The 144179-nt window shown below is 40.9% G+C and overlaps 1 protein-coding gene across 11 annotated transcripts; it reads left to right on the top strand.

Annotated features, from left to right (window-relative positions):
* Nucleotides 1-68383: 68383 nt before the first annotated feature.
* On the top strand, nucleotides 68384-142636 carry LIFR (LIF receptor subunit alpha). 11 transcript variants are annotated; one of them, XM_081519286.1, is made up of 22 exons: nucleotides 68384-68646; nucleotides 70517-70573; nucleotides 72167-72268; nucleotides 88262-88422; nucleotides 89943-90057; nucleotides 92499-92635; nucleotides 99732-99895; nucleotides 104962-105136; nucleotides 107178-107432; nucleotides 111656-111785; nucleotides 112217-112386; nucleotides 114494-114639; nucleotides 115838-116000; nucleotides 118590-118660; nucleotides 120934-121147; nucleotides 124741-124920; nucleotides 126825-126926; nucleotides 127541-127708; nucleotides 131934-132095; nucleotides 133017-133110; nucleotides 135075-135153; nucleotides 135538-142636. In XM_081519286.1, exons 4-22 carry the CDS (start codon nucleotides 88281-88283, stop codon nucleotides 136159-136161), a joined length of 3291 nt encoding a protein of 1096 aa, XP_081375412.1. In that variant the 5' UTR covers nucleotides 68384-68646; nucleotides 70517-70573; nucleotides 72167-72268; nucleotides 88262-88280; the 3' UTR covers nucleotides 136162-142636. The 11 variants fall into 11 exon arrangements, with proteins under 11 accessions (XP_081375412.1, XP_081375409.1, XP_081375411.1 ...); XM_081519283.1 differs by having other exon boundaries at nucleotides 68384-68668; XM_081519285.1 differs by lacking the exon at nucleotides 72167-72268 and adding an exon at nucleotides 69878-69932 and having other exon boundaries at nucleotides 68384-68668.
* Nucleotides 142637-144179: the final 1543 nt, after the last annotated feature.

Below are 144179 nucleotides of genomic sequence, written 5' to 3'. Positions count from 1 at the left end.
ACCCATGGCTGATTCATGTCAATGTATGGCAAAAACTATTACAATATTGTAAAGTAATTAGCCCCCAACTAAAATAAATAAATTTATTAAAAAAAAAAAAAAAGAATACTGGAGTGGATTGCCATTTCCGTCTCCCGGGGATCTTCCGGACCCAGGGATTGAACCCTAGTCCCTTGCATCTCTGCATTGGCAGGTGGATTCTTTACCGCTGTGCCACCTGGGAAGCCCAAAAATGTTTATAGGAATATGAAGATACCCAACATCCAACAAGGTAAAATTTATAACGTGTAGCATCAAATTAAAAAGTAGCAAGAAGCAGGAAACCATGAGGAGAAAAAGCAACCAATTGGAACTGACCCAGAATCGACAGTTACCATGACTCTACTATATGTTTGAAAAGTTAAGCAGAGATGTGGAAGATAGTAAGGACCCAAATTGAACATTTACAGGTGAAAAGTAAAATATCTGAGATTAAAAAAATGCACTGGATTGGATTAATAGCTGACCGGACATTTTAGAAGAAATGATTAACAAATGTGAAGACAGAGCAAGGGAAACGATCCAAAATAAAGTACAGAGAAAAAAAAAAGCAAATTAAAAAACAAAGAAGCCAAGCAGCGCATCACTGAGCCATGACAACTTTAAGTGGCCTAATACATGTGTAACTGTAGTTCCCGAAGGAGAAGCGGGGGTGGTAGGCAGCTTCCAGGATGGCTTCCCCAGTGATCCTTGCCTCCTGGCATTCACAGTCTTCTTTAATCCCCACCTACTGAGTGTGGGATCAGTTTATTAACTCCCTTCTAAGAAAGAAAATATGGCAGAAGTGATGGGCTATAAATCCCAAAATCAGATTACAAGAAGATTCTGGATTCTATCTTAGAAGCACTTTCTTTCTCTTGGATGTTTTTTCTCCATGCCAGATGCCATATCATGAGGCAATCTTGATGTCTAGAGACACCAAGTCTAGAGAGGTCTAGATGGTAAGGAATGCAGACTGCCCACAAGCATGTGAGTGAGCTTGGAATCAGGTCAGACAGCTGCCAGGAGCTCCTTGATTGTAACTGCGTGAGGGCTTCAGAGCTGGAGGCACTAGCTAAGCTGTGCCTAAATTCCTGACCCAGGAAGTGTGAGATAATACATGTGTATCATTTTCAGCTGCTAAAGTTTGGAGTTATTTGTCATATGGCAATAAATAACCAATACAGAAAAAATATTTATAGAAATGATGGCCAAAAGGTTTCCAGATGTGGTGAAAACTAGAAACCTACAGGAACTCCATCAGCTCCAAGCACAAAAACAATGAGGAAAATCATGGTAAGGCCTGTCCTAATTAAATTACTCAAAACCAGAGATGATGAGAGAGCACTGAAAAGCAATCAGTAAAAAAGACACACCGACAAAGAAGAGGATGGCAGCCAATTCTTGTTAGAAAAACGTAAAAAATAAATAAAATAACCTGTAAGCAAAACGTCAGTGGAACAATACCTTAAGGGATGGGGGACACATGGACACCTGTGGCTGATTCATGTCAATGTATGGCAAAAACCACCAAAATATTGTAAAGTAATTCAGTTCAGTTCAGTCGCTCAGTCGTGTTCGACTCTTTGCGACCCCATGAACTGCAGCACGCCAGGCCTCCCTGTCCATCACCAACTCCCGGAGTTTACCCAAATTCATGTCCATTGAGTCGGTGATGCCATCCAACCATCTCATCCTCTGTTGTCCCCTTCTCCTCCCGCCCCCAATCCTTCCCAGCATTACGGTCTTTTCCAATGAGTCAACTCTTCGCATGAGGTGGCCAAAGTATTGGAGTTTCAGCTTCAGCATCAGTCCTTCCAATGAACACCCAGGACTGATCTCCTTTAGGACAGACTGGTTGGATCTCCTTGCAGTCCAAGGGACTCTCAAGAGTCTTCTCCAACACCACAGTTCAAAAGCATCAATTCTTCAGCACTCAGCTTTCTTCACCGTCCAACTCTCACATGACCACTGGAAAAACCATAGCCTTAACTAGATGGACCTTTGTTGGCAAAGTAATGTCTCTGCTTTTAAATATGCTATCTAGGTTGGTCATAACCTTCCTTCCAAGGAGTAAGCATCTTTTAATTTCATAGCTGCAATCACCATCAGCAGTGATTTTGGAGCCAAAAAAAAATAAAGTCTGACACTGTTTCCACTGTTTCCCCATCTACTTCCCATGAAGTGATGGGACCAGATGCCATGATCTTAGTTTTCTGAACGTTGAGCTTTAAGCCAATTTTTTCAGCCTCCAATTAAAATAAATAAGTCAATTAAAAAAAGAAAAGTCCTGAAGCTGTCAGTAGCGAAGCTGTCTTTCTAAAACAAAGGTGAAATAAAGACTTTCAGACATTCAAACACAGAAAGAATACATCACCAGCAGACCAGAACTTCATCACAAGAAGTGTTAATAGAAGTCCTGCAGGCAAAAGGAAAATGATACCAGATGGAAACCCAAACCTGCACAAACAAACCAAGAAAACTGGGGCTCTCATACACTGCTCCTGGGAAGGCAGAACAGCACAACTACTTTGAGAAATAGTCTGGCAGTTTCTTCTTCTTCTGTTTTCTCTTTTGCATGTATTGTTCTTCATTTTATTGAGATATAATTGAGGTATAATATTGTGTAAGTTTAAGATGTTGATTTGATTAGTTAACAAGCTGACTTCATACACTTGTGTATTGCAAAATGATTACCATCATAGTGTTAGCTAATGTGTAATAACATTCTTTTTGTGGTGAGAAGTTAAAGATATACTCTTTTCACAACTTTTTGAGTATATAATACAGTATTATTAACTAGAATCATTATGCTGTTCGTTAGAGTCCCAGAACTTATTCATCTTAGAACCAAAAGTTTGCACCTTTGATCAATATCTCCCTGTTTTCCTCACCTTTCAGCCCTTGGTAATCACCATTCTACTCTCTGTATCCATGAGTTTGGCTTTTTTAGATTCCACGTGTAAGTGATACCATGCAGTATTTGTCTTTCTCTGTGTGACTTATTTCACTTAGCATAATACCTTCAAGGTCATTCCATGATTTTTTTTGTAAATGACAGGACTACCTTATTTCCCATGATTGAATAATATTTCATTGCATATATATATTTATCACATCTTTTTTATCCATTCATTCAGCAGTGAACACTTAGATTGTTTCCCTGTCTTGGCTAGTGAATGCTACAATGAACATGGGAGTGCAGATATCTTTTCAAGATCCTGTTTTCATTGTCTTATGATATATATCCCAAAAGTAGAAATGCTGGATCATGTGGTAGTTCTATTTTAACATTTTTTAGGAACCTCCATACTGTTTTCCATAATGTCTGTACAAGTTTACATTTCTACCAACAGTGTCTAAGGTATTTACCCAAGAGAAATGAAAGCATATGTCCGTACAAAGACTAGTACACAACGTTCATAGCAGCTTTATCTGTAATAGGGTAAAAAGTTAGAAACAACTCAAATGCCCATCAACAGCTGAGCAGATAAACAAACTATGATATATCTGTACAATTGGAATACTCCTCAGCAATAAAAGGAAGCAGATCATTTATCAAGGCAAAACATAAATGAATTTCAAAATAATTGGTCTTCCTAGGTGGTGCTAGTGGTAAAGAACCCACCTGCCAATGCAGGAGACATAAGAGACGCAAGTTACTTCTCTGGGTCAGGAAGATCCCCTGGAGAAGGTCATGGCAACCCACTCCAGTATTCTTGCCTGAATAATCCCATGGACAGAGGAGCCTGGTGGGCTACAGTCCATAGGGTCACACAGAGTTGGACATGACTGAAGTGACTTAGCACGCACGTTTGCTGAGTGCAAGAACCCAGACCACCACCCCCCCCCAAAATACTACATGATTCCATTTGTTTAAAATTATAGAAAAATACAAGCTAATCCAAAGTGATAGCAAGTAGATCAGTGGATGCTTGGAGTGAGAGCTGGGGGACAATGAGGAGGGGCGAGAGGGAAGGGTTACAAAAGGGCACAAGAAAAACCTCTATGTGTGATGGTTCTATGTCCATTATCTTGATGGTGGTGATGGTTTCATAGGCGTGTTCATATGTCATAACTTATCAAACTGTATACCTGAAATCCATGCAGTTTATTGTATATCATCTCAGCAAAGCTTCCACCTCACAAAATATACCTCAATGAAACTGTTAATAAAAGAAAAGGAGATCAAACTCAGATGTAGATAGATTGGTTCCCACCTATGAAATGATAAAGTAATTTTTTGAACCAAACTAGCATTCTATCTGAATGGCAATACAAGTTTACTTCAAGTTGTAAATGCTTCTTTCGTTATCTTGAAACTGTGTAGAAACCAGGAAGGACAAAGCCGTCCCACGTTCATCACATGTTACATGTGCAGGGTCTTTGAGGTGCTACCATCACAATCTTGGTACTCTTAGCTTAGAAGACTCCATTCCCAGGAAGACTGCCTTTCTTAACTCTTTGGGTATGGAAGTTACTAGGGGAAACAGTCATTAAGTTTGATTTTTAGACCAATTCCTGGGCCATGAACCTGTGCCAGGTACCACATCTGGTTCTGTTAAGAGTTTAACGTTCCCTATAAAGTGCAATGAAAAGAAAACAGGAATTTTCATGAGATTCAAAATCATACTGGGCTCACTAGCCTTGAAATGACATTGGATGTGGCACCACTCCTGGAGGCAATTAGAGGGAGAGATAAATGACATGAGCTCCGTGGTTGCCGAGGAAGCAGCACCGCACAGGCTTCCCTGAAGCCATGGATGGAACGATGCTGCCGAAAAGCCAGGTCACCTGGTCCAGGTGGAGGAAGGTACCCACTTCAGCAGGGAATTATTCCTCTACGGCTCAGGATGGGCCCCTCGCTCATTCCTGTAAGTAACTCAGTATACATCACCGTTCCTAAAGTCTTTGTTCCAGGCTCTGTGCTAAGAACGTCACTTTTATACAATCTTCACACCAAACTTGATGGGTAATATCTCAATTAGGGTTTTATTTGGCTGCATGTGGCTTGACCTAACGAATGGCAGCTTCCTCCTCTTCTCCTTCCTTCCCTTCCTCTCTTCTCTCCTTTTTCCTCCTCTCTTCCTCCATCTCACCTTCCTCCTCCTCCTCTTCTCTCCATACAACAAGGAACTTAAGGACGAGCAATCCAGGATATGTTCAGCTGCTCAAGGAGCAAGGCTTCTTAATCTTCCTTGTCCCTTCAGTCTTAGGATGTGACTTAATTTCTTGGTATTCATCCTATCTCTGGGTCCTTAGCCCATTCCCAGCAGGAAGAGGCGATGTGAAGAGCAAAAGCATGTGCCAGTTGAATTTATCTCCATCAGGACATCCCAGCTCAATGACACTTGCTTTGAGTTCAATTACCAGAAACAAGTCACACAGCCACCCCAACTTTATCAAAGTCTGGGAAATGAGTGTTCTAACAAAATGTCATAAAACTGAATAAAATCATCTTCTGAAAAGGAAGAAAAGGAGCATAGATATAATAAGTAGGAAATGGCAGCATTTTCAAAGGATGATATTAATATCCCCATTTTACAGACGAGGAAACTGATGCTGAGAGTTTAGCAAAGTCAGGGACTAACGGAGATGAGATTTAAACCAGCCATCTCGCTCTGGCCTTTGTGCATTTTGTCTCTACCTACTCTGAGTGCTGGGCCCCTGAACATCATTGGTGATGACATTCCCTAAAAACAGACAGGATAAGGATATTCTGGCCTCCTTTTTTGGATCAATTAATAAAGATTGCTCTTCCAGTGATTTCCTTCCTGTTTGTAAGTCAGCAAACTTTATACCATATATATGCTAATAAATTGATCAATATTTACTGGAATAAGTATTGGGTTTTCTTTACATGTTGTGTTATTTGCTTAAGAAATGCAGGGTTTTCCCTACCTCTGAAATTAGGAACAAGATCTCAGCCATGTCTTTTTCATGAAGTAGGCCAAAATGTACCTCAGTTACTGACGAGGTTGTGAGAATAACCTAAATTCCTCGTTTAAGACCAGAACTTTGAGTTCACCAAACATGTTATGCCTGCTGTTTTCATACGAATGGGGGATTGTTTCTGCACATGGAGCGACTGAGTTTGTAGCCCTGCCTCTTACTTTTATATAGGGTGATAGGTGAAAGAAAAGATGCCAATTTCCATTTCTTCCCTTCTCAGAAAAGGTACCCAAACCGCAATCCTATAAACTATCCTCTCAATGGAAGCCCTGAGTTTCACGAGTATAGAGCAAAGTAAGTTCCAAACCCATTTCACCAGTTTCAAGGGCCATGGAGTTGGCACAGGCAACTTCCAGGCTCACTTCCAGCTCCCTGTATTGATACCAGGTCATGTCTCCTTGGTGATAATCATGTCAGATCCACATGTACTTTACAAGCCATATGTCTGTCATCTCTGGGATTCAGGAGTATGCAGGTCCTCCTGTTACCCTCCTTGCTAAAGCATCATAAAGGTAAGAACACCTGTGTTTGAAGTTCCAATATAAGCATGTGTGTGTGTATGTTTACACTCAAGTAAACAATTTTCTATAAAAGAAATCTCCATAGTGGCACTAGCGGTAAAGAACCCCCCTGCCAATGCAGGAGATGTGTAAAAAACATGGGTTCAGTCCCTGGGTTGGGAAGATCCCCTGGAGGAGGGCATGGCAACCCATCCCAGTATTCTTGCCTGAAGAATCCCATGGACAGAGGAGCCTGGTGGGCTACAGTGCATAGTGTCGCAAAGAGACACGACTGGAGTGACTTAGTGCGTGCACAATGATACTTTATAGATGTGTGTGAATAGACAGGCATAAGTGATGCTAGGGAAGTGTTCAAACAACCAAAGACTAAAATACTAAATATTATATATTTAATATTTTCAACCAAATACTAAAAATTCCAATTTCTTATTAGATTTTTTTTGGCCTCAGTTTGTAATGTGGACATCCACAGTGTTCACATTAGTCGGAGAAGTAGCAATCCTCTTTAACTTGGTGTCTTCTAAGGGATGACATTAAGTTAACATTTGATTGAATTTGGTCTTGGATGTCAGGATTTCCTTTCATCTGTTGAAGAGGCCATGTGGAAGGACTCTACCATTTGAGCTGAGGAAATATTTCTTGTCTCTGGTTTGGTTTGTTTGGATATTTTTGGCAGTGAACACTTGCGTTTGTTTGCATGTTTATAAAGAGCCCTTTATTTCACCCTGTGTGAACTTGACATTTCACTTTTAATATAAATAAATTGCAAATAAAGCAGTTAGTCATTTAACTCTGTGCCAACCAGAGTAGCTAAATACAAAAACCGAAAGTCTAGAAGCTTCCAGACGTGTCCGCTTTTGTTGAAATGACAACCTCCCTATAGTACAAAGCTAAACAGTTCAAGGAAATGGTAAAAGACAATTGTGTTTTCAATTTCCTACTCACTGCCTCAATTGTGGCTCTTAAAAATAGTAAGCCAGCCGTTTTGACATCTTAGCTTTGTTAAATGAGCTTAATACTAGAAACCCATTTGTTCCATTTGTTCCTGGTTCAGAAGTCATTGGGCAATGACTTCTATTCTTTTTTCTGTCCCCTTAAACTCACATAAACATATTACCTGTGTGTGTGTATACAATAACCTAACCTTTTTGAGACGTTTTCTCACCTGTGGAATGTTGGTACTATTTTATTCGCAAAGTTGTTATGAAATAAAATGAGTTGTAAATGTCTTGCCCTCTGTCTGGAATATAGAACATGCCCAATAAATTTGAGCCCCCTAAGTTTTCTCCTGTCCCCAGTGCTGACTTCATGGTCATGTGATCTGTAGAGCCATCTCAAGAACATATGTTAGTCGCTCAGTCATGTCCGACTCTTTGCGACCCCATGGACTCTCCATGGACTGTACCTCTGTCTATGGAATTCTATAGGCCAGAATACTGGAGTGGGTTGCCATTCCCTTCTCCAGGGGATCTTCCCCACCCAAGGATTGAACCCAGGTCTCCTGCATTGTAGGCAGATTCTTTACCATCTGAGCCACCAGGGAAGCCAGAGCCATGTAAGCCCCCTGCTTAGAACCACACCTGCTCCTGGCTTTAAATTCAGTTCAGTTCAGTTCAGTCGCTCAGTCGTGTCCGACTCTTTGTGACCCCATGGACCACAGCACACCAGGCCTCCCTGTCCATCACCAACTCCCAGAGTTTACCGAAACTCACATCCATTCAGTCAGTGATGCCATCCAACCATCTCATCCTCTGTCGTTCCCTTCTCCTCCTGCCTTCAATCTTTCCCAGCATCAGGGTCTTTTCAAATGAGTCAGTTCTTCACATCAGGTGGCCAAAGTATTGAAGTTTCAGCTTCAACATCAGTCCTTCCAATGAACACTCAGGACTGATCTCCTTTAGGATGGACTGGTTGGATCTCCTTGCAGTCCAAGGAACTGGCTTTACACTGTTATTATCCTGAAATTCTTAATACTTTTTGAACAAAAAGCCCATCCACATTCCCATTTTGCACTGGGTCTTGTAAATTAGGCAGCCAGTCTGCCTATCAATTCCTTGTCTTTTTCAAACTTTTTAGGTTTGCAGAACTAGATGTTCTCTTGGTTGGTAGGATAGGTATGTTCTGTCAGCCAACTGTGCTGCCCAGGGCTGAACTCCATTTTCCCAACCTTGACCTAGGATTTACCTTTCTTTAGCACAATGTGGTCACCATGCCTCTGGTTGAGGTGCACGTGAATAGGTCAGGAAGTTGCTTTGAACAATAAAGCTTTTCTTCAAGAATCTATTTGCCCACAACTTCTAGCTGACTCAGCACAGCAGTTGCATCAAAAGGCCCCATCGGGTGCCAAATTGTCAGGTTACTGAGGGGTTTTGGTTTCATGCCCTGTTCCTTAATTTTCCCATCAGACACAGAGTCAGATTCTGTGAGGCTTGAGCTCACTTAAAATGAGAGCCCTCTTAGAAGAAAAAAGTACCAGATTACAAATACAAAATTATATCCACAGTCTTGGAGGGGGTTGGCTGGTGCTAGTACAGGAGGTGGAAGCTGTGCTTCCTTGGCCTTCTGGGAATCTGCCCCACTTCCTCTCGTATTGATCTTTCTATTTTCTGCACTTTCTACTTATGGAGACAGAAACCGTCAACACTACACTATGGTGGATCCATTCCCATGGTGTTGCTTCCTACACATGGTGACATGAGACGGTTCCAGGGATCTTGGGCAGAGCACATGGTTTAGCTTCTGTGAATGTTGGAATTACTCGGTACAAGGCTCCTTCTCTGTCTAATTCTGTGCCTGACAACCTGTTCCTATCCTCTGAAACCATGCCTTTGCCAGAGGCTTGTACATTTTTGTCCCCAGCCCTGAGCCCATCCCCAAGCTTCAGGTGTGTGTGTGCATTGGCCTCCTTGACACTTTCACATACGTCTTCTCTTTCTCTCATTCTCCTCCCTGTCCATCACAGTCCTACCGCTTCTTTCTCTAAAATAGACCGCAATTCTTTTTTTTTATTCCCATTGCCACTTGCCCAGTCCAGGTCACCCCAACCTCATATATGACCTCCCCTAGGACCACAAATGTCCCACTTCAATACAGTCTCTTTTTAGCATCCAGAGTTATTTGCTAAAATGTAAATGGATTTTCCTCGGGCTTCCCTGGTGTCTAGGACAGTAAAGACTCCACCTGCAATTTGGGAGACCTGGGCTCGATCCCTGGGTTGGCAAGATCCCTTGGAGGAGGCCATGGCAACCCATCCAGCATTCTTGCCTGGAGATTCCCCATGGACATAGGAGCCTGGTGGGGTACAGTCCATGGGATCGCAAAGAGTCCGACACAACTGAGCGACTAAGCACAACAGTTTCTCTCGGGCTTTACATAAGTTTCTATACCATGGTTCGTAAAGCCCTGTGTGGTCTGCCTCCAGCCTCATCCCCACCACCCTCCTCTCTAACCACACACCTGATTTAGGCCCAACACACCAGGCGCATTCCTGTCTCTGAGTGTTAGCCTGTGCCGTGCCCCCTGGCCTGGGGGAGTCTCACCTTCCTCTTGTCATGATGGGCTCTTCTGTTTGTGGGGCCTCAGCTGAGATGTCTGAGAAAACTTTCCAAGGACCACTTAAAGAATGGAGGCTACCCCTTCCATTATCTTTGCACCCTATTGGTTTCCTTTGTAGAACTTAGTATTTTAGGAAGTTACCACTGTTCTTGTTGCTTGTCCATTCACTTGTTTGCTGTCTATTATTGCATTAAGCCGCAGGCTCCTTAAGGCTAGGTATCGTGTCTACCCTTTTCCCCAATGTATGCTACATAGCTTAGATTCTGACAGGAGGAATAGGCACTAAGGAAGTATTTGTAAATGAATGAATGAATGAGCTATCTCTGAACATTGAACAGACCTTTGCCAGTATTTATCACAATGCATGAGATGCACATATCCTACTATGTACTCAATTAATGCATATTTAATTAAATTAGCTGCCAAATTATTGATGACTACCAACTCTCAACTTAGAAGCATACAGTGGAACCCAGAAGAGGTGCTCATCTCAGCTGGTGGAGCAACTGATGGGGAGAGAAGTTTTAGAATTACCCAGGAATAGGAGAAACAGATGTTATTTCCATGGTAGTAAGCTAAGTACTTGAAGGATAGTTGAGACAGTAGATAACACCAGGCCTCTAACTGCAATGTCAGTGGAGTGAGTTACTGCAGCTTACATAAAAGAAGAAAAGTTTCCACTGCTCCCTAAACCTGTCAGCACTGTTATCTGTGATATTCATTAGGGTAGGATCTAACTCATGCAGTAGATTTCCAATAAATGTTCACCGATTTAATTAAATGCCATTTGGCATTTCTAAATGTTTTTTACCTGATGTGACTATATCTCTGCAACCAAATTATAATCTTATTTATGGTAAAACTTCAGAGATATTATTGCTATTTCTTTTGAATTCTCCATAGCAATGCCCCAAATTTTTTGTAGCAAGAGGGCTCAGTAAATATTTATTAAATTGATACATACCATGTTTCCACACTATATGCCAAGACAGAAAACCAGACACTTCATTACTACTTACTCAGTTAGTAAAGAATCTGTCTGCAATGCAGGAGACCCGAGTTCGATCCCTGGATTGGGAAGGGAATCACTACCCACTCCAGTATTCTTGCCTGGAGAATCCCATGGACAGAGGAGCCTGGTATGCTACAGTCCATGGGGTCCCAAAGAGTCAGACACGACTGAGCGACTAACACACTCAAACTGTTAATCTGCCTTCTTGCTAATTCCTTAACTTGAAATGGATTTTACCTATCACCTGGTGATACTATCACTTTCGTGACTCAGAATCAGCCTAGGGAAAGTGACTTGTTAAAGTGATACTGTGGTGTGAACTAGATTTCATGCTTCTCAGCTTCTTGTGTTTATTCTACTCTGGAATGTCGAGTGTATGGCTGCAGTAGAATAGGAAGTAAACTGAAATTAGATATGATATACTCAAGTTATAGGTTATTTAATAGGATTCTTGAGCATCAAGAAGGATTTTTAGCAGTTTCATCGGTGAGAACACAGTAATGATTCCCAGGTTAATGCTAGATGAATTTGCCTTGTAAAGACTCCACTGTTTTGAATTGGGGAGGAAATGCACAGAGGCTGGTCATATTTCATAGAGACAATGTTTGTGATTTATGATACTATCCCATTATTTTTTGTAAGCTGTAATTCATCTGAAAGCTTTAATTTAGGATTATTTTACCTATCTGAAAGAGGAAAAGATATTTTTTCTCTAATAAATAAATAGCTAGCAGGAAATGCTTAATTATGGAGATAGCTTTTAACCTTTGATTTACCCTCTTCCTGATTTTGATAAACATTTAAAAATTACAGTAAATCCCAGTTTGAGATATAGAAAGATTTTGAACAAAGACACTCAGATAATCTGCATCTACCCAGATGACCAAGTTGAAAGACTTCCCACACTGACCACACTGTTGAAAGACTTCCCTTCTGCAAGAAGGTTGGATGCTCTATGATGTTAAAGGGCCCCAGAAGAATAACTTCCCACAGCTCTTTGGGGAGATCTGCTCTCCCTACCATGACCAGGCAGCCAGCTCAGGGGGCTATTAACCCTGGCTACACAGTGGTATTATCAGGTGAGTTTTTAAAAAATATCACCCAGACCTCATCCCAGAGCAATTCAATTTGAATTCTGAGTATCCACATTCTAAATATCTAAAATATTTGAAATGACATGAACATGTGATACAGCTTGGGTTGAAAACCATTGGTCTGAATGGGCTCTTCCCTCTGGATGGAGCCCCTCTGTCCCAATTCCTGTCCAGCAGGGAGAGGAAACCATATGAGGAAGGAAGAGACTGGTGCTACAAGATCCTGCTTGCTTCCTCCAATCCTGAGCTAAGAAGTGGGGAGAGAGCAGTGGGCTCTGCTATGTGTGCCTGGAGGATAGATTTTGTTTGGGTGTGTTTTTGTTTCTCTGCCAAAGGTCGCAGAAGAGAATAGAGGCCTCCACTATCACTCAGAACGGGGTTTTTCAACCTCGGCTCTGTTGACATTTGGATCTGGATGCTTCTTTGTAGTGAGGGGCTGTCCTGTGCATTATAAGTCAGCACCCTTTACCCACTAAATGCCAATAACACTCTCCTCCTGTAGTTGTGACAACCAAAAACTGTCTCCAGACATTGTCAAATGACCCCCGGTTGGGTGGGGAGGAGGGGAAGCAAAGTCACCCTTGGGTGACATATTTTAGAAATATAGCAGCAGAAGCTCTGATGGAGAATTTGGTGGTGACCAGGAGGGCATCGCTTTTGTAAGTATTTGGCAAAGGAAGGCAAGTCTGGCTGTGTCGGTGAAGACATAGTTGAGGATGGGAATTTTACCCAAGGCAGCAAGAAGAACCCTAAAGGTGGTCACAGTGGTGTGACTCGGGAGGTAAGGGAGTGAACATGGGAGGCATGTAGAAGGGCTGGGAAGGGACTCAAATGCCACTTTTGAAGAACTAAAAAGTCATATTTGGATTGAACTGTTAAGGACAACCAATGAGAAGAAGCAATCCTTGATAGGGTAGGGCTCCTGGATGGTAAGTTAATGGGATGAAAAGAACGGCAGACTTTGCTTTGAAATCTCCTGAAGATTTATTTAATACCATAATGAATGTTTCATTAGTCATAGGTTTAAAGTAGGACCTTAAAAGTTTCACCGCATTTCCTTCCACTCTCATAAATTTAGTCATATTTACCTACTTCACTCTCCTTAGATAAAAGAGAGGAAGGAGGTTAGAGAGGATGAGAGGGAGCAATTTCCAAAGCCTATGAGATTAGTCCTGACTCCACAACTTAAATCGTATAATTCTACCATTTGGATTTGGAAGGAACTATCACTTTGTGCTTTTCTGTGCTATTCTCATACAGAAAGAACACTCATTATGCCCACACTGAAAGAGGAGATTATGGCTTCGGCAAAACCATAGATAATATCACATATATTATATAATATATATATAATATATATACACACACACACACATACACACACACACATACAGTAGGCTCTTTGAATCAAATAAAAAAACAACTCAGAAACACTTTTCAGAGCTGGTTCACATATTCACCAGGTTTCCCAGGTTTATGGAGCAAATGATTTTGTGTAGAGAATCATACATTTTAAAGTAGAAAGTGATGTTGGACTGTTGGGTCCATCAAATATCAATCTCAATAAAAACCATGAACTATGAGAATGTTGTATTAACCAATTCTAACTTTAACAAGGAATTTGACTAAATGTGAGGACTGCTAAAGAGTGTCTGTTCTTCAAATAAAAAAAAATCCATTAGCTGTTTTCCCTTCTGATATACATAACTACCCTTTTATTATTGCTCATTCAGTAGAGTAGGAAATGTACTGTAAATTCATCATCTTCAAGTGTTTCAGTGGAAATAAACCAATTGCCACTTGGAAAAAATGGTTGAAGTATGTTTAGAGAACCCTACACCAGGGTTTAGCAGCTCGCGGTCCAGGTCCCATATCATGTTGCAAACGGGCCGCTTTTAGACCAGCACAGCTGTGCTTCCTTTTTTTTTAAGGTCTTGGAAGCTGAAGGTTGAGAAAGCAAACAGAAAAAAAAAACACACACATACACACACACACACATTTTATTCAGCTTAGAAATAAGCAGGAAACCCAAAGAAGGTGTTCTCAACAATAAGACCTCAGTAATAATACTGAAAAGCAATTCAACCAAGTGCATCTGACAGAATGCCAGGCAGACATCCAGAAGATTCTTGGGGTGAGCTGCTGAGTCATTCCTGGTAACTCCTCTTCCTCATCTGTACATTGGGAATATAAGCAATGAAGCCTGTATCACTATGAAACTATGATCTCATTTGTCTATTCTTTAAAAAATGTTTACAAATGCATAGATTATTTCTGATAGAAGTAGCCTCTCTAGAGACAGAGGTAACTTAGATGCACAATCCAATATTCTGATTGGCAGGTTAAAGATATCATAGATATCATCATGATTGCCTCTAAGTCAATTCCAAGTTTGTAACACTTGTTACCTCTACTACTGCCTATAACCCCATGCACCTGACTGCCAGTCTGCTGATGATCCTGGTTCTACCAGTGGCTTACTGTGAGATTTAGGGAAAGTTACTTACCCTCTCTGGGCACTGATTTACTTGCTTGTCAAATGGAGAGGGAAAAGTAGGTTCATCTCTGGGGCTTCCAGGTCTCATACTCAATGGTCACAGTGAGTCATGAATGCAGGGTTGTTAAGTAAGGTGTGTTGATCCTCTGCTTCACTCACTGTGGGTTAATGCACCGTCACTCCTTATGACGGTCTGCAAATAGGAAGACACCCATGTATGAAGTAGGATCTCATTTTGAGAGATTATAAATAAGATGTTTACAAATGCATAGATTGTTTTTGAAATGTTATCCAGAACTTTGGGGAATGGAAATGGTGGGAATGGAGAAGCTGAAGGAGCCAAGAGGCTTCCTTTTCATTGTAGTGTGTGGGAAAAAAAAAATGTCACATGAAAATTTAACTTTTCTAGTAAAAGTATTAATTAATTCTAAACATATAGGTGAGCTATGATATGAATTGTGTGATTAAAGAGGCTTATGAACCACTTCCTGACTAGTAAGTCAAGGGAAGTAACGGGTTGGCTCTAACCCAAACATCCCCCAGAGAAGGCAATGGCAGTCCACTCCAGTACTCTTGCCTGGAAAGTCCCATGGATGGAGGAACCTGGTAGGCTGCAGTCCATGGGGTCGCTAGGAGTCGGACACGACTGAGCGACTTGACTTCACTTTCACTTTTCACTTTGATAAATTGGAGAAGGAAATGGCAACCCACTCCAGTGTTCTTGCCTGGAGATTCCCAGGGACGGGGGAGCCTGGTGGGCTGCCATCTATGGGGTCGCACAGAGTCGGACACGACTGAAGCGCCTTAGCAGCAGCAGCAGCAAACATCCCCAATGAGAAAAAGTCATCACCTGATGAGAAAGTCTTGGAAGTGGGACAGACATGAATTTGAAGCTTGGCTCCCTCACCTAATGTGGAGATGTACAGCATTGAGCATGGTAACCTCTGACCCTGTTTTCTCTCTAAAGCGTGAAAATAATAACCACTTCATAGGTTGTCTGGGGATGGAATCAGACAATAGAACTACTAGCTTTTATTACTGTTTTTAAACAGTAGGTGCTGGAACTATAGCTAATTTGCACTATCTGGCCATTACTTGTCTCATCTTGGGTCTTCCCCAATGCAGAAACTAATATTGATTGATTTTATAACACTTAAATAGCATTTGCCACAAGCCAGGCACTCTTCTAAATTCCACATAAATTATAATTCATTTAGTTCTTATAAGACTCCTTGGAAGTAACTACTAGGATTATTATCTTCATTTTATAGATGAGAAAACACAAAGAGAGATCAAGTAATTTCCCCAGAGTCACAGAGAAGCAAGTGGAGAAGCCAGGCTTGCAGTCCATGCACTAAATGCAGCCCCTGTCCTAAAGCCCTATGTGGGGCTGCCGCTGTGCAAACCTGTCTTTAAAATGGTTGGCCTTCTGTGGGAGAATGCACTGGATATCCAAGTCAGAGATGCTCCTCTGCTCCCTTCCTCCATCCATAGATCTGGGAGTTAAATAGGAACTAGTGAATTCTCTTTCCTCTGGGCAGAAGCAGTACAAAAAAGATCTGTCCCCTCAGCCTCAGCAGCTGCTGAAAATGTCCCCCAGGTCCTCCAAATACCCAAGCTCCAGGTGGTACTAGTGGTAAATAACCTGCCTGTCAATGCAGGAGACGTAAGAACCACGGTTTCAATCCCTGGGTCAGGAAGATCTCCTGGAGAAGGAAACAGCAACCCACTTCAGTATTCTTGCCTGGAGAACTCCATGGACAGAGGAGCCTGGAGGGCTGGGCTACAGTCTATAGGGTTGCAAAGAGTCGGACACAACTAAAACGACTTAGCACAGCACACAGCACATGTCATATGCAGGAAAATATAAACAACCATAGGATAATAGCTGGAAGGTGTGAAGTGAGTTGAGTTTAGGGATGGAATTCAGCCTGGGGAAGGCCAGTTCGAACCTGATTCTGACCAAAGCAAAGACATGAGGGGGGCCATCCAAGGACAGTTGACTTTCTTTGTATAATAAAATGCTTCTGATATTCACATCCAATCCTGAAGGTCAGTCTCTGGAAGTATTAGGCTACCAGAGAGTTTCCCTCCTGGGGGTTAAACTCTCCTGCTGTGAGAGCTGGAGGTTGCTTTCTCCAGATGTGCTCCAGAGCCCCTTGAGCCTTCTCTGTTCTCTAGGGTCACCCAGGTCACATCCCCACCTTGGTCCCTTGCCCATGCATTGTAAGGATCTTCTCAAGATTCTCCTCTTGCCCTGGCATTTGGAGGGACTGAGTTAAACCAGTTCAAGCAGGTTTCTGCTGAACACTCCCTAAGCTTGTGTGTATTGTCAATATGCAGCTTTCCCAGACATATTTGACCCTGAATTCTACCTTGAAGAATACCTTTTAATAATTCATAGGACTAGGATTCTAAAAAACATGATTTAGAAATTGGTGCTGGCTGAGGAGCAGAGGGAAATCAGAAGACAGGGTCCTGCCCTTCAGGAGCTCAGATTTTAGTGAAGATAAAAGCCTCAATGAGAAACTACAACTCAGTCGGCTAAGTGCTAGATTCCAGGTATGTACAGTGATTTGATGGTGGAAGGGTTAGAGAAATAAGAAAAGGTCAGAGAAGGCTTCAGAGAGAAGCTGATATAAGACCTGAGTATCGAAGGATGAGTTGGCCAACCACTAGGATAAAGGAAAAGGGCATTCAAGCTAGTGATGTGCATGCGCAAACGTATGGGATTAGGAAACAGCAGGGTTATTCAGGAGATTGTCAATAGATGTAGATGAAGCCCCAGGTACTATTTGGGAAATGGCTGTAAATAAATCTAGAAGGAAGAGGGCAAATGAGGAAGGAGACTGTGCCAGGCATTGTGTTTAAATTTTATCTGGCAGTGAGCACTGAGGAGTTACTGAACCATGGAGAAAGTTCAACTTCCTGCTTTGAAAAGAAAAATACAGAGTGGCCTGGAGGACAGGTTGGGAGGTTGTAAAAAGACACAAGTAACTGGTTGGAAGACTGCTGGAATATCCACGTGAGAGGTGATGGCAGATAACCATGGCAGTGGAGAAGGAAAAGTCTGAAAAATGAGCAACTGATTAAGAGACAGAGTTGACTTAGGGATGGAGGAAGATAGATGAGTCAGAGATGACTGAAGTTTCTGGTTTGAATAATCAGGTGGTTGCTTGTGTCATTATGAGGAAAGAGAAGACAAGTGAAGGAAGAGTCAGCTTGAAGGAGAAGGCAATGTTTTCCATTTGGGCATGTCAATTTTTTAGGTTTCTGTGGAACCTATAGGTAGAATTACTGATCTGGATTTTAGGCTGGAGATATATATTTGGAAGTTTTCAACCTAAAAAATAGCATCTAAATGAGATGAGAGTGGGAGTGAATGAGATGGCCCAGCAAAGTGAAACAGGAAATGGAAGAGAGGTAAGCCAAGTGCAGAACCCTGGAGAACAGATGCCAAATGAACCTGAAGGAGGAAGTAGGTCCCAGTGCAATGATGTGGCATTGTTAAGTCAGAGTCCCAGTGCAGTGGTGTGGCAGAGCCCCATGGAAACATGATCTGGAAATCAGTGCCTAAGTGTTGTTCCTGATCCTGTAAGGAGTGCCCTAACCCATTTAAGAGTGTGCCGTGGTCAGAACTCCAGGCCCATGAGAGAACTCTTGAGGTGTCACCACTTCTACCTGTACCTTTCATCCCTTCCTCTTTCCATCCTCCAAGTGTGTATCTTGGTTGATGGGTCCTTCTAAAGTCAACTCTCCTGCTGCCACCCCTGCTCAGCCTCTGTCCTTGGCTATTCCACCAGAGCAGTGTGGTCTTTCAGCATTAACCCAGGCTGCCGGTCACTTTGTGGAAGGGAGCCTGCACTCTGCTCCTTTTCTCAAGTCCAGAGGAGTAGTCCAGAGTGATCAGGAAACACATCAGGGTTTGAATCTTAGATTCAGAGAAGACATCTTCGTGGAAGATATCTCCAGAGGACTAGGTCCAGAGTGATCAGGAAACACATCAGGGACTGAATCTTAGATTCAGAGAAGACATCTTCATGGAAGATATCTCCCAAGGACTAGGTCCAGAGTGATCAGGAAACACATCAGGGATTGAATCTTAGATTCAGAGAAGACGTCTTCATAGAAGACATCTTCATGGAGGATATCTCCAGAGGACTAGGTCCAGAGTGATCAGGAAACACATCAGGGATTGAATCTGAGATTCAGAGAAGACATCTTCATAGAAGACATCTTCATGGAAGATATCTCCAGAGGACTAGGTCCAGAGTGATCAGGAAACACATCAGGGATTGAATCTAGATTCAGAGAAGACATCTTCATAGAAGACATCTTCTTAGAAGACATTTTCATGGAAGACATCTTCATGGAAGACATTTTCATAGAAGTTGTCACTAAGACCATGAATGCCATTGTCAAGGTAGAGTTTGGAAAAGGAGAGGAGAGGGACAAAAAGAAATTTGAGAAAGCCTCTGCTTTCAGGGTACTAAGAGAGGAACAGAGCCAGCAAGGGAAGCTCTACAGTAATATTCAGGAAGATCAAAAAAGAACAGCAAACATGGTGATGTGGAAACCATGGAAGGCAATAGTAAATGAAGGAGGCGTGGCTGCTGTGCTAAATGCTGCAGAGTTTACAGAAGATGATGAAAGCAGCTCTTTTGCCCCTGTTTGCCCAATTCTGTTACCCTCTAACCTTTAAAGAACCTAATTATAGGAATGAGATCACTAGGCAATTTAACCTAACTCCTGACTTATGCTCTCCTAAATGCACACTATGCCTTTCCTAACCTGTTGATTCTTCTTCTAGATAAAATGATATAAGAATGAAGAATTAAGCAGTTAAAAAAAGGACTAACTCTCTAGCCCCAAGAGTGCCCTTAGCAATCCTGCAGGCAGATCATGAAAACTAAATAGCTTCTAAAGAAAGAGTAGTAAGCCAGTCTGCATGTAATGGTGAATGATGTGATATTCAACTTCCCACCTTAAGGATTCACTGAGATTCTTCCCACTTTTTTTCCTTTGAAAACTGTCGTGGCTGAGCAGAATCTTTGGAGTTGGTCCTGGCACATGAATCCATCTTCTCCTCAGATTGCTGACTTTTCTAATTAAAGCACTTTTCCTTTCTATTGACCCTTGGCTCTCGAAGTATTGGCTTTCTAAGCCGAACCTGAGTTGGGTGATGGATTCTGGTTTCTACCATGGGCCTGTGCTCTCACGTTGTCTGGCTCCTCTGGGATTTCCAGAGTAAGGCCAATGGCTGCAGCAGCCCTTGGGAACAGTCATGATGAGCCATCTGCTTGTGGTGGCCTTGAGAGGGGGTCTTCTCAGGGAGGTCCCAGCAGCCGCTGGAACTATTGGTTCTGGGGACTCTCCCGGTCTCTTTACTGCTTTGCACTGGCTGCCAATTTTTGCTTTAGGAGGACCACGGAAATGGAAAAGTGCACTTGAGACAAGTTTAGAAGCTCCAGGAACTGGGTTTGTCCCCAGTGCCCAGGCAGCCTCCTTCTGTGGTCAGTTGATCCTGATGTGTATCTGACATTGAGGGTCGTTTTTGAGCACTAGTCATCATTTGGGCAAGGGGTGCTATTTGGGGGGACAGTTTGTTCTGATGTGCATATGCTGTTGTTGAGTTATTTGTACCTCAGGGAGGGTCTGATTAGGGCGAGGTCTGGTCATCTGTGATGGTTGTGCATTTGTGTGCTTTGTACTTGGTGTTCTGTGTTGTGATTTGTGATTACCATTCCGCCTTCTGAAATGGGGAATTCTGGTTCTGTGTACTGCAGAGCCCTCATGGGTGAATTCTGTCTCACTGGAAAAATTTTAACTATGAGCCTATGACTAAGAAAAAGATGATATTTTATTATAACATGATGTGGCCACAATATTCTTTAGATTTCACAGAAAATTGATTAAGGTGAAACTCTTTTGAAAAATTCTCAAACTGGTTCTTTTTGCGTATGCAGTTAGAAAAAATATTAGCTTGATAAAACATCTTTTCAGAATTGTGGCCCTGAGGGGAAAAGTCCTTCTAGGAGAACTTGCTTTTCTCTCTCAGTGCCTTGAAACTAGTTCTCTCAGAAACATTTATCTTATCTAGATCATCTCTAAGTCTTGAGACTGAAGGGGGAAATGAGGAGAGGAGCCTTTTAAACTTTAACTTATTCCAACTGTTATTTACAAACTGTGAGTTTTATATTATACTACCTGATTCATGACTAAGTTTAGAAAATGCAGCTCTGAGATCTCTGGTTGTGTCTGTTTATATGTCTATGTGTAAACTATCTTTGTATGGTATTATCAAAATTAATTTGTCAATAAACTCTACTTCACTTGCTTAAAGGAAATTCAGTGCTTTTACAAGTTTACCTGAGGTTTCCTTGATGGCTCAGATGGTAAAGAATCTCCCTGCAATGCAAGAAACCCAGGTTCGATCCCTGGGTCAGGAAGATGGAGAAGGGAACGGCTACTCACTCCAGTATTTTTGCCTGGAGAAATCAGTGGACAGAGGAGCCTGGCAGGCTATAGTACATGGGGTCACAAAGAGTAGGACACAACTGAGTGACTAAGACTTTCACACACATAAGTTTAACTAGGATTATTTATGTTAAATTATATGGAGTACATTATCACCTGAGTGATAAACCTTAGAATATACTGTATGGATGTTATTAATAGAAACATTCTGGAAATGATATAAAGTTTCTAAAATTTGGATATGTCCTGGTATAATATTATAATTTTATTTGTTATCTTAGTTGAATATTTCTTTCTGAGATGCCTCAGGGATCCTCTAAAGCCTCCCACAGTTAGTGGGAGATTAAAAGAACTTCAAATAAATTGGATATTTGGGAAGTTTGTCAAAAGCTTCAAAACATTTGGTCAAATAAAATCATAGGTCACAGTAAGACAATACTTATTCCTTGAACCAAAGTGACAAAAGATATTAAAAGCAAATTCAGATAACTTAAAGACCCTCGGCAGCACAACTACTGAGCCTGCACACCACAACTAGAGGGTCTGTGCACAATGAAAGTTGCCATGTGGTGCAACAAAGATCCTGCATACCATAACTAAGACCTGAGCAGCAACTCACTTCCCAGATAGTTCCTTACTATTATGTTAGATTATTGCAATGTTTAATTGAATTATTAAAAGAATACTCCAAGTTTGATTCTGAAGCTTATCTGGTAATCTATCTTTGGATGGAGATCAGATGCCCCATGACTTGCAACCAGATTATCTATACTGTGTGCATGCTAAGTAGCTTCAGTCATGTCTGACTCTCTGCGACACTATGGACCAGCCTCCTCTGTCCATGGGATTCTCCAGACATGAATACTGGAGTAGGTTGCGATTTCCTCCTCCAAAGGATCTTCCCTCGACCCAGGGATCGAACCTGTTTCTCTTATATCTCCTCCATTGGCAGGTGGGTTCATTACCACTAGCACTACCTGGAAAGCCCTATGTATACTAGAAAAGACATAATTTAAAGGACTGTCTCCAACCTTGATGAAAGGACCTTTATTCAATACTCTTAACTAGCTCATGGGCTTCCCTCATGGTTCAGTGGTAAAGAAACTGCCTGCCAATGCAGGAGATGTGGGTCCGATCCCTGGATCCAGAACATCCCCTGGAGAAGGAAATGGCAACCCATTCTATTATTCTTGCAGGGAAATCCCATGGACAGAGGAGCCTGGTGGGCTATAGTCTATGGGGTCACAAAGAATTGGAGATGACTGAGATACTAAGCAACAACAAACAACAACAAACTAGCTCACGCACAGCAAAACTGAAGGGAATTGACTCTCATATTAACATTTCCACTTAAAAAGAGCCCGTGCACTGCACTGGCCTACAGAGAGGACTGCTGACCTCAAAGTCATCCTAAAACAATGCTCAAACTGAGGGGAAACTACCAGGCCAGGATAAGAAGAAGAAGACATCTGAAGTAGAAAACTGGTCTAAAATGCTGGATCGGGCCTGTGTACCAGTGACTTATAATAATTGCTTATACTTTGCTTATGAACCAAATGAATTTCACAATATTATGCAGAGTTAAGAGAAATCCAATTGTCAAGTTTATGGTCAATTACCTATATCCAGTATTTCTGGGTTACCTTGGTGGATTTCATGACTCCAAGGCCCTTAGGAAGTTTATTCTTGAAGAAAGAAATTATACCTCTGCTCAGACCACTATTGATATTATTACTAGGTGAGATCCCCTCTTCTGACCAATTAATAATACCTTCCCTGACCTTGGCCATAACAAAGTCCTCTCACAGCTACAGATGGGCTTATGTGGTTAACACGAGGCTATGGTTGTTTAAGCTTAAAGGCTCCCTTATGTTGGGAATAATTAAGCCATAGTAAGGTTGCTAGACTGGTTATCCTTCAGTTCAGTTCTGTCACTCAGTCGTGTCCGACTCTTTGCGACCCCATGAACCGCAGCACGCCAGGCCTCCCTGTCCATCACCAACTCCAGGAGTTTACCCAAATTGATGTCCATTGAGTCGGTGATGCCATCGAACCATCTCATCCTCTGTCATCCCCTTCTCCTCCTGCTCTCAATCTTTCCCAGCATCAGGGTCTTTTCAAATGAGTCAGCTCTTCACATCAGGTGGCCAAAGTATTGAAGTTTCAGCTTCAACATCAGTCCTTCCAATGAACATCCAGGATTGATCTCCTTTAGGATGGACTGGTTGGATCTCCTTGCAGTCCAAGGGACTCTCAAGAGAGTCGGACATGACTGAGCAACTGAACTGAACTGAACTGAACTGAAGGATAATCAGTCTAGTAACATAAGGAAATTGGGCTGAGTGCCTTATGTACAATGCCAATATATAATTTCCCTTAAAGATTAGGATTGATACAGAACAGACTAAGTCAGATGACCTGGGAATTATACTGGGCTGTACCTAATGGAAGCTCTCGACTTAAAGTCTTACTTATGATCTTACTAATACTGCTAACTATATTATTAATATATTGCCTGTTTTGCAAAATTGTTACTGCTTGTATCACCAAATGTGTGATTGGGCTTCTGACAAAAATAATGATGATTAGAAGACTTGAAGCATTTGGTCAGATATGTAGTTCTATATGAGATCAATGATTGCAATAGTGTAACTCTAGATATGGGAAGAAGAAACATGAGGAAATATCTGTCCTGGACTATAACACACTAGTAAGACAGGTGACCCAGAGACTTTGGGCCACGGTTAGGGCTTCCTAGGTGGCACAGTGCTAAAGAACCTACCTGCCAATGCAGGAGACATAAGAGGCATGGGTTCAATCCCTGGGTCAGATAGATCCCCTGCAGTAGGAAATAGAAGCCCAGTCCAGTATTCTTACCTGGAAAATTCCATGGACAGAGGAGCCTGGCAGATTACAGTCCATGTATTTGCACAGAGTCACACGTGACTGAGCGCCTGAGTACAAGCACACAATAAGTCCTAGTCCTGATCTCAGAATGAGCATTCCAAGCACCACAGTATGAAACGGTTATGAAATGCTGCCTGAGCTATGATTGAATTTATGACCATGTGGGGGCCCTGCCAACTAAAACTTGGCATTTGCCATCTACCTCTACAAGGATTAAGTCACAAGTTACTGCAGTCGTTGACCTTCAACACACCCTGAAAGGAGTTCAGGATGGAGACCAGTATTCTAAGAAAAACTCTCAGAATAGGTCTTCAGATTGTTAGATATTCCCAGGAGAAGATTTTATGAACCCAGATTCTTGCACCTCCTCATATCTAGAGAAGCACTGAAATCGTTAACAGTGACATCAGTTTTGGTCATTAAGGAGAGAAATGCATTTGAAAGTCAAAATCAGGTAGTGGTTCAGACATCCAAAGTAAAACTAGGTGGCCATTGTGGATATGATTTCAGTATATTCTGGTATTGCTGGGAACTTGAATTTTCTGAGCTGTGTTAGACTTGGATGCTACCAGTAATTCTCAAAGCAGTGTCTGATGGTAAAACTGAGTAAGACCCTGTGGGTTTTTCTGCCAAGTTATGATTAACCTGTTGATCCAAAACTTTATGTCTTTTCTGGGTTCTGCACCTGTTCCTTCTCAGGATTGAGGAATATCAAAGAAAAGGGTGGATTGGAACCAAGCAGAACCCTGGAGTTCTCCTCCCCCAGCAAGTACAAAACTGATCAATTAATGATTAGACAATAGAGCCACAGACTCTGTCTGATGTACATTCCTGAGTTGTTTTACAGATACTATAACTGCCTCCAGAGAGGGGAAAAAAGCTAACTGCTTGATGGCCAGACTGTAGCTATGACATAAGCTGTTCCATCTTGAGCAATATTGAATCTGTGGCCAGTACAATTCCAAGATCTGGCGTTAAGAGAATGGGATTAACATTGTTGTTGTTCCTTAGTCATTAAGTTATATCCAACCCTTTTTCAACACCATGGACTGTAGCCCACCAGGCTCCTCTATCCACGGGATTTCCCAGCCAAGAATACTGGAGTGGGTTGCTATTCCTTTCTCCAGGGCATCTTCCCAACCCAGGGATCGAACCCACGTCTTCTGCATTGGCAGGCAGAATTCTTTACCACTGAACTACCAAGAAAGCCCTGGAATTAATATTATTGCTTATAATAACTTTTATCTTTGCAGACATCAAAAAAATTGTAGCTTGCTCTGCCTGCATAGGTAAGTAGGCAACTAAAGTTGTCAGAAAAGAGATGCTACAAACCCATGCTGTCATCTTCCACTCTGACAATACAGCACCTTGTGTCAGGATGAAGTTCCAGAAGATGGACCTTTGCCCCTAATCCCGTGGAAATGGAATGTTGTTTGATGGTGGGGAACTGACAGCAGTTCTCCTGCCCCTTTCCTTTTTGTCCATTTCTATCCCCTTTAACCTTAAAAGAACCTAATTACACGAATGAGATCACTAGGCAATTTAACCTAACTTCTGACTTATGCTCTCCTAAATGCATACCATGCCTTACTTAAACTGTTGGGTTTTTCCTAGTTAAAATGAAGTAAGAATCAAGAATTAAGCAGTTAAAAAGTGACTCTCCACCCCCAACAGTCCCCTTAGCAATCCTGTAGGCAGATCATGCAAATAAAATAACATCTGAAGAAAGAGTCAGCCAGCCTGGTACAACACAGAATTATACAGAATCCAATCTCCTGCCTCAGTGATTAACTGTGATTGTTGTTGTTGTTGTTCAGGCTCTCAGTCACGTCCAACTCTTTGCGACCCCATGAACTGCAGCATGCCAGGCTCCTCTGTCCTTCACTATCTCCCAGAGTTTGCTCAAACTCATGTTCATTGAGTTGATGATGCCATCCAACCATCTCATCCTCTGGCATCCCTTTCTCCTCCTGCCCTCAATCTTTCCCAGCATCAGGGTCTTTTCCAATGAGTCGGCTCTTTGCATCGTGAGGCTGAAGTATTGGAGCTTCAGCATGAGTCCTTCCAATGAATATTCACAGTTGATTTCCTTTAAGATTGACTGGTTTGATCTCCTTGCTGTCCAAGAGTCTTCTCCAACACTATAGTTCTAAAGTATCAATTTTTCAGTGCTCTGCCTCCTTTATGGTCCAACTCTCACATCTATACATGACTACTGGAAAAACCATAGCTTGGACTAGACAGATCTTTGTCATCAAAGTGATATCTCTGATTTATTCTCCCCTTTTACCTGTCATGGCTGAGCAGTCTTAAGTTTTTCTCAGAGCATGAGTCCACAATCTCCCCCAGATAATTGGTTTTTCTGATTAAAACATCTTTCCTTTCTATTGACATTTGCCTCTCAAATTACTGGATTTTGAGCAGTGAGTGGCTGAAGCTGAGTTTGATAACAGTGATCGAGAAGAGGTCAATGGTTTCAGCAACAAAGAAGTCACATGCAGCTTGCTAAAGAGCTGTGTCACTCACATGAGGGTGGAGAACCCAAATTGTTGAAAGTAAGGGAAGTGGAGGCAAAAAAGAAAATTCTTTTCAGAAACTTAAGGATGGAGGAAACAGTTCTAGTTCAATCATTTATTTAATTCTTGATTTATTAAGCAATAAATTATTTGAGTCTTAATTTATTAAGCAATAATATGATCAAAAACAAAACAAACAAGCAAAAAATATTTTACATATCCAAAGTTTCCCATAACAGCAAGGCATCTGCAATCTAATTGAGAAGATAAGCTGCACATGAAAATTGCAGGGCAGCAATAGAAACACAAACATGGAGAGGAGACTTGTGGACATAGTGGGGGAAGGAGAGGGTGGGACGAATTGAGAGAGCAGCATAGACACATATATATTACCGTAGGTAAGATAGACAGCTAATGGGAAGTTGCTACATAACACAGGGAGTTCAACTCAGTGCTGTGTGACATCCTCATGGGGTGGAATGGGGTGTGGGGTGGGAGGGAGGTTCAAGAGGGAGGGGACATATGTTTACCTATGGCTGATTCATGTTGATGTATGGCAGAAACCAATACAACATGGTAAAGCAATTGTCCTTCAATTAAAAATTTTAAAAAATTAACTGAAAATACAAGACATTGAGGAACTGTTTGCCATCTTCCCAACTCAGTCTTGTTGTCACTCTGCACATTCATCCCTCTGTGATTGCACCCACTCCCACAGTTTCAAGGACTGCCTGTGACACAGCCCTCTCTGTACTAATGACAACACAGAGCTACACCTTGAAACCTGCCCTTCAATCTCCAGATGGCATTTCTGCCTGCCCCCCAAGGCTTCCATCTCCACCATTACTACTCCGCCCAATGGACTCTGCACTTGAGCTGGTGACCCTGTTAGTACTAGTGCCAGAACACTTACAGTCAAACTAGGGGCCACTTTACCAAAAAATGCTTACCTTAGCTCTAATATTTCAAGGCAATGATTTTCAAACTCTGTTAAGTGGAGACCTCTTCAGTGGCAAGGCCCTTGGTGTCTCCTCTCAGTTCAGTTCAGTTCAGTTCAGTCGCTCAGTCATGTCCGACTCTTTGTGACCCCATGGACTGCAGCACGCCAGGCTTCCCTGTCCATCATCAACTCCTGGAGCTTGCTCAAGCTTATGTCCATCGAGTCGGTGATGCCATCCAACCATCTCATCATCTGTCTTCCCCTTCTCCTCCTGCCTTCGGTCTTTCCCAGCATTGGGGTCTTTTCCAGTGAGTCAGTTCTTCCCATCAAGTGGCCAAAGTATTTGTGTCTCCTCTAAAAGGAGTATTAAAAGGCCTTGACTTTGTAAAACTACTACCTCTGACTCACTTTCTGTCCTTGTTTTTGGTTCTATTTGTGACCCATTTCTAAGTGAAGCACTCATGCTGGAAGCACAGCTCTGGAGAAGCCTGCTGTGTCTCTCTGGACCGAAAGTGAAAGTTGCTCAGTCGTGTCCGACTCTTTGCAAACCCTTGGACTGTAGCCCGCCAGGGTCCTCTGTCCATGGAGTTCTCCAGAAAAGAGTGGAGCTACTGGAGTGGGTAGCTGTTCCCTTCTCCAGGGGATCTTCCCAACCCAGGAATAGAACCAGGGTCTCCTGCATTGCAGGCAGATTCTTTACCAGCTGAGCTACCAGGGAAGCCCTTTCTTGGCCAAGGTCCAGATGAAGCTGGGGACCCAGAAAGTGGCACGAAAGGGCACACCCGTTCCTCATCTGGGAAATCCAGATGCCACTCTGTAGGATGAGGATGGTCATTACTGTCTCAAAGTGAGTAGTGAGCGCAAATTCTCTCATGTTTTAACCAACAGGTTTGGAGGGTCCATGGGGTTGCAGGAGTCAGACATGACTTAGTGACTAAACAGAAAATTGAGGGGCCAGTACAGACCAGGCATTGTGTTGGGTGCAAATGCCTGCCACTGAGGCAGTGAATTATTACAGTAAAGTGGAAATGATGCTGCAATAGGAGTAAACTACTGTTCTTCCCTAGGGAAGCATGGAGAAGGGGCAAGCAGCCAAGGGTTGAGGGAGTTAGAGTTGCTGTCAGTCCTTTGTCCTTGGTGGAGGAGCTGCAGTTAGCCACTGAGAGATGCTGGGGGAAAGAGAGGAAAGGACCTGGGAGGGGCGAGCAGCACAGGAGTGATTCACTGTGGTTGAGACCAAGAGTGCTGGGTTTCGGTGTGGTGGGGCCAGGTGGAAAGCATGCCTTCAAGCACAAGGCTCTTTGTATTTTATCTCTAAAGCAAAAAGAAACCAATCTTCAGTCCTAGAGCTACTGCCGCCGATTCAGCTCTTAATAAGATCCCACCACGTGATTCCTGGATGCAGCTGGAGAAAGCATTTCGGTCTCGATTCTAATCTAGACCTATGGCTCTCTGTCTCTCAACGTTTGTTTCATTATCATCTCCCTAAGGAGCCTTTTGAGACTTTTTTTTCCCCTAACCACTCTGCTGCCTCCTATGAAATTTTAATACCACAGAAAATATTCATGTGTTTAGGTGCCATGGACATATCTGTGCTTTATACATAAATGATTCTGTGTTTCAAACCAGTTTTCACCTGGGAAGTGAGGACCTCAAGTTTCAGGTTTAATAAATGCTTGCCTACTCTTCCCACCCCCTCCTCCCTCCTGCCACCTCTCACCTCCTCTCACTTCTCATGCTCAGCATCCAGCTTGTCATTTATCAAAATCCTATCTGGAGCCCCTCATAACCACCCCAGCACAGGTGTTCTCAAGCATTTTCATGCATGCTTGCATGCTCTGTTGCTCAGTTGTTTCTGACTCTTTGCCACCCCATGGATGTAGCCCCTCGGGCTCCTCTGTCCGTGGAACTTCCTGGCAAGAATACTGGAGTGGGTTGCCATTTCCTCCTCCAGGGGATTTTCCTGACTTGGGGATCGAACCTGCATCTCCAGCAGGTTCTTTACCAGGTGGATTCTTTACCACTGAGCCATCAGGGAAGCCCTCTCAAGCATTTGGAGCTGGGTAATTCTTTGTTGGAAGTGGGCAGCTGTCCTGTGGATTGCATGATGCTGAGCATCTTCCCTGGCCTCTGCCCTTAGATGCTAATAGCACCCTGCCCCCACCAGTTGTGACAACCAAAAATGTCTCCAGATACTGCTAATGTCCCCTGATTGAGAACTGCTCCTTTAAGGCTTTAGCTCCTGGTTCTTATGCTCCTTCAAAGCAGTGTTTGCAATCACACTACTTTTTCAGCCCAGGAGAAAGGGCATCCCTGGTCCATAGGGTTCCAGGAAGGGAAAGACCCTGCCCTTTGCTTTGTCATCCTCTCACCCTACAAGCTACTTCTGTGTCTTTCCTTCGTGCAACGCTGAACTCTCCAACTCAGACCTCCAGGTCCTGAGTTGATAATCTCATTACGACTAATCCTGTTTACGGCCACTCTCTTGGCAGAACAATCTTGCCAGGACCGAGGCTCTTTTCCTTGCCACCTACTGTTGTTGCTGTTCCATTGTTTCTGGGGACGGTGGCCTGGCTGCGTATATGCTTTCATTGATAGAGCCTATCCTGTTTACGAGGAGTCTGCCGAAGGGCCCCATCAAATACTTCCATCCCTTCCTTCAGTAAATGGCTCTCTTTGATCTGTGAGAGGCCAAATAGTGCTTATCAGAAGCGGAGCTTCCTCTCGCTAATGATGGGGACATCCTGTCCCAGAAGACTCCCCAAAATAACACTTTATGAATTTCAGAATATTTTCAGGTTTCTCTTTTTTGTTTTTTTCAAAAGCGTTTTTTTTTTTAATTTATTTTTTGTTTTGTTTTGTTTTGCAGCTTATCTCTTTATGGCAAGTAAAGAAAAGGGTTGATTTGAGTTGCTGAAGCCCAGGATAACACAAAGCTGAGTGATTTTCTGCAGGTCACCTCCAAACAGGAGGAAAGGACGGGGCTGGCGATAATATAATATTTGGAAGCAGGACAAGAGACACGATTAGGGCTGGCCAGGTGAGATCTCTTTTCATGTTGTCAGTTTACAGCTTCAAGTTATCTAACGAGGTGAGAAAGAGGTCATGGGTATTAGTCATCTGAATACCGAGGTGGTAGGATCTAGCTCAACTATGCGGATGAATGATTAGTGGAGTTTTACACTTTTCATAGCTTTTAAGAAATTTCCAGGTGAAGAGATTCTCTCTGTGTTGCAGTGGTTCTCAAAGTGCGGGCCCAAAAGCCGGCAGCATCACCTGGGAACTTGTTAGAAATGTTGATTGTCTGGCTCCACCCCAGATAGTGAATTTGGCACCTCTGGAGGTGGGGCCAGCATCTGCGCTACCAAGCCCTCCCGGTGATTTTAATGCAAGCTGAGAAACAAGTCTTTATCCGTAACCCTCATAATGCCGAGTACCTAAGAAACACATAGGGACCTGATGAAAATGCAGGTGTCCAGACCCCATCCCTAGAGACACAGCTCCACTTGGTCCAGATTGGGCCCTGGGAAGCCTGCTTTGTTAATAAGTATCCCAAGGTGATTTGAATGCAGAGTCCAAGGCCCAAGTTTAGGGAAGGCCTGATCTCTCTTCCCAGGGGCAGTAGAAATTTTCTACAGTGTTCCAGTCCTGTTCCGGAGAGACTCCCCTAGGTGCTGAGAATGAAGTGGGTATCACAATTCAGCTTCCCTTCCCAGTCATTCCATGAAGCTGGCTGCCAGGGTTACCTATTGTGGCAGGTGGTTCTTTTCAGGATTACTCAAAATACTAGAAGATTAGGCTGGCCCCATCATTTCCTTTCACTCTGCCGTCTGAAGCACTTTGCTAACTCCTATCCTGCGCTGGACTCACGCTGCTAGCCTGGAGGGAAAAGCTTTGTATCCCATTACTAGTTCCTTGAACCACAATCCAAGACACAGCTTGGTTTTCCCAGGAGTTTTGGTTTGCACAACTGATGCATTCCAGGCATTGCTGGGATGCATTGTTTTCTCCTCTTTTCTCCACCCCCCAGCCTATGCCATATGAGTATATATAGCCTCCTGGAGTGGCCATCCTCAAATCCTAACCTTGTCTCAAAGTTGTCTCCCCTACCAGATACCCTGCCTTTCACTGTGCAGAACTGTGCTTGCCAAGACCAGCTCCAAGAGGGAGCTGTGGCTGCTGCTGTATCTAGGCTTCCAGGTACAGTATTGCTGTGGTTTGGCTCTTGTCTTCCTAGTTGTTTCTCTCATCCTTTTTGACGTTTTACCACTTAACTTTTCTGCTGCTTCTGAATGTCAGGTTCTTTTTTTTTTTTTTATGTGGTTTATTATGATCTCTTAACAGACTCTTCCTTCAGTTTGGCACCCTAGACATAGGGTCCTCCTTTGTCCCCAGTCACTGTTTGGAACCCCATAATAGCAATGGCTGGGGTCCCCTAGAGCCGCTGCGTGAAGTCGTGCAGTTCGTGCACTGCACAAAGACACCCGAAGAAGGCAGCAAGTGTGGACTTAAATCCAGCTCATGCTCTGCTCACCAAGATGAGTGCCTGACACTGTGCTGTGGACAGTTGCAAGAAGGTACACTGTTTTGTTTTCTTTCTACATGACAAGTATGTATATATGTATGTCTCTCTCTCTATGAGCACATAGTTACATTAGATTATCAGTTGAGACTAGATTAATGTGTTTTATTGTAGTCTCAGTATTTATGTGAAAATGAAGACTTTGAGAGTGCTTGAAAATATTTTATGAGAAATAGTTAACTTGTAAGTTTTATTTCTTAGGGCAGTTTTAGGTTTACAGAAAAACTGAACAGAAAGTACAGAGCATTCCAGCATGTTCCCACCCACCGCCTCTCACCCCACCTCCCATTTCCTCTATTATTAACATCTTGCACTAGTTGGGGTACATTTGTTATGATGGATGAGCCAATATTAATCCATTATTATGAACTAAAGTCCATAGTTTACATTAGGTTTTCCTCTTTGTAGTTGTACAGGTTTTGGCAAGTATACAGTGTCTTGTAGTCACCACGTTTGTTATCACACAGAAGAGTTTCACTGCCCTAAAAACCCCCTGTGTTTCACTTCCCATAACTCCCTCCCTAGCTTCCCTTCCCCAGGCCCTAGAAACCATTGATCTTTTTACTGTTCCGTAGTTAGGTTGAAGGTATACTTTTCTTTGAACAAAGGAATATCTACCAGCTAAAACCACAAGGTTGCTTCTGCCCCATTGACTAATTTTTTCAATGCCTTGAGTCAAAGAGGAAATCCAGTTTAAGTTCTTTCTCTGGGTCCCTTCAGTGTATACAATTTCCCTCATTTCTTCTTATCTAGTACCACTCTTTTGAATTACTTTATGGTCCCCTTTCTCCATTTAGCCATCCCTCCCCTTCTACAATGCATCTTCTATGTCAGTATATTGTCCCAAAGACCTTTTGGCAGTGATGAAAATGCTCTACATCTCTGCCACCCAATACAGTAGCCACTAGTTTCATGTTACTTATTGAGCACTTGGTATGTGGCTAATGCAATAGAGGAACTGAATTTTTTCATTCTATTTAATGTTAAGAATTTCAACTTAAATAGCCCATGTGGCCAATAGCTACTATACTGGACAACACAGATTGAAGTTCTTGCTTCAGCCAGATCACCCATTCTGATAGCATTCAGAATTTCCCCTTCTTCATACTTGAATCCTCCCTGTCCTCTTGAATCCTCCCTGACAAATTAGAAAAGTAACTGAATTCTGCCTGACCCCATTCATCACTAAAACACACAGCTCTCACATCGGTCACATTTATCACCAACAAATATATTCTTTTCTTACCCAGCACATTAAGATGTCTTATAAAATGTACTTAATGTATGAGGCTCTCCCATGTTCCTTGTCTACGCCTTTTTATGTCTCTCTCTGTTAACTGTTTTCTGTTCAAGACTCCATGCCTCTAGAAAACAGAGTAGAATTACATAACTCATGCTTTAGTTGGCAGTCACTATAAGCCATTGTAAGTGGGTTAATACATGCCATTTTAGAAGATTGTGACACAACTTTGAAGGGTTGAAAGAGGAGGAAGAGAAGAAACAATAACATCAAAGGAAATGAAGGGAATTAAGAGTTTTGTCTCAGGAGTCAGCATACTGTGAGTCAGGAGTTGTGGCTGGGGGTTCTCAGGAGGCTGGCTTTCTGTGCCACCAGCAGGCCCATGACCTTGGTCATACTGGAGGCTCAGCTTTCTCCTTCATAGAATGAAGAGTCTGGACCAGAGGCTCTGGTTTGACCTGCCTCCCACATTAAAATGCTCCTTGGGTCAACAGTAGCCTGGGAATGACTAGGGCACTGGAAACAGGCTGTGATCACATGGAATATTTCACACAATCTCACCCCCACCACCCGCTTCCCCGACTAGCAGTGTTGATGATGAACACGTTAACTTTGCTAAGGACAAGACTGAAACAATATTTTAAGAACCAACGGAACCCAGTTCAGAGTGAGTCATTGGTCCTGACTCTAGTGGCTCAACTGACCACAAAAGTTTGTGAATAGTCTATATGGTGTCCTTAAAACATCTGCACAGACCTTTTATTTCCAGTGCTTTGGACAGAGATAAACACAGTCTTTCATCCAAAGCCTACATTCCACAAAACAGATGAAAAGTTGCAGTATAAGCGCGGCCTCCCTGGCTGAGTCTGCCTTGCCTGTATGCCCATGTGAGTGGTCAGTTAAATGCCTGGTCTCTGTTATATAAGCAATAGGAAGTCTCTGCATTTAAAAATAGGGTGAGTTGTGCTAAAGTAAAACTCATGTTCTGGAACTCTTAATGTGCATGTAATTACCATCTAGGATTCCAAGTTAAACGATTTGCTAATGGGCACTAAATGTGACATACCCCTGAATAAAATAATTGATTCATAACTTGGGAGAGTTTGGGTCAATTGTCCTCAGCCAAGTGCTCAAGTATGTTTTCTTTCTCTCCCTAAACCTTGCTTCTGCGGTGAAGAATAGAAATAGCAGTGTCGTGATGACTACAGGAGACCAGGGCAGAGCACTGTATAAACCCTTCAGAGGCCTCAGCGCCATTGCAGTGACCCATTTGTTTATATCATCACTTGCCTACTGTCTTTCCCTGCTAAAATGTAAGTTCCAAGAGAGCAGGGATTGTGTCAGCTTTGCTCAGTCTGGCATGGAGGAACGAGTCAACACAAATCTTTTGAATGAAACGTATAAATCATCTAGAGTCCCTGGAGTCAGATCCCTGGGCTTGGCTCCTGTGTTCTTGGACAAGTAGCTTTCCTGCCTGTGTCTTTGTTTCTTCTTCTCTAAAGGAAGATAGTGATGGTATCTACTTGATTGAGTAATTGTGGGAATTAAGTGAGATGATATATGCAAAGATCTTAGAACAGTGTCTGGTATATAAGACCCAATAAATGTTAATAGTTTTTAACCATGATGATAGTTGATGTGTAATAAGTACTTCATAAACGACATCTCTTCTTCCTATTTGCTATCATTATTGAAAGTGTTTTTCCCCTTTGAAGTAGCAGTTATATCCAGGTCCCCAGTTACATGTATTACTATAATAGGATGGCTGCTTTCCCTTTGTATGCTATGCCCAGCACAAGGGTGGAGACATCATGTCAAACAAACACCAAATGCTGTTCACAATGGTACATGGGTCTTTAGGGTCCAAGGAAAAGTTACAGAATATTTTCCCACCTCCCTACATTACATCATCCCTCTCTCACCTCCAGTACCCTCCTCTCATCTCTAATTTGACCAATCATCCCAGAAGGTCTCCAGTTTGCAAATCAACCTCCCCTACAGGATCTGTCTCTACCCATCAGAGTTAAAGGATCCTTTTTAGCAATCTGTTCTCTCATGGAAATAATTTATTGCCAGAAGGTAAGTGATAAAAGTCTGTATCTTTATATTTAGGACAGAAAGGGAAAATAAGAAACAATACTTGAAACTAATTCTAGATCTTGCCTTTACTAAGTCACTTAGTAAAGTCACTTAATCATCCAGAAGGTAAGTTACTGGATGAAATGCGTCTCAGAATAATATCAGATGGTAATAATCAATATGTGATCCACCTCTGGGCTTTTGAAAATTAAATGAGAAAAACATGCAAAAGACCTAGTTCTAGTTAAGAGAAGAGAGTTTCTAAATTGTGAAAAGAACAAATTTTACCACCCCCACCCTAGTCATTCTGAGTTTCCAAGTTGATCTGGAAGATTTAGCTAAGGGCTTTTTCCTTTCCCTAGGGACCCCCTTTTTAAATAATGGGGCTACATCCTGCCTGAGGACAAAGGAGGGGCGGGGAAGGATGCAAACACATGCACACACACTTTCTTTTTTGCCTTCTGACCTCTTTCCAATTCGTAAGTAAAATTTGAATAATGCTGTAATTTCATTCCAGTATTTTCTACATAGTGTTCTTTAATCAAATAAGGCAATCAAATCTTATCCTTACCCTCTCCCCTAATTTGCTAGATTTAATGACACCAGTTTTGAATTTTATAGCATTTCAAGAACAAGATTTTCCCCATACAATGTGGGATACAATTTCACTTATTTGAGAACTGACTGTTGTTAAAAATCTAATTATTTTTAATAAGCAAAATCATCTTGATCCATTTTATTCTTTTCTATGATGAAGGCGCAGGCACTTTAAGAGTCGTAGTTCTTTGAAGTATAGCACTATGCATTACTAGCTCAGGTTTAAACATGAGCTAGCCAGATCAGTAGTTACTTGTACAAAAATGGGGGAGGGGCTAGCTTGACACTTTAAGAAGGCATTGCATAATCTGATCCATTTAATTCTGATAGAGTATATAAAAACATGGCTAACCTATAGACAGATGGTTTAGACTGGGTAAATAATCTGGAAAACAAAGTGAAAAGCTTGGAGCATTTTATAAAATTTGCCAAAGCAAACCTAGTTCTAAAGAAAAATATTCAGGCAAGTTCCCCAGTTCAGGTCTTAATATATCTTTTATCCTATTAGAAGCCATTCCTTTCTTGAGCTTTGAAAGACAAAATCTGAGAGGTGCTTGATTAATCCTCAGGGATCTAAGGCCTTTTAAAAAAGGTACTCAAAGACCTAAGCAAATATTACCTCTGAATTTTATATTTTATTCCTTATTTGTCTGAGCAAAATCATATGTCCTACTAGCAATTCTAAGTGGATACAACTACTAACTCAAAAGAAAAAAAAATCGAAAAGTTAAAAATGTACTTTGGGATTTAGTGAAAATTGAAAATCCATTTTTTTTTCTATGAAGTAATGACTTTTATGGGGCTTTATAACAATATGTTTGGTTAAAAATACTTAAAGCCAAGGGGACTAATTGGAGAGTCTCATATCATGCTTTGGCTTTCCTAGTGGCTCAAATGGTAAAGAATCTGCCTACAATGCAAGGGTTCCATCCTTAGGTGGGGAAGATCCCCTGGAGAAGGGAATGGCTACCTACTTCAGTATTCTTGCCTGGAGAATCCCACGGACAGTAGAGCCTGGCGGGCTGCAGTCCATGGGGTCACAAAAAGCTGAAGAAGACCGAGCAACTGAGCATGCCCGCACCCTGCCTAGCAGAGAGCTGGTAAAGTTAGAAGACGGTGGAGAATGATGGGTAAAGAGCAAAGGGTGGGAATCAAGCACGCTGGGATCAGATTCTAGCTTTGGAGTGACTTTGGACAAAGGTGGGAATTTCTCTGAATCTGCATTTAAATCTGATTATTCTTCTCCCTACTCACCCCACCATCTTTAGTCCCCACCCCCACCCCTCACACACATTCACCCTCACACAAAACTGTGACAATTACCACTCTAGATGGCTTCACCTTGCCTTTAGGATAAAGTCCCAAGCATGGCGCCACAAAGTAGTGTCCCTCTCACATCTATCCCTGGTCCTCTTAGCTCCCCCAACAGTGCCCTTTTTCAGTCCCCCAAAGTGCTTTCTGGCCCTTCCTTGACCCCGTGTTATCCAACCACGTCTTGTCTCATCTGCCTGGAAGTATCTCATCCTCAACGCCAGTACCTCTTCTCCCGTTAAGTGAGTAACCCCTGAATGTCTAGATTTAAACATCATTTTCTCAGTAAGATTTTACCTCCTGTCCCCCTCTAAGTTAGGGCTTGTCATTATGCTCCCTAGATTCCCTCTTTCTTCCCTCTTGTTGCACTGGGATATCTCTTCCCCCAGCCTTCCATCAGAATGCATGAGACATCTGTGTATATGCAGGAGGTGGTGCCCAGCGTGGAGTGGGGAGCGGCAGGTCGGCCTTTTTCTCTACTGCATTCCCAGAGTCCAGCCCAGAGGCTGCTTGTAACACACACTGACTGGATGCGTGAAGGACTTTGTATCGGGAGACTGAGATCTCCTCCCAGACATATGAGGGCCAGATGTCTGCACAGAGTTCAGAATCTCTCTCAGCACCTGGTAAATATCTCAGCCAATGGTGGCTATTATCATTAATAGAAATGTGTAAGTGATGAATGTGTTTCATTTCTAAATTCTTCGGTGGGCACGTGTCCAATTGGGAGAGTTAAAGGAAGATTAGCAAGCTGCCTTTTTCTACCCATTCTTTTCAGTACTATTGCAGAGTTTTGGAGCAGAACAAGATGAAACAATGTGCCAAACCAAAATGAGAGCCAGGATAGAAAATGGCTTTGATGTGATGGATTGAGTGTAATTGCATGTTTGCATGGGCCTCGGGTCTGGCTGTACTCCAGGTGCACACATCCATAACCCAGTCCATCAACCAGATGTTACCAGTTAAAAAAAAAAAAAATATATATATATATATATATATATATATATATATATATGATCTATGCCTATAGAAACCTACATGTTAGCACTTGGAAAATGGTGGCAATGAATATCATATAAAAACATAATTTGCAAAAGATAATTACAGAATCCACATGAAAGCCTTATACCTGAATCTTAAACTTGAGTAATAAAACGTTAAAATTGTACCTCCCGCTGGAATTTAAAGATAGAGTTTTCCCAATAGAGATGCAATTAGGTAAAATTGGATGGGATGAAGCCGTATCTTCTTTTATTTAAAATTATAAATAAGTGTAAGACTTCTATTATTTTCAATCAACTAAGCCTCTTAAGTTACAAACTCTGCTGAAATCTAACAGGGCAGGATAGATGCTAATGATTCTTAGTACTGGAAGAAACTTTATGATTCAAAGCAATGAAGTCATAATATCGGTACATCATATATCAGGGCTGATATTTTTAAATGGGAACTTTTAATTCCATCTTCTATGACTGGTCTGGGGATCCCCAGGTGGCTCAGTGGTAAAGAATCCACCTGCCTATGCAGGAGATGCAGGAGATGTGGGTTCACTCCCTGAGTCAGGAAGATTCCCTGGAGGAGGAAAGGGCAACCTATTCCAGAATTATTGCCTGGAAAATCCCATGGACAGAGGAGCCTGATGGGCCTCAGTCCATAGCATTGCAAAGAGTTAGACACCACTGAGAAACTAAGCATGAGCAAGATGACTGTTCCAAAATTTCATGAGGATGTTGCAGGGAAAATGAAGGGGCATTTGGAAACGGGGAGAAAAATCTGACTAGCTTCTACCTCTTCTAAACTGTTATCTCTCTATTGCTAATAGCCTGAGACTGGCTTTCCTCTGAGAACCCTTAATTGAGCTTCTGTTAATAGACTTGGTATATAAGTTAGGGATATGTTTGACTGTAAATAACAGAAAACCCAAACCATAGTAGCTTCAATGAATAGGGGATTCACTCATTACAAAAATCCAGAGTTAAGTGATTGCTGGAGTTGTTTATAGTTCATAATGCCATGAGGGACCCAGGTCATTCTATCTTTCTGCTCTGTTATCCTTAGAGCCTCATGTTTCAAGATGTTCCAAGATGTTTGCTGTAGTTGACATCATATGTGCAATGAAAGCAGGAAGAGAATGTTATCTCTGCCTCCTTCTAACAGGAAGGCAAAGGCTTTATCAGAACTCCCAGGCAAACATCTCCTTGTGTTTTATCTGCTAGAAAAGAGAATATTTAGCTGGACAAGTGTTGAGTGAGGAAAAAGAGGGAAGTGGATATTGGATAAGCAACTGACCATGATGCTTCCCTTGGTCTGGCCTTCACACTATCCTGGTTGCTGATGGGAGGTAGGAAAAGGAATTAATTGGCCTGTGTGATCTGTCCTTCTCTCTTGGTAGGGAGTGGGTGAATGAGTGAAGATTTGCCAGGCCATTTCAGGGGGCTTCTAAATCTGAGCTTAGCTAGCAAAGGAAATCACTCATAATATTTTGCTCTTAACTTAGAGTTCAAAAATCATAATGTTGTTTCGATTAAGGTAGATAGCAATTCTGAGTTGAACTAGATGCTTTTCTGTCTGGAAAAGGAGTTAAGTAAGTAACTATATGCAGTGGTTCCTAGGTATCGCTATGGCTGTGTGCCCCTGTACTCTAGAAATAGCTGGGCCTTCCTGATGTCCAGGCTGGCATCTCTTGCCAAGTCGGAAAGAGTTCTGAAAACTCCCATTCCATTCCGTTTGCGGAAGACACCACAGCATTTCTTCTTCTGACCCTAATGGGAAGCACATGGAGATCACTGAACATTGGGAACCCGTCTTTGCTCAAATTATGTTTTTTGAACAAGGGCTATGATAAAGTAACCTCTAAACATGACCCTGGCAAAAGTCAGTAGCCTTGCTTATTCTGGCCACATTCCTGGTGCAATCCAGGGTTCTGGGAAGATTTACTTTAATTACAACTTCTTTCGCCCTTTTTCTCTCCCTCTTATACTCATGATCTCTTACATAACATGTGTTAGAGTTACCAAAACTGAAAATTTCATTCTCGAGCTAAATTAGATAAACGTAATTTGCACTTGGCTTCTTTTCTTTCAAGAGATCTGGCCAAATTAGCATGTCATACTGTTTTTCTAAGGCACACATAACTTAAATTCTCTTTCTTTCTTTAGTTTTTATATCTCAGTAAAAATTTCATTTCTGTTTTCAGTGGCAAGGATAATAAAGAGGCATTGTATCTTCTAAATTTTCTTTAGCCATACAAGGTCTTATGAAGGATAATTTTTGTAGACTTTTTTCTTAGTCTACTACAATTCTCATGAGAATTAGTTCATTTCCAAAAAGTTTTTCACAGAGATTATGTATAAAAGTTAAAATTCATATAAATTAAATCAAAACATAAACACTGCATTCTTCATGAATCATGAAAATCACACATTAAAAGCCCAGATCAAAATCTCCTTTCAATTGTACTGTATTATTTAGCACAAAATGTGTAAGCTGTAATTTTGCCTTCAGTTCAACAGGACCTCAATGTACCAAACATTAATTGAGCACCTTATGTGTGTTCAAAGGCACTTTGCTCTGATTAAGAGATGAATCTTATACCACAATACTTACTCTCAGAAAACTCTTGTTCCATTAAGAGGAAACAGATGTATAAACAAACAATTACAATGTGATGTGATAAAACATGATGATAAAAAGATATATAGGGACAAGACTTAACCCTACTGGAGAACATGTAAAGAGAGCTGATGTTGAAGCTGAAACTCCAATACTTTGGCCACCTGATGCGAAGGGCTAACTCATTTGAAAAGACCCTGATGCTGGGAAAGATTGAGGGCAGGAGGAGAAGGGGACGACAGACGATGAGATTGTTGGATGGCATCACTGACTCAGTGGACATGAGTTTGGGTAAACTCCGGAAGTTGGTTATGGACAGGGAGGCCTGGCGTGCTGCAGTTCATGGGGTTGCAAAGAGTCGGACGCAACTGAGTGACTGAACTGAACTGAACTGAACTGAAAGAGAGGGCATTGGAGAGAGTATAGGAAGAAGGTGATGCCTAACGAAAATGCATCCTTCATCAATTAAGTCATTCCTGATTGGAGGAGGGTATTCTGGGCAGAGAGAAACCAAGAAGGAGTTTGTAGTAAAAGTGTAGGTAAGGAGTGATGAGGGCTTCCCAGATGGCTCATTGGTAAAGAACCTGCCTGTCGATGCAGGAGATGCACGAGATGCCAGTTCAATCCCTGGGCTTAGAAGATCCCCTGGAAGGGGAAATAGCAACCCACTCCAGTATTCTACTTGGAGAATCCCATAGACAGAGGAGCCTGATGGGCTACAGTCTTTAGGGTTGCAAAGAGTCAGACATGACTGAAGCAACTTAGCACACATGTGTGCAAGGAGTGATAAGAACCAGAACTAAGACAGTGCCAGAGGAGAGAGATGACAGAGAATGAGTCTGCAGTACTTAGGAGGTAAAACTGAATACTTTGTCAATTTGATTTAGTATCTTCCCAGAAAGCTGCAGAAGATAAGACTTATTGATAGTTCATCAAGACAATTTTACTGGTACAGTCTTTTCAGTAGATAACTGGATTTGAAACAAAGTTTTAACAAACTATATAGGCACACATCTGCTTTCATCTGAATGTTGCATGTATATAAATTCCCAAGGCGGCATGCACAGATAGTATATTTCCAAAGCATTTTGTCTTGGTACATAGCCATGGACTAAGGGCAAAATAAGAAAATGACATAATATTTGGTGGGCATGGAGGGAAAAAAGCACACTGGTTTTTCACTGGTCTTTAAGTCTCCTTTCTGACTGCATGAAGGAGTTACTTAGTTACTTGGCCGCCTCCCGCTGTGTATTAGCAGAAAAGCTTAACCAACCTTGCCTATAAATGGCCAAGCAACAAACTGCCTCATTCATTCATTCTGTTGACATGTTCTGAGTCCTAGGATGCTTAGAGCCAGGGATAGAGAAATCGAGAAGTTGTAGCCTTTGCTCTTGAGAGAAAAGGGGATGTAGACACATGCTTTTAATAACAAGGGCTCAGGGCCGGGGCAATGGGATGACCCAGAGGGATGGGATGGGGAGGGAGGTGGGTGGGGGGTCCAGGAAGGGGAACACATGTAAACCCATGGCTGATTCATGTCAATGTATGGCAAAAGCTATTACAATATTGTAAAGTAATTAGCCCCCAACTAAAATAAATAAATTTATTAAAAAAAAAAAAATAACAGCTTGACAAGCACTTTATTAAAAATGGGGCTGGAGTCCTGAGAGAATGAAGAGAAATGAGCTAACTGTCTGGTGCCAACAGAAAAATTCCATAAGGGAAGTGATAACAAGGCTTAGAAGATTTTGAAAAATGGGAAAAGCAGGGACATGTGAGGGTGTTTCAAATATAGGGAATGGTGGGAGACTACATTATTGCTTCTAATTGTTAGTTTATTCTCCCTAATATAGAGAGAGATATGTAGGAACAGGGAGGTTGTATCTCCCCACCCTAATTAAGGTCAGGCTTAGCCAAGTTACTTACTTTGGCCAATAACATCTGCGTAGAAGTGTTTTGTGCCATTTGTGAACAAAACCTTTAAGATCTGTCATAACATTCCAAGGTCACTCTTTCCCCTCTGCCACATGAAAAACCATTTTCAGAAAGGGATTGCTTATTCAGTGTAGATCTCAGAGTAAAGGAGACTTCTGGAGTAGAGTTGAAGCTGCCCTGCAGACAGCCTATAATTTAAGTAAGAAGTAAATTTATGTTGTTGAAGACCATTGACACCCGGGGATGGTCGTTAAAGCAGCACAACTTAGGAAAGCTGACAAACATGAAAATAGTACATGCAAAGGCGCAGAAGTATTGATGGATATAGAGTGTTTGCGAAATGGTGAGAAGTTTAGTTCAGACCCGGTATTTAAAGCCTTATGTGGCCGGAAATAAACCCAAAAGGGCAGTTAGGAAGAGATATTTGAAGGGTCTCACATGTCCTGCTAGGAAAGTTAACTTTATTCTTTAAATGATAGAAAGTCAGTAGAAGGTAAGGAGTGACATGATAAGATTTATCTCTTAAGAAGGTGATTCTAATGAGAATGGAAAAATACTAGTACCAGTGAAATGAGCTAAGATGTTGTTATGATACTAGTAACTAACACTCAATCTGCATTTATTATGTGCTAGACATTTCGTATATATTTACCAAAGTAATCCTCACAACAGCCCCATTTAGTGACTAGAAGGATCCTTATGCTTCCCAGTGGCACAGTGGTAAAGAATCTGCCTGCCAATGCAGGAGATGCAGGTTTGATCCCTGAGTAGGGAAGATCCCCTGGAGTAGGAAATGGCAACTGATCTAGTATTCTTGCCTAGAAAATTCCATGGACAGAGGAGCCTAGTGGGATACAGTCCATGAGGTCACAAAGAGTCAGACATGACTGAGCGGCTGAGAACAGCATGACGTAATGATCCTTCTTTGTAGAAGAGGAAACTCAGGCACAGGGAGCTTAAATAACTTGGCTTCATCAGTCTGTAAGAAGTGGTTAGGGTCAGAATTCCATCCCAAGCTGTCTGGCTGCCAGAACCCATACTTTTCACCATGATACCACACTCTCAGTATCCAAGCAGACGAGATCAGCATCCGAATCAAGACAGTACGTGGAGATAGAGAGGAAGTTTTAAGTCTCCTACTTCTGATATTGTACTGAATATGGGCATGAGTTGGAGTCTTGGGTAGAAGAAATGGAGAGGTCAGAGATAATGTCCCATTTTTAATCAGGAGACTAAATAAGTAGTGAAACAATGACTGGGAAACAGGGAATATTAGAACAAGTTTGGGAGGAAAATGAAGAGTTTTGTTTGGGATACATTCACTTTGAGGCATATATTCGGCACCAACTGGAGACCATCTCTCGGCAATTAGAATATGATACCAAAGCTCAGGGAGGGGGGTGTCTCCGGTCGTTCAGATGGCAAAGAACCTGCCTACCAATGCAGGAGACCCAGGTTCAATCCCTGGGTTGGGAAGATCCTCTAGAGAAGGAAATGGCAACCCACTACAGTATTCTTGCCTGGAGAATTCCATGGACAGAGGAGCCTGGTGGGTATAGTCCATGGGGTCGCAGAGTCATACACGACTGAGCAACTAACACACACACACACACACTAAACCTCAGGAGCAAGCTGGAGATAGATCCAGGTGGGCCCAAGCCTAGAAAGTGGACTCATTCATGTTGGCAGGCATATGCAGAGTGAGTTGAGAAAAGATCAAGGGACGAATCAGAAGAACTCCATTATGTGATGAATGGATCAGGAAGAGGAGCCAGGGATAGACTGAGAGGCAGTGATAAAGCAGAGGAAAGCATCAGAGAACAGAGCATGGGTTTTCAAAAATGGTGTTCACCACCAGTGACTTAACCGTGGAAAAATTGGGCAATGACCACAACCACCTCTGTTTGTGGCATGCTCTAGCCACACAGTGACTTGAGAAACAACTCCCTCCACTTACACAGCAGCAAAAACATTGTACATCACCAGCATCCCAGTGGGGATACAAGAATGTGTTGGGTGGAGGTAGAGAAAAAGTAGGAAATGACCTCCCCCATCATGATGCTGATAGAACTGAGAACTTTCATGTTTATTTGTAACTACAGAACTGCTGATCAACTTGTAAAATGACAAGTTCCCATAAATGGGGGAAAAAAGTGCATTGCTTCCATTTACAGGAACTGCCTAATCCCAAACGTGGTAATGAGGAAGATTTTAAAGTAAAATCTTTTCTGGAATACTCATCATACCTGGAAGAACGGGTTTATTAGATTTACTTCTTAAGTGCTCTTCAATAATGCTACTAAATTTCAACAGACTGTAACTAGTTAGAATAACAAGAAAGATATTTGCATAGAGTTCCCCAGGCTTTTTTGATGACTTAGTAGAATATCAGAATTTTTTTTAAACACATGAATAGCTTGAAGCTACATAGAATTTATTACGCAATATTCTACTAGGAACATCCCACATGCCTGCTTTGTAGTCGTAGAAGAAGAAAATATTATTTTGTCTACAGCACAAATGATGTCTTTGTCCAATGTCAAATTGTTGACATGTGTTGAGATGGTGTTTGAAAACACCGTGGAAACAAAGCTTAGAAACATGGGGTTAAATAACATTAGTTGTTTTCCATTGCAGGACTTCTGAGAGCCTTTAATATGCTGGGTTACATTGTGCAGCTCCAGAAGTGGCTAGAGTAAGCAGCAGTCCCCAAACTTATCTGACCATAGGCTCACCCATGTTTTTCAAGAGCACATAACCTTCTTGATCAAATGTCCTATGCAATAGATTATATTTCCATTCAAAATGTTTGCTGCTCTTCCCTTTAGTATCCTTTTTTATAGGATTATCCTTCCCTACTCCACTGAACGCAAGAACGGTGATGTGACCTGCTTTGGTCAATGGAATATGGCTGCAAGTAACATGTATCACTTCGGAGCAGAAACTTTAAGATCCAGCCTGAGGTCCGCATATTCTCTTTACCCTCCATTACAAGACCAGCTATGTCCCAGAGAAAGACTGTTCCAATGGCCCTGAGTTCTGGAGTGTTCTGTGATGGATATGTAAATGCATATAAAGTCAACCTTTGATGTTGTAAGCCATTAATATTTCAGGCCATTTGTTACCACAGAGAACTTAGCCTGAGCTGACTACACCCTGCCTCTAAGCCCTTATAAATTACCTGAACCTTACTGCTTTTTATAGGTGTGCCCACTCAGCTTCAGTCTTATCAATAATGAGATGTTCTTAGAATTATTCGTTAGATTCAGACAGTGACACTTGAAGGTTTACTAAAATAGATATATGAAGCAAAACTTAGAAGCAAATGGTGCTCAAACTCTTGTATGCCTAGAAAATAACCTGGAATTTTATCCAAAATGAACATTCTCATGTCCAATTCCCAGAGATGCTGATTCAATGAGCTTGAAATGGGTCCAAGAAATCTGAATTTTAAACCATCCTCTCAAGAAATTACCAGTGCAGGTGGCCTGTCAGCTATACTTGAGTGTGTTACTTTAAAGCTATTCACTCATTTACCAATCATATGATAACATGTATTTAAATACCATTTCAATTTAAGGAAGCACCATGGAGACTCCTCTTTTGAATTACTGCTGCTGCTGCTGCTAAATCGCATCAGTCGTGTCTGACTCTGTGAGACCCCATAGACGGCAGCCCACCAGGCTCCTCTGTCCCTGGAATTCTCTAGGCAAGAATACTGAAGTGGGTTGCCATTTCCTTCTCCAGTGCATGAAAGTGAAAAGTGAAAGTGAAGTCACTCAGTCGTGTCCGACTCTTCGCGACCTCATGGACTGTAGCCTACCGGGCTCCTCTGTCCTTGGGATTTTCCAGGCAAGAGTACTGGAGTGGGTTGCCATTGCTTTCTCCATTTGAATTACTAGAAGCATGTATAATTAGTTTCACATTTTAGTTCCTATTAATTATATTTCATTATATTTGACCCCAAGATATTTTATGTACACAATGGTACTCTCTGCTTGAATGCCTATCACATTCAAAAAACCTGATTCTGGGTGACCCTTGACTCTTCCAAAATAATCAACATACTTGAAAAAAATTATCTGCCATCTATGATGATTAAGGACTTTTAGTTGCAAGTGACAGAAACTGAATTTGAACCACCCAAAGCAAAACAAACTTATTGGTTACAGAACTAAATGTGTATGGTTTTGAGGGAATGAAGTTTAGTTGCTGGTTGAACAAGCTGGACATGTTAAAACTGGAGGCCAGACCTACCTATGGGATGGCTGGGAGTGGGGGAGGTTGTACGTAAGAGAACAAAATGAGGGTGGTGTGCAGGTTCTCATGGGAGGAAGACTCTGGAGGGGGTTCTCCAGGGCATTACCTGGAGTATTGGGGGCTGGAAGGCTGGGAGTGGAGTCTAGGCAGGTAGTTTGTACCAAAGAAGTTTGGCAGGATATGATCAAGTAGAAGTCCCAAACCTGAGCAGGCAAGGAACAGAGTTAAGAATGTCAGCCAGCCAGAATCAAGGCTTCACCTATAGCTGGATCTAGATGCTCAGAAGACAACTTCAAGGGACTTCCCTGGTGGTTCAGTAGTTAAAAGTCCAGGCTTCCCATGCAGGGGGTGCGGGTTTGATCTCTGGTCTGGAAAATAATATCCCACATGTTGCATGGCATGGCCAAAATATTTTTTAAAAGATGGTTTCAAGTATATTTTGTTTTGTATTTTTTTTTTTTTCCTATCTCTCAGCTCTGCTTTCTTCTGTGTTAGCTTCACTCTCAGGAAGATTCTCCCATGAGAAGCAAGATGGTGGCCACCAAGTTAGTTATCCCCAAACTGGGCATCATCATCATCATTGGCTTGGGTCAAGACCAATCTTTGACTGAATCACTGAGGCCAGAGATTGACCTTTTGAGCCCTGTGTTCATCTCTGGAGACAGGAATGGGTTACAGCTACTGAATCACAAAGGTTTCCCAAAAGGAAAAAGTTCATGTTATTCCCAGCAGGAAGGGGGCAATGAAGACAGGGCAGGGAAAATTCAATCTGTCTATGTAGCTGATGACACTTCTGCTCTGGATCTGCTTCTGACAGGGAAGGAAACTCACACACTGGATTCTCCTTTCCTGGACATTTTTATTTTTTCCTAAAACGAACAAAGCAAGCAATTATATTCCAAAGTGTTTGAATTAAGCAAACTGCCTATTCCTTCTTGGAAAATATCTGCAAGGAACCCAATGTTATAGATTTCAGTTAGGTCTAATTGCAGTCATAGGAACCTGTATTTTCTACTTCAAGGTTGCATGTTAATGAATTTTTTTTCCCACTAGAAATGTTGAGCCTGCATACCTATTAATCTTGCTTGAAATTCATAATTATTTAGTTTCTATGGGGGCCAGATTTTCTATAGATGCATAAAGTTTAAGGGGAAAAAAGTGCTAGCAACCTCTTGTCCCTTAAGTCAATTATTAAAAGGCTGAAATCAGAGCTATTTGCTACAGAGTTCTCAAAATATCACAGAGAAAAGCAATTCGGTGTTCATTATGACCTTTACTGACTCACTTATGAGTGCTAACCAAGATGCTTCACATCAAGTTTCTTGACAAAAACAGATTTGGAGTTTGCTGTGTCTCTCTATTTATAGTTCATATTTTCACTTATTTGTTATCAGGGAACAACATTAAGGTCAGGAGGTTCATAAATAAAGTTGTTTCTCCATTACCCTATTCCTTTTACCTAAAAAAGGCATCCTTTACTTATTGCCTTAGTATAATTAGACTCCCTTTCTCGTATTTTTGTTTGTATATTGCATTAGTATGATGCCTTATATACAACAAATGTTTAATAAATGTCACTAATTAATGACTCAACACAGGCTCAACATGTTTTGCATTATACCACCATTCACTGAAGCCCTGTGGAGTCATTGCTGAGATGACTTGGAACTCTGCCAAGATCTGGATATTTGGGCATTGTACCAGAGACTTGGGAAATTCCAAACATGAGATTTTTTTTAAATATGCTTCCTTTTTTTTGAAAAAGAAAAATGTAACTGTCACTTTTATTTCTTAAAGTTCAAATGTAAAGGGAGCACAATTAATAAAATGAGGTATATTTAGGAAGACTATTAAACTCTATGCAGATATTGACAACCTTGGCACTCAATATTTCAACATCTGACTGTAGAGAGATAGATCTGAGGCATATAATCTATACATAACTTGTGTGATCATGCAGATTGAGCTATTTCTGCCTTTTCCCATGTCACATTTCCTCCTCCACAGGGCTGGCATGATAACAAGTGTATTTATCATTTTCAGACCATTGTAGAAAACAGAGAACCAGCCAGGAAACCAGACTCCTGTCCAGCCCCTGCAGCCTCCTGGCCATTGTGAAGGTGATAAATGGCTGCCTTCCCACATAGCACTCAGGCATTGAAAAGTTCAAGGGCATGGAGGACTTATCTGTCAGCTCCTTCCTTGGTAGCTCATAGGAAAACTGTTAGAAGTCAGCATGGGAAGAGAGAGGAGGGTTGGCTGGATCCCATGGCCAGATGTCCAGAAACCAAATCATAATCATCTTTTCAACTAGTGTCCTTGAATTCCTTGAGCTAGCCATGAAATTCTCAAAATCTTGATTATCTGTTTATGTCATCAGTGTCAGTTCAAATCACGGATTCTGTGGACAGTTTGATAAATGATCTTCAGTTTTAACACAGGCAAATCCATTATGGTTCAGTCAGGTGTTTTGTTTATTGAGCACTTTGGGATTATGTCCACAGATCTATTTCTAGGTAAAAATTTAAAGTGTTGCTTTGCCAATTTTTCTAGGTTTGTGCTTTGAGTGTATCTGGATTTTGGCCCAAATGCCTTCCCACAACAGATATACAAACAAACCTTATGTAGAAAGACCATGTGTCTGGTTATTTGATTCTTACTTATCACAGACAACTAACTACCATATCTAGAGAAGTCCCTGCTGACATTATTGTGATGTCTGCTAAAGAAACTGTCTATTGTCACATTAATGCAACAAAAATGATGACCAACCTTGACTCCAAGTTCCCCTTCACTTGAGGCATCTTGACTCTTGGCATTTACAGTTGCTGGCTTATTGAACAGTGTTAGGTTTCTGTGACTCTGAATCCTGGCTCATATTACAGCCAAGTGGAAGCAAGAAAACTCAGGCAGCCTTTCATGAAAAGACAGGCCTGCCACAATTTCTGGTTTCATGGTAAATGAACAGAGGAAAAAGAGAGACGTCACGTCTTGACTTTTCCAAGATTTTGGCACATGGAAGTTATAGAGTTGGGGACGTAAGTAGGTCGTGTTAGAACTGGAGATCAGAACTGTGTCCACCTCTGGGAAGGTGGTACCAGGGTGAGGGTTTGCTGGGACAAGAGGAGGGATAGGGACAGTGTACAGGGACAGGGCAGGAAAGGAGAGAAACCAGAGGATCACAGCACTGGGAGACTCTAGGGACACGAAGGTGGTGATCCAGATAGATAGCCTGCACTAGGAAGGTGGAGGTGAGGGAGGGACAGGTGAACATCCTGAGGTGGGCTAAGCATGACCAGAGGAGGTGGGAAGGAAGGAAGTAGTCACAATCAAGGGTGCTAGTCGACCAAAGTCATGGCGCCATGTGGAGGTAAGGGGTAGACCCTAATCTTGGGGGGATGGAGGTTACAAGAAGAACAGTAAGACAGTGGTTAAATTCTAAATTAATCTGGATATCATATGCATGTCAGACACTGAACTGGGCTCTCAACTGTATTCATTCATTTATTCAACAAATTTTAATTGAGCATCTACTATGTGTCAAGCACTGTTCTAGGCACAGGGGACAGAGCAGTGAAGAAAACAAAATTCTTGCCCCTTTGGATCTTACATTTTCTTAAGGGAGACAGATATCAAATGAAATAAGCTTAATGCTAGATAATCAGGTAATAAGTGCTCTGGATAGAAATAAAGCAAGCCAGCCAGACAGAGAATACAGAGGATTCAAATTTTACATAAGGAGGACAGGGAAAGCCTCACTGAGAAGGTGACTTCTGGGCATATTCTTGAAGGAGGTGAGGGGGTGAGACCCCAGATACCTGGAGGGGAATGTTACAGGCAGAGGAAACAGCTGGTGCAGAAGTAAGGTGAGAATGTGTCTGGTGTATTCAGAGGACACCAAGGAGGCCAGGTGGCTGGATTTGACAGGTCAGGAGCAGAAAGGGGGTGAGAGAGGAAGCTGGCAAGAGATACAGATGGGGAAATCATTTAAGCCCTATTAGGCCAGTGGTTCTCAACTGGGGTCAGTTTGTTTCCTGGGAACATTTTTGTTGTCACCGTTAGCAGCTTTTTCTTCAAGTGAGATTTTGAGCAATTCAAAGGAGGCTCTTTGCATGCACAGGAAGCTCCCACTTGGGAAAAAAGCAGGCAGCATGTTGGACAGTAGCATTAGATTTCAAACTGGCCTCTGTAAATTGAAGTTGTCAGAAACAAACAGATACAAAGTCATTTCATAAAACCTATTATTAAAGTCTAATATACATAAAGAACAGTATACACACTATGAATGCACGTATTGATGTATCTTTGCAAGCAAAACACTGATACCTAAGTAGCACATAGATCAAGAAACAGAACATCATTGGCGCCCTGAAAATCTTCGTCATCTCCTCCAATTGCTTTTCTTCCAAGAGTAGCCACTATCCTGACTTGTAATATTATAGTTTGCCAATTTTTGAACTTTTTAAGTATTGAATTTATTTATTTATTTTTGACTGTCCTGAGTCTTCATTGCTATGTGGGCTTTTCTCTAATTGCGGCGAGCAGGAGTTACCCTCTAGTTGCGGAGCACAGACTTCTCGTTGCAGTGGCTTCTCTTGTTGCAGAGCACAGGCTCTAGGGAGCATGGCCTTCACTAGCTGTGGCACGAAGGCTCAGTAGTTGTGACTCACAGCCTCTAGAGTACAGGCTCAATAGTTGTGGCGCCCAGGCTCAGCTGCTCTCCAGCATGTGCAATCTTCCCAGACCAGGGATCAAACTCATGTCTCCTGAGTTGGGAGGTAGACTCTTTACCACTGAACTGCCCGGAAAGCCTTTGAACTTTTTATAAATAGAATTATATATTAATAACATGTACTTGACATTTTCCCCCTCAACATTACGTTTGTAAGATTCACCCATGTTGTCATGTAAATTGTAAATCATTCATTCTCACTGTCACATTATATGACATTATATTATACGCCATTGTGTGGATACAAAAGAGTCGGTCTATTCTACTTGGATACGCATTTGGATAACTTCTTGTTTGGGATTATTATGAGTAGTGCTTTATGAAAATTACAGTGCATGACTTTTGGTGACACACACATTTCTCGGCATACGTGTAAGAGTGGAATTGCAAGGTTGTCGGAGAGAAAAGAGGTCTGAGTAAAATGAAATGTAGCATATGCTAGAGCAGTAAGTTGTATAAATATGACAGGGAAGATCTGAATTGGTTCAAGGATGAAAGAAAATTCCAGATCCCAGGATGGAAAACACTGCGACAGCAAGGATGCAAAGTAGAGTGTAGTTAAAGCTATGGAGAATAATTGCGCGCAGATAGGCATGTAGTATGCAGAAATCAAGTGGTAGTCGTGTGGGGTAATAAGGAGCTTAGATAGGAATCAGAAAGACCTGACTGTGTGACTTGGGTGTATCACTTGGCAGCTCCAATCTTTGACTTTTCCATTGCAGGAAATATAGATTGTTGAGAAGACTAAATTCATTCATTCAACACCTATTGATTGAATATCTACCTCTGTTCAGGGTATTGGGGACTCAGTGATAAACAATAGAAAATGGTCCTGTCCTCATTGATTTTACTGGAAATAATACAGTAAACAATGATCAGTTAATTACAATCATGGTTAAGGGCAATGAAGATATCTAACCTAGTCTGGGCACCAGGGAGGCTTTTCTGGGGCCAAGCAGACATGAGCCAGGACAAGAGTTGGAGGTGAGAAATTCCAGGCAGATGAAACAGCATGAGGGAATTCTAAGGAGGGAAGGAGCTTGGCACGTGTGAGGAAAAGGGACAGCAAGTGTGCAGACAGAAGGCACGTGGAGGAGGGGGAAGATCGGTGAAGGGGCAGACAGGGTTTTTAAGTGATCAAACTGACATCGATTGATTTTTAAAAATTTTAAACCGAAGGTAAGGAGAGTTTGGGGTCAGGAGATGAACAAAATTAGTTAAGTGCAAAAATATAGATTAATTTGTACATTTGCATTTCCATATCTATCAAAAAATTTATTTACATTTATGGGATGTGGGACTACCAAGTGAATCTGGTAGTATCTGAAATTACTTAGGTATCAATAACTATTAAATGGATGAACACAGAAATAGTAATATACAAGGTTAATGCAACTTGAAACAAATCTGTTTAACATTATTTCATTCCTTTTGCTATATTAACTTAGTTTAGCTAGATCACCACTCTAGGAACAATAAGTATTTATTGTGTTACTATGCTCCAACCTCCCTGGTGGCTCAGAGGTTAAAGCGTCTGCCTCCAATGTGGGAGACCGGGGTTTGATCCCTGGGTTCGATCCCTGGGTCGGGAAGATCCCCTGGGGAAGGAAATGGCAACCCATTCCAGTGTTCTTGCCTGGAGAATCCCATGGATGGAGGAGCCTACGTGGCTACAGTCTATGGGGTCACAAAGAGTCGGACACAACTGAGCAACTTCACTTTCACTTTCATGCTCCAACCTCTGTTCTAAGCGGAATGTAACAAGCGTATGTGTGTGTGTGCTCATTCTTGTCTGACTGTTTGCGACCCCAGGGACTGTAGCTCCAGGGTCCTGTGTCCATGGGATTCTCCAGGCAAGAATACTGGAACGTGTTGTCATTTTCTCCTCCAGAGGGCTCTTCTGACCCAAGGATCCAACCTGCGTCTCTGCATTGGTAAGCAGATTCTTCACCACTGCACTACCTGGGAAGCCCAACAAGTATATAATCTCATTTAATCCTCATCATAACAATCCAGGCAGTTACATTTTTATTATTATGCTCATTTTACTGATAGGGAAATAGACACTGAAGACACACTGACCCACTTGCCTGAAATCACCATTAGTAAGCACAGAGGCAGGATTCACTCTCAGGCAGTCTGATTCCAGCCCACAAGCTCTCAGTGACTACTCTTTACAGCCTCCAGAAAGAGGTGACAAACATGCCAACACAAACTTCCAGTTGGTTGGGTTGCTCCACTTCTCACTGTAAATTAATAAATTAGCGTGTGTGTTGCACATTCGCCTCTGGTGAGTGGCTTAGCATTATCTGATTTCCTAGGGCTTCATCCCCTAATAGTGTACTGAGATGGCTGAGCTTCCAGACCTGCCAATCCAGCTGTGGCTCCATGACTACATCTCAGGAGAGTGATAGAAGTAGAGATGGGGGTGGGGGGCAGTAGGCAGGGTTCAAATCCTGCAGGCCTTGGAGACCATGGAAGTAGTTCAGATCATCCTCTTAGTGTAGAAGGAAGCAGTATGATTGGTTAGGAGGTGATTGAAATAGTTTGGGTGTGAGATGTTACCAGTCCTCATGGAGGTGAAGTGAGAGATTCTCAGTAGGAAAACTTGCAAAATACTTGGCACATAGTAGGTACCTTGTAATGAGTGGATATTGTTAACAAAGAAGGCAAGATCAATTCAATCCAGCAGCCTAAATTTCATGGACTGCAAACTGTTGTCTAAAGCATGGCTTTGAGAAAGTTTCTGAACTTCCTTTCAGACCCGAGTGGAACGTCACTTGGGTGAAGAGTTCTGTGATGGATTGGAGATGTCTGCCATGGGAGCTGTATCAGCAGCTGGTAGCACAATGCTGAGGGGTGCTTTCATAATGATCTTCAAGTACAGGTAAGATTCTCACACAGATGACTTTGAGTCATTTTTCTTTATAAAAATAGTAAAATGTAACATGAAATATAGAATATAAAAGTAGGCTTAAACTATACAAGGATATTTTTAATTAGAAAAAAGCAATTACCTGATGGATGGTGGATTGTAGTAACTGACTAAACTGACCTTGGGCTTGGACATATTCATGGACAATGTACTGCAAACACTGGGTTCCAGGGGCAAGTTAGTTTGACTTAGGTCAAATCCTTTATTTTCCTCATAGAGATCCATAATGCTTATCAGCATGTTAAAGGTTCAGGAAATAAAGCACACTACAAGGAACCTCTTTAATGTTATGCACCCAGAATTTTCCAAGTTAAGGTGACCATGGAATTTTTTTTCACCTAACATTATTATCATAGGAATGTGATAATATCTGCATTGATAATTGTTATAATAACATGATGCTGTACTACAAAATTTAGAATGCCATCTTTTTTGGTCCTGGTGTTTGTGGAGCTCTATCAGCGAGAAAAAGAGAGAGAGAGGTAGGCAGAGACCAGTCCATAGTATTTGTTTTTTGTTTTTTCTTCTCTTTAGAGAACAATTCTTACTTAATGAGAATTGGTTTTATATATGGCAACTTTGCTCTGAATCCAGTCACTGGCTTTGTGACTGACGATAGTTAACCTTTGGCTGATGACAATCAATTCTGAGCCTGAATCCATGTTCTGAAATTGCTTAAATCTGAATGACCCAGCAGACACACAGATCCCACTGATGTGGGTCAGTCATAGAACACTAGGGCTCATTCATTTTAAAAGTTTCCAACTTTCAGTTGACTGCTTGATACATAAAAGACACATCACAAATAACTTTTGAGTAAATGAATGAATACGTAACTGGAAGAACAATAATGGTTACTATTTGTTCTCACAAGAAAAGCTAATTATGAAACCACTAGGTATTGTGCCAAATCAAGGAGAAATTTTTAATTAAACAGTAAGTCTGAGAAATAAACGAGATTTCTTTTTTGTTCTATGGAGAATTAGCAAGTTAGATCTACATTTGTTTGAATTATACATACTAAAGAAAACAGCATCTTTGGGCAGAAACTGGATAATGTTATTGAGTAACTTTGTCTTTTAATAACTTAGGTAAGTTTGTGTGAATTAGACAAGTCACATAATTTCCTTGTTTTCTTGACTCCAGTACTAGGTGATCTCTAAAGTTCTTCTCAGGTCAAAAGTGTCTGAATCTATTCACTTATAAATGTGATGCTTTGTTGCTTTTTTTTTTCCTTGCAACATTGGAAAAGTGCATAATCTTCATTATGAAACCAGGTCAGAGTCCAGATTGAAAGGGCCCCAGGAAAGCAGAGAATTCCAGGACATTTTGCAAGAATTTCTTCACTCATTAAAGGAATGTTCATAAGAGAAAAACAAGAGCTCTGTTAACAGATTTCCCTGTAGAAGAGCTATGTGAAGGCCCTTTCACTGAATATATATTGCTTAGAGAGGGCAGTGGTCTCCTCTGTGGCCATCTTAATGACCACGGGTGAGCATGGGTCAACAAGGGGACTGGTGTGGCACAGGCCCTAATAGGGGCCAACACTTACATGTGCTTATTAAGTAGGAGCCACTGTTCTACATGCTCTAGTTATACTAGTTTATTCCTGGCAACAATCATATGAAGTAGGTGTTATGATTATAAAAATGAGGATTTCACTGATGGATAACCTGGGGTGTTCATGCATGCTCAGTCGTGTATCACTATAGCCCACCAGGCTCTGCTGTCCATGGAATTCTCCAGGCAAGAATACTGGAGTGGTTGCCATGCCCTCCTCCAGGGGATCTTTCCAATCCAGGTATTGAACCCATGCCTCCTGCGTTACAGGCAGATTCTTTGCCTCTGAGCCACCAGGGAAGCCCAAACCCGGGCATAAAAGGTTACATTTGCCCAGGATTATGGACTTAGTAAGTGATGGAGGTAAATTTGAACCTAAGTGGTAGAGATCCAGAAGTTCTGCTTGACCCTCTGTTCTGCTGCCATCTCAGGGTATCATTTGGCCACTGATGAAAGCTGAAATAGACAAGTCACTCCACATTTATGAGGAGCCCCCTGTGCTGAAGCTGGTGGGGATGGAGGAGGGGTGAAATGATGAGGACTTCATTGCTCTGCTTACCCAGCTAAAAAAACAAGCAACTCATTCGCGGCAGAATGGAATAATGACTAGATTAGAAATTCTGGGGAAAGAGAAGGTGGAATTTGAGTGAGCCCTGAGGGATGGATTTTAATAGATAAGGTGGGAGGAGAGCATTGCAGGTTCAAGCAACAGTGAGGATTTTGCTGTTGTTGTTGTTGTTGTGTTGATTAGTCATTAAGTCCTGCCCAACTCTTTTGTGACCCCATGGACTGTAGCTCCCAGGCTCCTCTGTCCATGGGATTTCCCAGGCAAGAATACCGGAGCAGGGTTGCCATTTCCTCCTCCAGGGGATCTTTCTGACCCAGGGATTGAACCCACATCTCCTACATTGGCAGGTAGATTCTTTACCTCTGAGCCACCTAGGTGGATTTTGTTCTTGTTGTTTAATTGCCAGCGTCTCCCACAAGTCTCCTGCATAGCAGGTGAATTCTTTACTGCTGAGCCACTGGGGAAGCCCAATGTGACTTTCACTTGGAGTATAACTCTGGAGATAGCATGGTGGGCTCTATCTTAAGCAGGAGGAATGAGGAATTAATTCAGGGAAGTTTTAGTGACAAATGTAAAAAGGGATGGGTTGGTGGATATTGTGATATGGTATGCAGACCCCCTTTCAGAAATAAAAGTCTTACTCTCCTAGTCACTGGGAATGATGCCATCAGAGAGCCCTCAGCTGTGAAGCCCCTTTACCTAGGGTCATGCCTTCCTCCTGGAATGACTGGCATCCAATGACTGACTTGTGGGGGTATAAAGGCCCTCATCTCTCACTCCAGCTTCAGAACTCCCTACTCTGCTGTTGAAATTCTTTCTCTGCCCAGTTCCACCCCCTTCCTTTTCTCTTTGAAAGGCCATTATCCCAAGAGCTCTCCCTAATTCACCTCCTCCTTCATACCTTAAAGTCTGCATTCTGGGAAACTCCACCTGCTTCCAATGACTGCTGGTGCTCTGTAGGAATAAAACCCACAGTTGGGCATGTAGCAAGTGAAAGAGAAGGCAAGTCAAAGAAGATGCCCAAATAAGGTAGCTAGCAGTTTGACGGTCTAAGCTAGCATGCTGTCCCCGCTGTGTGCTAAGTCACTTCAGTCGTGTTGACTCTTCCTCTGTCCATGGGATTCTTTACCACTAGGGCCACCTGGGAAGCCTGATGCCTTCCTTGGACAACTGTAAAAGACCCCTTAATGACCTCCTTATTTCTCTTCCTGATCATCATAGAAATGGTCCCCTCCTCACACGTACACCAGAGGGATCATATACAGAAGAAAATGAAAACTTCTTATCCTTCCTACAGTGTTCTACCTAATCTGACCCCCTGATGCCTCTCCAATCTCTCCATGCTCCACCATCCTGGCCTCTGTGCAGTTCTGGAACATGGCAACCCTATCCCACTGTCCCCAGATATTCCCAAGGTTACATCTCTCATTTATTCCTCATTTATGCCTCTTTCCTCAAAAACTCCTTCTCTGGGAGGCAGCCCAATTACCCCATTTAGAATATCAACCCCTGTCATTTTCTATCCCTGAAACTCATTTTTTTCCCCCAAAGCAGTTGTTTCAAGCTGATATTGACTTTGTATTATTTAACCTGTTTGTTGGTGTGTTTTTCTCTCTCTAGCATGAGTGCTCTGTAGGGACAAGAACACTGTGTTCTTCTCTCTTGTATCCCTAGTCAGGAACATAATTTGTGCAGAAGTTAATGAAAATCAGGAACTTACAAGGAGTGTACTTTCAGTAGAAAATATGAGTTTCATTTTGACTATGTTGAATCTGAACAGTCTTTAGAACAGTTACATCAGAAGTTTAGAAGACGGTTACCAATTTAGGTTTCTAGGTAAAGACAGAGACTAGGAAGTTCCTCAGAGTGTCCAGTACCCTGTAAAGTGAATGGGGAAGGATGAACCTGAAGAGCAGTTCCCGGGTTGCTCTGGGAAATATTAGTCTCAGGACAGACTAAGGAGTCTCTCTTTGAAAATCAGAATAGAACCCAATTCAGGAAAGTGAAAGTGAAAGCCACTCAGTTATGTCTGACTCTTTGCAACCCCATGGACTATACAGTCCATGGAATTCTCCAGGCCAGAATAGTGGAGTGGGTAGCCTTTCCCTTCTCCAGGGGATCTTCCCAACCTAGGTACTGAACCCAGGTCTCCCGCATTGCAGGCAGATTCCTTACCAGCTGAGCCACATGGGAAGCCCAATGCAAACAGATGTGTTGAAAGAAAAAATAAGCGGAGAGAGATAGAGGGAGACAGAAAGACAGAGAAAGAAAGGAAGGCCGGGAAAAGGGATTTGTTGACTCATGTGACTGCAAAGTCCAGAGGCTCAGGCTGGTACAGATCCAAGGACTCAAAAGAGTGATACCAGAACTTGATCTCTCTTCACCTCTCTGCCCTTCTCTTCTCTGCATTGACTGCAGTCTCAGCTAGCCTTCTTTGAAATGGACCACATGGCAAGCAGATCAGCTTCCCTGGTGGCTCAGATGGTAAAGCATCTGTTTGCAATGCAGGAGACCCACCCCAGAATCAGTTCCAGTCCCTTCAGTCAGCAAACCTAGCTAAAGACAGTATGCCTTCCACAACAATTTTCCCCCACCAAAAAATTTCAAGGAATCCCACCTAAGGAGCTGGTCTGGCTCGAGTCATGTGCCCTGAGGACTAAGTGTTTTGATTCTGAGTCTGGGTGTATCTGATGTGGTGTGCTAGAGGCTTCCACAACTCAACTGCGTGCCTCTCTTTCCAACTCCACATTCAGTGATTTTACTTGGTAGCCTGACATTGGCCATGGTGGGAGTATTTATGCCATGGAAACCGGCAAGTGCTGTAAATCAAGGCTCTTTTTCTTTGGAGAATGAGTTGTTAAATACCCAGGAACACCTCACTTGTCTTATGATCACTTGTAAAGCCAAAGAATGGAGAATGGACCCCTAGAAATGAAAGAGTAAGAATGGTGGGGGAGCGACTCCCTAAGCAGAAATCAGGGTACTGTTACTGAAAGATAGGAGAATGAATGTTGGGCAGTGTCCTCTACACTGTATATTATATTATATTGTATTATCACATGGCATCATATCACATTATATAACTCCTTGTCACCCAAACTTCTTTGATTCGGGAGTCTCTTGTTTTCATGAAGCTCTAATTAACTTCCTAACATCTTTGGAAACTAGTGAACCAGACTTTAGAGACAGAACATAAGAGAACTAAGAAGAAAAATAATATGTAGACCTATTGCGTGTTAGTGGCTGGGGGGAAAAGCCCACAATTATTTTCTGGTTCACTGTCTCTTGAATAGAAACTAGAAAATATCTAAAGTGAAGAAAGTGTTGACTTTAAGCCAACTGAGATGTATGCATATTTTGACTTTTAGCCAATAAAAAAATGTTTAAAATCAAAGGAATAACAAATTCCCTATATATTTTAGGTAGATAGTATATGTTAATTTCTAGTACTTTTATGAGCTGTAATTAACCTTGGGCCTTTGAGAAATCAAATGTTAAGGCTTTAAGCATTTAGATATGAAACTCAGTCTAGTTATGTAATGTACTCTGTGCTCAGGTTTTTAGTTGTGTCTCACTCTTTTCAACCCTTGGACTGTAGCCCACCAGGCTCCTCTGTCCACGAGATTTCCCAGGCAAGAATACTGGAGTGGGTTGCCGTAACTTCCTCTAGGGGATCTTCCCAACCCACGGTTAGAACCCACATCTCTTACATCTCCTGCATTGGTAGGCGGGTTCTTTACCACTAGCATCACCTGGAAAGCGCAAACAGAGCGATAGAAAACCGCCGTGCTTAGTTGCTCAGTCATGTCTGACTCTTTGTGACCCCATGGACTATAGCCCACCAGGCTCCTCTAGCAGATCTTCCCAACCCGGGGATCAAACCCAGGTCTCCCGCACTGTGGGTAGATTCTTTTCCAGCTGAGCCACCAGGGAAGCCCAAGAATACTGGAGCGGGTAGCCTATCCCTTCTCCAGCAGATCTTCCCAGCCCAGGAATTGAACTTAGCTCCTGCATTACAGGTGGATTCTTAACCAGCTGAGCTACCAGCAAAGTAATTTCTATTAGACTAATAGGAAATTAATTACATTCTGTGTTTTGAAAGAGTCTTATAATGCAAATTTCATGAGGATAAGGGCTTTGTTTCGCTCACGGTTGTACCCTTCACATTTGTATGTAATAAGTGTTCAATGAGTAAGTGTTGAATATTTAATTTAAAAATCTAAAAAATGACAATCAGTTCAGTTCAGTTGTTCAGTCGTGTCCGAATTTTGCTGCCGCATTGACTGCAGCACTCCAGGCTTCCCTGTCCATCACCAACTCCCGGAGCTTGCTCAAACTGATGTCATTCGAGTCAGTGATGCCATCCAACCATCTCATCCTCTCTTCATGGATGTCTATTATACTTAAAACTGTATCTGTGAATTACTGATCTTCTTTGTTCTTTAACTGAAATTTCTTATTTTCTAAAGATGGAAACATGTATTGAAAATTCAGGATTCAACAGATATAATTATATGGTAATTCTAAGAAACTCCTAACAAAACTGCTCTATGTGAAGTAAAAATACCGTTGGAAGGCACAGGCAAAATTGACACTCTAAATCCATCAGAAGTATCTGGGGTGCTCCTGGCTGTTGGGGTTCTGAGTATAGAGACACTTTCACTTTGAGGAAGCAGTAACCCCACAGAGGTAGATGCTAGAGTGAAAATCTGATCATGAGGTCTCAATGCACAGGGGAGAAACTTGGGGATGGTGGGATGGGCCGAGCCCTGTAGACAGAGTCCTGCGTGAGATGGCAGAATGCAAACAATACCCAGAAGAAATAGCAATTCATCTCTCTCACTGAGTAAGAAAATCTGAAAGAGGGGTATATGAGAGAAAGAGGTTCATGCCGACAGAGGCAAAGGAGAGGAGCAAACTGGACTCAGGAGAGATGGGAGAACTTTTAGAGTGTGGCTTCGAACTGAGAAGGGCTTTGCAAAGCACTGGGTCAAAACAACGGCAGCAGCAACAAACTGGAAGCAGTGCAGGGGTGAGCAGCCAGGTTGGCACTGATAGCGGAACACAGAGCCCAGTAATCAGGAGTGTGGGTTTTGGAGGCACACTGTGGTGGTTTGAAATAAACTGTTGTCAACATCCATGTGGCCTCATTTGTAAATGTCAATGACAGCCCTCCTTGAAACTCACTAGGTTGCAGGGAGCATGGAGCAACTTGGTATAACCTGGAACCCCATAAGTGCTCAATAAATGTTCATTGCTGGTATCTAGCAAGTAAGTGTTCTGAACCCTACTTTTAGTTAATGTCTTTTAATTTAGAATAATGAAGCTTTTGAATTAGACTGGAATTCAGACCTTTTGTTATTTTCCTTCTTTTGCTATTGAGCTTTGGTTTCATCATCTGTCAGTGCCCTGCACTGAGACTATTCATACTAATAATCAGTTAATACTCATCTTCCAACTTGAGGGTCACATGTACACCTGTTTCTCTTTCCTAGAGTTAAGAAAAAAAAACATCTAGTGAGACTAATTGATGTAGTCCATGTTAGGTCTATTGAAGTGGGTAGAACAAAATTCTAAATGCACTTGAGTTTGATTTGGATGATATCTTAATTTAGGCAGAGTTAAGGTTTCTGTCAGCTCTTTGAATGTTAAGATTCTGTAATGAAACAAAATAGGCAGAAACCTCAGATTTCTTGGGCATGTCACAGAAGAGAATCTGAGAGCTGTGGACTTCTCTTCTGAGAGTGTTGTCCTCAGTTACCTTAAGTTCCAGCACGGAAATCATCAACAGTAACGTCCCCATTGGCCAGAGCTGCCATAGTGATGGCCACTTTTGTTTTCCGATGTGAGACCCAGGCGGTGTACCAGGTGAGGTGCCCAAAGGAAACCCCAGGGACACTGCAGTTATTAAAATTAATTATATAACTGACTCATTATTTTTCAGCTACCTGATGTGTTAGAGACCTTGAGTTAGCTCTGCTGGCAAATGTGTAACCATTAAAAATTCTCCACAGTCAGAAACCAGAAACAAACACTAACTCTCTTTCGGTTTTAGATTTTTTTGGTCTTGTACAGAACATCGAAGGCTGTGGATTAAGTGCATTAGTTAGAATAATATATTCAAGGATTTAAGGAGTTTGGGTCCAATTTTGAACCACTCCACTACCTCTGGCTTGACCTCAGCTCAATTCCTTAATCTTTTGGCTTCTTTCTCCATCTGTGCAAGATGCCTCTGGCAACACACTGAGTGCAGTAACTGTAGGAACAAATTCAATAATAGGCTTAATATCACCACCAAGATTGGAGTAAATAGCTCTTTTGCGGGATCCATTAGCTCAACTGAGAGTAACAGCACAGGATTCTGGGTCTATGATGGACTATACGGAATAGGACTGCATCGATTTGAATGTCTTGCTTTGCCTCTCAATGACTCTAGACAACAGATAAAGAATATAGGGAAAGAAAGAGACAAGCAAGGACAAAGAGAACTCGGTAAGTCAAAAAGAAGAGCTACAAATTGAAGGGATGGAGGACCAAAAGATAAGATGTGTGGTGTGGGTGGAGACAGAAGCAGAAAAGAGAAGATGGAAGAGGCAGGAAGAAAAACAGGAAAATGAGGGAGAGGAAGGCAAGGCGTTGAAGTGAAGTTTCGATCAGACAGTAGTTTATTGGTATCCAAGGGAAGGAGATTGCGGCAGAGCAGAGCTGAGCAGTGGGGCAGGGTTCATTCCAGGTGAGGGTTTGCTACTGGTGATGTCTTCAGTGGCTCTTCTACATTCCTGGTACCCCAGCCCTAGGCTCTGGTTCAGGGGTAACCTCAACAGCTTAAGATGGTTAACGTCTCAGAAGTGTAAGAATTTTAATAGGATTCTTGAAGGGACAGATCTTGTGCTCAGTCGCTTCAGTGGTGTCCGACTCTTTGTGACCCCATGGACTGGGGCCCACCAGGCTTCTCTGTCCATGTGATTCTCCAGGCAATAATACTGGAGTGGGGTGCCATGCCCTCCTCTGGGGGATCATCCCTATGTAGGGATTGAACCTGTAGGTTCCTGGGGCTCCTGCACTGCAGGCAGAATCTTTACCACTGAGCCACCTGGGAAACCTGGGTCTACCAGGAAATTAACTAAGTGTTAGTCTTTTTGGGGAAAGGACCCTCCTTACTCAGTGCTCCTCAAATCAATCTCTAAGCTTTACCCACCGAGGAAAACGGGATTTATAACCACCTAACTACCACAGGTAGTCCCAAAGAGACTCATCTACCTGCTTTGATTGATTTGGAAGTGATGGTAGAAGTGGTAATAAGGATACAATTTGTAGCTAATATTCATTGCTTACTTTGTTTCAGTCATATACTCCATGCAGTCTTCCAAAAGGGATCTGAGGTGATTTACCATGATAGACATTATAAGAGAGGAGGAAAAATTATACACACACCTTGTCTGAGAAAAACTGCAGCATGTTCAACATGGTGCAATAAGAGGCTTTATAGAAATTAATTCATTTGTCTTCTCTGCCACCTTCTGATACGTATTTTAAATAAGCCCTTTTCATAAAGAAACTGAGGAAACCAAGATTTGACATTATGTCCATGGTATGCCTTCACGGGGCAGTACTGAAAAAAGAAAATAACCCTGTATGAGTCTCTCCACTTATAATTTCAAAGGTTTCCACCAGGAAAAAAAAAGTCGGCTCTGCCTGCCATCAGAGGATGGCTGAAACCATTGAAGTGCATTGTAGTGTCCTGTTAACTTAAGACTCTGGAATATCCATTGTATAAGGACCCTTATGACAAATTTCTCTCCCAGAGTGAGCCAGGAAAGACTTTTTTCAAAATAAACTCACTTTGCCATTCCTTGCACTTAACAATAAGAGTTACAAAAATCTTCATTTCCCCCTACTTCATTTGGCTGTGAGGAAGACTGGAGCTAAATTTTGTGCTCAAATACTATTGTTTGTCTTAGCTAGTTTTTTTTTTTCTTTTTTTTTAAAAATATTTGTTTTTCATTGTAAACCACCTGAAGTCTCCTTGGAAGAAGACTGGTAAAAATAAGCAAAAGACAAAATACAATCTTGTTGGGGCCATGCTGAGGATATAAACCAAAATAGTTTATATAATACCCCCAAAATCTTTCTATTTTAAAGAGAATATTTTAAACAGAATCCCAGGAAGATAATATCTTTCATGGTGTTTACTGCATTTTTCATGCCCCTCACACCACATTTCAAACTACTTTGGTTACTCAGAACATAACATGGAGAGAAAATTAGCTGATTATTCTCATGTATCTTCTTGTCATATATCTAATTAAAGTTTTGTACCTTGTCCAAAACTACTTTCTAAAATAAACCAATTTAAGTCTACATTTATCAGTCAGGCTTAAAATGAAGAATGGCTTCACTCATTTCAACTATTCTCTGGCTAATAACTATGCTTAATTTGTAGTTTTATTTGGTTCCAAAATTTCTTCCAGGAAGAAAGCCATATCTTGTCCCACTGATTGATAACAGCACATGTGTTAGATCACACATCCCAAGAAGCCCGCATGTGAGCCAAGATATGAGTAATTTAATAACAAAACCCCATCATCTCACATTTGCTGCTTTTGTGAGTGATGGATCCCTTCAAAGAACAAAGCTTTTCATTTCCAAAATTTTCATTACAGGTGTGGTGATGATTTTTATTTCACTTAAAGATTATTTTTATGTTTAAACATTTCAAATGAAATCTTATTTATGAAAAAAAAGAAAGAAATGAGCAAAATAGAAAAGCAGGGAGAATAGCTAGAAAGAAGAACACAAATCGTAGGCGTAAAATAATTAACAAGGAAATCAATTCTAGCTACCCAATAAGTACTTTATGTTCAACATTTTGTTGCTTTATTCCCATTCAATTTTAGCTTATTATATACCTTACCTTCTTGCTTCTAATTATGTAGTCATTTCCATTTCCTTCTTTATTTGTTCAACACAAACACTGAATAAGAACTACTGTCAGACTCTTCATATTATATAAACATCAAACAAAACAAATTTTATGTTTTGATATTTATTTTGCAACATGTTTTTTGTTTACAAACCTAATTATTACATAAAATAGTATTTACAAAACAGACTTGTCTATGACAAGGGAAGTAACAGTGTCAATCTGTGGCACTTGAAATTAAGTTGAAATTCCTTTAAGAATCCAAAGTGGTTAATCCACCTTTTATACAATCATTAAAGAAAATTTCCTACTATCAGCTCAGCAGGACCATATCAAGTGCTGCAAAAACTGAGTTTCTGGTCGTAACCAGAAAATTGCTAAGATATTTTTAAAGCCCTTGCTTTCTTATGGAAATATAAAATCTACTTTTTCTCATGAAAAGTGTGTGTAACATGGCTCTTCAAATCAGACCTCGGTATGGAGTGGGTCCTGGGGTGCTGCTTGAAAACTGTGGCAAATTCCTGAGTTCCCTGACTTGTGATATGGGGGTGTGCACTGGAGGCAAGTTTTCTGAATCTAATTAAAGCATAAGCTTTAAGGCACTGTTCCAGCCCCACATCCAAGTCCCTGGCAGGAGACAAGGCAATACATTCACATGTTCATGTTTTTGTACAATTGGCAAAAGTAAGATATTCTAACCACCATCAGCTGAGACTGAGATCTCTTTCCCTTTCAGTTTTCCCTTTGTCACTTTCCCTCGGGTTGGGTGGTGCTGGAGCAGCTTGGGTGTGCTGTACTGTTTTGTTTTTCCTTTTCCTTTGGGAGGACCACCCAAATTGCATAAATTTCTCATAAAATCTGCATCAATGCAACCCTAGATGTAATAACAGTACCTGTTTTACAGGTATGTTGTGCAGGTTAAAAGAGCTGACAGATGGTGCCAGGCACAGAGTGTATCCAATAGTTGCTAGGTATTACTATTCCCCCAAGTGTTTCTATGTCTAAGTCACAGAAGTAAGCATTCTGTGTAATATGCTTAAAAACTAACTATGATTTTTCCCCACAAAAGGAATTTCTCCACCTCATGTAGGGGCTACATCACAATTTTCTTAGACTCTAGGCACTTGTGCCTCTTTGTTGAACCCCTTCATCCATTAAAATCTTTTTAAATGAGATAAATGTCCCAAACCACCAAGGACTCAAGAACCAGGGTAACACAAAAAGCAGCATCTTAAACAGAGGTTCACATACACCTACTGGAAGCCTGTTTTGCAAACAAGGTCTCAGAGATAATAGGAAGCATTAGTTTTTCGTTTAAAATACGCATATGGATGAAGCTGGCCTTTAGAACACAAGTGGGGTCCATGTCTTACTGTGAAACACACACTTTCATTTAGGGAGACTACTTTTCAGTGTACCTGATGGTGTTTTTGTGCCCATTTTAGTTACAATATCAACAGGGAAATATTGCCTCAGAAAATAAAGTTTGTTTTACCAATCTAGAAATTGCTTTGGAATTTCATCCAAAGGTCTCTTATAAAAACACGTTGGCCTTTGTGCTGGTGCATCAAATAAATCACAAATGAAACAAACAAGTTGGCTTCCTATTGAAGGTGTGTCTGCAGAGCCCTGTGACTCTGCGTGCCAGGGGCTCCATCTGGCACATTTCTGAACTTTGCAAAATTAATTGTGCTGAAGAGAACATCATCAAACGCGTCCGGCATAGAGGGTAAACATCTTCAAACCATGATTCTGCGCCATCAAACGCTCTCCAGCTAATTACATTTGGTGCATTACTCTGGACCAAAACCGAGGCCAAGTGAAACTGCGGAAATGGGAACAATGCAAGGAGGAAAAATCTCACCACATTAAGAGATCCGTTTTTTCTCCGCACAAATAAGCCCACCACGCCTTGGAGGCAAGAGTAGATGACTCCAAATGCCCCTGCAGGCCCTCTCCGGCCGAGCGAGCCCTGCGTGGGCAGGAGGAAAGCGAAGTGGCATGGCCCCAGCCCTGGGAGCATTTTAAATTATTCATAAAATCTAAGCAATCGCTCCCCGTGTCGTCCCCCCCCCGCCCCCAACCATCCGCGCCCCGGCGTAGAGGCTAGTTTTCGAGTGTATTTACAGAGGAAGCTAAAACACGGCCGCAGGTCGTCCTCTTCTCCATGCAATGTTTGCAATGCGCTTTGACAGCGTCTCGGGAGCCGCTCTCCTCGCAGGGCCGCCGCGCGCTAGGCCGGCCTTCCCGACCATTTGCACGGGCCAGGCCGCTCCTCTCCCCGACTCTTCCGTGACCTTCCGAGATGGGCCTCGCGACGGGACTCTCCGCGGAAGCACCACCCTCGGCGCCGGAGCCCCGCGCGCGGCCGCTCTCCTCCGGCTCCCGGGGGCGGCCCCGGGACGAGCGCCGGACGCGCGCGGCCCCGCCGAGGGGCGACGGCGGGGGCGCGCGGGCGGCTTCCGGCGGGGGTGCGCGGGGCGGGGCCGGGGGCGGGGCCGGGACCCGGGTAGCGGCGCCCCCAGCCGAGCGGCGTGCAGGCACCGCCCCCGCGCGCCGCAGTCGGGGCTAGAGCGTCTCGCCAGTGGCGGTGGCCGTTACTGTTGCTCCGCGCGTCTGTGGCGGCGGCCGCGTCTCCCGGGGCTCGGGGAGGGCAGCGGGCCGTCCCTCGCCCGCGGCCGCCTGCAGCAGCACTGAGCTGGGACTGGGGGAGGCGAGACGGCGGAGGCGGCGGGTGGTGCCCGGCCCCCCTCCTCTACGGCTCCAGCCCACGGGCGACTGCGAACTCCGGGCAGCCCCCGGGCGGCGGCCGAGGATGGCTAGGTAGCGGGCGCGCAAGCGGCCCGTGAGTACCGGGAGGGGGTGGGCGCGGCGCGAGGCGTGGGGAGTGGGAGCCGCGGACCCCGGAGCCGGCTTCCCTGGGCGCATCGTCGCGGGCGCCGGGCGGCCGGCGCGGGGCGGGGGGCAGAGCTCCGGTCGGCTTTGGCCCTGGGGTCCGGGAGCGCCCGAGAGGAGTGACCGGGGCGGGGGATGGGGCGCGCCAGGTCTCGCCGCTCTCCGCGCCCTTGGGCCACCCGGGCTCCCGGAGGACGCCGACTCCCCGGCCGCGAACTTCTGCCGCACGTAGGGCAGTAAGTTCTGAGGCCACAGGCTACCTGGGGGATGGGAAGGAGCTTTAATTTTTATTTTTCTTAAGTGATATAATCAACCAAGTGACCCCCGTGCCTCATCTCTTCATTAAAGCTAGTTCGCTGTCCCTTCTGTATTCATGGTGTATTTGGTTTATCTTTATTTTATGTGCTTGTATCCGAAGGTGCTATACTGATTGAATCCAGAGTTTAAGGAGTTGACCGTCAAACTTAGGCTTCATAATAGATTCCAGTTTTAAATGCATCGTTTCAAAAGACAGAGCTGGAATCATAAGTTCTGACCGACAGAAAATTCTGCACTTCACATGTTGTGAATTTACGCCTTGAATAATGTGATTCTGGTCTCCACCTTCCGCATCCCCACCTTTGGCTACCAAAAATATATGAGGTGTTTTATTTGCGGTTGGGTACCTCTGTGCTCCTTTTTGTATGGGTGTGTTATTGCACTCAAATATTGATATAGCATATATGCTGCTACTGAATAGCGTATGTATGGAAATGAATTTCTCTGCATCTTTTAATGTGTTCATTTAAGATACTTTTTCTGCCAGAAATGTTTCAGTTTAAAGTTTGCCTTCTCATTTGTTTGTTTTCAGTTTCAGGTTTGTATTTAATTAAAAAAAAATTGCTTGGAGTAAAATGAAGTGACTTGGTAGTATCATTTAGTCAGGGGTCCAAAAATTATTCCTAAATTAAATTTAAAGCAAATTCCTCTTCCTAGAAAAGTGAAACCATTTGTTTAGTGCAAATGATGCTTATCCCTTCCCTTAAATGCTGATTTTGCCACAGATCTGAAATCACATTTCACTAATATCACAGGGTTCCTTGTCTTAGCCTGGCAGGGGAAGGGAAACCTAAGTATAGAGTATGTTTTTAAAAACACTGTCCTCTTACTTGTTTCATAGGTTGACTTTCTGTTTCATAGCCAAGGGGAAACTGTTGATTTGGAGACTTCATTAGGTAGTTACAAGCTCGATTTAAATTTCCCTTCCAAGAGTTGAATTGAGGTTTATTTGCTTTGTAATAGGTGAGATCACAAGCTTGCCTCTCTAATTACTGGAGAGTTGGATTCTTTTCTGGGAAATAAGGATCAGGAACTTTGCTGTCAAAGAGAAAAAAACTTCTGTGATTTTTGAAACCGTCTGCTTATTGATGGTCATCGTTCAATAATATGTTGGCAATGATATAAATTATTATAACATTAAAATTTATCACCATTATTTATGGGACTGGCTGCCTATGCACCCTCTAGAAGATTCAGCATGTATAAAAAGCTGTGGAGTGAAAAGTGTATCTCCTCTCCCCACCCCCTGCCCCCCACTGCACCCTGTTCTCCCCAGGACCCTGTGTATATCTTTCCAGATAAAGCCTATGCTAGTATAAACATTTTTTATGTGTTCTTTTTATTTGTCTTTCCACAATTGAGGACACATTGTATACTCTGTTCTGCACCAGCTTCCCCGCCCTCCCCTTCCCTCCCTGCAGAGTACTAAATCTTGGCAGTCTCTACATCAGTACCTAAGAGCTGTCTCATTCTCCAACAGCTGCAGAGTACTCCATTAAGGATGAGCCATCATTTATTTAACCTCTTCTTTATTGAGGTATGTGTAGTAGATTGTTTCTACTATTTTGCTATAGAACTGTTGTAAAACATTAGTTTCTGAGGTTTTAAAGTGAATTTCAATTATTCCCAAAGGCAGTGGTCACTTACTTCTTTGCATCATGTTCCAGGAAATAAATGCCCCTTCTCTCCAGTGTACACTCTTTCCTTTTATATAATTTCAAAGTGATCCATAAGGGTCTTTGGTGTCTTTGTGGTGAAGCATGAGACACCAGGACCAGTTACTAAGGTGGCATTCCTTGATTAACACCTTATCTCTTTGTCTCAACAAAAGAAATAGAAGAACAGATATAAAATTTTAAGAATAATCTGTAAGAAAAATTCTTAGGAGTTTAAATACTTTGAACATAAAGAGGCTCATAGCTTTGGTTAGGTTAGAGATAAAGGCAGGTTGTGTTTCGTAAAACTTGTTTGCCATTAGGCACCGACACCCTTGCCTTCTGCAAATGATCACTGGTATCTCATATTTTAATGTTGCTATAATATGGTTATAAATTGTACGGTTTGGGAAAAGGTTACTCGTAACTCTTTAGGAGGAGTATGCTTTTAGAAAATATCTGGCCCTTTTAAATTAAAAATTGAGGTCTCTTAGAGTGCTTTTAAAACAATAAATTGTAGAAGTAAGACTAATGCTAGCTAGCAGTTGAGCCAAATACATTATAAAATTTGAGTATTATTCAGTGTTGAGCTTTATATTTCCATTATGCTAATTTTTGAAAGTGTTTTTAGAGCTAATGTAAGAAACTATAATAATCCTTTTTTTTAAATGACCAAGGAAACCTTTTCACGTTTAAGGTGTTTTCTTTTTCCTTTGTTATTTAGTATCTGTCGTTGTGGTACAAAACTGCTAATATTGGCTGTATTTGCTCTTCTTAAATAAGTATTTACTGAGCATCTGTTACATCCCAGGCAACCTTCTAGAGACTAAGAATGTAGCAATGCACAGGACAGAGACCCCATTCTAATGAGTTCACCTCTTAGTGAGGGAGATGGATAAAAAGCAGAGAAGCAATCAAGACAGTAAGGTCAGAGAGTGAGATGTGCTGGGGAAGTGATAAAATAGAGTTGCTGGGATGAAGAGAGGCAGGGTGGGGCTGCTGTTTTAGACTGAGCAGCTCTGGAAGCCTCTCTGAGGTGAAGAAATTTAGACCGAGTGTTGAGTGTGTTCTTGGAGATCCTGGAGGAGCGGTGGCTCAGGCAGAGGGCATGACGTACGCGGAGGGCATGGCTTGTGCAAAGGCCAGGCAGTGGGACCGAGCCTCGCACACCAGAGGAACAGACGGCTGCCAGCGTGGCTGGAGTTTCTGATCAAAAAGTGACTGGTGGGAGAGAGCAGACGCTGGGATGGGTGTCCTGGACATTCGCAAATGGCAAAGAAGGTTCAATGACATGGGAGAGAGACCTTGGATGGTGGGGTTCCTCCACCTGCTGGAAGCTCCAGGAGGGCAGGTGTGGATCTGCTGCTGCTTCATTGCTTAGCCTGGGTCATAATGTGCTGTGAATATTTAGAGAATTAACTAATAATTAGAGAGTTTAAGAAATAATCTTGTCTGGTTTTTCTCAAAATACTTAGATTTGGGAGTCTTTGAGCTGAGTTTTCTCCATCTTGGCTGTGGCCCTTGACATTACCAGATCCATCCCACTGTTAAAGCATCTTCTCAGATTGTTGCTTTAAGTGAGTTGCATTTTGTTTCTGTTCCCTGAAATTAAACTATGAAGTCTTAAAAATGTGCCTAATTTTCCAGGACATTATAGTGATTTCTGAGTAATTCAGTCAGAAGTTCCATCTTTGATTTTGGTGTATTAGCCCTTTGCTTAAGTGTAAAAATTTCAGAGAGGCCTTTTTTAGTATAGTGAATGTTTGAATTCTTTGCGGGCAGATTACGGACTAGTGAGCCCATAAAATATATGTACTTTATGCAGGTACTTTTATTCTCACAGGAAGAATGTGTGCCTGTTCTATTTTAGGGAGTATCAGGAACTGTGGTATTTCCTCTTCCCAACTTCTAATCTGTTTGTCATTCTAAATATATGTCCCTTTAGATTAACTGAAATCTTGGGAAATGAGTGTTGTGCCAAGCAATTGTTGTAGATGCCTAATTAGACTCTGTTGTCTTTTTCTTAGCTGTGACTTTTGAGGTCCTGTCCAACATCAGGAGCTGTGATCTTGCAGAATGAGGGGATTTGATATTTTTATTTCCTATTCTAATTGGTTGATACCTGAACCCAATAAGTTGTTCCCATGTAAGATAATTTTATCTTCCAGCATTCTCTCATAAGCTCTGTGCACATGCTATATAAAGGATGGATTCTGTGACTCTGAAATCTTAAATCAAGTTCCTTTTGTCTTTTGTCAGTCTCCTTGCAGCAAAAACCCTTCAGGCAAACTAACAGAAGCCCATAAGCATCTGTTTTATAGGTCACTGGAACATGTAGAGGCCTGGGTGCTTGAGTCAAAGTACATGTACTACTACCTTTACATTTCCTTTGAACTGTAGAGATGCAGGACTTCCAGGTTGACTTTATATTGTCTACAGTTGACAACATATACATTCTTACCAGTCCTGGCTGCTCCTGTTTGCTTCTGTGGGCAGAGGTTGTGTATATCAGTTACTGTTTTATGCTTTTATGTTGGAAGTTGAAGAAAACCTTTTAGCAGGTGAGTTTTTCATGTACTTTTGCAGAAATGTGAGAACACTTTGCCTCTACACATTCTTCTGGTTTGTAGGGCAGGTACAGAGGAAGACTTGAAATCACATACCCAGAGCTGAGAATCTGTCCCTGTATTATTAAGTGGTAGTATCCTGGAAGACCCCAGAAAGGTGCTAATGCTTGTAGGAAGTGTGTGGTTCTTCTCTAAGGGTGACTTGGGATACTGAGGCCCCTTGCCTTCCTCTCACAGCTCGCAGAAGCAGGCTTCTCCAAGGAGACCCTGGAGAAGGACAAGGTCCTTCTGTCAGAGGTCCAACTGTCAGAGGACAGTTGAAATGGTGGTGGTGGGAACATGTGGTGGAAAATAACAAGTGGTGGCAGAACGCATGCCCCCATTTCTCCTATTAGAAATGCCGGTGGGGCAGTGAGTTGTAGACATTCTGTAGACAGAGTGTGCCTGTGAATTGGGGGTGAGGGTAAGCTGGAGCGAGGTGAGACTCTACTACCACAACCCCAGTGCTGCAGCTGCCAGCACACCACCTTAAAGCTGGGTGCCAGCCTTCCCAGCCATAGGCTTGGAGACCAGCCTCCACACCACTGGGTCCTGTTTCATGTTTCACGCTGTAGTATTTATAGTACAGTGCAAAAGCGAAGGACTCAAACATTTTAGGATTCTTTTCAAAGAAACAGTCAAATTGGGAGCATAAATCTTCATCTGAGTGAAACCTGATCCTGTATTATCCCTTGAAGTTACCTGGATCACCAGAGTTTTACTCTAGATGTAAAATTTGGGAGGAAGGGGCTGAGAGCCTGGTTCTGATTCTAAGGAAGGACTATATGTAGTCCTATATATAGCTTAAAATGCAGAGTACTTATGAGCAATAGGAGCTTAAGCATTCAAACAAAACCAAAGAAGGTATAGAATTTAAGAGCCAGAAAGGGCCTTGAATCTTGTGGTCAACTGTAAGTTTACTGCTAAAGAAACCAAGCCCCAGCGGTGTTCTCATTTGCCTAAGAATCCAGTAGTTCCAGACTGGCGGTGTAACTGTGATTTGCTACTTCCTAACTGCAGGGCTCTGCACTCCACTCTGGAACAGCAGTGGATCCGTGGGGTTCACTGCTGTGTCTCCATAGAACAGTGCCCAGCCCACAGTAGACATTCAGATACTTATTGACTAAGTGAATATGTAAGAATTTTGAGAACTTAAGAGTGCACCTTAGCTATAAGATAGTACTTGTTAAATTTGAGAAAATATACAATTTTGTGAGTTTCTTTTCTTGTAAACAATAGAGCATGTTACTATTAGAGAGCAACAGTGAAGCCTGATATTAACCAAGTGGGCAGACAAAGATGTGGAGTCTTACTAGCTTGGCACTTTTCAGAGCCCAGTGTCACTAGATTTTTTTAACATTCATTCTGTTCATTCTGCTGGGATCTGCTGTCAGAGTTTTATATTTTGTATTTGAAAACATGTGTACTGTAAAATCCAACATTTATTGTCCACATTGTTTGCTCTGTTTCTCGATATGTTTTATCAACAGTTTCACTGTTTTTAAAACTTAGAGCCGTATAGGGATTTGCCCGTTCAAAAACAAATCTTGCTAACTATTAGGTTTGGGGGATTGTCACTTTCGAATGCTGCTGGTGGGTATTTTCAATTGTTACAACTTTCCAGGAGGGTAATTTTGCATTACTCACCGAAAGCCTCAAAAATGTGCCATGTCCCTTAGTCAGGCATTTCCACCACTAGGAATTTAGACTAAGGGGAAAAAAAAATAAAGCCTGTGTATGGAGACCAATCTATAGCAGTGGTTCTCGCCTACATAGGCATGTGGGCCCCATGTTCCTGTCAGTCGCTTTCTCCTGGCACAGTGATTCTTCCCTTGATGGGAAGCCCACGTAGTGGGGTGTCTCAAAATTGGGCGGGGGAGTTCTCTCCCAAATTAGGAAAAACCTCATCTCCAAATTCTGGTGACCTCCATGAAAAGTACAGCAAAAAACCCAACCTCTAATTTGCAAAAATGATTTTTGCAGCTTTGTTTACGATAGTTATAAACTAGAAACAACTTAAATGCTCAATAATAGGGATATTGATTACATAAATTGTGGCATACACATGTAATGGAAAACCCTTTCTTCATTGACACTGAAGTAGGGAAGTATTTATTGATGTAGAAAGATACTCCGAGTTTGTAAACTGAAAAGGCAAACTCCAAACAGTATGTGTAAGTTGATCTAGGAGTGTCTGTTTTTGTTCTTGGAGAAAGAGGCAGAGAGAGAGCTCAAGCAAGCGAGTCAGAGCCTCAGTTTTCTACCTGTTATGTAGGAAAATGCCAGGAAGACTATACACCAAATGCTACCTGTTTGAGGTTGAAAGTACAGGTGACTATTTTTAGAGTCTAGTGGACTACAATCCATAGGGGTCGCCAAAGCGTCAGACAAGACTTGACTAAACAACAACCATTTTTGGTTTCCTGGATTTCCAACATTTAAAGCATATTTTGTAGTGAAGGGAATGAGAACAGATTCCCTTTTTGATCTACTGGTTGTATGAACTTGGGCATGTTCTGTGTCTTGATTTCTTACCTGTAAAAGGGAATAATAATATCCAGCTCATGGTGCCCACAGCTAGTATGTGTTAGGTAAATGCTACCTTGCCCTCACAATTCTGTTATGATTAAGGCCAATATTCCTACTAAGACAGATTTCTAAGCAGAATAACTTATATCAATTCTTGTAAGAAGCATTTCAGGGCATTCTGATGAAATATTTCATTGCTTCTGGTCACTGGGAAATACTTCGTTGAGTTGTTATTTACTTTAAAACTACAATGCTTTCCGTTGCCAAGAGATTTCATTTTAAATGGAAAGCTTTTTTCCCCCTTTTGTTATCATCTTTAACAGTCCTGTATGATAAGTTCTTGAATGTCAGGGTCCAATCTTTTTTACTCATAGAGTTGTTAAAATGAAATGTGATTCATTCATTCAACAACTATTGAGGGCTTTTTTTCCCGTAGTCAGTGGGTAGGCATCACATAGGCAGCAGTGCCCAGGGCAGACACGCCCTCACTACTTGAATGACATGGAAAGTGACCAGGACAGTCCAAGGCCAGCAGGCACACCTACTCAGTAAACCTGTGTTACCACCTCTGACAGTCAGGTGGGCCTCATTTCCTCTTCTGCAATTTTGAAAGGAACTATGTTGTGATGTTACTTTTCAGTGAACACAGACATTGCCTCCTGCTTGTTCCACCAAGTACATGAGGTGCGGCTAGGTTATTTCACCTTGACATTCTCTGATGATTCAGTGATGACTTGTGTTACACATCTGTTAGAATATCCTGGGCTAACAGTCTTAAAATTGCTACTATGTATCTTCTGTGAAGGACATGCCCTTTTGAGATTATTTTATGTAAAATTACTGAAACAGATTCCTATTCATGAATTTAGGATGGATGGATATCCATGGATATACCATTTGAAAAATTCCAGCTCGTGGTCTCACTGAGGATGAGGCAGTAAAACCTGCAGTTTACAGTGAGATTTCCATTTGACAGTATATCAAAATACATTAATTTTGTAATTTGTTTTTTGAGTCAGGACAGTTCTTTTAAAGTTGGCAGATGCTGCTGCTAAGTCACTTCAGTCGTGTCCGACTGTGCGACCCCATAGACGGCAACCCACCAGGCTCCCCCGTCCCTGGGATTCTCCAGGCAAGAATACTGGAGTGGGTTGCCATTTCCTTCTCCAGTGCATGAAAGGGAAAAGTGAAAGTGAAGTCGCTCAGTCGTGTCCGACTCTTAGCGACCCCATGGACTGTAGCCTACCAGGCTCCTCCGTCCATGGGATTTTCCAGGCAAGAGTACTGGAGTGGGGTGCCATTGCCTTCTCCGAAAGTTGGCAGCAGCTGTAAATATTTTGATATAAACCCTCAGTGTTCATGAAAAATGTCTCAGGACCTTTATGACAAATACTGACCTTGCATTTTATTTTTCTCATATAGCCTAATAAGATAAGATGGTATCATAAATCATTTTTTGCTTATTCCTGTGGAGAATGCATGTAGAAGTCATGTCACAGATTGGAGCCACTAGCAAAGCCAACATTTTATTCCTTCTTTATCTCACGTTTTTTCCATCTATACCGATGCTTTCCATGGCCCACTCTGCTCCCCTGGCCTCTGCTGGAACCAGCAATTGGCTTTCTTGTTTTTATTCAGGTGGGGGGTCCCCTTGTCACAAACACTCTTTACCTGTCTTGAGATATACTGAGTATGTAATAGTAAATAGAGAGCAACAAAGCTGTGTTGACCTGTAGATATTAGACTGTTGGCTCTGTTGGTTGGGTGTAGAGTGTAGCCAACTCACTGTTTTCCCAAATGCCAGCTTCAATAAAATTACAGACACCTGTGTTTTGGAACTTTTCAATTCACAAATCATCAAAGTTGTGATTGCTGTACTCACGCATTCCATGGGCTGCATTGCTGGGATCAAAAACTCAAATGCTTCCAGTGATAGAAGAGGTCACAGATGTTGCTGAGTGGGTGTGATCTGCCTTTTGTCTTTATGCTTTTGATAAAAGCCATAAGAAATATTTGATATTTTTACTTTCTTCTTAATTCTGCTGCATGGTAGACAACACTGGATGCATGGCAACTGAAATTTATCTCAGTTTGGGGAATCCATAAGGAAAGACACTGAGGAGGGTTGGATCAGGAGCAGTGTGAGCTGAGTTTTGAAGGACAAGTTGGTGTTTGTTAAGTGGATAAGGAAGAGTTGAGTGGGAAAGACATTCTGGGTAGAGGGTAAGGTGTGCAGTGACACAGAGGACAGCAGAGCCTGGTGCTTTTGTTGGAACTTGAATACAGGGCTAGTGCGGGCAAAGGCCTGAAGTTAGATAGCTTGGAACAGCAGAGAGCCTCCTGCCATGATGACAGCTGGCACCTTCTCCATAGGCCAGGGAGAGCCAGGGGAAATTTCAGGCATGTGAGACCAGTGGTTCAGAGGGTGACTCCAGGTTGTGTCACAGGCCTGGGTATCCAACAACCTGGAATCCAGGAATTCAGCAACCTGGCAGGAGTGTAGACCAAAGGGAAGATGCCCCAACAGGGCCTCAGCCAGGCCTGGCCCTAGAAATTTGTCTTTATTTTCCTAATAATGTTGAGGCAGTATTTCCTGATAATGACATGTGCAGCAGTAATGACTCTGCTCTTCCATGCTCAATCCATCACACCCTTTTCTTAAACTTCTATTCAGTGACTAAGTCGTGTCTGACTCTTAGCGACCCCAGGGAGTGCAGCACTCCAGGTTTCCCTTCACTCTCTCCCAGAGTTTGCTAGTCGGTGACGGCACTCAGTGTGTCTAAAGCTCCCAAACGCAGATCTGCTGATGCCTTACCCTTAAAAGTTTAAAAGCTCAAGTGAGCCTCAGTGTGCTGCTGCTACGTCGCATCAGTCGTGTCCAACTCTGTGCGACCCCATAGACGGCAGCCCACCAGGCTCCCCCGTCCCTGGGATTCTCCAGGCAAGAACACTGGAGTGGGTTGCCATTTCCTTCTCTAATGCATGAAAGGGAAAAGAGAAAGGGAAGTCGCTCAGTTGTGTCCGACGCTTAGCGACCCCATGGACTGCAGCCTACCAGGCTCCTCTGTCCATGGGATTTTCCAGGCAAGAGTACTGGATTGGGTTGTTATGCTCTCCTTCAGAGGATCTTCCTGACCCATGGATAGAACCCACATCTGTCACGTCTCCTGCACTGGCAGGCGGGTTCTTTACCATTAGCATGTTAGTTATGAGGGATGGTTAAAGCCACAAGAATAGAGTATGCTGTTCAGAATGTGTGATGAAGGAGCAGTGGGTTAAAGGAGTTCCACGAAGGAAGTTGAGAAGGAATGGAGTCCTAATTGCATCTCAGGTCAGTGGAGGAAGGATTGTGTTATTTAATAACCAGCATTGGGACAAGTGGTAACCTTGATGGGGAGAGGGGAGAGCTGAGTCCCTGGCCCTTACTGTTCACCACAGTTAATTTCATATGGACTCAAGTCTAAAATGTTAAAAATCTTAATTGTACTTGAAGACAGTGACAAAGATTAGATATTTCACAGATTCCTCAAAGGTGACGATTTATAGAATCTTTGCATGAGAAAGAAGTTTACAGTCAAAAACTATAAAGAACAGAATTGAGACGTCTTAAAGTCAAACAGAAACTTCACTGGAAAGTAAGAAAGCAAACTGGGATATATATTTGCACGTATGTAACAGTTAATGTACATATTGTGATATTTCTTTCTAATTGAGCGGTAAGGAATAATGCCTAATTAAAAAGAGAGGCAAAAGATAGAACAAGCAGTTTGCAAATAAAGCATTGTAAATCACCAGTAAACATATGAAAATGTATTTTGATTACATAAGCAAGGAAATGAGATTTTTGGCTAACAGTTAGAAGAGATTAAAATTTTTTAAAAAAGAAGAGAGGACCCTTGATACAGCAGGAGTGTGGGCAAGCATGGAGTGGGGAATGGAGCTGCTCTTGGTTCTTTCTGAAGGTGAGCTTGTGTCATGCTTTCTTGCATGTTGAAGATCTCTTGACATGTTTTTGAACAAGAAGGAATGTTCTTCAGGTTGTTTCTTTACTGTAGTAGTAGAGTGTTTCAGGGGAGAACAAGTTTATTTGTCTGATAGATGCTCGTTGACATTTCTTGAAGGCTGTTGAAGTCACTCCTGTTATGGCTGAGCTGAGGGGAGATTTGAGTGGATGAATGTCTCTCTTCAGTGGGGTGGAGCTTCCGGGGCCTCTGAAGCTTGGGAAGCGTTGGGGTGTGGAGAATGTCGGTGGGTGGAAGGGGCCATTCCCTAGAGTCACGGTTTGGGAGGAGACCTGAGGCCTGTGGAAGTGTGGAGGTTCATTCTGCCAGGCAGAACAAGGCCTTGATGTTGGAGCAGCGGGAACCTTCAAAGCATTTTAGGCACTGGAACGATGTGCTCAAATTTGTTGTGCTGAAGTTGATAAGGAACAGGCTGTTGGTTTAACAGGGAAGTTCTTGCTGGAATGAAGATGACCAAAAGTGACGGGAATTAGCAAAAGGATCCCAAGAAACGAAACATCAGGATGCGAGTGTCTAAAAAATTCCTAGAAAATTCAGAAAAACAGCAGCTAGATTCTTAACAACATAGCAAAGCTTGAATTTCAGCATCACTCTCCCGCACACAGAAGGCAGGCTAAAATAAGATACTGGAATTTCCTGAGCATTTCAGCTGTCCTCTAATGTAAATTTCAAATTTTCTTGGTCCATAGTGTCCTTAGTGTTTCATTGATGTTTTTATAGTGCCCCCAGGTCAAAAGAAATACCTTAGAGTTCCTTTTATGAATTTGGGTGGCTAAGAGGGTAAAGCGTCTGCCTGCAATGCAGGAAACCTGAGTTCGATTCCTGGGTCGAGAAGATCCCCTGGAGAAGGAAATGGCAACCCACTCCGGTACTCTTGCCTGGAAAATCCCAAGGACAGAGAAGCCTGGTAGGCTACAGTCCATGGGGTCGCAAAGAGTTGGACACGACTGAGCGACTTCACTTTGACAACTTAGAAAGTGTGTATGACCTGACATTTTAAGTAGCAGTTTGAAAAAATAATGCATATCAACCTAAAGGAAATAATATCTTTATTCTTTAAAAGTAATGTGTATGAATTTGCTGTGTACTCCATAACTTCTCAAAACTTGGGAATAGATTGGGCACTGCCAGCCTCGTTTCCACACCTCTCCATTGATCTTGGGGTGGTGCTTATGCTTCATCACAGCATCCAACAAGCCTTCCCTCCTGCTTTACAAAGATAGGACACCATTGAGAGGACTGTGGCGTGACCTAGTGTTCAGACTGAACTACACTGAACTGAAGGTCCTAACAGTGTTGGACAGATGTCACTTTATTACCTCCGAAAATTTAAAATATAGTGTCGTACCCAAGTTCATTTGCTTCTGTGCCTTGGGGCACCTGAGTGCATGATATGGGAATTACAGCTCCAGCTTATGTTCCCAGTGTTGGTAGTACGTGAGTTAGTATGGAGCCAGCAGCCAAAGCCTAGTGTGCAGACATACATGTATCCACGTGTCTCTTGGTGCTCCTTCACCAACCAGCCAGCTGGAATTTTGAGTGTCTGCTCAGTGCCAGGCACTGTGCTTGTCCAAGGCGGGAGTAGGGGGCCATGGCTAACAGTGAAGAGAGAGACAGTGTTTTCTCTCAAGGAACTTGTAGTCTGTGGGAAGAATTACAGAATGGGGAAGGGGTCAGCGGATTTTCTGTAAGGGACCAGGTGGTCATTATTTTAGGCTTGGCCATGCCGTCTCTGTGGGAGCCATTCAGTCCCAGTGCAGTGATGTGATGTGATGGGCGTTGTGTACACAAATGGGCTTGGCTCTGTCTAGTGAAACTTCATTTCTAAAAGCCAAGGTGGGTCCTGTCTGGCCTACAGGCCAGAGTTTGTGCAGCCCCTGTCGTAGAGATGGAATCACGGTGTCATGGAAGCAGAAGAAGGAGCAGCAGACCTTCAGGGAGTCCCGGGAGGGATCACGGAGGTGATGGTGAGCTCATCCTGCTGCCCACCAGGAGTCTCCCAGGTGAACTGAGCAGAGGGTGGCAGAAAGGAGTACAGAGGGAACACCAGGCAGAAGGGAAAACCCACGAATAGACAGCATCATGAAGGGGTCCGGGCAGCTAGGAGAATGGAATCCATCTTAGTGTGACCTGGAAAGAGATCAGAGGGGTAAATTCCACCTGCTAATGCAGGAGACACTGGTTCGATCCCTGGGAGCGGAAGATTCCCCTGTAGAAGGGAATGGCAACCCACTCCAGTATTCTTGCCTGGAGAATCCCGTAGACAGACGAGCCTGACGGGCTACAGTCCACAGAGTGGCAAAGAGTCGGACATGACTTAGTGACTAAACAGCAAGAACAGACAGCATCCTCTAATAGCCTCCAAAGAATGGCCGCAAGGAAGAAGTATCTTCTGAGATCTGGCATGTCTTTCTAAAATGTATTTTGTTCTCTCAGTTAGTAGTTTGAGTATAGAATTCAAGTGTGGAAATGATTTTCAGTCAGCTTTTGGAAGACGGCCTCTAAGCTCTCAGTGTTGAGAAGTCTATGTTTTCCTCTCCTCACTGCTCCCTGCCTCCCAGTTCAGCCTGGTTGGGGTTTTCCATGGGTACGTCTCGTTTTACTTAAATCCCTGCACTTGACTTTGATAATACAGTAGAGGCTACCTACCTGCAGTTTCTGTTCCTGGGGAGCCTTCTCCAGAGGGCTGAGCTTGAGGAACTTGAGATCTTGTGAGTAGGGGGTACGAGTGAGAAGTGGAATTAGAAAAGTGGATGATGATCAGAGGGTTTTTTTTTTATCATTATTTTTATCTTCCCTAATAGAAAACAGTAAGAAAAGGGACACTGGGAGGATGGGACCCAGCAGTAGGACACTGTCTGCTTTCCATCCTGTTTCCCTTGCTCGGGGTGACCATCCAGACCCCTTCTCTCCTGCAGACTCAGCCACCTGCTTGCACATTTGTTTTGCTCTCTTACAGTTAAGCGGCTTTCTCCTTCAAGTGTCTCATTCCTTTGATGAGTTAATGACAGGGAGTTATCTCACTGTGATGACAAGGATAGGGGCTCAGGGTAAAGATGCTTTGGGTTTTTACTCACCTCCCCCCACCTAAGCAGGTGTTTCTCAAGCCCTGTCTCAGGGCAGGATAGGCTTGCGTCAGCCAAATGCGCTCAGTCACTCTCTGTGACATTCCCACCCCCTCTCTGCCCTCCTGTCTCCCCTTCACCCCCTGAAAAGAAAAAAAAAAAGCAAGCTATCACAACTAATCAGAGTTTATCAGGACTGCAGTTCCTGGTGCTCTTCTGCCTTTAGCTTTGCTTTTCTCCACTTTTTTTTCTAACAGTCCTCTGCAGAAGGATCTGGGACCTCACGCATCCTAGAGGCAGAGCTCTCAGAGCCTAGGAGAACAAAAACAGCACCTGTGTGGAGCTTTTGTGGGAGGGGCCGAGCTCTGCACCTCGGCTCTCAGGATACACACTCAGGGCCGATATATTCAAAGACATGGGAATAAACAAGCGAAAGATAGATCTTTTTCTTTTTCAGTTCGGCAGTTTTATAAATTGATTCTGCGTGATCAGTTTTCCTAAACAGAAGGATTTATCGACATTTTGCAATCCTTTAAGGTAATTACATCACTCAAGAGACACACTGGTAGCACTTGGGCAGCCCAAAGACATACCTCCTTTGGCCTTTCGTTATTGTTCAGTCAGTAAGTCGTGTCCAACTTTTTGCAACCCCATGGACTGCAGCACTCTAGGCTTCCCTGTCCTTTACTGTCTCCCCGAGTTTGCTCAAACCTATGTGCATTGAGTCTGTGATGCCATCCAGCCATTTCATCTTCTGTCGCCCCCTTCTCCTGCTGCTCTTAATTTTTTCCAGCATCAGGGCCTTTTCTAATGAGTCCACTGTTTGGCCTTTAGGATGTTTAAAAAATATGAATGAGCTGCTTATGCTTAAAAATTTGAGTATTTCATGTAAAATCCCAGATTTCTACCTAGTCTTGAAAAAGAAGAAAATCTGGCAAAACAAGGCCCATAGCTGCCACTTTCCAAGCAGGTGGCTCTCCCCCACGCAAGGACACAGGGCTCTAGTTGGCACCTGCCTGTGTGATTTCTTCCCTCTTACCCCTTGGCATTTACATTTGTGTTCTTCTGTGTGTCAAGAGACAGCTCGCCTAGTTTTGAAAATTAGCTCCTGAAATTCAATAGAAGGTATGCTTTCCTCTAAGGAATAAGGCATTGGTGGAAAAAAGGTAAGTTCTGACAGTGTATCTGTCAGGAGGGAGTAGGGACAAGCTTCCTGTGTCCTCCTTTTCCTGTTCACTGGAAAGCGCTGTTCATGGGTTGCTCCAGCCTCCAGTCAGTCCCTTTGGTATAGAAGTCATGGTGGATTCATGTCAATGTATGGCAAAACAAATACAATATTGTAAAGTTAAAAAATAGAAAATAAACTAATTAAAAAAAAAAGTCAGATATTTTATGAGCATATTGATACTGTATGGCCTAAATGTCTTACTCAAGGTTTTCTGTGTAAATGTTGTAACAAGAAAGTCCTTTTTATCATCTTGGCTATTTTCAGTTAAGCTGGCCTTGGGGACAGTGACGTTGATTCTTCTGTTCCTGAGCACCCTGACCCTGACCCTCACAGACCTGCTCAGTGGAGTCCCTAGTGGGACTGTTGGCACAGTGTACTTGTGCCTGCCCACAGGAATGGAATATCCCCGCCTAACTTGGGGGAATCTCTCCTAGAGACCCTGGGCAGAGCTTGCCTCCATGCCGCCCTGGTTGAGGCTCAAGCCAGGAGGGGTTGAGTGATTTGCACTCAGTCGCACCATCATTAGTAACGGAGCCAGGATGAAAGTCTTAAGTCCACAGCACCCCCATCCAGAGCTGTCCTCAGCCGCCTCCATCCCCCACCTACCACTTCATGGGACACTCCTCTTTTCTAGAACAAATGTAATCTTGTAGTGAGGGGTTGTTTTATTTCGAGATAATGTATAGCCAGTCTGTGAATATGGGTTATGATTGTTTTAGTCATGGTATGGTCATGTTTGGTCTCTTTATTCAGCTATTCCTGTACATGCCACCTAACTTCAGCAATGGGCATTTTAGACATTCCATGAATACATTTTCATTTTAATAAGTAAACTCAGCAACCCTGTGATTGACTAGGAAGTTATTCATCCAGAAACTAATGGTGAACACTTGAATTGTATGCTTGTCCCTCATATTTGTCTGGTTAGGACTATGTGTGTGACAGTGCTCAGCAGTTGACAGGCGGCCATCTTGTCATTTGCTTTCACTAAGAAATGCGTTTCTTGAATTCTCTTGTTAGTAGGCTCCAGTTTTTCAGATGTTCGATCACTGTGTTTTTTTCCCCCAGTTTCCTGTTGCTCATATCTCTTTTCACATTTTTCTGTCTTTTGTTTATTCTGAAAGATTACTCAATGTTTTATGTTTCATTAGAAGTCTTTTAATATCAGCCAATGTATGTAATGTCTAAGAACTATTTTTGTTTCTGATTATTCCTTTTTTATTGCATCCTCTTCTTGTTTTTATGACTGTGCCATACTATTTAGAGGTGGTTTTCTGTTTGTTTTGTGTGTGTGTTGCTAGTTTTCCTATTTCTCATATTATCCCTATTTCCTCTGGGGGTAATTTTTATTTTCCTTTTGGTGATACTTTTTGTCCTGAATTTCTCTTTAATGATTTAGGCTTTGCTTATATGTTTTATGATCCTTAGTTGTCTATTCCAATATACAAATGAGGTACTATTAGGTCTGACAAGGAATTTTCAGCACACTTGGAGGACTTGTTGGCTAGCAAGTTTCATTCAGTAACAGTGGACGGGAACATCATTTCTCAGAGGAATGCATCAGGGTCAGTTGTGAAAGGCTTTCCTCTGACAGCCATGTCTTTGTTAGTGCTCTGTGTCCTCAACATTTCTTTGATGTTCTGCAGGGAGGACGCTTCTATTGGGAGTAGGGCATAGGAACGTGTCAAAGTTGACTTCTGTAACAGATCTTGGAATCCTTGAGCTTCGGCTCCATGAATCTGCCTCCATCTTCATGCATGCAAAAAGAACTTAAATGGTACCACTATCCATCCAAGAGGGCTTCCCTGGTATCTCAGCTGGTAAAGAATCCACCTGTAATACAGGAGACCCCAGTTCGATTTCTGGGTTGGGAAGATTCCCTGGAGAAGGGATAGGCTACCCACTCCAGTATTCTTGGGCTTCCTAGGTAGCTCAGTTGGTAAAGAATCTGCCTTCAATGTGGGAGACCTGGGTTTAATCTCTGGGTCGGGGAGATCCCCTGGAGTAGAACATGGTAACCCACTTCAGTATTCTTGCTTGGAAAATCCCCATGGACAGAGGAGCCTGGCAGGCTACAGTCATGGGGTCATGAAGAGTCAGACACGACTGAGTGACTACGCACAGCACATCCATCCAGGGACTTCCCAGGTGGCTCAGTGGTAGAGAATTTGCCTGCCAGTGCAGGAGACGTGGGTTCGATCCTTGGGCTGGAAAGATCCCCTGGAGTAGAACATTGCAACTCACTCCAGTATTCTTGCCTGGGAAGTCCCGTGGATGGAGGAGCCTGGCAGGCTGCAGTCCATGAGGTCACAAAGAATCACACATGACTGAGTGACTGAGCAAGCACTATCCATCCAGTGTTATTTTTCCACCAAATCGAGTAGTCATTTTTGACTTCTATCTTCACCTTACATAATATACAAAATACACTTACAGCACTTATATGTCGTTGGCACTATTTCAAGTGATTTGCATATATTTACAATTTAATCTTCACAAAAGACTTACAAGAAAGATACATCATCCCTACTTTACCAATGGGGAAACTGAAGCATAGAGTGGTTCAAGTTACACAGCAGGTACAGAAGCTGCGATTCAGAACCTGTCTGTTTTTAACCACCACCCTGCCCTGCCTGGAGAAGGCAATGGCACCCCATTCCGGTACTCTTGCCTGGAAAATCCCATGGACGAGGGAGCCTGGTAGGCTGCAGTCATGGGGTCGCACAGAATTGGACACGACTGAAGCGACTTAGCAGCAGCAGCAGCTGCCCTGCCTGTAATGACTTATAAGGTTCCCCATCTCTAGAACAGATCCTGAATCTGATGGCCTCTCACCACCTCCATTTTTAGAACCCTAGTCCTCACCACTGATTATCTTATTTGGCCGTTGGTTCCCCAGGCTCCATTCTCCCCTAGAGTCTGTTCTCCATGTAGAAGCGAGAGAAATCTTCCCACAGAGCAGATTGAATCGTGGATCTCCCCTGATGAAAACACTCCAGTGGCTTATATCTCGACCCCATAAAAGCTCGTGTCGTTCAAGTGACCTCAGGCTCTCTGTGGCCCGACCAGCCCACGTCCTCTCAGCCCCTCTTCCTGACCTTTGAAACTGGTGAGCTGTCCTCATCTTAGGGTCCTTGTGTTTGCTCTTGCCACTCTTTCCCTGATCTTATCATGGCAGCCTTCTGGTCAGTCACATCCCAGCCCAGATAATAGACCATCACTCACACACTTCCACGCACATCGACTTACTCTGGTTTTTAAAGTTTGTCTCAGGACCTTAAATTTCTTCCTTGTTTACTTACGCATCTCCAGAACTAGCGTCTAAGGTCCTTGAGGGCAGGGACTTTGTCTGGCTCAGTTTCTGGTGTCTAGAGGGGGACCTGGTGCTGGGTAGGCTGGCAGGTACCTCTGGGAGCTCTCGGGTTGAACAGCGCCTCGCTCTGATGCAGCCCCCCCCTGCTGCCCACCAGGGCCAGTCACTGTTTGTCCTTGTGCCTTCAGTTTTCAGCAGATACGGGTTGAAATCTCATCTACTAATGGTCCCTTCCCTGCTAGAGCTGTTGAAGTGTTCGTTACATTTCAGTCATTTGTGTGTCATTGTCAGTATTTTTGTCATATCTGCAATCCCTCGTATGTGACTAATGACCCTACTATTTTCTTTAAGCTGTTTAAAAGTACATGAAATAGAAACTTAACATCACAGTGTACATGGAGAAGAAAACCAGTATTACTTGTCGTAAATAAGTGACTGTAAAAGTTAATATATACTAATTAAAAATGCCATTTCATGTATCACTTAAAATTGTCCAGACCTCGGTTTTAGGCACTGCTTTTCTCTATTCTAGCAGTAATGAGGGTTGATAAATATGTGCTCTGTTGTAATCTTAAACTTGAAGCCTGTCATTTGAAAATTGACCCTATAACAGCTCCTGAAGCAGCAGCTGTGTCCGACTGGCATGTCCCCCAAAGCCAGGGCAGCTGAGTCTAGTTGTCTCTCCATGGCTTTAAGGTGCAGCAGGTTTTGGTATTTGTCAGTATCCATTTTCAGTGTTGATGTGCACAGGACAAGGAGTGTCTTGAACCAGTTTGAACACCACTTGAAATTCTTCTCCTTATGCAGAACTGATGGCAGTACACAGATGATGGACATTTCTTTATGTTTGAAACGACCATCCTGGCTGGTGGACAGCAAAAGAATGAGGATGACTTCAAATTTCCAGTGGCTCTTATTAACAGTTCTGCTTCTGTATTTAACAAATCAAGTAAACAGCCAGAAAAAACGTAAGTGCATCAGAGTCAGAGAAGATGAACTGATTGCAGAGTCATTGCTTTTTGGATTAGGAAGTGATCTTGAGTCTATATTGAACCCTTCAGGTTGTGGTTAAACTTCATTTCTTTGTCATGTTTTAAAACGGACTTTTGGTTTCTTTTAAAAAGGCCCATAAAGACATAGATCTAAGTATTCTTTCCCCTTTAAAAAAGTAAGGTATGACTTCCTGTTAGAATAAAATAAATAAAGTTCTATTAGTTTTGACAAATGCATACAGTCATGTAACCACCTGCGCAATCAAGATTCAGGGCAGATCCATCATTCCAGAAAATGCCCCTGCTCCTCTGCTGTGAGCCCCTCCCTTCCCCACTTCCAGCCGACACTGGTCTATTTTCCGTCTGTAATTTTGCCTTTCAGAATGTCACATAAGTGACATTTTCATCCTCTGCCTCTGAGATTAGTTTTTATATTATTTTCATAATTAGACATACCTTTTCTTTCCCCCAGATTACTATTAAATAACATTATTATGTTACTAATGATTTCTAATGTGTTTCTGATGTTTTTGTTTTCGATCTTACAGCTTTATAATTTATTGCTATAGTGAATGTGTAAAAATTAAGGAAGAAGCCTTTTTAATAGACAGTTATATGGAGAATCTGAGATAGAATACCTTTTTTCACACTCTGATTGCTTTCCCTCCTTCTCTTTTCTCCCTCCTTCCCTTTATCCTCCCTGTTTCCCTCCTTCTGTCCTCTCCTTTCTTTCTTTTCCGTTGTCTTTGTAGAAGGACAGTTCTTCATTGTATAGTGTTTCTGTTCTCCATGAGCCAGTGTTGTGTCGGTCAGTACTCAGTTCGCTTCAGTAACTTGTCACCTTTTAGTTGTTTAGACCTACACAAAATATATATTTTCCAGAGACTTATGTGAGTTTATTACCATGTATATGATGTGCTTCATAAAAACCTAAAGATTGGCTATGGGATTTCTGTCTAGGTGGCAGTCTGATAGCAAGCTGTGAAGCAGTAGTAGTTAGGAGTGCTTAGAAGCTATGTTTGTGGTATAGGAGAAACATAGTTTTTATTTTTACTTAGAGTCTTAGAATTACTTAAAAAAAATTTTTTTTTGTTTGTTTGCAAATGGGGTCACTGTAGATTAAAATTCTCCCAGGTCCTTTCTTGGTCCCTTCATCGAATCTGTACAGTCACTCCCTCTATTTATATTAGTTGCCTAGAAGTGGAATTTTTGAGAGAGCCCTAACCCCTAAGTGGTCTAGTGATTGGCCCACTTTGATCAGTTTACTCGCTAGCTTCTTTAAACCAAAGCTATAAAAAAGAAATAGAAAACCAGTCGCCTCCTGTGACTGCAGTTTTATCTCTGCATAAAGAACTTGAGCCCTCTGCAGACACATAGCTTGTACTTATATCTGGGGATGGTTTGACTTGTTGACCTTTACAGTGCAGTTAAATTAATATGCATTGTGTGTGTGTGTGTGTGTGTGTGTGTGTGTGTGTGTGTTTCTCCTTCTCCAGGGACTCCTCATGATTTGAAGTGTGTAACTAACAATTTACAAGTGTGGGACTGTTCTTGGAGAGCACCCTCTGGAGCAGGTCGTGGTGCTGCTTATGAAGTTTGCATTGAAAACGGGTAATGGAAATACTTTGGTTAATTTACAGTTATAACCTAAAGGTTCCTTGTCTTTCATTTTAGAATATAAAGATTTTATTCTGGAAATTTTTAAAAGAAATTTTAAATCCTAGCTCTCTATTTCCTAAAAAAGTGACTCTTAACTTCAGTCAGGGTGGAAACAAACCCTTCTCTTGGCCATGATTTTGATTCTTTTGTCGTGGGAATTTTGAGTATGGGACACACTTCTCATGGGCTGTGGGTTCTGATAAGCTCTGGGGAAGTTTTACTGGTCTGTCCTAAACCAATGCCTGCTTGTATCAGTGAGGTTCAAGTTTAGACTCTAATAGAAAATGTCAGTAGTAGCAGTTTAATAGACAGGCATTTACTCTCACGTAAAAGGTCCAGAGTGGGCAGTTCAAGGCTGATGTGGGTGCACATGGCCATGAGAGACCCAATTTCCTGTTTCCCGTGATACTCTGCCATCTTGAGTGTGTGATCTCCTGGTTCAAGATGATGCTCAGAGGTGGCTGTCATGTCTGCATTCCAGGAAGCAGGAAGGACAGGAAGGATGATTTTCTTCAGGGAGAAGTGATTTTCTTCAGAGACTCCCTGAAGAGATGTCTGCCTCCATATCATTGGTAGAACTTCATCCAGTGGCCAAATGTATTTGCGTGAGAGGCTGGGTGATGTGTTCCCAGAGCTGATGGCAATGTGCCTGAGTAAACCTGGGGTAATGTCACCCGAGGAAGTGGGGAGGTGGATGCTAGGAGGCAGTTGGCAGGTTCTGTTACACCACCTGACCCTCTCAGGTGACTTTGCAGTAGCTACAAGTCCTGGGGCCTGGAGTGGAAGCCCCCAGGGTGTCTGCAAACCAGAACACTCTGCGTGCTCCTCCCTGACCCCAGCAGGCCTCGGAGCTGTTTAGCAATGCCAGAGAAGTTCGGTACACAGCTCCAAGCACCAGTGTGCTGATGAGTGGTCCTACCGTAAAGTGACATAAATGTGGATTTAAGTACACTCAGGTTTTTCCCCAGTGCATGCAGATTTATCGAGCATTAGTCTAAGTGTTGTGGTCGTTTGTCAGCCAAGTTGAGTTTGGTTTTGTTGCAGAGACAACCCTCAGGTTTTATATCATTGTTTTCTGCAGTGAAAATAAAGGATTACTCTTGCTTGTGTCTTGTGTCTGTCATGGGGTCATCTGGCGTCTCTGCCCCTCATCCTGCCCTCAGGGACCCAGGCCAGGGACCCTTGTCTTTCAATGCACTGGGACGAGGCAGAAGGAGAGTATAGCCTTTTAGAGTTTCCTTCCCAACACGAGAGATGTGACTTCCACTCAGTTTGTCCATGAACAGTGTCACATGGCCATGCCTTGCTTCAGAGGAGCAGGAAAGGGCCGTCCTCCTTTGAACCCAGAAGGGGAGAATCTTAAAAATCTGGTAAATTGCACTAATAACCACCATAGGCCCCACAGAGAGGAAGTTATCCTGGCCCCAGGTGTTCACAAGAAACAGATCATAGCGATGCTGTGGATTAAGTGCTGATGGAAGTTGTCTGTGATGGTCTGAGGGAGCACTGACTAAGGAATATGAGGTCCAGAGAGGCTGTCAGAAGCATGGTTGTGGAGTAGGAATACTCAATTTGCTCAGCAGAAATAGGACAGAAGTCATTCCAGCCAGGGAGGGTATTGGGTACAATGGTATCAATGTGTGAAAAGCCTGATTTATAGAATTCAGGTGGTTTTGTGTTGCTGGCGCATAAAGAAACCTCACAGGTGAGGTTGAGAGGAGGCGAGCCGACCTTTTCAAGTCCTCAGTCCTAAGTGAGTGATGTAAGGAAGCCTGTGCGGAACAGGGTGGGGATGCAGGAGGCACCCAAAGTCCTTGTGCTTGAATTAAAATTTTTATGGGAAGTTAGAAATGTATGTGAATAACAGAGCATGTAAACACACCCTGTAAAGATACAGAAGCCCATGGAACCACAGAGATAAAACTCACTTTTGTCTGAGAGGTAATGGGTGGGAACTAGAAGCTCTTTGAAAGCAGAGCTGATGAGAACGTTTTGTATGACTGAACTGTGAGCCAAGACAGAGGAGCAGACAGGCTGAGTTGAAGTCCCAGTGATGGGAACCCTGTGATGGTGTGGTCCACAAGTGGAGGGGCAGGTGGGTGAGGTGGGGGACAAGCCTGCACATAGAAAGTTGGGCTGGGGCCTTGAAGGGCATGCTGAAATCCTAAGTTTCTGGAAACTTTCTGATCCAATCTGGTTGGTTTTACTACACTAGATTGATGGACTTACCACTTCCCTCTCTTTTTTCAGTCTTGAAATGCAATATGACCTGTCATATTTCTGTATACAAAAGAGCATAAAGTATTTTTCGGTGCATCTTTTGTCAATCAAGTTTTTATGAAAATTGCACTCAGTTTTATCTGCTAATTGAATTTTGATTTCTTATATTTCAGGTCCCATTCTTGTTATCGATTGGAGAAAAATGTTAAAATCCCACCTCTTTTACCTGGTGATTATGAAATAACAATAAACCCTTTATATGAGTTTGGAAGTTCCAAAAGTAAATTCATACTAAATGAAAAAAATGTTTGTAAGTATTTGAAAAGAAAATTGATTTGAAAATATCTCAGAATGGTGCCTTTGTTAGTATTGTACTGCTTTATAGTTGACAGAAATGTGCCGTTCTTTGATATCTGTTGTTATACTAATACTCCCATGTGATCACACTTCCAACTGTGGAGCACAGGCAAGATCATGATGAAAGCAAACTCTTCCTCTGGTTAAGCAAATAGATGCTGCAGAGGTTAAGGTCCTTCCTGCAATTGGAAACTTTTCTCCTCCCCATCTACTTTGTTGATTCCTGCATGCCTGTAGAATTCTTCAGCCGTCTCAAGGAACTAGTCTTTGACCATCCCTGCCCAGAGGAGACCCCATTCCTTTTGGCAGTCTGTATTTCTCTTTTGTGGCATTTCTCACAATTCCATAAATAATTTATTATGTAAGTAAGTGCTCCCTGTGTGTTTCCCTTACAAGAAAATTGGCTCCCTGAGGGCAGAGACTCTGTCTTCTGGCTCTAGTGTCTAGTCCAGTGCCTTGCACTTCGCCGGTATCTTTTACAGATTTGTTGACCGAATACCTAGGATATAATGCTACGAGCTGGGTGGAAGCATGAATAAACCCAGGCTGATGGAAATGGAAATTTTTCTGTGCAGTGAGATCTTAAAAACCCTAGTTGTCTTGACTCTCTTAATGGTTAGCTAAACAGGTGTGTTGCCTTCTGACAACTATTATGGGATGGCGTCATAATGATATTACAGTGCGTCTTACAAGGATGACTTATGCTGAAGCAAGGGAAAGAAAATATAAGTGATCTGTCCAGTTTTACAGACAGAATGCATGTTTAGAGTGGTCTGTGTCTGAGATAGCACAGATTTTGAAAGGATAATAACAAACATGCTGTCCAGGAATTTAGAACCTGTCTCATTTTCTCTCATTTTCTGGCTGGTCTGGGGAAAGTGCTATTTAAGGCTATCTTCAAGATAAAAGAGAGAAGAGCCATGTTTGTTATTTTCTTTCTGTAGTTGTACGTGAGATCCATGTGAGATTATTTTGTATAGATCAGCCATGATGCCAGTACCTGCAGAGAAATATTGTTAATACTTGTATTTTGTTAAATAGTGTTAATTACATGTATTTTCTCTGTGTGTGTGTGTATATAAACAGTAAAGTTTATATTACTTTATAATAGGCTTACCAGAATATATAGATTTTCAAGTCATTATGTAAATATCCATTTTATAGGTTGCATAGTATTCCATTGAATGGAGGTACCATAATTACTTTGTCATTGATTTTTTTTTTTTAGCAAATTGTATTTTATTTTTAGCAAGTTATATTTTATTTTTTAGCTTATTATACTATTTATTATAATCAAATGTGTGTGTGTGTGTGTTAGTCAGTTGTGTCTGAGTCTGCAACCCCATGGACTGAAGACCACCAGGATCCTCTGTCCATGGAATTCTCTAGGCAAACATACTAGAATGGGTAGACATTCCCTTCTCCAGGGGATCTTCCTGACCCAGAGATTGAACCCAGGTCCCCTGCATTGCTGGCAGATTCTTTACCATCTGAGCCACTAGGGAAGCCTCATTGTCTCGTTTTAAATAGAGGCCTTGTAAAGCTGAACTAGATTGATGCCTTTTTTTTCAATTTATACATATACATGTATCTGTTCTTTTCAAATTCTTTTCCCATTTAGGTTGTTACATAATACTGAGCAGAGTTCCCTGTTCTATACAGTTACTATTATTGTTCAGTCACTTAAGTCCTGTCCAACTCTTCACGACCCCATGGACTCCAGCACACCAGGCTTCCTTGTCCTTGACTCTCTCCCAGAGTTGGCTCAAACTCAGGTCCATTGAGTTGGTGATGCCATCCAGCCATCTCATCCTCTGCCACCCCCTTCTCCTCCTGCATCCTCAATCTTTCCTAGCATCAGGGTCTTTTCCAGTGAGTCGGCTCTTCCCATCAGGTAGCCAAAGTATTGGAGTTTAAACTTCAGCCTTAGTCCTTTGAATGAATATTCAGGGTTGATTTCCTTTAGGATTGACTGGTTTGGTCTCCTTGCTGTGCAAGGGACTCTGAAGAGTCTTCTCCAACACCACAGTTCAAAGGCATCAAGTCTTTAGCACTCAGTCTTCTTTATAGTCCAACTCTCACATTCATACATGGCTACTGGAAAAACCACAGCTTTGATTATATGGATAGTAGGTCCTTATCAGTTATCTGTTTGAAATATAGTACTGTGTGCATACCAGTTCCAGACCAGGTGGGAAAGGTAGCAGGGAGGGATAGTTAGGGAGTTTGGGATTGTTAGTGATTATTATCATTGACATTTTTACTTCTAGTTTTTCAATATTATATCCAATGCTTTAATGAACATTTTTTGTACATCTACGTTGCTGAATTTGTGTGATGATTTTCTTAAGCTAAATTCGTAGAATTGGGAATGCTGTGTTGGAAACATTTCCTTTTTATGACTCTTGATATCCATTACCAGTTGTTCCTCCAAAATTTTAAATCTTTGTGCATTCTCACAGACATCATATTAGAGCATGCCTGCTTGTCTGCATCCTGGCCAGGACTACGCATATTGTCCTTCTCTCTTAGTTTGGCCACTGCAATCTGATGGCCCCACAAATTACAGCATTGTTGTTTTTATATTTCTGTGTTTACTTTTAAAAAATTATCTGTCATTTTTATTCTTTTTCTGAACTATTTGTGTCCTTTGTAAATTTTCTCTCATGTTGAAATTTCATATTTCCTTCTCAGTTCACAAGAGCTCTCTGTATAGTATGATTATCGATTATGTCCTATTTGTTATAAATCTTTTCCCAAATTTAAACTTTGTGGTATTTTTCACACCACAAGTTTTCATTTTTATATAATAGAATCTCATGATATTTGGGGGATTTTGGTTTTGTTATCATGCTTAAATCTTTCATCCATCTGGAATTATTTTGTAGTGAGGTATGAGGAATCTAACTTAATTTTATTCCAGATTTTAAAAAATTTCCCCAGGACTCCGTCAAAGAGCCAATTTGTGTTGTCTGCTTTTTTAGTAGGGAGTAAGAACATTCCACCTGGAAAACTACTTGAAGATAATAGTGTTAGAAAGGTAAATCAGGACGGACTCTAGGTAACATTTGATTAATAGACTAAATCTTAAAAAGAGTTATTCAGAGATTAAAAATCTTGCAAAGACTTATTTTTGTGCTTGTCCTTGTCAATTAGAAGTTTATTGTGCATGCTAAGTCGCTTCAGTCATGTCTGACTCTTTGTACCCTGCAGTCTGCCAGCTCCTCTGTCCCTGGGATTTCCCAGGCAAGAATACTGGAATGGGTTGCCATTTCCTCCTCCAGGGGACCTTTCTGTCACAGGGATCAAACCCACATCTCCTACATTGGCAAGCGTGTTCTTTACCACTGAGACAGATAGCATTTTTAATAATAATGGTTCTGATCATGATTAGAATATTAGATAAACAGTATCCCAATGCTTAGTTATTACTACCACTACTCAAGAAAACAAATAGCAAATTACATGAATATAAGAGAGGGAGGCAGGTCCATCAGTAAACCTTTGAACATCTATCATGTGCAAGAGATGCTGTGAAATGGTATGGAGCTGTACATCAGAAGATTTGGGTACTTTGGCAATTTGCTACTAAATAAAACTATGAGAAATTAAGTTTTCTCCAGATCTTAAGATCCTTTCGAAAGTATACATACAGAGCAAAGAAGAGATTTAACATATATACATATATATATACATCTAATAAACTTCTGGGCTTCCCAAGTGGTACCATTGGTAAAGAGCCTGCCTGCCAATGCAGGAGACAGAAGAGATGCGTGTTTGATCACTGGGTCAGGAAGATCCTCTGGAGGAGGGCATGGCAACCCACTCCAATATATCTGCCTGGAGAATCCGCATGGACAGGGAGCCTGGCAGTCTACAGTCCATAGGGTCGCAGAGTCGGACACAATTGAAGTGATTTAGCACATACAATAAACTTCTAATTGACAAGGACAAGGACAAAAATAAGTCTTTATAAGATTTTTAATCTCTTAAGTTTCTTAAAATAAAAATTTGAATCTGTCTGAGGCAGAATAAATACTGTGGATCCTTTTAGAAAGATGTGGGAAAGCTCCCATCTTCTGATGTCCTAAGGCGGAAGGGACATGGAGGTTATGGGCAAAGATATATACCAGCTTCACAAATAAGACTGATGATATTTTTTTCTAGCTGAAAAGTTTCTAGTTTCTAGAAAGCAAGTTAACATTGTCCTCAAGTGCATTTTAGCTGGAGAGAAAGGCAGATGACAGTTCATGTGTGCTTAGGGGAGCTTTCCAGGTGCATGATGAAGTTTACTATGAAATCGTGAAAAGAAGTGTGTTTAATCTTTTCACTTGTAATTATGACTGCTTCTGTTTTTAGCTTGAAATATTAGATATGACTTGGGTTTTGAAGAGTAGACTACTGCTGTTTCGATAAAATGTTAATTATGTGTACTTTACAGAGAGGGAATCATTTTAATAGATGAGTGTTGCCTTAATAAAATACTCTCATGTTGCGTAATTTTAAGTTACTACATAGTGACTTCTTGAAACATTTGAAGGATCCAAGTTCTTGGCAGCCTCTGCTCTCTGTGGTTGCCCTGCCCCCTTGAACTTGCCCCTTCTGGCTCTGAATCGGCTTGTTGCTCCTCATTTGCTCCTTCTTTTTTTAAAAGCGGTTTTCCACTTAAACTTCTCCTATAAAGAATCTTCCACTGTCCTTATGTAGCTATGTAACGGTTGTAGTTCAGTTGCTAAGTCATGTCTAACTCTTTGCGACCCCATGGCCTGCAGCACAGCAGGCTTCCCTGTCCTTTATTATCTGAGGGTTCACTCAGATTTATGTCCATTGAGTCGGTGATACCATCCAACCATCTCATCCTTTGTTGCTCCTTTCTCTTCCTGGCCTCAGTCTTTTCCAGCATCAGGGTCTTTTCCAGTGAATTGGCTCTTCACATCAAGTGACCAAAGTGTTGGAACTTCAGCTTCAGCATTGGTGCTTCCAATGAATATCAGAGTTGATTTCCTTTAAGATCGACTGGTTTGATCTCCTTGCTGTCCAAGGGACTCTTCAAGAGTCTTCTCCGGCACCATGGATTGAAAGCGTCAGTTCTTCCGCACTTGCCTTTCTCATGGTCCAGCTCACATCCGTACATGACTACTGGAAAATCCATAGCTTTGACTATACAGACCTTTGTCGGCAAAGTGATGTCTCTGTTTTTTAATATATATGCTCTAGGTTTGTCATAGCTTTTCTTCCAACAAGCAAGCATCTTTTAATTTCATGGCCACAGTCACCATCTGCAGTGATTTTGAACTTAACCTTCACCTTAACTGTCATTTGAGGAGAGCACAGGCAAGAAAGAGCCCTACCTACTAGAACAGGCTCATACCGTGTGTGTTTTCCACTGACCCCCTAAGTTTTTCCGTACAAATCTCATCCCTTGTAGGTACAAAGGCTTGAAGATTTTTAAGAATTCCTTACTCTTTCTGCTTTTTTTCTTTTTTAGTTTACCAGTTTTCTCCCTGTGAGAGGCCCTATCCTTGAGCATGGTTTTTCTCTTTACCTTTTGTAATGCAGCTTCAGAGCCAATTGCCCTGCCAGCATTGTTTCTTAAGAATTGATGGTACCCTCACCACCATCAGTGGTCTTTTCTCAGACCTTCTGAATTTCTGAACCTTCTGAACTCTGTTTTCTTGGGCCCGGATGACAGCCCATTTCTTTTGATCTTAGCGCTCCCAGATTTTCTCTGCCTTCTGCTGCTTCCACATCTTTTGCTCTCAGGATTCTTGCTGGGTTCTCTGGTTTCTTAAAAGTGTGACTGTGGGTCACTAGCTCTCAAGCTTTGGCTGTTTGTAGCTATGGATTAGGTTCATTTCTTGAGCTGCACTCAGCGAGTTCCTCTTGAGTCTGTGTGTGTGCTCTCACTGGTCCCCGTTCTTGCTGTCTGCTCCCTGCTTCAGTGATGGTCTCTTCTTCCTTGACGCTTAGCCATGGCCAGGCTCCCACTTCCCTTCACAATGGTCCACGGTTCCCTTTGCCTTTCTTCTTGCTTTCTGGGCTGGTGACTTGAGGAAATTGTACATGTTTTCACGTCTTATTAATACTAATCCCTCATTTCTTTGAAATGTCCATTAGATTTGTCCTTTTCCACATACGGCATCCTGAGCCGCATCCTTATTACCATAGCCTGGCTGTCTCCTGCTGGGTCACCTTATCTCTCTCTCAGTTCCCTTCAGGCCTTTTGCCCACCACTGCAAACTAACCTTTCTGAAAGACTTCCCACATCCTGCCAAGTGATTCTTAGATCTGCATGGAATCCCATTGGCTTCCTCATCTCATTACCACGGTCTTGCTGCTATTTACTGCTGCCTGTGCCAGTTGTGGGCTTCTGTGGTGTCTCAGTGGTAAAGAATCCGCCTACCAACACAAGAGACTTGGGTTCGATCCCTGGGTTGGGAAGATCGCCTGGAGAAAGAAATGGGAACCCACTCCTGTATTCTTGCCTGGGAAATCCCATGAACAGATGAGCCTGGTGGGCTCTGGGGTCGCTAACAGTCAGACACAACTTAGCGACAGCAGTGTGCCAGTGCCAACTGCAGTTCACTTCATCCAGAAGTGGGTGACTTTCCCTAGTATGGAGACTGTGACCTTGAAGATGAGTGGGGAGGGAGCAGAGAATGCAGATGGAAAGCTTTACCAAGGCCAACTTTACATAATCCGTACACCGGAAGCCCTTTCACTTCCCTCTGATGTTGCCTGTTTGGAGATCCCAGACCCAGTGACACCAGAGTGTTGTGGGAACCCAGTTGCTGTTTGTGTTATGGATTTGAAACAGCTGGCTGGTAAATAATTTCCTCAGATTTGCCTGATGAATCACTGGGAGCTGCTTGTACAAATAAATACATATATTTATTCTCTTTTCAGTACTAGGTATAAGAATTTGCTTTACTCCTTAATTATTTTTGGATCAAGAAGGAATAGAGTTTAAAATTAGTTGATTAATGGAATTACAATATGAAGAACATTACTTCTTTTACTAAATTTTATCTTTTGTTTCCTTTTTTAAGCCTTAATTCCAGAAACTCCAGAGATCTTGAATTTGTCTGCTGATTTCTCAACTTCTACGTTACACCTAAAGTGGAATGACAAAGGTTCTGTTTTTCCACATTACTCAAATGTCATCTGGGAAATTAAAGTTCTACGTAAAAAGAATATGGAAATTGTAAAATTAGTAAGTTTAAACAAAAATAGATTTTTTTCCTATGACACTAAAGAAGCTGAATAATTTTTTTAAATTTTAAAGTGAACCTTTGATTATTAAAGAAGTAGATCAGGTATCCCTTTGGAATTCATTAAAAACTGTATGCTATGACTATAAAAAATCACTAAATTAATGAAATAATGTGTAACAATTATAGGAAGTTTAGGAAATTAAGGGAAGTTTAATCCATGATTCTGCCACTTGAATATAGTAAACAATATATTTGTGTATTCCTGTCTAGCCTTTTTATATGCAAGTTTTTGCATAAATGGAATAAAAATATGCATATAATTTCATTTACTTATTATTATAAATTATCTAACATTATAAATATAAACAAATGTTTTGAAACATTTATTTAGGCATAGTAATTGTTGAGAAATTTTGATAAATCTGTAAGTTTGAATTTATCTCAATCCAAAATAACATTCTTATATTAGTAGTACATGCTCTTTTTTAATACTGTTTATGAATAGTTACTTTATGGTCTGTCTTCAGTTTGTTCTTTGTCTGAGGAATAGTGAGACATAGTAGGTTGACAGCTAGTATGTGGGAATTCCCTCTTTATCCTTTTACTCTTTAATGCACTTGATATATGCCTAGTTATAGACTTAAGAATTAGAAGACCATGATTTTACAATTTTTTTTGCCTAAGTTTACAGGTAAGATAGTACAGATAATAAATAGGATTAATTTGTATGTCATAGTCACAACCTTATTTTTTCTTACAGACAACCTATGTATTACACCCTTGAAACAACAGTAGCCATAATTGTGGTTAGCATGTATCCAGTGCTTACTGACATTGATGTGAAAGCTCTCTATATGTTAATAATTTGCATCTTCACAACAGGCCTCTGGGGGAGGCACTTTAGTATCATCCCCATTTCACAGATTCAGATACAGAGTCTCAGGAAGACATTAAGTGAAGGAGCCAGGACTCAGACCCCAACTGACAGTTGATTGCCGAGTCTGTGCTCTCTGTTAACCAGTAAAGTTTATATTACATGATCAGTATAGTTATCTTCATCTAAGATGCCCTCCCTCTCCTTTTCACCTGTGTAAACTGAATACACATTTCATGACCCAGGTCAAATCCTTATTTTGAAGCCCATTCTAATTACCTCGATCTAAAATGCTTTCTCTTTTCTTCAATTTTAATGTCAGTCTGATTTGCAGCCAACTTTGATATCATCTAGCATTGTTGTCTTAGAACTATGACTTCTTTAAAATTGTATTGTATAGCTTTTTATTATGGCCTAACATTTGTATTCTAGGTTACTAATAACAAGCTTAGGATGACTTCTCAAATCCTTTTTCTTATTTGTAAAATAGTGCTAATATTTGCTACTGTAAATGATATGATATTTATAAAGCTACTTAACAACTCTTCATTGTCATTACTTCCTTTGGGAGGTAGGTGTTTTATTCCCTAACTTAGGGATGCTAGAATAAGAGGGATACTGTTTGATATGTAAGTGAAATCAGACAGAAATGAATGGAGATATTATTCTAAGATTGTGTACCTCACTGCCACAAGATGCATAACAAGATAGCAATGTTAAAATAGTAATTCCCTACTTTGGGGAATATGATCTTTGAAGAAGAATAGCAAGAAGCCAGAAAAATAGCAGTAGAACAAATTAATATTAAAACATTATTCCTTTGCATAGTAAAATGTGACATTTTTATTTGTAATTATATTGTTAGGATTAGTATTTAAGGCAGAATTGCTTGTAATCAGTCATTCTATGACAGGTTATAATGCTATTATTTTGTAATAGTTTAAAGATCACTAAAGGTCATAAAACACTACTAATACAAATGTTTCATTTATAAGTTTCTTTCATAGTGTCTCACTTACAACTTGAAGATTTCTGCCCACAGGTGCCTCACAAGCAGCTGTGGAAGCTGTGCTCTGCACAGACCAGAATGTGCGTGACACCTGGGAGTCATGCAGCCCTCTTTCCTCCTCTTGTTTTTCTAGCCTATAAACAATGCATTTCAGTTCTTTTAGCTGATTCATTTATTATTTGTCTCCATTTTTCCAGATAACACACTTATGTTACTCTTCCTTTTTCTTTTTTTTTTTTAAGTTTTAAGCACTGTTTTATTAACTTCCCATGATGGAAGATAAGAATTTAATCCCGTCTTGCTTCCCAGCCACAGACACGCTCTCCCATGCATATGCACTTACACGTGTGCTCACGCTCTCTCTCCACTTCCTGTTTTTCCAACATCATTCTGTTATAATTTTTGGTAGGCCAGTAATCATTATTTGTGTTATGATTATATAAGCACTATTCATAACTGAACCAAGTAATGTATACTGTTCTTACTTTTCCTTTTTTGGAGGGGGTACATCTTTTCATATTGTCTTATGCTTTTAGTTTTACTTGTCTGCTTCATTAATTCAATTCTAAATTCTTTCTAGGTTGTATAAATCTGTCAAAATGTTCAAGCATATTAAGATTTTATCAGTTTTGCCTTTGTGAATAAATCTCTCGGAGGGTCTTCTGACTTACTTCCCAACCTTTGTCGTATAAGAGTTCACATGGATGCTGCCAATATTTGTAAAGCACAGAGTGTGATAAGTAGCTAAGTATTCTTGTGGCCAGAGGTTTCTCAGAAGCTCCAGAAGCCTCCGCTTGTAGTAGCCAACCCTTGGTTTGAAGAGATTAATACCTGAGCATGCCTGTAACCCTTTCAGGACAAACCTCTATGTGTTTCAACACGTTTGTTAGAAAGCTATGGTTCATCCTCATCCAGAGGATTCCTTTTTTATTTTTCTTATGATGGACTCTCTTTTTCCTGAATTCCTTGTCTTCATCTTACTTTCTCATTTTGGTGGAAGCTTAAATTTATTTGCTATTTGTTGTTGCTACTCTGCTAACTGCAGGTAGCTTGCAAATATATTTTATTAAAAAAATTTAAATTAGTTGTCAACAAAATTTAAAAGACGGTCAATTCCAAATATTGAAAAGATCCAGAACAATTGAAACTTTCATACCCTTCTGGTAGGAATGTAAAACGCTACTTGGTAAAAACATTGAGACTTGACATTTCTGACAGTGTCTTTATTCTACGTTCACTCATGATTGCTAGTTTAGTTGTGTATAGAATTCTAGGTTGGGAAATTTTCTCAAGATTTTGAAGCCATTGTTCTATTTGTTTCTTATTATGGATTTATCTTCATCTGTTGCAGTGGACATTCATTAGGCCCCTTTCAGTCTGAAAACGCATGCCTGTCAGCTTGGGACATGTCATATCTTATGTCTTTGATTTCTTCTATTTTCTCTTTTTTTCCTTAGAATTTCTGTTCTTTAGAGACTGGACCTTTCTAACCTTTTCTCTAATTCTCTTAGTATTCTTACATCAGTATTTTAAGACTTCTTAGCATTCTTAGCATCAGTATTTTATTTTCTGAGCAATCTTTCCTAAACTTTGTCTTGTGCTTTTGAAGTTTTTGTTAATATACTTTCTAATATACAAGAGATCCCATTTTTATTCTTAGTCCTTTTTAAAAATTTTTTCATCATGTTCTTTCATAGATACAGTATCTCTTTGAGGATATCAGATTTCAATTTTTTATTTTTCTTTCTATGCAGTCTGTTTTTTCAAGCTGCTTTTTTCTTTATTTTGATCTTTGACTATCATGTTATAATTTTTTCTCACTTTCTGGTCATTCTGATTGCTGCACTTATTTAAGTGAGGGTCTTAAAAAATAAAGCAAATCTAATTGGAACTTCTTTTTGCCTAGGTGGGACTTGTTGACTAGTGCTTCATTATACTTGTTTAGGATGGACTGTCAAGCTGTAAAAATCTTAATATTATTTTAGATTTTTATCTTGACCTGTTCATATGCTCCTTAGAAAAGTTTGTTTAGACTCTTAACCTAGTGAATATGTACTTGGCTGTCAGTATCCTGGGTGCTGAGTAGGGGAGGAAGGGAGGAGTGTCCCAGCCTTTAGAATGCATAATTATCAGTCTCCCTGTTTTTAGTATGGTATTCCCCATTCTTAGTTCTTCCTAGAGTTATTAAATTCAGAGGAATTCTATTTCACTTTTACAAAGGGTTAATCTCCATTCTTCAGCCACAGTGAAGAATAGTCCTTTGGTAGAACAAAATATGGAAGGGGATTTGAGTGCCTACTATATCTTCAAATAACTTTTAGGTAGGCTACCAGTTTAGCCACCTTACCTGCACTGTGCATTTCCAGGATAACCTAGTACAACCAATTCCTGAGCCCTGTGGCCTTTTTATGATTGAAATCAGGTTGTTTCTGACTTTCTCACTGGAGGCTTAAGATTCGCTCTTCTCAAGTCTTCTGAGTCGGTTACCTTTGCCCATCTGCTTTCCAGTGTCCAAAATCTTACTGGTGGTGTTTTTTCAATGTTTTGCCCTTGTGCATCTGTGTCTTTTTTTTTCTTTAATCTTGTACTGTTTTTATAGAGGAATTTCATGAAATAAAGAGAAGGAAATACATTTATTTAATCTGTTATTTTTAACCAGAAGTCCCAAGGTCACTTTTAGTCTATCTTCATGTATTTGATTAAAATCTTCCCCATTTTCCACAACTGAAATAAAGATTTTTATATTATTATAAATGGCATATTTAAAAGTAAAGTTTGAAATGTATGGTGCTTTTATAAAAAATATATCTAATCTAAATCAATAGTTTATTTTGTAGAAATGCTCTTCTCTTTCTGATTTTAACTCTTAGAGATAAAAATCTATTAACAGTTTTTTTCTATGAGAAATGAAGACCATTTTAGGCAATGGTGTATTTTCTCGTGAAGTGTATTGAGTGTTTTATAATATTAACATCAGTATAAAAAGAAGTAGGCCCTAAAGTTGAAGAAGTAAGCATAGGTGAATCATAGTTATTGTTACTCCAACTCTCCTTAATGTGTTATAGAAAACAGTTTTACTTACTTTGCTGGTAATTGTATACAGTCTGTTTGTTTTTTAATCTTAAAGGAAAGCAGAACATACTACTTGAAAACAGAGTTTTGTGTTTGCGTTTACTTTGTAGGTGAGCTACAGCACAACTCTGAATGGCAAAGATACGGTTCATCATTGGAACTGGATTTCAGACATGCCCCTGGAGTGTGCCATTCACTATGTGGGGATTAGATGCTACATTGACGATCCTCAGTTCTCTGGTCGCAAAGAGTGGAGTGACTGGAGCCCACTGAAGAACATCTCCTGTAAGTGCATATTTAAAAATTTTTGTTTCAGATTAATTAGGTAGGGCTGAGTTTAAGCTTTCAGTTCTCAGAACCCCATTTGGATGCACAAGGGTCACCTAGGGATCTTCCAAGTCTTCCATCCCAGAACATTTTGATTCAAAAACTCTGAGGCTTCAGAAAGCTGTTTTTTTAAAAAAACATTCTGAGGGATTGGGTAAATGTCCAGATTTAAAAATCAGTTTGAATCGGCATTAAAGAACATTTAAGATTTTTATGTAATGATATCAAGTCCATATTTTTAAAAATTAGCTCCCAATTTCTTGCCCATAGAGCAGACCCCTGTGAGCTGCAGAGTTGTTGCAGAGAACATGGGAATATGCAAGTTTACTCCAAATCATCTGTACATTGACCAAAACTCATATGCAGGTATAATGTTGGCAGTGTGAGAAAGGGCCTGGAATACTGTTGACAGTAAAATGAAGTCCTTAAAAAGGCTGGTGATCATTGTGGATTATTCATTCTAGTGACAATATGGAGAAATGGCCAGAGGAAAGAGGGACTAGGAGCAAACAGATTAATAAGAATCTTGTAGTTCAGCAAAGGACAAGTATAAAGTAGGACACCTGGGTTTAGAAATAAAAAGGGTATGAAAACACTGAAAAGATAGAATTAGTGACTGTGTATTTGGTAGGGGAGAAATAGAGCCAAAAAAGGCTATTGGTTTGGGCATCTGGTTATCTGGTGATTTTGTCCAATGAGACAGAACAATATGAACAAACTGGGTAGGAAAGATAAATTTCATTCTAATGTGTTGAGTGTTGAGTTTGAGGTAGCTGTGAAGTGTCTGGGAGCAATTTCTTACTGTCAGTTGGGAATACAAGTTCAGCATCCAGGTGGTTGAATAGTTGGAACTGGAGTTACCTAGTTGATCCCTGAACAACTGGGGCTTAGGGGCTCTGACCCTCTGTGTAGTGGAAAGTCAATATATAATTTATAGTTGGCCTCCGCACCCATGGAACCCCCATATCTGTGGTTTCACACCCAAAAGTTCAACCAACCACAAATCCTGTCGTATTTACTGTTGAAAAAAATCCATGTATAAGTGAACCCAAGCATTTCAAACCTGTATTGTTCAAGGGTCAACTGTGTATTTGAGAATCATTAATATACGTGATGTGAAAGTTTTTAAATCTTGGAGGCTAACGTAACTCAAGGAAAGGGGCATGAAGACCAAGGACAGATCCCTTAGAAGCTGGTATGAGGAGGGACGATTGAAGAAAGAGACCAGCAAAGCAAATAGCAGCCAGAGGGTTAAGAGTAGCAAAAGTCAGTAGTCTACACCCCAAGAGAGAGGGGAATTTTGAAAAGGAAGACTATAGGCAACATACCAGATGCTATGGAAGTTGAAGGAAAGATCACTAAAAAGTGGCCATTTGATTGAGCAGTTGGGCCACAGAACCATTTTTTGTAAGTATCAGAGTACAAGCCAGATTGCGGGAGATTAAAGAATGAGTAGATAGAAAGGAGACTAGAGATACTTTTCTTAAATTGGCTACTTAGGAAAAAGAAAACAAAGGGGTGGCTTCCGTTAACATATAGAGAGTTGGGCTTTTTTTTTTTTTAAAGTGCTTTTTAGGATGTGGAATACCTAACCATATATGTAGGCTAATGGAAAGTAAGACGTCTGATCTAAACACATAGAGTAATTTGAGAGAAGTGGAATTATTTAACGTGCAGCTTTTTTTGATGTGGATTTTTCACATGGTGGATATAAACCTGCTTAATATCAACCTTTGGACTTCTTAGATATTAATATTAACCTGTAACCTTATACATCGATCCACAATCCCTTCCACTCCCCCAGTATCACCCCATCATAAGTAAATAAAACCACACACATTTTTATGTCTTGTGTATGTCTTGCTCCTTTGAAACCTGGAGGATATACTTTTTCTTTGAGTCACCATTATTTCAAAGTACCTAACTGTGGTTTATGTACACTTGGCTAATTTATGTAAAACACTTCTAAAGTATTTATAATTCCTTTTGCTCTTTCTAGTGCCTCCTGATTCTCAGACTAAGGTTTTTCCTCAAGACAGAGTGATACTTGCAGGCTCAGATATAACAGTATGTTGTGTGACTCAAGAAAAAGTGTTATCAGCACAGATTGGCAGTACACATTGTCCCCTTATCCATCTTGATGGGGAAAATGTTGCAATCAAGATTCACAACATTTCTGCTTCTGCAAGTAGTGGAACAAATGTGGTTTTCTCAGTAGAAGATAACATATTTGGAACAGTTGTTTTTGCGGGATGTAAGTATATTACTTTTTTTTATTTTAAAGAGTTCCTATTAATGTTTTTTGGGTCTTCTTGGAAAGCCTTAATGTTTTTTCTGGGGGATGATTTTCTTTCTTTCTTGGTTTTTTTTTATTGTTTGATAGAAGGTACCAGCATTTTTGCTTGTTTTCAAGCAAGTTCAGGTGAGTTCTAAGCTTGTTTTTTACATAATTGTATCTGTATAATTTGTGAAAGTGAAAGTTGCTCAGTTGTGTCCAACTCTTTGCAACCCCATGGACTGTAGCCTTCTAGGCCTCTCTGTCCATAGAATTCTACAGGCAAGAATTACTGGAGTGGGTAGTCATTCCCTTCTGCAGGGGATCTTCCCAACCCAGGGATTGAACCCAGGTCTCCCACATTGCAGGAGGATTCTTTACCATCTGAGCCACCAGGGAAGCCCCATATAAGAATATATGTGGTAGTGGTTTAGTCGCTAAGTCATGTCCGATTCTTGCAACCCCATGAACTATAGCCTGCCAGGCTCCTCTGTCCATGGGGTTCTCCAGGCAAGAATACTGGAATGGGTTGCCATTTCCTTCTCCAGTGGATCTTCCTGACCCAGGGATCAAACCCGGGTCTCCTGCATTGTAGGCAGATTCTTTACTGACTGAACTACAAGGGAAGCCCCATAAGAATATATATATATATATAAAATTTGTAGATTTTATAAGATTTGAGACATTCAACTGCTAATTTTTAGTTTAAATTCTTAGTTAACAGCTTTGTTGAGTCAGGGGCAGTTAGTATGTAATATTTCTTAATCCTCCATTGTTTAGGAATTTTTTCATATAAATTAATTTCCCACCTGATTAAAGTGTGCCTTTTTTTTAAAGTACCTAAATTAAATAAACTGTAAGGATTTTACACAAAATCTTTCAGAAGCATCACCTGCACTCTCTGATGAGAAGAGGGTGGCTGGAGGACATGTGGGAGGAAGAGTCCCCCTCACTGTGTTCTGTGTACAGTGGACTCTCTGTAATGCAGGGGCATCTTTTAACATGGCTGTACCTCTGTCCCACGACGCTTCCAAAGTTGTAGGTGGACTGCCCTGCCTAGATGGCTTGTGTTACCCGTCCACAGATAATCTTGTATGCAGAGTTTTCCTCTCCCCTCCCTTATGGTAACTGTAGTGTTAGGAGCACTGATGCTTTGCCTCCAGCAGTGCTTCTCTTCCACCTCACATCCTGAACTTTAAAGTTCTGAGTGGTCCGAGCATCTCATGAACAAAGTGTGTAAAATGTAGTGAATAGATTTTGTGATTTTCTTTTGATCACTTGGGCTTCCTTGGTGGCACAGAATGATTTTTCTTATGCCTTTTTTTTTTTTTTTAATGATTCTCAGTGGTGCTCTACATCAGCTGCTTTCAGCCATTTTTTACACTTCCATAGAAACTTAGGATGATTACATTCAGTTGCTGATAGATTTCCAAGGGAATAACCACCATTAGGTGCCCTTCTCAGATTGATGGCCTTAACCTTGCCTTCCCAGTAAGCATTTTGGAATTCAAATGAGAGTGAGGATACATTCAAATTTAAATTTTACAAATTAAAAAAATTAAATTTTCTTTCCTAAATGAAATTTTAGGAAATGATTTGCAACATTCCTCATAAATGACCATGAAGTCTAAAGTTAAGAACCAGTGAAGGGGAACTACTTGATAAGTGATACCAAACTGTGAAATATTCACGTAAAAGAATGAGATAAAAATTAAAACTTAAAAGATGATAATATTCACTATTATTTCTAACAATTTTCTAATTTTTATTACAGTGCTAGGGAAAACCTACTTAGTTCATAATTTAGCTTTTGTTTTTAACATTTGGAGGTTGAAATATTGATCAGTATTTGTTAATTCAGGAGCAGCAGTAACCTTCACTTCAGAGAGAGTCTTTAGAAACCTGTAACAAGGGCTATGGTGTGAGTTAGGGATCAAGATTCACTTTTCTATCCCTTATGGGTATCCTGTTAACCCATTATTTACTGAAAAGAATTTTAGAATCAGCTTGTTAATTTTCCCTTACACACACATACAGATTCAACCCTGCTAGGATTTTGATTGATATTACATTAAATCTGTCAATTTAGGAAGATTTTTATTGTTACAGTATTGAGTCTTCCAATCCATGAACATGGTATAGCCTTCCATTTATTTAGATTTTGTCTCATTTATTTTAGTGAGATGAGGTCTTTCATATCTTTTTGTAAATTTATTTCTAGGTGTTTGATGTTTTCTGGTGCTATTAAAAATTGATTTTTTAAATTGCATTTTCTATATGCTGCTATATAGAAAGACAGTTGATTTATACCAAGCTTTTACCTAGCTTCAGTTGGTTTTCTTGAAACGCATTACATTTTAAATACTGCCCTTTCATATTTTTTTTCTCCTTCAATTTTTCCTTCCACTTCTGTCTAGTTTGCTGCTGTTATTTTGGATTTTAAGTATTCCAACTTAAAAACATCTGCCAAATCCTAAAATAATCAGCATTTTAAATATCCTCAAAATTTTGAGTATTTGAGTTAAATAAAATGACTAAAAGTTTGGCCTTAAGTTTAAAATGGTTTTCAAAATAAATAAGTCAATGTTAGTTTTATTACTGCTACTGCTACTGCTAAGTCACTTCAGTCGTGTCCGACTCTGTGTGACCCCATAGACGGCAGCCCACCAGGCTCCTCCATCCCTGGGATTTTCCAGGCAAGAACAGTGGAGTGGGTTGCCGTTTCCTTCTCCAATGCATGAAAGTGAAAAGTGAAAGTGAAGTCACTCAGTCGTGTCTGACTCTTAGCGACCCCATGGACTGCAGCCTACCAGGCTCCTCCGTCCATGGGATTTTCCAGGCAAGAGTGCTGGAGTGGGGTGCCATTGCCTTCTCCGTAGTTTTATTAACCAGTTGTTAAACTTTCACATAAATACTGATTACTTCTCTTAATGTTACCCCAAGTACTTTGAAGGATGTAATGCTTATCTCTGCGGAAAGTGTGTGAAATTTTCTAAATCTTGTTTGATAAACTAAGGACTATTTTAAAAATACAGGTTTTTAAAAGGAAGTTTATCTTTTAGAGTTTTTCAACAAGTAGATAATTGTTTAACAAAAACTTAACCTCCTTGGAAGATAGTTTAGATAAATATGACAGTAAGGGACTTCTCTAGTGGATAAGATAAGAGGATAAGAATCAGTCTTCCAGTTCAGGGGACACAGGTTTGATCCCTGGTCTGGGAAGATTCCACATGCCAAGGAGCAACTAGGCCCCATGGGCCACAGCTACTGAGCCTGTGTGCTGTGACTACTGAAGCCCATGTGCCTAGAGCCTGCGCTCCTCAATGGAAGAGGCCATTGCTGTGAGAAGCCTGTGCACTGTAGATGAAGATGGCCGCAAGTAGAGAAAGCCCACGCAGCAACAAAGACCCAGTGCAGCTAAAAATGAATAATTTTTTTTTAATTCTTAAAAAAAAGTGACAGTAGGAAATATCAGTTTCTGTATATGCTTGGTTAGGTAAGATTATAGAAATATCGCTTTCTGTAATCATTATCACACTGTAGAATTTTAATTTATCACGCTAAGGTCTGTCAAAACAAAGACAACTGTTTTTCTTTTTCTTGTCTTGCCCCTACAAAAACAGAATAGTTTCATTAAAAAACAAAAGAGCAGTAGTCACTTTGAATATAGGGAGTTGCAGAATTTTACCAAGAATTACTTTGTAAATAATAGTTCTTGTAACTTTTTTAAGAACTCTGAAACTTGTAACATGACTTTTATTGACTTATAATATGATTTGGTACTTCTTTTCAAGTCACAATATAAAGATGATAGATGATAATACTTTTAACCTGTAGATTTTTCTGATTCAACTTGTTGCACACAGTTTCCTTTGAGAGATTTGATGGACTCTGAAATAGGATTAAAGGGAAAAACATGATAGTTGATCTCTTAAGGTTGCTAGGAGGAAGTTTCCGAATGAGCTAATAGTCACTCTTAGGTATATTTTAATCCATCATTCCTAATGTAATATGAACTCTGACACAACATGCTGTGCAAAGAATGGTAATTGCTGCATCATTCAGAATGTAATAAGCAAATTATTTTATTTTTTAAGAAAATTGTCCAAAATGTAATTAACATTTATAAAATGCAACGTTTTTTAGGGAAGGTATATGTAACCAAAGTAACTGCTTTTTTTTTTTTTTCATTTTTTAATTAGATCCACCAGACACTCCTCAAAAACTGAACTGTGAGACATATGATTTAAAAGAAATCATTTGCACTTGGAATCCAGGAAGACCGACGTCTTTGGAGGGCCCACGCAGTACAAGTTACACTTTATTTGAAAGGTAAAGGTCTCTGGGAGAGGTTGTCAGACAGTAAGGAGCACATTGGAAGGATGTTAATGACATAAGGAGATGTTCTATTTCATTTATACAAAAGATATAAAACAAAGTATACTGTAGAAAATTGGGTATATTATAAACACTGTAATTTAAACACATTGCAGACTCAATATCTTGTCATCTTTTTTTAAAAAGCCTAGAAAGAAGAGCCCTCAAATATGAACAGGGACTCTCTGGGTAGTGGGAATATGGCTGATTATTTTCTTCTGTTTTTTGCATTGTATATATTTTCTTCCCTGAGTATGTAATATATCTACACTTGGAAATATAAGCCTTTTTTAAAAAACTACTAGAAATTTACTCATCCATTTTTTTCTGTAATATATCTCTTGCCATTTTGAAATTATTTTAATATTCCTTAATCTCTTTTTCAGTTTTTCAGGAAAATATGTTAGATTTAACAGAGATAAAGTGTCCACAAATGAAAGCTACCAGTTATTCTTTCAAATACTTTCAAATCAAGAAATATACAATTTTACATTGAATGCTCAAAATCTTCTGGGTCAGACAGAATCAACACTTTCAGTTAACATAACTGAAAAAGGTAAGTTGCTGCATAAACCAGTGTCTGAAAAATAACTTTAGAAGTGGTAAAATGTCTTGAGGTTAATGAGAAGTGCTTCTAGGGATATTTTTTTGTTTTTACTGATTATTTCCTTTATAGTTACTTAGTATTCATTTTTAAAATTTCATTTAAAAATCTTTAAAATTTAAATTTCAAGTTTCACTATTTTATTGTATTCAAATAAAAATTTGAATTAGTTTCATAGAAACTGTAAGTGGCTTCATCTAATAATTTTGATTTCTGAAAATATTTTTGCCCAATTTTTAAAAACTTTTTATTTTGAAATAATTGTAGACTCAGGGGTGGTTGCAAAAATAATAGAGTCCTCCTTCCAGCTTTCTCAGTAGTATCATCTTATGGAACTGTACTTCAGTTAGGCAGTTGACCCTCCTGCTTCAATACTGAACCTGACTATTGACCTTGCTCCATTTTAACCAGTTTTTATGCATTTAATTGTGTGTGGTATGTGTGTATCTTTGTGCAGTCAGATCCATGTATAGATTCATGTAACCCACAAGTGCAGTTAAGATACAGAACTGTTCTATCACCCAAAAGGAACTGCCTCTTGCTGTCACTTTAGCAACCCTACCTCCCCCCACCAGCATGCACGCGCGCGCACACACACACACACACACACACACACACACACACACACACACACACACACACACACACACACACACACACACACACACACACACACACACACACACACACACACACACACACACACGAATCTTTGTCCCTGGAAAACAGCTAATCAGTTCTTTATGTCTATTGTTTGGTCATATGGGGAATGTGTGTAAATGGAGTCATACACTATGTAACCTTTGGCATTTGTGCGTTTGTTTGTGCTTGTTTCTCTGACTCTTTGCAACCCCATGAACTCTGTCTAGCCCACCAGGCTCCTCTTCCATGGGATTCTCCAAGCAAGAATACTGGAGTGGGTTGCCATTTCCTCCTCCAGGGGATCTTCCCCACCCAGGGATTCAACTGTGTCTTTTGCGTCTCCTGCATTGGCAGACATATTCTTTACCACTGTGCCACAGGAAGTTGTCATTTTTACTAAGGATGATGACTTTGATATCCATCCACATAGTTTTATGTATCAGTAAATAGTTTGTTCCATTTTACTACTGATGATTTCTGAATTTTTACCAACCTTATTAATATATAGATCAAAATAGAAATAAAAGAGGTCAGTCTTTTTGGCATTCATTCCTGTGGTCTTTCCACATGTATCAACTGAGACCAGCTCTGCAATATACGGAACAGTAGCATAGAAGACTTCTCTTAGAGACAGTCAGGGGCTAAGGGCTTAAACCATTTGCATTAGAAGACAGCCTACAAGTGATTAGTAGATGGTCCTGTTGCCTTACTTGTAAATGTAAGTCACTTGTATCAGTTATTCTTTCTCTTCATCTTCGTTATTTCTTGATTTTTATCCCCTAAGATCAGAAAGGCTACATTTTATATTTGAGTGGCAGTTTTGTATGTATTTATCTGCCCTCTGCCATTTCAACCCTGTCTTTCCCATGATTCTTTCCCATCACTCAAATTGGTGTATGCAGTATAACCAATATAGTGTGTAGTTTGCTTCACTGTGCCTTTGTTCCTGCCAGGACTCCAGCCTGAAATGCTTTTCTGCAATAGTTTTGCCAATTTCCTTTGGTTTATCCTCTAAGGCTCATCTTAAGTCCCATCTTCACTGTACATCTACACTTACTTACAGCCAAATTCCAGTATCTGTTAATATCTATACCACACATTAGGACTTAATGTATATACCCTTGCTGATTTTCTTTCTTTCCGGTTGTCATTCCTCAAGTAAAGGAGGGGTTCCTTAAAGGTAGAGACTACCTTTTAGTATTTCTGGTGCTAACTGAGCAACCTGGAGCATGAATGGTTCTTAAGCAATGCTGGCCTGGTGTCAAGCCATAAATGTGAGGTTTGTCTTCCACAAACACTGGGTGGAACATTGTTGATCAGCACTAATAACACATCTCCTGTTTTTTGTTTTCTTTGGCTCTCATTTGTCATATTAGAAAAGAACTTTTAAAGTAATTTTTGAAAATTTTATTTACAGTTCATCCCCGTATTCCTACTTCAGTCAAAGTGAAGGATATTGATTCAACAGCTGTGACACTTTCCTGGCATTTACCGGGCAGCTTTACAAAAATTAAACTGTTATGTCAAATTGAAATTAATAAAACTAGCTCAGAGCATGAATTGGTGAGTAAGATTCTCCTCTAAACTTCCTTTGACATTATTTTGGATAAAATATGTAGTTTTCAGAAAGAATTAAGTAAATTCACATGTATAAGCTCTCAGATTACTTATTCTACAGGTTTCCTAAGAGCCATTATATATATGTGTGTGTGTGTGTGTGTGTGTATACACACATCATAACAGTATTGAATTTAGCACTTAAAAACAATTGTAGTACTAGGTGTTATAGAATATAAGTATGACTTCTGCTACTCAGAATGTGTCCAGATCTAGTATAGTCCCTGGCATGTAACTCACGCTCAATAAATTTGTGAATGAATGAGTAGTTTTTGCTGTAGCCTTTTTGTTAGTTAATGGACTAATCAGCAGCAGAGAGAAGATGTGCTTTTTAAAACTGCTAAGTGCAGCAATAGGAGCAAGTTATAATTGGTCATTATAAGTCAAAACATGACTTTTTAATACATTTTAAATACTTAAGTTGACTTTTATGCTGCACTATCTTGTAGTTTGGTGTAGATCTGAAATAAATGACATTCTACTTAAATAGTTATTTGGAAATGGACTGATAATTTCTAGAAAATCAGTCAAACTGCAAAATGTAACACAAAAAGTTCCTTTGCAGTAAGTAATTGGGAACTCAGAGACTTTCCAGAGGCATGCAAATCCTCAAATTTGTTTCAAATGGCTTTATCTTAATTTTATTTGGTTTAAATATTTGTTGGATATTCTACATGTTTAGCACTGCACTAGAGGTTCTAAGTGCCATGTAAAAAATAATGCATAAATGATGCCTGCCTCCAATAAGCTTCTGAATATCTGAATAATGTATTTAGTACTCAAGGTCATCTTAGATTACTAAAGTATATCAAGATATATTGCATCACCATTAACCATTGACAGAGTATCATCATCTCTGCATAATTTTATTGACCATTATTACATAGAGTCAACATTTGGATTAAAAATATACCTTAATTTTTTTGCTATTGCAGAACATAATTTCACTGATTTTGAATTTTATATAAGAATTAAAATATACTGGATGAACTGTCATTGGTTTTATAGAGGTAAAGTCTTAGGACATTCAGTCAATTTACGTTGCAAATTTGGGAGGCTTTCTTCTAAAAAATATATGTATATATATATTTATTCATATACACATGATATTACATATGTAATATATATGTTTGTTTTCTAATAGCGGAATGTCACAATGAGGGGGGTAGAAAGTTCAAATTATTTTACTACTGTGGACAAGTTAAATCCATATACCATATATACTTTTCGGATTCGTTGTTCTACTGACCCTTTCTGGAAATGGAGCAAATGGAGCAATGAAAAACAGTATTTAACCACAGAAGCCAGTAAGTTAACTGAATGATTTATGGCTAATTATTACTATGGATCCTGAAATTTTATACCTTTTTTTTTTTTCAACAAAAATGTCACCAGAGTGACTAAAAGTAGGAGCATGTTTAGATAAATTGTGTAATTATTTAATACCTACTAATAAAATACCATACAAAGATTTTAAATGATGGGTTTTAGTTTCGTGATAACACGGAAAAATGCTTGGCTTATGTTATGTGAAACGGCTAAGCTACCTTATCCACAATATGATTATAACTATATTAGGATGATACATAGGAAACCATACTTGAAATTTAGTAAGATTATGGGGTGATTTTTCTCACACTTTTTCCTCCTATTCCTGCCTCATTGGAAAAGACCCTAATGCTGGGTAGGATTAGGGGCAGGAGGAGAAGGGGACGACAGAGGATGAGGTGGTTGGATGTCATCACCGACTCAATGGACATGGGTTTGGGTAGACTCCGGGAGTTGGTGATGGACAGAGAGGCCTGGCGTGCTGCAGTTCTTGGGGTCGCAAAGAGTCGGACACAACTGAGCAACTGAACTGAACTGAATTATAATAACCTATTTAGAGTGTTTCTTTATTGAAAGCAATTATTAATAAAGCTAATTTGGTAGGATATTGTGACTTAGGCCTGAGGATGGTTGGGACTACAAGTTCTTGAACTTTAGTTTCTGTGGTACACCCAAATCAAAATATCTATAAAATCAGGTAACTGGTTTTCCGAGTATGATAATTTCTAAAGACAGAATGAGTTCTATTCTTGATTAATCCAGATATCAACTTTCCAACAAACAGCAAAAATTTAGAAATAGGTGTAATTTTCAGAAATTATTCAATAAAAGATAGCAAAAGATGTATTTGCACTATATAATATAGGGAATATCAAACTTCTTCCAAAAAATGTTATGTGTGTTAGCCACTCAGTCGTATCCAAGTCTTTGCAACCCCATGGACTGTAGCTGGCCAGGCTCCTCTGTCCATATATTTCCCAGGCAAGAATACTGGAGTGGGTTGTTATTCCCTTCTCCAGGGGATCTTCCTGACCCAGGGATTGAACCCAGGTCCCTGGCATGGCAGGCAGATTCTTTATTGTCTGAACCACGGGGGAAGCAATAAGCAGAGAAACAGTAAGACAAAAACTGATAGGTATTAACCCAGATTTTGTCTCTTCATATGAAGATGAGAGAGATGAGAGGATCTTTACAACGCATCCAAGAATTATTTGGATCATGCTGGAATCCCGAGAGAGAGTATACTAGTTATTTGTTGCTGTGACAAATTACCCCAGAGCTCAGTGGCTTAAAACTGCAAGCATTTGTTATCTCACAGTGTCTTTGGATCGGAAATTTAGGAGCAGCTTAGCTGAGTGGCTCTGGCTTAGAGTTTCTTAGGAGGCTACAATCAGGATGTGAGTGGGGGCTGCGGGCTTGACTGGGTCTAGAGGATTGGCTTTCAGGATGGTTCACTCACATGGCTGTTGGCATGAGGTCTCCATTCGTCACCATGCAGGCCTCTCCATAGGGCTGCTGGAGTGTCCTCAAATGACAGCCAGCAGCACCCAGATTTAGTGATCAAAGAGAAAACAAGGCAGCTTCCACAATGTCTTTATGTCCTAGTCTCAGAAGGAATATACATCACGTCTGCTATACCCTACTGGCCACACAGGCCAACCCTGATACAGTGGAAGAGGGACCATCACACTGTGAATGTCAGAGGGCGTGACCAGCATCATTGGTCCTTTTGGAAACTAGTTATACCACAGGAGCTTTTGCCTTTAGTTGATGAGCTGTTGTTGCCAAGAGGAAACACTTTATTTACCCCTCATTGAATAAAGGCATTAATTCACGTAAGAAGTACTTATATCCACCATGTGTCAGGAATCATCTAGTTACTAGGAATATAGCAGTGAATAAAACAGCACTCTCTGCCCATGGAGTGTAGACGATAGAGTATTAGAAATGAGTTTTTAAACTACATATATAATAGTATATTTTGGGTGGCAATGAGTGCCATGGAAAAAAATAAAAACTAGAGAGAGGGCTAGGGAATGAAGGCCAAGTTGTTGGGGAGAAGGGTTGCAATTTTAAATAAGGTAGCTGGGAAAGACTTCACTAATAAGGTAACACTTGATCTGAGATATAAAGGAGGTGGGGAAGGAAGCTACATAGTTAATTCAGAGGAGGAAAGTTCTAGGCAGAGGAAGAGAGAACACAGAAAGTGCAGCAAGACTGGAGTGGGTGTCCTCTGCATGTTTTAGGAACAATCAGGAAGCCAGCCTGTGGCCAGAGCCGGCTTGAATAAGGGGAGGTTGGAGGATGTGAGATGGAGAGGCAGCCCCAATCCGTCTGAGGGATGTGAGGGTGATTTTAACCCATTGTAAGGGACCTTGTGCTTTGCAGATGTTCAGAGCTCAGCTTTTCCATTGCTCCATTTTCTAAGTGGAAAATGACTTAGAAGCACTAACTGCTTCACATTTTTATTGAGAATTTCAATTTTAAACCCTGCCATCCCAATTACTGAGTTTATCAACTGACATAGTATGCATCTTCAAATATTAACTTTTAAATCTCTTTTCTAGTTCCTTCAAAGGGACCAGATACTTGGAGGGAGTGGAGTTCTGATGGAAAAAATCTAATAATATATTGGAAGGTAAATGTCCTATTTTTCCTTGAATATTTAAGTAACTTTAGTATGCTAAACTACTTAAATTACATATGGTTCTTGGGTTGTTAGGGAGCCAGGATTTCCCAGACTGGCTTAGTTGACAGTATTGCTGAGAATGTAGCCTGGCTTCTAAAACTCCCAGATTCCTCATCACTGCAGATGTACCAGAGTCCTTGTAGTGAGGATCTCTGTCTCAGGTCTAGGCATTCTTCAGTTTGATTTTATGAGACTTATAAAGGACAGAGGATTTCATGAATTCCATCTATCTCACTTTAGTCAGAAATGCAGCCAGAAACTGCAAGTTAGAATCCTAAGTGTTTATGTTGTATTTTCTCTTCAGTGAATAGGAAACCAACTTTTTATATCTGTCAGTCAGAATAATTTGTTGTTCCCTAAATAAATTGTGTTACAGTATAGCAATTATAAAGTTTTACAAAGTTTTCTAAAATTTTAGCTAAAATATGAATTGCATTATGTTTTACTTGAGCATAAACCTTACTGGAGCAAATGTTTTCATTGCTGATTTATGAAAATCAAAACCACAAACAGTTGTTTTCTGCATCAGATTTCATAGGAACAGTTATAACCAGATTCTTTTAAATAGTGCATTTTGTTATTTAAAGTAAACTTTTACAAAAACTTGACATCAGTATGGCTTTGATTAAAGTGAATCTTTGAAGTCTGTGAGCATGTTATATACACATTCCATCACTTGGAGGTCGTCTGTGTATGACTGTGCATCCCCTCTTATTCTTAATTGGAAAAATCCCCTAGCTACTCTCAGATTGTACAGTAATATAGGAATGATCATACAAATGACTTCAATATAGAGAGTTTAGGGTATTTTTCAGACTAGATGAATGTTTAACCAAGGATTAAAAATGTTGAAGCAATTCAGATTCTAACTTCAGTGACTAGTCTATGGTTCTGCCATATTTGGGTGGAAAATTAAGTTGTTTTAGACATGTTGATTATTTAAAACATGTGCCACGATGATGGTCGAGTATAGTTCAGTAGGCAGTAGTTTGGTGTAAGGCTCTGGAGAGGTCTGAGCTAAAGACATAGCTTTGAGTAGCATGTAAATTGGTCACTCAGAGCACACAGTGTAGAAAGAGGCCGAGTGTGGAATGGTGGGTGGTGGCGGCATCTGAAGAACCAGCAGAGGAGGAGGATCCAGCAGAGGAGACTGGGAAGGTTAGAAAGGCAGGAAGACCAGAAGAAAATAGTGTGCAGAAACCAAGGGAATGGGGATGACATGTGAAGGAATGGACAGTATCAAGTGAAACCCACAGTTCTTGGGATGCTAGCGTGTTCACTGGACCAGGCCATCAGAGAGCTATCGGGGACCTCTGTGTCTTCAGCAGAGTATTAGTGGCTGGATCAGAGGGTCCTGTGCACTGCTGTATAAATTGGAGAGATTGTTTTGAAAAGCAGTTTAGATATATAAATAAAGATGTTTGAATGTTTATTTCCTTTCCTGTAAGTCCAGATTTGGGACCCCACATTAAGGAATTAATCCTAACTGGGGAAAAAACTGTGGCACCAAAAGGTTCATTTTATTGTGAAAAAAATGGCAACAACTTAAATTCTGCTTATTTAAGAAATATTCAGGTAAACTAATAAAAATGCTATATGAAATATAAAGCTGTTAGAAATATACATAACTGTGTTATCCAAAACAAGTGTGTATTGTAGAAAAGTGAAAAAAAGACAATTGTATAGTATGATTGAAACAATTTTAATAAAAGTCTCCACCTAGAAAAACAGCTTGAAGGAAATACCAGAATGTAAGAATATTTAAGAAATGGGAATATGGGAGATTTTTCTTCCAACTTTTTAGTATTTTCCACGTTTTCTATATTAGCAAGTACTACTTTAAAATGAGAAAACAATAACTAAAAAACATGATGCAATACTTTTTAATATTTTATTTATTTTTAAGTAGAGCACTGCTTCCCATCTCTTCTTTTGGTTTCCTTCTGAAAAATATGAAGCTAAACATTGTTTTGTTACTTAATTTTTATATATTCGTGTACTCTACTGCTTACAGCAAGGGTAGTTTTTGTTCAGCACCGCTTCCCTGATTTATCCAGATCTCAGTGGATTTAAAGTCTGTGCTGTGCACTGTTAATGACTCATGTTTCCTAACATTACTTTGTTAGGATTAGTGAAGTATCCAGTTTAGATTCAGTGGCCTTGCCTTGTCACATCACCTTTGCCAATTTTTATAACAGAATTTATTTTTCTTTTTTTAATAGCCTTTACCCATTAATGAAGCTAATGGAAAAATACTTTCTTATAATGTATCGTGTTCGTCAGATGAGGAAACAAAATCCCTTTCTGAGATTCCTGATCCTCAACACAAGGCAGAATTACAACTTGATAAAAATGACTACATCATCAGTGTGGTGGCAAAAAATTCTGCTGGCTCATCACCACCTTCTAAAATAGCTAGTATGGAAGTTCCCAATGGTGAGTACTTAAGGTAAAAGTAGTATATAAGGACAGGAAGCCAAGGTGAAACATTTTGACGGTGTTGCTTGCTCTCATAATGTCAGCTTTCTTCTCATACCCTCTGCTGCTGCTAACAAGTAAGGAGGAGCAGGCAGATTACTGTCATATATTCGGGGAGAGGCAGTAGCCTTCAGTATTGACTGGAAGCATCTACACTGATGGATAAAATAATTACAAAACCCAATTACTTTAACACATAATGTTGTAGAGTTATGGCGGTAGATACTACTCTTAGGAAGAAATATTTTAACAGTTTATTCAGAACTGCTTTCACACATCTCCCCAAGACCACGACAGTTCACACATCAGCTAGGCTATTTTTAAACAGTTAGAAAGAAATACTCATTTTAATTTGATACTCATTTTAAATATTCATTTTAAATTGATTGATAAGACAATTCTTTCTTAATAGGAATCCTTTACTGATAAGAAATTCTTCTTAAAGACTAAATTGCATCTTCAGTATAAGCTTTAGAAAAGAATTTTGATGTAATTTTAAAATTCCTCAGTGCCCCCTTTAAATCTGATGAGTTACAGTGACTATCAGTTTTCATTCCAATCCTGGAGAAAGGCAGTGCCTAAAAATGCTCAAACTACCGCACAATTGCACTCATCTCACACACTAGCAAAGTAATGCTCAAACTTCTCCAGGCCAGGCTTCAACAGTATGTGAACCATGAACTTCCAGATGTTCAAGCTGGATTTAGAAAAGGCAGAGGAACCAGAGATCAAATTGCCAACATCTGTCTAGATCATTGAAAAAGCAAGAGAGTTCCAGAAAAACATCTACTTCTGCTTTATTGGCTATGCCAAAGCCTTTGACTGTGTGGATCACAACAAACTGGAGAATTCTTCAAGAGATGGGAATACCAGACCACCTGACCTGCCTCCTGAGAAATCTGTATGCAGGTCAAGAAGCAACAGTTAGAACTGGACATGGAATTACAGACTGTTTCCAGATTGAGAAAGGAGTGCATCAAGGCTATATATTATCACTCTGCTTATTTAACTTATATGCAGATTACATCATGAGAAATACTGGGCTGGATGAAGCACAAACTGGAATCAAGATTGCTAGGAGAAATATCAATAACTTCAGATATGTGGATAACACCACCCTTATGACAGAAAGCAAAAAAGAATTAAAGAGCCTCTTGATGAAAGTGAAAGAGGAGAATTTAACAGCTGGCTTAAAACTCAGCATTCAGAAAACTAAGATAATGGCTTCTGGGTCCATCACTTCATGGCAGATGGAGAAACAGTAGAAACAGTGGCAGCCTTTATTTTGGGGGCTCCAAAATCACTGCAGATGGTGACTGCAGCCATGAAATTAAAAGATGCTTGCTCCTTGGAAGAAAAACTATAACCAACCTAGACAGCATATTAAAAAACAGAGACATTACTTTGCCAACAAAGGTCCGTGTAGTCAAGGCTGTGGTTTTTCCAGTAATCATGTACGGATGTGAGAGTTGGACTATAAAGGAAGCTAAGCGTCGAAGAATTGATGTTTTTGAACTGTGGTGTTGGAGAAGACTCTTGAGAGTCCCTTGGACTGCAAGGAGATCCAGCCAGTCCATTCTAAAGGAAATCAGTCCTGAATATTCTTTGGAAGGACTGATGCTGAAGCTGAAACTTCAATACTTTGGCCACCTGATGGGAAGAACTGACTCATTTCAAAAGACCCTGATGCTGGGAAAGATTGAAGGTGGGAGGAGAAGGGGACGACAGAAGATGAGATGGTTGAATGGCATCACTGAGTCAATGGACATGAGTTTGAGTAAACTCGGAGTTGGTGATGGACATGTAAGCCTGGCGTGCTGCAGTCCATGGGGTTGAAGAGAGTCGGACATGACTGAGCGACTGAACTGAACTGAACAGTGACTGTCCATTCTTCCTCAGCTGCCTTGACAACTTTTTGAGTCACAAGTTCTCAGTGGCCACTCCTGCCTCCTCGCCCAGTTAGCTCCTCTTCTGAGTCATTCCCTGATCCCACCCACTTGCTGTCCCACCCTAGTATGGGATCACCTTTCTATGATCACCCACTCCTGAAGGAAGAAAAATTGGTCCGGTTTGGGTCCTCAGTACCTTTTCAGTTCTTGTTTGAGAGTACTGGGCAGTGTCTGACTGCTTGTTACATAACTGTTTCTTTGTTCTAGTCAGTTGTGGACACATTAGGAGGAAGGAATAGGGATACACAGTATGTTTCAAGACACACAGTAGCAGCTAGAACCCAGATAGCAGTGCATGCTAGAGTGGAGAGGTCCACAGGTGGTGCTGTGGTGGCAAAAACAAGACAAGGGAAAGATGTATGTACACCTGTGGCGAGATAAGCTGCCGATTTAGGTTAGGTATTTCATGGCTCTCACAAAAATAGGCAATGCCTATGTTATCTTTTAATTCAGAAGCTATATTCCTCCCTTTTCTGTGTGTCTCTCAGGAGATAGTAATTTACAGAACTAACAATGGTCTGGCCATCAGCTTTCAGAAAGTTACTGAAACTCAGAACAAATCATGGTTCCTAAAGGATTTCCCCAGTTGGAGGCCTTACTGTAACCTCAGCACAGGCTGACAGTGTGGATTTTTTAGTCACGTTGAGCCAAAAACCTGTTGTATCCAGAGTCTTCTGTATTCCAAGGCAAATTGTTGTCTTGTGTCCAGTAGTAGTTGCTTATGAATGGAAATTTTGTTCAAAAAAACCTTTCCATGGCTTTCTACTGAGCCCTTAAATATGCATCAGTTAGAGAAATTACTTCTTTCCCCTGTTTCTCTGGAAAATTTCCCTCTTGGCCACACTGTCCTAACCCACACTAATTACTTACTCCCAACCTTGGGCCTCCCTTATCACTGAGGCTGAGATCTGGCAGGTGGGAAAATCAAACCTCACCATGGCCCCCAGCGCCCTCTGTCAGCCTCTACACCTCACGCATCCGTACTGCTGTCAGCTCACACTGGCCATCACATCCCATGGCTTTCATCCCTGTCCTGCCCCCAGAATCCCTTCCGCCCACCTATCGGACAGCAGTCTTCCTTGAAGGGAGGCGAGAGGCTGGCACACCCATTCATTCACTCACTGCATGGGGTTGTGCTCCTGCTTGGCGTGGTCTGTACCCAGAGTGGAGCTGCAGGCACAGGTCCCCGTCTGCTCTCATGGAGCTCACATCCATGGTGGATGACAAGAGAGGAGATTCTGACCACCCACGCCGGCTCTTTTCCAGCCTCCTGTCCCTGTGCTGCTGTGCCGTGACCCTCGAGTGCTCATTCCCTCTGCCCCACTCATCATGGCTCTTGAGCTTCATGTACGGGCCCAGCTATGTCACTGCCTGATCCTTGGTTGTTTTTTGTTTTGTTTTGTTTCCAGCTGTAGAGTTGATCTGTATGACCAAGTAATTGCCATAGAGCAGCATTTCTAAACTTGGCTAAAGGTTTATCTAGTTTAGCACCATTTTGCAGTGTATGTACAATGAAATGATTTGTATAACTCTGGCTCATTTTCATGAGGTTTACCCTAAAACATTATTTTTAACACTAGTAAAAATCCTTCTTTCTTGAAGATGATCTCAAAATAGAGCAGGCTGTTGGAATGGGAAATCGGATCCTCCTCACTTGGAATTACGACCCTAACATGACCTGCGACTATGTAATTAAGTGGTGTAACTCATCTCAGTCTAAACCCTGCCTCATGGACTGGAAAAAAGTCCCTTCAAACAGCACTGAAACTGTAATAGAATCTGGTAGGTGTCTCTCAGAGTTCTTAAAAGATATTTTTTAAATTTACTTTTTATTGGGGTGACATTGGTTTATAATAACATCATGCAAGTTTCATGTGTACACCGTTATGTTTCTATTTCTGTATACACTACAGTGGCTAACCACCAAAAAAAATTTTTTTTAAGAGCAACACATGGAGTGACTGGTTGCAGTGCAGTGACTATTCCCCCTCACCACTGGGCTGGATGTGAATTGGTTTAACTTTTCTGGAAAGCAGATTGTGGCAGTATGTGTGTGAAACAATTCATAGACTTTGATCTCGTCGTTACTTGTCTAGGAATGTATTCTAACAAAAAAAAAAAAATCCAAGAGCAGCACAGATGTACATCTAAGAATGTTCAGCACAGCATTGTTTATAATTATAATGACCTCACTCGCCATCTTTTTGCCCTTGTTTGCCCACAAATCAGCTTACTGAGCACAAAAGACTTGCACCCATTACCACTTCCCCTGATGTAGGTCAGGGGCGCAGTGAGGGGCGGGGGGCAGCTCAGGAGCTGTAAGCCTAAGATGATGCAGCCAAGAGGGGTGTGCGGTTACCTGCAGGCTGAGCCAGCCTTGTTCTCGGGAACTCTAGCCTCGCTGTGCTGTCACTGTTCCTTCTGAGTCCCTGGCATGAGTGAGTGTGCCTCTACCCGTGGGAATTGTGGGACCTCTTGGTAGTGAAACTTCTGACGTCACCCCCCTCCCCCTGCCCCGTTCTCCCTCACGTGTGAGTGAAGTTCAGGAGAGCGAGCAGCTGCTGAGCCTTCTCTCCCAGGAATCGCGTTCTGCTCGTTTACTTTGTTCACTGTCAGATGGTCAGGGTGAGCCCCGTGCATTGGATTCCTACATGGAGCTTAGACTTTTTTTTCCAGTTCTACTTGGAATACAGCCAGATTCCTTCATGTGCATAATTGGCCAAAGCCTCGATGGTTGCCTTTCTTTTTCCTTGCCGAGTTCCTGATCCCTTACCAGCGACGTACAGCCCAACCTTACACAGCCGTAGTGTGCTCTGTATAAATTATGACCCCTCTTCCCTCCTTTCTCACTTTGACCTTGAGAATGATCAGAATGGACTGGGGCAGGATGGAATGATGTGGAGAGGTGAGAAATGTCTCTTTAGCTGGAATATCTGGGATATAAGATGAAGTTGAAACCTGTAGGATGAGAAGGAGGACCTTTGATGCAGAGGCCCCGCATAGCATCTTATTGTTAGCCCTCCACATCTGTCCTGCCAGCTGCTCCAGGCCAGGGGTCTTGTTACATCCACCCCGCTTTGCATTGTATTGCGGAGACATTTGAAAGTGATTAACTTGCATCGAAGTTAAAATGCTTTTCTTGTATGTCTTGTGGAGTTAATAGCACTAAATGCTGATGCTGTAAAGAGGAATAGACTGTAAGTCCCATTTCCTTTAACCCCGAGGTGTCAAGTGGAAATTTTAGTATCTGCTTCTTGGAACAAGGGAAGAGCAGTAGGTTCTTTCCAACCCACAAATAACCCTAGTTAGGGAAGGGCTTTTCAGAGGCATGATACAGACCTGGGATGGTTTCAAAAACTGACCCAGGACCAAATCTAGGAAGAAGTTGTCATTGCTTAATTTGAAGGAACAAAATGAAAACCTTGATTACCATTTTTTTCCCTTCAAGATGATGTCATATTATAATACTAAACTTTTCACTGCAACAGATGTGAGTTTAATTTTTGTCAATTCAGTTTTCACTCTGAATATTTACCAGTTTTGAAAACGCAAATGTATTTTCTGTAACCTTTGTAAAATTAGCTTTGGAAATTTCAAAGTGAGTTATTATCAGTTTGATATTTCTAAAATAGATGTTCGTAGTCATATGTACTTAGGAAAGTTTACTGATTGTGTTCATCCTGTAGATCAGTTTCGACCAGGTGTAAGATATAATTTTTCGGTGTATGGGTGCAGAAATCAAGGATATCAATTATTACGTTCTATAATTGGATATGTAGGAGAATTGGGTAAGTTAAATGGGTAAGTTTTCTTAGAGTTGAAGATAACATGAGAACTTATAAGTAGACATCAATTTTAAGATTGAATTCTAAAAATAGATTGAATTGAGATGTTTATTAGTTCAAGGAAGAAAAATAAGTTATATGATAACTGTAAAATTATTTATAATTACTTATTCTTACTTCATTTGTTTAATGTTTACATTTCATAGTTTTACTCTTGTCATAGAGAAAACTAAATCTTATTTTGGTTGTCAAAAAGACTTACTATGTACTTTTACAAATTTTAAAAACTGTTAATTTATTTAAGAAATTTATTTATTTAAGACTTTCACTAAAAAGGGGAAATAGAAATAGTCTATTGGAGTAGCCACTTAAAAGATTTTGCATAGGTTTTGCAACCCCCCCGCAGATATGTTTTATATCTGAAAGTTGTAAGTTCTACCTTTGTATCTTCATAGTAAAAGCATTATGATAATATATGTGAAAGCTTATGATTAAATAAAGAATAATGTTCTAATTCAGGTTCAGCTATTTTTGAGGCTAGAAGTCTCATTAAAATTTAATGTCTTGCTCTGTATTAGTAAACCCTCCTTTAAGTGTGGGCTTCTTTTCTTTTACAGCTCCAGCTGTTGCTCCAAATTTTACTGTTGAGGATACATCTGCAGATTCTATAATAGTGAAATGGGAAGAAATTCCCATGGAAGAGCTTAGAGGATTTTTAAGAGGATATTTATTTTACTTTGAAAAAGGAGAGAGAGACACATCTAAGATAATGAGTTTGGAATCAGGTGAGTAAATTACTAGAATAAGTATATATTGTTTCTTAGAAGTTCTATATTAATTACAAAAAAACGAAGAGAAAGAAGAAAGAAAAGGTAAAAGAAAATGCTACTAAATAGTTTAAACTGGTCTCCAAAACTCTCTGAACAATAAGGAAGTGAAAATGAAGTTATTTGATGAATATGAGATTTTTCAAGATTTTAGTATGTGATAAATGGCATGTGGTCTTTAAGAAATCATTTAAATCATTTATTCTGAGGCCTTTGACTATGATCCCCACAGGACAGAGAACATCTCTTACTAATCTTGCATGATGCATAACAAAGCGTCTTATGAACATTACCTTAAGAAAAAAAAGTCTTCCTGCATTTGTGCTGATGGAGGAGAAAACTCAGGAACCTAAAGAATGGCTTCAGAACCTCCTTTTATTTGACAAAAGAGCTATCCCCACAGTTAGCCAAGGCCTTAGTGAGCTGGGAAACTTAATTGGCTTGATAGAGCATGTGTGTGTCCCTTAAATCTTAAAAACAGAGTCAGTCTTGACGATTGGTAAGTGTATGTGCAGAGACCTTTGAGAATCCTCAAATTTACAAATACAGAAATGTTTATGCAGACTTTTGGCTTTATACCCTCAATGGCATTTCTGTTCAAAGTCAGATGCTTCTTATTTATGACTGAATAACACGCATGTATCATCTCTTCAGTTTGAGAGCTTTTGTTTTCCTTAATGACCTTTTCTTGGAAAGAACCAGTTTTAATTATTTAATGACTGCCTGACAAGTAGGAACAAACAATGCCACAGGGAGATGCTGCCCACCTGGGCATTAGTTTAGTCACCTCTGGAGAACAGCTGCATAAACGTGTGCCTCCCCCAAATCACAGAGTTCTGCCTTTCCTGAACCATCAGAGTTGAGGCAAATCCTAACTATCAGATTCTGCAAATATCCAGAGGAAAAAAAAGTGCTCAGTCATGTCCAACTCTTTGTGACCCCATGGACTGTAGCCCACCAGGCTCCTCTCTCCATGGGATTCTCCAGGCAAGAATACTGGAGTGGGTTGCCATTCCCTTCTCCAGGGGATATTCCCAACCCAGGGATTGAACCCAGGTCTGCTGCATTGCAGGTGATTCTTTACCATCTGAGCCACCAGGGAATCCCAGACATTACACCAGAGTCTGGTGAAATTTCCTTCAGGTGCTCAGAAATTTTGCACTTGAGCCTCAGGTTCTCAGAAATTTTGCACTTGAATCAGTTAAAATTATAGCATGTAGACTTCTAGTTAGAGTGGATTGGTCCCTAAAATTAGAATAAAACAGAGGGGAAAAAAAAACAACCCATAAATTCGATAAAGACAGAGAAACGGAGAGGCAAAAAAGAGGATACAGAACATTAGAACATGGAAGTGGGCTGAGTGAACCAGAGGAGTGGATGGTGGGACAGTCTAGGTGGACAGTTGGGCAGGCATCAGTTAGAAGTAGTTTGGTTTATGCTGCAGGGCCAGCAGTGGAGGCCAATGGTTAGGATGAATCTGGGCTGAACAGTGGGAGTTGACTGAAGGCGTGTAAGCATCAGTTAGAACCCCCATGTCCTACAGAGTGTCATGTAGCTCACGTGAGTGCCCTCTCCCCTGAATGAGAACAGATTTATTCCAAACCAGAGAGCCTCCAGGCAGGGGACACCACAGCAGACAGTGTGACCTTCCTTCTTCCTCCTTTCCACGCAGTTAATAGATCTTCAGCTAGGCGTGTTTCCCAGACAAGAGGTGAGAGGATTAAATGGTTCCTGAGAAAAGACATAAAACATGCTGAGATTCAGGGGATTACCCCAGTGAAAAGCCAGGAACCCAGCTGGTCATTTCCTATCAGTAACAGACATGAAGCCCACCCACCAGTAAACCCTACCTGTGCACACCAGGCTTCCAGTGAGCCTTTTAGTGGCTCACTCTCAAACATGAGGAGTAGCCAGGGATAACCAGATGATTGAGAAAGCTTCTAATCTGCAAGACAGATACCAGAAGAAATCAGAGGAAACAAATGTTATGTGGGAAAGCAGAGAACTGAAAAAAAAAAAACCTCTTCTTGGATAGTTGAGGTACAACTATTTATTGAAAAGACATGATGTTATAAAAAGGAACAAACAGAAGACAGTTATGAATTCCTCAGAATTAAAACTGATCAAGGAAATTTTTAAGGAATTAAATAGAAGTAGAAATATTAAAAGGAAAATGGGGAAATTCTTCTGAAAATGAGACAGAGGCAAAAGAGACTTGGAGGTAAAAGAAAGTTGCAGCTTGAGTCAAAGACCGACCCTGTCCTCCTTTATAAGAGTTCTGTTAAGAGAGAAGAGTGGAATAGAGGGAAGGAAATTATCAAAGAAATAGCACAAAAAAATTTCCCCAAACCAAAAGACCTCAGGGTATGCAGTAAAAGGTGCCATTAAATGCACCAGTAAAATAGAGAAATAGATCTATGCTGACTATGTCATGGTGAATTTTCAGAACACCTAATATGTGAAGAAAAAGTCCTAGAAACAAAGAAAAGCAGTTATAGTGCCCGGATCAGGAATAAGAATGGCAGTTCTCAACAATGTACCGGATACTAGAAGATATTACGGTTAAAATACTGAGTGAAAAATTGTTTTCAACCTAAAATAATACTGTACTCAAGCCAATTTATCTACATATACAGTAGTATCTGTACTACTTCTGTGAGAATAGAAGAAGACATTTTTAGACAGGCAAGGCTGAACATATTACTTCCCGCAGCTATCCCTTCTCCAGAAGCTACTAGAAGAGTGGGCCTCAACACAAGGAAATAAATGGGGCAGGGAGTCCCAGGGCAAGGGCCCCTGGAAGGCTTTCAGTCCAGAGAAGACGCCCTGGGAAGCAACCTGATGAAGAGTGGACAGGGGCTAGGGGAGGCCACAGCACTGGGACTTAGTTGTGTTGGATCACATGGAAAATCATGTTGAATATTCATTGAAGGATGTGGGAAGAATTAGTAACTGGTACATCAAACAAATAAGGAAGAAAGGCAGTTAAAACAACAGAAAAATAAGAAAGGAAACATCATATCAAGCAGTTTGTCTTAGCAATAATTCATATTTATGTACTCATGATAATATAAACACTGAATTTACCAAATTTTTTTGTTTTTCTGCCAGTGATGTGGGATTGATGGGAGACGGGGTAGTGGTTGTGTGTTAGAGCTAACGTCTAAAATTTAAAAGTCAAGCACTACCAATCTAAGTCTCCCTGGTGGCTCAGTCAGTAAAGAAGATGCCTGCAATGCAGGAGACTTCCTTGCAGTACAGTACACCCAGGTTCAATCCCTGGGTCAGAAAGATTTCCTGGAGAAGGAAATGGCAGCCCACTCCAGTGTTCTTGCCTGGGAAATCCCATAGACAGAGGAGTCTCATGGGCTATAGTCCATGGGATTGCAAGAGTCAGACATGACATAGTAACTAAACCACCACCAATCTAAGTTTATTTCAGAAATGGAAGTGAATACCCACAGAAACTGATAACTTGATTTTGAAGTGATTGGTTGCAGGGAGGGAGACGCAGGCAGGCAACTGCTGCTTTTTATTAGCCATATAGTGTAATTTAGTTTTTAAGCTATTGAATTGCATTATTTTGGTTAAAATTTTAAAAAACAATGTTTAAATAATTCTTCTCATTTCCTTTTAAAACAATTCCAAGCCATCCTCACTGGTGTCTTACTTGAGACCTTGGTTTCCTGAGTAATTTGGAGTGATCTCCATCGATTCATGCTCCTGCTTCTTTGAGTTTCTCACTTGACTCACAGACAGATGGTCAGCTCAAGTGACAATGTCCCTGCCCCCATGGGTTTGGGTTGCAGTGGGTTTTCATGCTCTTAGTAACAGAAAGAAAAGAGACTTTTATTGATTGCCTTCTATATGCCAGGCATTATTCTAGAGAATATGCATGGAAATTTCTGAGAGCTTCAAAACAGCTTTGAGAGCTAAGTCATGCTATGGGATTTCACAGTTAGAGAAACTCAGGTTCAGAGTGGTTCAAATAATAAGTCCAGATAACCCAGCTACTCACTGGTAGAGACGGAATTTAACATGGTGCCGACTGGCACTGCAGGCCTTGGCCCTGGAGGCGACTAGCATTCAGAGTTGCTTAAAAACGATGTGTGACAGGTTTGAGCAACCAGGTGTTTAAAAATAGTATAGGGATCAGTAATAATCTTCTTCACTTGAAAAACAGGTCGTTTTGACATAAAGGTTAAGAATATTACTGACATATCCCAGAAGACACTGAGGATTGCTGATCTTCAAGGTAAAACAAGTTACCACCTGGTCTTGCAAGCCTACACAGGTGGAGGAATGGGCCCAGAGAGGAGCATGTTTGTGGTGACAAAGGAAAATTGTGAGTTAAATGTTGTGATTGAGTTGCTTTCCATATTCAAGTGCATTGGGTTTCTAGTGATTTTTGTTTATATAGAAAACCCCCCTTCTTTAAATTTCACATTTTGTTACACTTTAAAAGTAGGTGGAGGGTAGTTCTGAAAGGCCTGAAATGACTTTATATTTATTCTTACCAGTTATCTGAACCTATTGTCTAATGCGTACCTGAGAAATTAAGGGATTGAGGATATATCTGAAGTTTAGAGTTCTAAATTCATGTTGAACTTATGGCCAACTGGTTTAAAATTTTTTGCCTGAAATATTCTGAGATTTTTAACATATCCAGGGAAGAATGTAAGAAACAGCCTTAAAAAAGTGTAAAGCACAACCCTTATAAATTTGAGATGGAAAGTAGAGGAGAGAGATGGACTTGATTAGTTGGTCAACAGCAAAGAACTTTCATTGTTCACAGGCTTGTTCTCTAGCCCTGGGTTGAAGGTCATACATGCCTTTTAAATAAAGGAGGGCCATGTGGAAATGGTTCTTACCTGGGGGTGATTTTGCCTCCTAGGGACACTTGGCATTGTATGGTGCTGTTTTGGTTGGTGCTCCTGGTATCTGGTGGTTCTAGGCTGAAGGATGCTGTTAATCTTCTTCCAGTGTATGGAACAGCCTCTTCCTCACCAGCACATGTCAAAGAAATATCTGCCCTAAAATGTTAGGAGTGCCAAAGTAGGGAAACCCTGCTCTAAAGAATTTATGTGTTAGTATAAAAATCATTGCACTACTTTTTAAGGTTATGTTTTAATAATTTTTCAGTTTCCCTGGAGCAGTTAGGATTTTTTCTTCAAATAATCTACTGACTTAAATGTCTTATGATATGAATTTATTGAATTCATATATAAAAACGATGACTTTAACATCTGCAATGTTCTCTTTTCAGCTGTGGGTTTGATTATTGCCATTCTCATCCCAGTGGCAGTGGCTGTCATCATTGGAGTGGTAACAAGTATCCTTTGCTATCGGAAACGAGAATGGTAATGATTTACTCTCACTGTTTTGTTCTTAAGGGCATGATTGATTAGTTCATGTGTTGAGAGTCTGACACAGCTTGTGACTGAACAAAATAACAAGTACACCTTTTTGGTGGAAACTAGGTAATAAATATTTATATTGTTCAGAATTAATGTTGGAGATAATATTAGACAAGGACATGGCATATTATTTACAGGTTTTAAAACTTAACAAAGGAAAAGTGTAAATTTTCCCTACTATGGACAGGGAAGTCTGGCAGACTGCAGTCCATGAGGTCACAGAAAGTTAGACATGATTGAGCATGCACAAAAGCATATTTACTAATTAAAGTAGTAGCCATTGTAGTAAAAAAAAAAAAATTTAAAGGCATAAATACGTCAGTAGCTCTATGCAGGGTTAAATGTAGTTTAATGATTGAGCTCTCACTTGTTCTGGTTATCTATTTAGAAAATCTGGTCATTTATTTAACAAATGTGAATGGCCCTCCCATGTGAAGGGAGGTACAGTGGTAGACTAAGTAAGTATGATCCTTAGACATATAGCAGTGGCACCCCACTCCAGTCCTCTCGCCTGGAAAATCCCATGGACGGCAGAGCCTGGTAGTCTGCAGTCCATGGGGTCGCACAGAGTCGGACACGACTGAGCGACTTCACTTTCACTTTTCACTTTCATGCATTTGAGAAGGAAATGGCAACCCACTCCAGTGTTCTTGCCTGGAGAATCCCAGGGACGGGGGAGCCTGGTGGGCTGCTGTCTATGGGGTCGCACAAAGTCGGACACGACTGAAGTGACTTAGCAGCAGTAGACATATAGAATAGTGGGGAGGATGGACTTGAACCCATAATGATTTAATAAATACATGCGGAGAAGTGTGAGTGGGTGCTGGAAAGAGCACAGGCGCGTGAGAGAACAGTGGGGAACATGTATCTGCGGGTGGTCAGGCTTCCCTGTGGAGGTTCCCCTGGAATAGGGGAAAAGGAGAGAACAAGCCAGACAGAGAGAAAGGCTTCTCTGAGGGCCTGCAAATTGGAAAGAGCTTGATCTTCTGAAGAAAACAGTGTGTGTTTGGGTGCAGTGACCACGTGAGTGGTGTGAGCTGAGGTGAGCGGGCTGAGGAAATCGCGCCTCGTGCTCAGCCAGCAGGAGCTGTCCTGGGCTGGGCTTCGGGCAAATGGCTGTCTTCATTTGGTCCTCACTGGCCTTCAAAATGCCATCATTCATGGTAAAGAAGAGGATGTGTTCTAGCAATCCTGGCTTATAAATCAATATAGTAACAGTTTAAAACTGTAGAATACCCTGTTTGATAACCACATTCTCATTACCAAAAATCACATTTTTAAAATGATTTCAATACAGAAAAAAGATAAAAATAAGGAGAGAGATTGGAAGTTAGAGCATTTTGGACATACATTGACAACATTTTTTTTTCCTGTAGGAATTTCAAACGATAAAATTTTTTTTTAACACCTGTAACTATGATAGGGCACTAACCAAATTTCATTTTTGTGTTTACTTTTTGCTTAAGATTAATAGCCTTCCTTTTTCTGATAGTCCAGGAAAAAGTCTGTTTTGAGTAGTAGAGAACTGAAAATGCAAATATGTTCTCAAGTAGTTAATGGTACTGAATCCAGTCTGCAGTATGAACGTTTTGGTTATATGAGTAATGCCTGTATCTGACTTTTGACTTGATAGCACAGTCAGCATCTTAATTCTTTTCTTTCCGTTTTCATAAGATATTATAGTTCTAGAAACAGAAGCACTGTTTGTAGTTTTCAGATAGGAACCTCTGAATGCATTGTATGAAAGCTCTAGCGACTGATCACACTGAAAATGATTTTCCCTTTTTATCTCAGGTGTTCATTAGCGTATTCATATGAAACGTCAAAATAAGCCTGATAACTTATTAACTCATTGTTGTCTGATAATCCTATAATTATTAAATGTATTTAATCATCTTTATTTAAAGGATTAAAGAAACCTTCTATCCTGATATTCCAAATCCAGAAAATTGTAAAGCTTTACAGTTTCAAAAGAGTGTCTGTGAGGTAATCCTTTATTTTCTTACATTTACCTTTGAAGTACTGACTTCCTTTTTTTAGTCTTTTGTGAAAAGTTTTTAACATGCCAGTGTCATGCACAGTAAAATGTACTAAGAAAATAGCAGTGCTTGAGCATCTGCTGAACTTGTAAAATTATTAATTTTAAATTGTTTGTGCATGCTCTTTTTTCTTTTCACTGCTATTAAGAGCAAGGAAAATACTGATATGTAGAAAAAAGTAGCTTTGCTCTAGTATGAGCTAAAGAATAGTAGAGATGCAGTTTTATAAGCAGCTGGGAAAAATATATAAAATAATGCTTCTTTTTGTAGGAGGAGCATTGCAGCAGCTTTTCATGGTATCCCTAATCCCTGTTTTAAAATTTATTTCTAGGGAAACAGTGCTCTTAAAACATTGGAAATGAATCCTTGTACCCCAAATAATGTCGAGGTTCTGGAAACTCGGTCAGTGGCTCCCAAAATAGAAGATACAGAAATAATTTCTCCAGTGGCTGAGCGTCCAGAAGATAGCTCTGATGCGGAACCCGAAAACCACGTGGTTGTGTCCTATTGTCCACCGGTCATTGAGGAAGAGCTAGCGAACCCGGGAGCAGAAGAAGGCGGAGGGGCCTCACAAGTCATTTACATTGACGTCCAGTCCATGTACCAGCCTCAGGCAAAACCAGAGGAGGAACTGGACAGTGACCCTGTAGGGGGAGCAGGCTATCAGCCACAGATGCACCTCCCCGTTACTTCTGCTGTAGACGATCTGGATGCAGATGATGACTTAGATAAAACTGCAGGTTACAGACCTCAGGCAAATGTAAACACTTGGAACTTGGTATCTCCAGACTCACCTAGGTCCACAGACAGTAACAGTGAGATTGTGTCTTTTGGAAGTCCATGCTCCATTAACTCCCGACAATTTTTGATTCCGCCTAAAGATGAAGATTCTCCTAAATCGAGTGGAGGAGGATGGTCCTTCACAAACTTTTTTCAGAACAAACCAAATGATTAAGTGTCCCCCGTCACTTCAGTCCACCATCTCAATAAGCCCCCGTTGCTAGAGTTGCCACATCAGCACTGGGCACCTTGGAGGGATCCTGTGAAGTGTTGCTAGCGGGGTGGACTTCAGTCTCACAAGTTACACTAAAAAGTGTTAATGTGCTTTTCATGCAGTCTCAAAGCCTAAGTACAGTAACTCAGAAATTGGATCCACACAACTCACAATTTGGAGCTAGTTGGGATTCGAGCCAAAGACTTCTCACACTACTCTGCCTTCAAGAAGCTTTTCAAGAACAAGCAGTGCCAGGCCCATTCGTGCAAAACAAACCCCACAGCAGCTGTATTCTGTTCTGTTGTTCATCTGGTTTTCTCACGCATATAATTTATGGAATTGCACGCAGATTTGCAAGCAGGGGAGTAAAATGTCAAAGTAACAGGTGATGTTACTCGCCTGACAGTTGCTCCATTCTAGGTGAAAACCAAGCACAGATTTGGAAACTTTTGACATTATTCTTTACCCACAGCATTTAAGAAAATTAATATAATTTTTAATATAGCAGCAGCTATTTAGTATTTTGTTTGATAAAGTATGCTGATTTCTGTGCCTACTGTATAATGGTTATCAAACAGTTTTCTCAGGGGTACAAACTTGGAAAACGAGCGTGACACTGACCAGCCCAAATCAGAATCATGTCTTCTTGCTTTGGTAGGCGTTTGACATTGTTCCATTATTTTTTAGTGTTTGTGCTAGCTTCCCTTATTAGGTTGCCCTAATATTTAAAACTAAATTTCTAAGACTACAGATTTTAAGTTTTTTGAAAAAATTGTGTTTTTTTATGACAGTGTCAGTTTTATAAATATATGAGCAAATTCAATATTATTCATAAACAGAGGATTCCAGTGACTTACTATTTGAGACGACTACTAAGCAATATCTGGCAGCATCAGCTGTCTGTATAGGTCGGATTGGCCTCAGTTCCTCCTGAGAAGACCATGCTTTGAGCCCTGGTTGCCCAGGCAGTGTGACCATCTCTGATACCTGCTAGCAGGTGTTCTTTCTCATCGCACATCTTAGCAGTTCCTTCCTCTTCATCAGTCCAAGCTAGTTGTTTCAGTCCTCAAATTTTTAAATATGAAACTAAAAAGATAATGCTTCTTAACAGGGACGGTTGCTCAAGGGCTGTTTCATATAGAATGTCATTACAGCGGATTTGAATCCATGGGCGTACCTGTATTAAAGGTGTAGCAATGGCTCTGGGAGATGTCCAGAGTGAGGTCCTCACAGCATTCTCTGTCCACCCTCGATCTTCACAAGTGATGTCTGGAATGAATGTGGTTCTTGGAAAAGCAGATTGAAGAACTAAAAACTGTATCTTATATTTTCCTTGGCCCTCAGGTTGTCTGTGTATTTTAACTTTTGACAGTTAAGGCCAAAGTACTTGAAAACTTGGAAGATCTGAAGAAGTCACAATAAGTCCCTTTTTATTTATCATTCGAGATTCTGTAGGATATGTGCACATAATGGATCAGGTTTTTTTTTTTCTTTTCTAGCTCATGATGTATCATTATAAAATCCATGTTCTAGAAAAAAACCTCAACAAGGGACACAAATCTACTTAGGTAGTACTCTGTTTTATGAATCCTGATTTTAATTGCTAGGATTCAATTAAATCCCAGAGCTTCCTGGTATATGAACATGTGTAGTAAAATACAATTAATTATATATACACATAGTGCAGTAAAACCACATAATAGCTCATAGATATTTTCAACAATGAAAGTTGTATCAAACCAGAGCCACCTCTAAACAGTTTGCTCTGTCCTGTTATTTCTCCTGTTGGGCTCCTTCGCTTCCACCCCAGACACTGAGACCTCGGGCTACCTTCTCTCCCTGCAGAAGCTTGTTAACACACCCCTCTTTCCCCCAATTCATGCCTCTTTTCCTGTCAAAATTCACCAGTCCTGTACCTCATCTGTTTAGGATAAGCGTTTAGGCCTCTAAAATGTCTCTTTAGGCCAAGGTAGAAGTTTATTGATCTTCACTCCACTAACCTGAGATAATGGAAAAAGGCCGGAAGAGATTGTTTGATTTCCATCATATGTGTTACAGCTGCTACCATCTACCTACATAACGACTCCTTTGTTCAGCTCATGGTTCATTTCACTGGGGCTCTCAAGTCCTCTCACTCCGTCCAAGACTTCATAGCTTTTTCTGTATGAAGATTCAGAGTGCAGCTCACCTCTCCCCTGCCCCTGGGGATCCACATACAGGATCGCTGGGTTAATGAGCAGCAGAGTGTCTCTCTGTTAAGTCTGGGCAGGCTCCTTGTGACAGGCTTAGAAGAGTGTGGCTTAGGTCTGAGGTCAGAACAGATTTCTCTATCTTTCCCCTGTTGAAGAGTGCTAGGCCTGAGCTGCAGGTGGGTAGTGATTACCACCCAACCCCTGGGCACCTGGGGACAGGGAGAGGGGAGGGAGCCAGAGAGAAGAACACACCCTCTGTCCCATATCCAGTTGTCTGTGTCACTGCAGACCCTGGTAAATGTTCAGTGCCAGGACCCTGCACATGGGTGAGAGGTGGTCTAATAGGGCCTTGCTCTGTGCAGTCAGATTAGCTCCTCTTCTGAGGAAGGGCTTCCCTCCAGCCCTTCCTGACTGGGAGAATGCCACCTTTCCTGCCACAGTTTCCAGTTAAAGCCCAGTCATTGGTTAGAAAATTCTAAATGTCTGAAATATATCCCAGTATGTCTTGATTAGTGCCATGTAAAGGGTACATTTTCACATCTCCTCCAAGCCAGCAAACCAAATTTCCCTTGTAAGGAATGGAGATTCTGATGGTCATTGTGACTGCATTTCTCTTATGAGTGGCCATCTGAAATAATACTTAACATAAAAATATCCTTGGAAGACTTAGCTAGGCTTTTGACATTAGATAGGCCTTGTAAATTGCATATTGCATGGACTAGCATCCATATACGATTGATGTCTTCAGTGTGCTAAACCTGTAGGAGCCTGAGTTTGACATTGTGGCCCAAGTATCTGGATGGTTGGGTATTTATGTGCTTCAGTGATAGAGGTGCTCCATCCCTGCAGTTTACACCGAGTGGCAGCCATTCCCAGAAAAATTTAAAGGCAGAAGTTTCAGCCTCATTTTCCATACCAGCATTGCTTTCACGGCTCATGGATCTGAAGGATTGCATTGAGAACATCTAGTCCTATTGCACTCTCAGAAGCTGTGGTAAAAGTCACATTCTTAAACCTTCATGCAACTTGTATTCTTGTTGGAAATTAGTCCTGTAATTTCTTAGTTGTCTTCATACTGGCCATATTTAAAGAACATCACAGTCCTTTTTTGTACTTGAATAATTAGATGTAGTTTAGTGAAGGAGACATGTGAATGTTTTCTTCCAAAAGGAATTTGGAATCAGTTGTATGATAGTTTGAAATGAAAGTGCTCCCTAACCTGTCAATATGCAGAAAATAGTATCTCAAATTTTTCTACTGCTCAGGCACATAATCTGATAAAACTTTTTTTTTTCTATTTAAGGTAATTTTTACTGTTTTCTGTTTTGAACCATGTTAAAATTTGTGTATCTTTTATAACATACATTTCCCCCCTTATTTTGAAAGCATAAAATTGGGCATCTCAAAAGTCACATGTGGGATCATTAGTTAATCACTATGACTAGGCACATAATGGAAATTCAGTCAGGTTTTTTATTGACTGAGTCCCATCCCAGAATGTGTAGATTCAACAGTTCTCCTGCAGGATGATGCATGCCAAGATCTAACTTGTATAGATCTGAGACCATTGGCTCACAGATTTAGATCTACTGTAGAAGTGACTCCACAGGTTGAGTGAAAACTTGGGTCTTACACAGATATCTTATTCTAATCTAATTTTAACAGTAACTTTTATATGATGGATTTACAATGCGGGACATGTTTGTACCAACCAATTAAGTTGGTTCTAGCAAATCAACACATTGATGTGTGAGTTTTACTGATTAGAATGAGCACTCATTCTCCTGATAAACTCTTAAAAGCTTTTATTTTAAACTGATACTTCCTGCTAAAACGAAGTTTCATGGTACCATGGCCATTTTATTTTTTATATCCAGAAGAAAATCTTTGACAAAAGAAAATGATTTGTGGCTAAACTTACTGGCAATGTAGCTTTTAGACATGACCTTAGAATATCATTGGAAGTGACTTGTTTTGAATTTGGTCTATTTATACCTCTGTGGATTATGTGCCAAGGCTATTAATATTTAAACCTCTTACTTCAATTAGGTGGTAAGATTTTTATTCCTTTTCAGTTAGTGCTTTTTGTCTTTTTAACTATTACATGATCATATTCATGCTGATTTTAACACAGATGAACTATCTTTAATGCTGGTAATAGATTAAAGAACAACATTCTGTTAATTGAGATGTCAGGCTCTGTTGTATATGGTAAAGTTTCATGGGATGTGATTTGAATATCCAAATTGTTATGATACTGGATTATGATGGAATTCTATTATTTTTAATCATGAATAGCATTTCTTTCTCCCTACATTAAGATTGTTAATATTTTGGGTTATAAATTGTGTTGTCAAGAGAATTTACACGTGCGAGACAAATTCTAACTGTGGGATTTTTATGAAAATTAAAAGTAGTGTTTTTAGAGGGAAACCCTCTGAATGTTTTTTTAATGTGCAAGTGCCTAGTTGAAGAAATACAGAAACAATAAATTTGAAAGCTTTTAAATAAGTAAACTGTAACTGATTGAATATTAACCAAATACAAAAAGTAATAAATATTACTTTTTTGGTTGCTGTAACTGAATACCCAAAAACTTAAAAGATGCGTTGGGGAAAAAATGAATGCTTAATTGATAAGGAATTAATTTTTATTACATTTATTAATGCATATATCATCTAAAATTGCCTTTGCAGTAGCCAATCAGAACTTTAAAACAAAAAAATCTAACAATATAGACCTTACACTGCACAGAATCCAAAAATAATTTGTATACCTGATTGAATTTCACGTAAGTGTATTGAATTTCTTTATACATTTAAAATGTATTTCCCTTTAGAATAACCCCATTTTAAAAAGCTAGCTTTCAGTTTCTGAACTTAGTATTTTTTCCTAAGCATTCCAGTGGTATATTATAAAAGATCAAAAGATTTCTAGGTGGTAATGCAATTTTATTTACAAAACATGGACAAGTTAACTGTTAGGTTTAACCTTAGCGTTAGTATTTTTGTAGTTGATTATAGAAAACAATACTGAATAATTCTCATAAAAATTTTTTTCAAATCTCCCCAGTTTGATTTTCAGTGCTTTTCCCCATTATTTATGATATATCCTTCAATTCCAATTTTTTCCCTCCAGCATAATGTTTCAGAAAAATTCATAGCACACAAAAAAGAAACCCTCTTCCACTCATGGTTGTGGAAGGGTAGATATTCCTGGGGTTGGGATTTATCCAATTATTTCCTCCAAAAGGGACAAGGCTTTTTTTTTTACATTTCAGTTCAGAATTGCTTGAAAAAATTTGGCCTGGATAGAGAGACATCCTCAGTTTGAGATGGTGCCACCTTAAAGTATGCCCAAAGGTAGAGTCGTTTTAAAGCACTCAGCTTTGCTCATAGGACTGTGTCCTTTCCTTCTCTTTTGTTAGCCAGCTACAAGCCAGAGGTCCTTACAATGCTAGACAGTCACCATTTTTTACTTTCAAAATTGCATTATAGTGAATTACTGTTTACAAAATACACATACTGTGAACAGATATAAGTTTTTGTCTTTTATAAGGTTGTTTGTAGAATGAGTGTTTTTTAAAGGAGATGTTATATGTTAAATATTTTAAGTTTTTTATAAATACTAGTTAACTGTTTACTAATTTTTGTTCTGTCAGGTGTGTGCAAATGTAGCTGGAAGATAGGCAGAAACTGCAAATCCAAAACTATTTCATTTCTTGAAATGTTACCACTACAGACTTTTTTTTTTTAATCCTGAATGATCAGTTGTGATGTTCTGTACCTGAAATTACGCTTAATCATGTCAGGAAACATTTAAATACACATATGCAGGAAGCAGACTATCTAGATTGCAGTTTATTTGTGTGTTTCAGTCTGGTTCACAGAATTTTGAGTTTAACATGGAATAAAATAACTCCACTTACAGAGATAACAACTGAAGTATTTTCTGCCTTAATGAAAATTTGGAAATTTAATGTTGGTGTTAAAAGGAAAAATTTGGACATTTTATATCATTGTATAATTTCAGAATTTAGTTTCTATATCTTTTGGGAAACATGGTCATAGCAAGAACATAGAATTATAAGTAACCTATTACTAAGACACTTAAATATAAAACTAGTATGCTTGGCTGTTAACTCTAAAGATGTTACTTATGTCTGTTTTTAAAACATGCATGTATTTAACAATTTTATCATAGTATTGTCATGGAAAAAATAAATATATTTTCTTACACTGACAGATTTGGGCATTATTTAGGATGAGGGAATGGTTTCCTCCTATTTTAAGCACTTGGGAGAAGTGGTTTCTGCTTTGTTGTTAACACTTTTGGTTCTGTCTCAAAAATTACAGTGGCTGTGAAGCAATCACATAGGGCTATGACTAAATTTTTAATATTTTAATATATTGCTGTGTCATTGATAAAACCTTCCATATATTCCACTAAATCTACATTCTGTTTACCAGAGACGTTAACTATAAAAACAAGTAGTGGGGAATGGAACCAGCGTTATAAAACAAATGATAAATACTGGTCCTTAAAGTATGGCTTTTAATTTATTTCCTCTGAGGATAACCTAAACATTTCTGGAGATTCTAAAAATACATCAAAATTTTATTGTCAAGTTTTTGAATTTGGAAATATAGTCATTGATTCAGCAAAACCCCAATAATTTTGAAGTATGAAGTGATCTTAGATGAAATTTCATAACGGGGAAATTAAGTCTTTAGCCTATGCCACCTCTGCTCACCCAGAGTAACAACTAATGTATTATGAATGGGCCTGTATTTAACCTGAAGAAACTGGTGACCAATTTTAAATTAACCGTGAAACACATGTTAGTGTTTAAGTACTAGAAGAGCTCATACATGTGGTCTGTCCTTTAGGGAGACCTCAGTGCATATCTGGTTTCCCAGATGGTGAGCTCTTGAGCCAAAATGTATAGCATGATCAACCCCGGGAACTTTTAAAAGGGTCAAAAAGAGTGGAATGATGTCATTATTAGGGGAAAACAAAATATAGATGTATGAATAATCATTATTTTAATATATAGCATTCAGCATCACACTAAAATGTTAACTTACAAACTCACATTCATTACAAAGGACCTGTGTAAGAATTAGTTTTCAACGGCCTATAAATTTGATCTATTACCCTTCCCCCGGAGTGACTAACAGTAAAATTGAATTAAAAGTATTACTCAGTCTGTAAGAACCAGTGATGTTGAAGTAACAAGAGATGTCTTGAACTGATCTGGGGTTAAACCCAAGATGATTTTTATCCCAGAGTGATTACTTTCAGATTAAAGAAACAAAAGTTGTTAAGGATGATTGTGATAGGAACTGTTAAGTGGGAATTATGTTAAAATCAATACAATTGCCATGTATGGGGGGCTTCCCAGGGGGCGCAGTGGTAAAGAATTTGCCTGCCATTGCAGGAGATGCAAGAGTTGTAGATTTGATTCCTGGGTCGGAAAGGTCCCCTGGAGCGGGAAATAGCAATCCACTCCTGTATTATTGCCTGGAAAATCCCATGGACAGAGGAGCCTGGCGGGCACAGTCCATGGGATCACGAAGAGTCAAACACAACTGAACACACACACATGCCCTGAATGAAGCTCAAAATTATGTCCCTAAATGTTTGAAAGATGAGAATTTCAAGTCTCAGTTCAGTTCAGTCGCTCAGTCATGTCCGACTCGCTGCGACCCCATGGAAGGCAGCACGCCAGGCCTCCCTGTCCATCACAAACTCCTGGAGTTGACTCAAACTCCTGTCCCTTGAGTC

This window comes from Giraffa tippelskirchi, chromosome 8 (genome assembly GCF_054371585.1).
Source record: "Giraffa tippelskirchi isolate mGirTip1 chromosome 8, T2T-mGirTip1v1.2.pri, whole genome shotgun sequence".
Classification (NCBI taxonomy): Eukaryota; Metazoa; Chordata; class Mammalia; order Artiodactyla; family Giraffidae; genus Giraffa; species Giraffa tippelskirchi.
The sequence above is the reverse complement of the archived record's forward strand: the minus strand, read 5'-3'. Positions and strand labels throughout refer to the sequence as shown.

Excerpts from the sequence above, each read along its gene's own strand:
- LIFR (XM_081519276.1), top strand. The coding sequence starts at position 88,098 with ATGTCCCCCAAAGCCAGGGCAGCTGAGTCTAGTTGTCTCTCCATGGCT. Across the intron at positions 121,148-124,740 it reads TAGTATGGAAGTTCCCAATG|ATGATCTCAAAATAGAGCAG; the intron begins GTGAGTACTTAA and ends TCTTTCTTGAAG. Across the intron at positions 127,709-131,933 it reads GATAATGAGTTTGGAATCAG|GTCGTTTTGACATAAAGGTT; the intron begins GTGAGTAAATTA and ends CTTGAAAAACAG.